This window comes from Aythya marila (genome assembly GCF_965140915.1).
Source record: "Aythya marila genome assembly, chromosome: 3".
Lineage (NCBI taxonomy): Eukaryota > Metazoa > Chordata > Aves > Anseriformes > Anatidae > Aythya > Aythya marila.
Window position 1 is genome coordinate 103,787,761 of NC_139044.1, and position 139,577 is coordinate 103,927,337.

The 139,577-nt window shown below is 47.3% G+C and overlaps 5 protein-coding genes and 1 long non-coding RNA gene across 7 annotated transcripts; 5 read left to right on the forward strand and 1 right to left on the reverse strand.

The window, feature by feature from the left end:
* The first annotated feature begins 793 nt into the window (after positions 1 to 793).
* Positions 794 to 49,834, forward strand: TAF1B (TATA-box binding protein associated factor, RNA polymerase I subunit B). The gene is made up of 15 exons (XM_082755971.1): positions 794 to 847; positions 1,630 to 1,728; positions 2,234 to 2,321; positions 4,193 to 4,290; positions 4,586 to 4,681; positions 5,255 to 5,387; positions 8,894 to 9,050; positions 15,601 to 15,700; positions 37,322 to 37,469; positions 39,607 to 39,784; positions 40,095 to 40,141; positions 42,616 to 42,706; positions 43,210 to 43,280; positions 45,468 to 45,693; positions 49,161 to 49,834. The coding sequence occupies exons 1-15, from the start codon at positions 830 to 832 to the stop codon at positions 49,330 to 49,332; spliced, it is 1,722 nt and encodes a 573-aa protein (XP_082612097.1). The 5' UTR covers positions 794 to 829; the 3' UTR covers positions 49,333 to 49,834.
* A 7,854-nt stretch (positions 49,835 to 57,688) lies between these two features.
* Positions 57,689 to 83,855, forward strand: GRHL1 (grainyhead like transcription factor 1). Its single transcript, XM_082756513.1, has 16 exons — positions 57,689 to 57,793; positions 60,058 to 60,244; positions 62,338 to 62,408; positions 63,818 to 64,208; positions 64,593 to 64,669; positions 65,154 to 65,310; positions 65,659 to 65,770; positions 66,763 to 66,857; positions 75,114 to 75,272; positions 77,942 to 78,029; positions 79,403 to 79,542; positions 80,663 to 80,700; positions 80,781 to 80,869; positions 81,572 to 81,657; positions 82,973 to 83,037; positions 83,399 to 83,855. The coding sequence occupies exons 1-16, from the start codon at positions 57,774 to 57,776 to the stop codon at positions 83,511 to 83,513; spliced, it is 1,890 nt and encodes a 629-aa protein (XP_082612639.1). The 5' UTR covers positions 57,689 to 57,773; the 3' UTR covers positions 83,514 to 83,855.
* A 2,163-nt stretch (positions 83,856 to 86,018) lies between these two features.
* Positions 86,019 to 94,738, forward strand: KLF11 (KLF transcription factor 11). Its single transcript, XM_082757887.1, has 4 exons — positions 86,019 to 86,097; positions 88,321 to 88,575; positions 89,928 to 90,879; positions 92,701 to 94,738. Exons 1-4 carry the CDS (start codon positions 86,056 to 86,058, stop codon positions 93,012 to 93,014), a joined length of 1,563 nt encoding a protein of 520 aa, XP_082614013.1. The 5' UTR covers positions 86,019 to 86,055; the 3' UTR covers positions 93,015 to 94,738.
* A 630-nt stretch (positions 94,739 to 95,368) lies between these two features.
* On the reverse strand, positions 95,369 to 102,049 carry CYS1 (cystin 1). 2 transcript variants are annotated; one of them, XM_082755720.1, is made up of 3 exons: positions 101,869 to 102,049; positions 99,369 to 99,421; positions 95,369 to 96,251 (listed from the first exon to the last, which is right to left on the reverse strand). In XM_082755720.1, exons 1-3 carry the CDS (start codon positions 102,025 to 102,027, stop codon positions 96,146 to 96,148), a joined length of 318 nt encoding a protein of 105 aa, XP_082611846.1. In that variant the 5' UTR covers positions 102,028 to 102,049; the 3' UTR covers positions 95,369 to 96,145. The 2 variants fall into 2 exon arrangements, with proteins under 2 accessions (XP_082611846.1, XP_082611845.1); XM_082755719.1 differs by having other exon boundaries at positions 95,369 to 96,254.
* On the forward strand, positions 101,187 to 104,498 carry LOC309875933. Its single transcript, XR_014317098.1, has 3 exons — positions 101,187 to 101,708; positions 103,294 to 103,811; positions 104,295 to 104,498. It is a non-coding gene; the product is annotated as an uncharacterized lncRNA (long non-coding RNA).
* A 9,700-nt stretch (positions 104,499 to 114,198) lies between these two features.
* RRM2 (ribonucleotide reductase regulatory subunit M2) lies at positions 114,199 to 119,513 on the forward strand (the record flags this gene model as incomplete). Its single annotated transcript, XM_082757778.1, has 10 exons — positions 114,199 to 114,291; positions 114,371 to 114,436; positions 114,546 to 114,680; positions 114,848 to 114,964; positions 115,453 to 115,586; positions 116,697 to 116,791; positions 117,533 to 117,666; positions 118,086 to 118,190; positions 118,326 to 118,439; positions 118,818 to 119,513. The coding sequence occupies 10 exons, from the start codon at positions 114,199 to 114,201 to the stop codon at positions 118,968 to 118,970; spliced, it is 1,146 nt and encodes a 381-aa protein (XP_082613904.1). The 3' UTR covers positions 118,971 to 119,513.
* Positions 119,514 to 139,577: the final 20,064 nt, after the last annotated feature.

A 139,577-nucleotide genomic window follows, 5' to 3' on the forward strand; every position in this document is an offset into this window, starting at 1 on the left:
CATGTCCCCTAAGTGAAACACCCCATGTCCCCTCTCAGGTGAAGACCCCATGTGCCCTCTGAGGTGAAGCATCCATGCGTATCACCTCAGTAAGAGTGCTATGTCCTCTTGGAGGTGAAGTCCCCACGTCACCTCAGTGAAGCGCATTATGTCCCCTTGGAGGTGAAGCCTCCATCCTCCTCTGAGGTGAAGCAACTGTACATATCACCTCAGTGAAGCACCCTGTGTCCCCTCAGAGGTGAAGCCTCCATGTCCCCTCAGGAGGTGATGCACCCATACATGGCACCTCAGTGAAGCATGCCATGTCTCCTCGGAGGTGAAGTCTCCATGTCCCTTAAGTGAAGCACCCTGTGTCCCCACAGAGGTGAAGCCTCCTTGTCCCTTCAGGGGTGAAGCATCCATGCACACCACCTCAGCGAGGCACCCCGTGTCCCCACAGCGATGGCACATCCACATCCCCTCAGCGGGGACCCCCCCATGTCCCCTCAGTGTCCTTCTCTCCCCCTGGGGACCCTGTGTGCCCCTCGGCGAGCCCTTCATCACCCCCTCGTAGCCCTCACCCCATCCCGCTGCGGGATGGCGGCGGGACGGGACACCGGGCACTGGGGCACGCGGGAGGGCTGCAGACAGCCGCCACCAGCCGTGCCCAACACCACGGTGCCACGGCAGGGGCCACAACCCCGAAACAGCCCCACAGGAGGCTCCCGGCCGAGCAGCGGGGCCGGAACGCAAGCAGCGGGGCTGGCGTTTCCGAGCCGGGCCGCGGCGGGGCGGCTCAGTGCGGTTGCCATGGTGGGAGCCCCGGGGCGGCTCCGCGGCGGCTGCCGGCATGGACGAGGAGGAGGCGGTGCGGCTCCGGGAGCCGCGGGGGCGGCTGCTGCGCCCGGGGATGGCGGCGCTTCCCCGCCGGCCCCTCGGGGGCTGCGGGCGGCGGGGGAGGGCGGAGGCGCCGCGGGGATGGGGGCGGCGGGCGAGGGCCGGGCAGGGTACCCTCAGCCCCATTGGGGTCCTTTCAGCCCCATGAGGGTCCCCTCAGCCCCTTTAGGCTCCCCTCAGCCCCAGCAGACCCCCCTCAGGGAGCTGCCCGGCCCCAGCCCGCGCATGTGGGGCTGCCGCAGCCCCGCAGCTTTCCCCCTTTTTCTGGGGGTTTCCCTCTGTCCTCCTTCTCCACCCATTTTCCCTCCTCCCCCCATTTTCCCTTCTCCCCCAGTTTCTCTGAGGTGTAACCCTTCCCCTGAGCCCAGCTCTCCGCCCAGTCGTGCACGCTTTCCTCCACATGGTTCTTCACGTTGCTGCAAGCTTAGTTTTACTTTCGCCTCTCAGTGTCTGCTTTCTGTCTTATTTTACTCCCTTTTCATTTCGGATAGGTGTTTTTTGCTTGTTTTTCATGCCATGCCCAGTGTGGTGTGAACTATTATCCCCCTTATACTAAAATTCACAAAGTATCTTGCCACCTTCTTGTTCAGTTATCTGCAGCTAACAGCAAATATTACTTGTTATCTCCACAAGCTAAGATAAAGGGCACGTGTTTACTTGTCCATAAATAATTTCCAAAGCTCTGCAGTAGCCTAGTAATAGCGTTACTTGTTGTATTTGGATGCATGTGAAACTATTTTTTTTTTCTTTTAGAGAGATTTCAACGAACGCTGCGTGCAGTGTTCAGAAGTAAACTGGGGCCTTACTGACGGAGGCAGGTTTTATTGCAGAACTTGCCACAATGTTACTGAGGTAAAAACCAAAGCTATTGACCTTCAAATAGGTTTATTTTGGTTGTTTTGTTTGTTTATTTGATTGTTTTATGTAAGAAAATGTTTGTTTGTCTGTTTTTCTCCTTGACATTAGAAGTTGAAGGCATTATCATGATTCTTCCTTTTTAACGCTTGAGTTAACACTGTTGCAAACAATTCTGTTCCTTCAAGTCATAAAGTCTAAAACAAGCCAGTGTTGGACATGGTGCTGCTGTAGCCGTAGTGCTGGTACAATGTCTGGATGCCTTTAAAGTATTGCTTGGTTATTGCTGCACTTCAGTTCAGTGCTGGTGTAGGCAAACTGATGCACATCACCTCTATGTCCAGAATAGTCATTCTCTATTTTTGGTATTTCTGAATGAAAAGTGTCTGTCTCTTTTTAGTTTAGGAAAATTGAACCAATTCCTTCATTTTATTTTATAGTGGAGCAATTGACGCAAGTTAGGCCTGGCTTTTTCTTGCTAACATCCATTACTGTTTTGCAGAGATCTAGAGACGTTGTAAACACTGAAGTTACTTGTAATGCAAGAATACAGACAATCTCCAAAGGCTCAAGAAATCGAGGAAAAAGTGGTATGTATGTGCTTCTCTCTGTGTTCTGCTTAAGAATGACTGTACTGGGTCAGTTCAGTCAAGGTTCACCTAACACATTGTCTTTGACAGTGGCCAAAAGTAGATAGCTAGAAAAGACCAAGAGCAGAAACATAATACATGCCCCAAATGCTGTCGAAACCTTCAGCAGCCCCAGCTTCAGTGGCACAGGTGCCTCTGTGAAGCTGGTGGTGGATTTTTTGCGTTGAGCAGAGCTGTGTATTACTTACCAACGCTTTGATTTGTGCAAGGCAATACTCACTGAAGATACCTATGGCATTCATTCAGATGTGGTGATCCCTTTGGTTCTTCCTTGTATGACTATCACAAAAGAGAAAAGTCGTCTCTCTTTGTAAGAGAGGTGTGACAGTGCTCTGACTTAAAGAATGTTAGTTCAGCTTGCGTTGAAGGTACTTGGCCCTGTGATCTACACAGAAACCGATGTGGATGAGACTTCATACAGTTAAATACCTAGAGTAAGGTAGTGCAGCGTTACATCTTCCATCCTAAATCACTTCTACACTTCTAATTTCATGGCTGAGAAGTACACTAGTCATTACATATGGTGATATGCTCTGTGTGTTACGGTGAGGCTGCTGCTGGAGCTATGAACTCATGCTGTGATGGCTGGGTAGTTGTGTTACTGTTGTGGTCACTTTCAAAGAGCAAAAATGCATTTCAATGCTGACTGAAGTGTGGGGTTATTTTTATCTCTGATGGGCTAACCTATCTTCACTGTACTGTGGTGGCAGTAGATTACTGTGTTACGTTGAAAAGAACAATTGTGGGAAAGTGAAGGGAGGAGTGAAAAAGGGAGCAACCTTAACATCTCCACCTGTCTCTATCCTTTATTGCTCCTAAAGTCTGATTTGTGTACTATTCTGAGCTTTTTACTTTTCCTTTTGGGGTTGTCATTAGCAATCCCCCGTAATTAAGAAATAAATCCTTACCTATGTAGAGTCCCTTCTGCAAGTGCAGTTATGTTACACTACGGCAGCTTATTTTCCTACGTTTGTAGGAGCAACTGGATCTCTGGTTACCAGATAAAGCTAATATCATAAAAGCAGGGTAGAAATTTTTGGCAGATAACTTCTAAGATGGTGAGAGGCAAGGTGCGATTGGAAGAAACAAAACTGAAGAACAGGTGTGGAGGGAATGCAGAGGAAATTAGGAAATGCAGACAAATTTTCTAAGGCCAAAAGCCTGTAAGAGGGACTAGCAAATATGGAGAGGTGAGGGTGAAAAGTAAATATCGTGCTGTCTGAGGAAATGGTGAATAGTTTGGAACAGGCCCTCTCCTTTCAAAATTAACCTTTTGCTGCGATGTGCTAGAAGCGTTGAATGTCTGAGAACCTTTCATTTAAGGTTGTAGGATTCAGTGAGAGACAACGGTAAAGAACAGGGTGATACTGTTTTTTTTTTTTTCCGTGACTTACCACTGCAACATAATGTATTCCAGTTTTCTCTGCTGGGAATGGGAAAGAAAAGATTGTATTTAATTTTTTTTAATGATAGGTTCTCAGCTATTTTAAAACTGGTCACTTGACAACTCTCCACTTGATTTCAAATGCCGTATTAGAAATTATTGTGAAACACATTATTGCTGGGAAATGTGCAGAGAAAGCACTTGTTCACTAATGTTGCTTCTTTTTTAAGACTGAATAAATGGAAGTTAATGGAATATTCAGTGTAGCTGGTCTTTGCTCTTGGATCTGAAGTTACTTAGTGGAGACATGTCTCTGTCCGGTCCTGGAATGAAATATTAAGTGGCAATAAGTGTGCATACATTGTTTTTTTTTGTTTGTTTGTTTGTTTATAAAGGAAATAAAAAGCTTTTTCGTTTTTTAAATTAGAGGAAGGCTGGGAATGGTACGTTTGTGAAGGCTTTCAGCTGATACTCAAGAAACAAGCTGAAGCTCTGGAAGCACTAGGAGTGTGTCCACAAATGAAGGTATGTAAAGATCAGCCTAAGTTCTCCACAGTATGAGTGTGCAACCAGAGGTGTTATTTAAAAATACTGTAATTTTGCAAGTGACTCAAATAACCCCCCTTTTAAAGAACTACTGAGTACATGTAAACAAACTTAATTTTCCTGGTAATTTTAAAACATGATTTATAAATTGGAGGTAATGAAGTCAGAGCTGGAATATAATTCAGATTCCTGAATTAGCAATTATGCTCTGTTCTCTCAGAAATTAATGGTTTTCTAAACTTTGCACTAATCGCTGTCCATTTTCACTTACCAGGATGAAATTCTGTGCAATTTTTGGAGGCGTTACCTCCAGAAGAGCCAACAGGCGTATTGCGACAGACCAGCTAGTGAAGCTGTCAAGGCATTATCAGTAAGTGAAAAGCTCAGATCCCATGAGATGTGGAATATTTTTTTAAAGAGCAGCAATATAAACCTTTGTTTAAGCTACATATCTAGCTCACATTAATCTCATGAAGAATATCTTCTAAATGGGGTACCACATGTCTGTTTTTTCCTTCCATTTCAAGAAACAAATACTTCTGAATATGTGAAGTTGCTTATTTAAACATGTTTTTTTTGTCTTGGCATACATTGCATGTAGATAGAGCAGAGATTATAATAAAAAATACATTATTCCAAAGTTACTTATCTCATCAAACTTTATAAATCACCTACTTTCTGGTTATTGTAGCAGACTGGAATGTAATGGGATCACTAGAAATCTTTTTTCTTTTTTTTTTTTTTTTGTCTTGAGAAATATTTTAAAAATATTTTTGTAGGCTTTCCTTACACACTGGTGATTCACAAAGCAAATTAAATCCAAACTGTTGACATTTTAACTTCATTTACTGTAGATCTTGCATCTGTTATTGCTTTATTTTGTTTACTCAGATTGAAACAGTAACTAATAGTAGATAATACTGAGACTTATTTACAAAAACAGGTGTGTGATAGCAGTACAGACATGGATAGTGAACCCGACAGACCTAGCCTCCTTCACTTGTTGTCTCTCTCTGAAAGCGATGGAGATCTACAGACAGATTGCAGCTTTGCCTCCTCAAGTGGCAAGGTCTCAGGTAGGAGCAATGACCCGAAGTATCTGGAAACTGTTTTAACTGTTTTTGTAGAGTTGTACATACATCTTACGTGTAGTTGTGTAGAACAAATTGGAAGAACTTCTTGACATGTGGTTAGAAAGTGCAGTTTTCAGTCCTATTTGCCTCTACGGTACTTCATATTCTACCAGAAACAGAAGACTTTTTATTATTTAATTTTATTTCCCCTTCCTACAAGGAGATGGAAGTTGAACAGGGCCTGGAAATGCAGGAGGAAGGTATTTTATAACCAGATTGCTCCACGTGTCCTGTTTGCAAGGGGGAAAAAAAGTGCTATTAATCTACAAAGCTAGATGTTCACAAACAAAAAAAGATGTGGTGCTAAAGAATAAGCACTCAAGCTAACAGCACAGCTGTCAGTCACAACTTCCAAGTTAAAAAATAGGAGCTGGTTCTCATTTCTTTTTCTTCTGGATATTATGGTGGTTGTTTTTTCTGCGTGTGTGTGTCTTTTTATTTATTGTTTTGTTTTGTTTTTCCCTATGTCCTTATTTACCTTTCTCATATTTTTCCTTCGTGCTTTTGGTATTTCTGTATTTTTTGTCTCTGCATTCTGTTTACTGCTTTCCCTATAGCCTCATTTATCCAAATTCTTCTTGTAACATTGCTTCAGTTTCTTCTTTCTGCTCACAAATCAACTTAAAAGCATTTACATTTGAATGAACAGGAACATTTGAATTAAAACGTTATAGAAAATTTGAGCCTTCGGTGCTGTGCAAGTGTAATGCCAGACAGTGCTGCAATGTCTGCTACTGGAAATACATTACAAGGCATATTTGAAAAGTTTTGCTTGCACTCTAAACTTCTGATTCTTTGCCTTTTTTTTGCTTTATTCTTTGCTTACATTTTCCTTCTTTGTCTGTTTCAATGTTTATTCTTCCCATGTTACATGGTCGTGGTCCTCTCTCCGTCCTATTGCTGTTCTTCTGTGGTATTGCCTGCCTACCCTCAGAAGAATGCAATCTTGTTCTTTCACATTTTTCTCTTTTTCATAAAGCCCAGAAATGATAGAATGAGAAACTTGATCTGCAGCAATTAGAAATGTTGAGAAACTTTAAAACTTCTGAGTAGAGGTAGAGGTGGGGAAAAATGGTGCAAAAAATGGTGACAATTTTTTTCCAATGTAGTGCAAACACTTTTCATCATATTGCACTAAAATGAGAAGATTTTTAGGTAAAGAATTTGTGTGTTCATACACATTGCAGATCCTGAGTGTTAAACACATGCATGTTGTGTGAATAGGAAAGAATTCAGTGAAGTACTCCATTGAATTTTCTTCCCTTTTTTGTCTCTAGAGAAACTTGTTTCTTCCTTGTTACTTGTGTCTCTTATTATTTAGAATAATTTATAGAATAATTTAGAATAATATTTTAGTTTTAGAATTGTTACATAGCCTAAAGATAGGCCACACTTTAACATGTTGTTCTTGGTTGGTTGTTTCAGGGATTGAATTCACCTGTAAGTAGCCATACCTGTTCCACTAAAAGCACTTGAAGCGGATAAGAGCTTAGTGGCACTAAAAGCACATTTTGGAGAAATAAAACCTTCATAGAAATTGTTTGTATATTGAAATTTAACACAAGAAATACCAGATGTAATGTAGTCGACCAGAAATTATTAGGAAAATTCATAGGTTTCCCCTCCTGTGCTGTTTTTATTGCTACAGATTCAACACTCTCTTTATTTCCTAAGAAGCTTCTCCAACATTCAAGTGTTTTTTTGTATTTTTTTTTTAATTTTATTTTTTTGTTATTTTTGTGTAGGGATAATAGCAAATTCCACCGAGTAGAGCGCTGAGATATTGCTAGGGAAGCCTATTAAACCCTTAAATTATTAGCTGCATGTAATTGTGTGCTGTCATGCCTTGCATAAGCTGCAAGAAATAAAAGGAAATTGTGTGCCATCATTAAGGCCACAAATATAATGAGGATTATTCTAAATTGAGTTGAATGTGAAATTAATAATGAAGCTTCAGTCACGAAGCTGCCTTTAAGCACATGCGTCCACGTAAAAGGTGAACCTGTTGACTAAAAGGATTAGCTGCTGCTCCTGCCTTTATTCTCCAGCGCACGTATGCACAGCAGACATCTCAGGATCCTCTCACTACACCATTTCTTTGCACGAGGAGCGTGTGTGAGCTGGCTCTTTTAACTTCTTGCTGCCTCCCTGCTACTCCCGACAGTGTTTTAGGAGCCGGTAGGTGGCATCAAAGCCTAATTCTGGCTCAGAAATGCAAGATTTGCAGTTTTCCTCTGTGGCAGTGGGCTCCACACCTGTACTCGCTGACCACTGACACCTCACAGACCTGGCTGTCGCCCACCGGCGTAACCACGGAGCTACCAAATCCTCTGAAGTTTTAAATTTATTTTTTTTTCAGGCTGCTTGCTGTGGCCCTGCAGCTCCCAGCTGGCGAGCTGGGGATCCAGCCTTCGCTGTTCCTGCCCGAACAGGCGAACAGCGTGTGGGAAAGCAGTGGGGAAAGCCTCCACAGAGGCTGGTGTTTTACGTTGGTGTGCTTTAAATACAAAACATTTTCATTTGTGCCGGCTGCTTCATGATGAAGCTTTTCTTTTTCTCTTCCTCCTTCCCTGAACTCCAAGGTTTCACTGCCGAAAAGGTTTCCAACACATAAGTCACTCCCCTAAATTAAATTTCTCGTTGCTGCTTCTCATTTTTTAATGATTCATCTCAGTAAGGATGTAGGGAGGTGTTGCTTGCTTTGTAGCTGGTTTTTTGTTTGTTTGTTTTAACCCTCTTTACCGTTTGATGCATTTGTGTTCTAAAGCTGGTTTTCTTCATTTAATTTAGTTGTTGTTTTTTTTTAAATAATACCTACATTTCCACAGCTAGAGAACATGTGGCAGATGGATACGCACCATAACTTAAGTAAAGTCTCTGCAGTGTAGACTCACTGTACCACAAGTCACAACTAACTTTACCTTTCAAACTTTCAGGTGCTGAAGTTTAAAACTCTTTAAATCCCCACCTCCAAGGTATTGATTTAAGCACAGAGAATTTGCCCTCGTTTCCCCACTGCTCCCTTATCTATCAAAGGGAAAATAGTATTCCCAGCTCATGGTAGTTTTATGTCGTGTAGGAGTTAACAGCTTCCTTGAGCTCTCCAAGTTTAAGTGCAGCTCCCACTGAATGGTCTGGTTTTGAGTGAGGTTTGTCTGAATATGATCCAATGTCTTCATAAATTGCTATTTCACTTGATTAAACAGGTTGTCCTCTCACATTATGGTAGATGAATAAATTACTTAAGCTGTTTATTAGCGAAAATACCTAAACTACCAAGCTGCTGCAAAGTAAAGATTTGAAAATGTGACTAGTTGCTGAACCACGGTCTTTGTACGCTCCTTAATCCTGTGTTCTGTACACCAAGGTTGTGTGTGTGTCATATTAATTACTCATTTTTTTCCTTTTTTTTTTTTTTTTTTTTTTTTTTTATTAAACATAAACCAAAGAATGTACCTCCGTGTGCTCTGGATCGGTAGATGGTAGACTGTATTTAATGAAGAATCAAAAGGAGACGCTGAGGATGTCAATGCCAATGACCCTTTCGTTCTGTTACATGGCATTGCTCTGGCTGAGAGAACCGATGACATTATCTGATCTCTTAAGGTATGAACAGTCTCCAGTGAAATATTTGTTATAAATGTCTTATAAATAATATATTTTTTTTTTTAATTAGAGCTTTACTGTTGCCCTGTTGGTTGCTTGCTCAGTAACAGTGAGAAGTCTCCTACGTGTAGTTTCCTTATCTTTTATCCGATGTAATTTGTGAAGCTGCTTAATGAGAACACTCCTCCATTGCTTGCAGTGAATCTCAAAAACCTGTAAGGGTTTGGTGCTCAAGAAGCTCTTTATCCTTCTCCTCTGAAATTTCTTAAGATTCCTTGGAGGTGTGTATGGTCACGTTTTTGCTATTTTTGCTGTTGTCAGCATGCCAGAAAATGAGTAGCTGTTCCCCAGGACTTACGTCAGTGTCATCCTACAAACAATGCCAGCAGTATACAGCGATCTGGAAGGCAGCTAGGCAGCTTCACGCACGGGAGTGGGGACGCAGAAATTAATATAAGAAGCCCTTCTTTGCCGTCGTATCTTTTTATCTGTAATCATCAGAGTTCGTAATAATAGAGCTGTTAATGTAGTAGATGTAAAATGTTCTAACAGCAGGGTTTGGTGCTAAATATGGGGATCATCAGGCTACTGCTGACAATGCAACTCCCTTCTACCCCCTACAACATGGATATGAACACGCTCCTTATTTTCGGAAGGAACAAAAATTAATTTGTCAAGTTTGTTTTGGTTGTTGTTAGTGATGAGTACTTTAAATCAGGCCTAACTAGCTTGCATTCAGGACTTCTTGGGGTTGCCTTGGAAGACCTTTTTGTGTGCAGACACTCCTTTTTAACAAGTTTTGAAATGGTGGATATTTCTAAAAAATACGGGGAGATTTATTTTATTTTTTTTAACCAAAACGTAAGGAGCAGAAAGATCAAGTAACTGTAAGTGGGCAATCCGAGGTGCACTGGAAGAAAGAAAAGGAGAAACCCATTCAAGATTCATTCAAAATGGCAGGTTTCAGTTCTTTAATTTTGCTTTTTCAAATCTATAACCTGTAGGTTAAAAGACAAGGTCACATATATGGTACACATAACTAGTATTGGTGCTGAAAGTCTGATTGACTTATCCCAGAGCCTTATCTTCCATAATGGCTTTTCCCCTCTGTACTGCTGACCCTCCTACCACTTTTCTAGCTTTGTACAAGCTTTCTAAGAACAATGGGCATTGAAGAACACTCTTCTCTGAGTATTTTTTAGAAAGGAGATGTTTCAGTGTCTTGAGTGTAAAATGAGTTAAGCTAAATTATTTCGATGTTAAACAATATTTAATCCTCTGATTTAACTTTAGGGGGTGGCCGTTGCCTTCATCAGTGATAATCACACAAACTTGTGTGTTTGCATAGCTAGGTATGCTGTTGCATAAAAGATGCTTGTAAAATGTTCAGCAAAATGCCACGGTGTTCAGAATTCGCACTGCAATACAGAAGTAAATACTGAGTAGATTAAGAAATAGTAGAAATCAAAAGTAGCTTTCAATACACAATTTATTACTGACTAGTATTTCCCTAAGGACATTTTGCAGGAGTCAGAACTACCCTGGCCTACTCTGTGTTTTTTATCAGTGATTAGAAAATGAATATAAAAATCCGGTCTGATAATGCACGTATATGGCAAAACTCCAAGTAGTAAATAACAGTTACTAGGATGGAGCAAACGTTGCACAGTAATAAAGAATTATTGCTTAGCACATCCTGTTGGGAGAGAGAAATCAAATATCTGTTCTTGGGTCTGTTCTTTTTACCTTGGAAACTGTTTCTGGAAAGCATCTGGGGTCATACTGGGCAAATACGTCCTCACACGTTCCTGTCTTAGTATGATACTGTCTTTTTTTTCTTTTTTCTTTCATTTCTTTGTTTTAAAAAGTGAAAAAAGGAAGGAAAAAAAGGGCAGAACTTGGCTGGAGTGTTGATTACATATTAGTGGTGCATTGTTGTGTTTGGCACTTCAAAAGCTGGGGACTGCAGGAGGGAGCCAAGCAACTGGTGCAGAACCTGGAGAAACATCCTATGCACTGAGATCCTTCAGAGCTCAGCACAAATGCCCGAAAGGTTTTAGAGAAAACATGTAAGCAGCAAAAATGCTGGAAAAGGAGAGAAAAAATCAGATATTAAATACAGCAGAGAGACATCATCAGAAATTAATAATTGGAAATTGAAATAAGAAGATTTGAAAGAGAACGCATCATTTAATTTAGGTACAATGTATGGGTTTAATATTCTCATAAGTGCATGAATCTAGTGGGCAATGACTTTAAATGCACTGAACATACGACTGAGTTAAATGCAAAAAGTGATGCTTGAAAGAATGCCATTTGTATTGCAAAGTTTTACAATGATACGATACTCCTATAAGGCTGTAATTACATTATCATGCTTCCCTCCCTACCCTTAAGGCCTTTGCCTTTCACGAGTTTGATGAAGAAGGGGAAAGAAGGCTAAACTGCAAGAACTACCATAAGGCTCCTCTTTTCTCCCTTCTGAATATTTAAGTTGAAAAAATGAGACAAAAATGAGACATCTTTGCATGCAGCAGGATACGCAGATCAAAATAGCAGCAGAGCAGAGATGAAAACCACGCAGAGAAAAACATGAAAGATTCAGCACTGCCTTTTAAATCTTTATAGGCAAATTGTGTTGTTTAAACCACCTGAATTACAGCAGTGCTTAAAAGTTCTGCCTCCTTTCGTCCTCAGTTTGGTTTTCTCCCCACCTTGAAGTCAGCTGACTCCTGCTCCTCCCTTGTGACACATGCTTAGGCACCATGCTAGGGCAATCTGCCAGTTTTTAAAGGATTTACAGCCCCAAAAATACACTCCTCCTTGCTGCTTGACACACTTAACAGAAAAACACTACAATTACCTCCTCCGAAAGGCACACTTTGATTTAAAAATAACATTTCAACAACCTTCTGGTCTGGTCTGTAACAAATTAAATCCTTTTCCATTGCGAATAATCTCACAGTGCTCGATGCGTGGTATTTTATTTATCTAAATAATTAATAAAATTGTGGTTCTGCAGGAAAAAAAAAGAAATCAGGATGCTGGACTCGGTGAGGCTGAGAACTAATGCCTTTCAAATGAGGTTATACCCAGCTACGCTGGCAAGACCGAACTTGTAATCAGTTTGTGGCATTGCTGTGTGGCTTTAGCAGATGCATCATTTCCTCGTAGTATGCAGAGGACGGAGGATTTTTTTCACACTTAGGCCTGACTAATGCATGCTGCTGCTGCTGCTGTAATTATGAGAGCAGGGACTGCCTCCTGTGTGTGTGCCATTCAAGTTTTCAAGCACTGTGCTGATACAACGTAGTCCTGCGAGTGTTGGGATCGCCGGGCTGTGAAATGACAGGTTTGGAGGAAGAGCAGGCAGAAGAAACTGTTCTCAAGTGCTGTTCCAGATCTGGGCTTCTGGAGTAAGTTTTAACAGCCTGAATCATCAGTACATTGTATTCATTACAGGGTATTGATGCCATTTCAGGTATTTTTAGAACATAAAAGCAACTCTTCACCTGAGAAAAGAGCACGTTTTTTGTGTAGGGACAGTCATTCCAGGCAGGTTCAGGAAAGATGTCATTGTTGTTGTTTTTTTTACACAGTTGCAGTGCTTTGACATGAGAAGTTAAATTTGGACCGGGTGATCTTAGAGGTCTTTTCTGACCTAAATGATTCTATGATTAAATTTTTTAACAAAGAAACAAAAAACACCCCGCCGTGTTTGCAGACATCTCTCGTCCATTGTGGAGTAAGGACGTGCTTCTGCATAAATATTGCTGCCTTTTCTCTTGTGGGTGCCAGCACTCACCCCCCTTATGGTGTATTAGTTGACAGGAGATCAGGAAAATAATTTCTGGTTTTGCATGAGAAGGTTTCACTGGACATTTCAGTGCAGTGTGATTTGCTGCCTGGCTGTCCCTTTCCACCTCGTGGCAGCTGAGTCTGGAGATCTATCTGGTTGCAGTCAAACCCTGGAAGACAAAAGCCCAGTTTTCAACCTAATCCCCTGTCTGAAAAGTCCCACAAGTGCTTTTGTCAGCAGGGAGGAGACAGGAGTGTGATGCGGAGGACAGAAGGGAGGGTGGGATTTCCCATTTTGGAGGCAGCAAGCTGTTAGGGTGGCTCACCTGCAATCATAACTGCACCACACCCCACGGCCTTGATTGTTTGTCCTCTTCCAGCTGCTGCTGTGCTGGCTCAGGAGGCCGCCGCTCTCAATTTCTTGGTGCTACCTCCTCAGATCTGGCAGCTGATTGTGTGATTGCTCCTTACCAAGGGTGCATCAAAGCTTATGTTCAGCTGAGGCAGTAATGGGACGCTGTTGCTGGAAGGGGAAGGTCTCGCTTCCCCTCTCTGCTCCTGCTTTGTGATGTCTCCCCTTCCTCCTGCCAGTTCTGACACTTTTTGAAGCCACCCATGAGCCTTAGTTTGTTAGAAGACAGGAAGCACACACCCAGCTTTTCTTCTTCTTGCAGTAGGGCAATGGGTTTTGCCTGCTGTTGTGAGTTAAATTTGTGGAAGAGGAAGATAAGCAACAGGAGGAGGGAATCACAGCTGGCTACACTGAGCCTTTGGGTTGTCTCAGTCCACTCTGTGAAGCCATCCCTCAGATTTCAGTGCTTCAACTCATTGCTGCTGACCTAAAGCAAGCAAGGAGCTGTCCTGCAGGCTGCTCATCAGATCAGGCAGGGTGGTGAAGATGAGCAGCAGATGCTGGGTTTGATGCTAACCCAGCAAACATGCGGAGCAGCGCACGTTTCCATTTGGGATGCAGAAATGCTACTTGCACAGGTTGTTTCTGCCAAAAAAAAAAAAAAATAGCAAAATGTACATCGCACAATTTGATATAGGAAGGACCCTTACCTCATTTAAGTGGCCAATATGCAGAGCTTTGAAATAAAAAAGTATTAGGCAGCGTGGTTGTTCAGATTGCTGTAACTTTGCAGAACTCCTTATAAATGCTGGGTTTATTCTAACTGAGAAACAGGTTTGATTGAGAGGCACTTTTCATTTTAATATCACTTTAAATTCATTTTTCTAATTAAATAGAGCATTCAGTTACAAATATTTTTAAAAAGGGTTTAACCATAACCTTCTCCCACAGTAACTGGCCTTTATATAAAATTGTAGTCAGCTTCCAAGCACGTACCCCGTGATATGCAGCGAGTGGTGGTGGAGGTGCAGTGCTGGAAGAGGAACGGTGAGTCCGTGCGCTGCAACAGGCTGAGGATGGGGCTGAATCATCAGCGAAGACATTGCTCTGCCTCGTCCTTGTTTGTTGTTGTTGTGCTTTTCCTCTTCAGACGCATTTTGTTTGGCAGCCAGAGATTGCTGTGCTCTGCAGAAGCTGGTCTTTCTGCCCGGGGGCTGGGTCTGACTAGGGCTGGAAGCCTTTAGGGACTGCCCCGCGCCGGGAGCAGGAGCAAAGCCCAGCTTGGCAAGCACAGAGGATCCTACAAGGGGCTTGTGGAGTCTGTAGGCTAAGACATAGCTGGTCTGCCTTGCAAGATCAGAGAGAGGGATGTTGTGCAGAAGGCACAGCAGGCAGGAGAGAAAATTGTTTCCAAATCTCTAATATTATTTAAGGAACAGGGTCTGGTCTGCTTGGTGTTAACTCATTCCAGTTTAAATTATGACTTGAACAAAATCGTTCTGGAGAGGAAGAGCCACGAAGGCAGCTCTAACTCAGTCCTGTGGGAGACCACTAACAGGCATCAGTCTGGTGTGAGAATAGTGCCTGTTCCCCTGCAAAGATCGATGCTTCTTCGGTGCTTGCCTTGCCTGCTGTAAAAGCCCACTAAGATGCTGGATAAGAGCAGAGGTTTCGTGTGGTGGTGGCTTTTTACTGGTAGCTGTTGTTAAATCCCATCAGATCTATTAAATAAATAAGTAAAAAATAAGAAAAAAAAATCCAAAATATTGTTGTAAACCATTTACCAAAGCCAGCTTTTAAAGAGGAATTACTTCAGTTCAAACTCAAAATAAAGGATTTTGTATTTTATGAGTGTACAATATCATTTTTATTCCTTCTAAAATAATACTTTTTCTTAATCAGACTACAGAAAGTAATTAACTGAGTTGCACTTCTGTGTACACCTGCATAATTTTGTGACATCCCTCTTACCATATTTTGTACTCTAACCTCCTGCAGCAGAAAGTGTTTCATCTCCAATTTGGGAAATTTACTTAAAGCCTTCAAATTTTGAAAGAAAGCTTCCATGCCACTCAAGGAGGCTTACGGCAGTTTCAAAAATGCAGTAGCTGAAGAATGTGCAGAACAAACTGTATGCAGGCGTGTTGATTGTAAGCTCATTGCCATAACAGTGTCATTTGTCAGTCATACCTGAGCTTGAACCTAAAGGCCTGTTAAATGTTTGAACGGGTTTTCGTGCAGCGGAGCATGTCGGGGTGTAGGACTTCAGACAGAATTTCTTAGGCAGCATAAAGCTGATGTTATTGCAAATCAGATACTGATTTGTGGATTAATTTTAGAATAAACGTACTTTTGTCATAGTAAATATTATTTTAATTTGGTCTTCTTTTTTTTATGCAGGTTTGTTGTTGAAGGTCACATTCCGTATTTGAACGTTTATCAGGATTTTCCAGAGAAGATGAAATTATATGGCCTTGATCTTAGGATCTTCTGTGTCGAGGTAATTTTTTCCTTAAAATTATAGATATATATTTTTTTAAAGTTATTTTTTGTGTCTTTTTGGGTAAATGTACTAATAAATTGATGAAATCTATTCTTACATTGTAGAGGTCATGTTTCACATTTTTATTGGAGACTGCAGAAACCATTGCAATCAGTGACTCTGAACTCTTTAAGCTTTAATTAGCCTTATTAGGCTGATTACCTAAGTTAAAACAAAATCAGTAAGTACTTGTGGAGAAAAAGGTATTCAGCACTGCACTTGGAACATTCAGAAGTAGGACTTGGCTCCATGTCTAAGGGCAATATAATATCACGTCTCTTAAACTTATTTGTGTAAAATCAAAAGAAATATTTTTGCTCAGTATTGTTTAGATACCATCTTCTGTTCTGTGTCTTGGTGTACTGGTTGAAATACGTGAAACCTAAAATCTGCATGAGGGGATTACTGACCTTCTGGAGGCTGCAAGGCGAGAGACAGTCTTGAGTAAAATGTAAATTGTCCCTTATTTAGGATTACTGCGTATTCTGCTGATGGTTGCCCACTGGTGTTTGTGTTCCAGGAAAAAAAAAAAAGTTAATTACGGATTGTTGAGGTGTGCAAATTATACATTAGCTTTCAAACACAGAAAGCAGCAATTCTGCTGACAGGAAAAGGTGGGTTTTCATCTGCTGGAAGGTGTGTGTAGCCAAGGTCCTCAGTGATGCTGCTGCAAGTAATGTTACTGTTCTCCAGCATGTAGCTTTATTCAACAGGTCAGGAGTTGTTCAGAAGCTAATCTGTAAAATCTTTCTCTTAGACCTTTCCATAATAGAAAAGATTCATCAGGTTGTAAATTTAGAAATTGTGGTTGTAAATTTTTTTTAACCCTTAATTCTCAGTCTCTCTGTCCTTCTTTGTCTCCATCCTGTAGAGATGTTGTATAACCTCTCAAAGCGGTTACATAAAGCTCTGTTTTTTTATTTAGTCAGGCCAAAGTACAAACAAAAATCACAATCCTACAAAATACAGGTAAAATGTTCATACAAATTGCGACCCTAGAACTTGTACTGTGTCTCAGAGTGGGAGATCTGATGTGCAGAGAGAAGATGACCTTTGAAGATGTACTGTGTATTTTTGGGATGGAGCTGTTTCTGGCCTGGAGTATCTGATGCCAGTCCTGAAGCTGATTTCATTAGTCCCTGTTAGCTTGTTTTCTCCCAGAGCTGTAGGTTTGCATTATTCTGCTGTCCCTCCATAGTGCGCCTCCACCTCTGGGTTGTATAATGGCTTGGCATGGAGCTGGACGTCACAACTGAAGACCCACAAGCTGGTCAATTTAATCTCATTTCACCTTTTATATGAAAGAGGAACTATAGCCACTTCACTTTCTGTCTGAAACATACGCATAGCATATACATACTTCAATTTTTTCACAAAGTGGAAAAAAAAAAAAAGTTATCTTCATTTGATTTTTGACTTAAAGATTCATCGTGAGTGATGTTATCTAGTGTGATGTGCTAGTTTAGCTTGCAGAAGATTGCATCTGATGTAAAAGCTGAATTGGTGACCTGTGTGTGACAGAAAATCTTGCTTTTCTCTGATCCTGATACTTGCTTTCTCCCCTGCCCCTGACCAAAGTCTGAGTGGAAACACATACTAATCATTTCTTACTTTTGTTTTCATTACGAGGCATAAATTCTCTAAGCTTGATGTCGTGCAGTTTGTTTTCCAGCTGCTGTAATGTTGCAGTGGATTTCTCTTTCTAGGAATATCTGCTCCCTACTCTGCCTGAACTGCTCCTTTAGTAACGCATCCACGGCTTTGTTTGGTTTTAACATTTTTGCCTATATCACTGAGCGAAGGATTGCAAAAACAAACAAAGCCCACAGTAACAAACCAAACAAAACCAACAACCTTCAATCTGCTCCCTACATCTCACGTTCCAGAGCTGATCCTGCTGCTCGTTGCAGCACTGAGATCACCGGTAGCTTACTGCATCCAGTTTTGACATCAGGGCTTTGAGACATTCAAGAGACAAGGTGATTGTCCCGGAGCTGTAAGTTGGATTGTGTAATGCTCCCTTCTGCAAACACAGCCTGCATTCTTTTCTCCTTGGTGTTCTGTATATAATATTCTACAGGCAATTATCTTCAAAAAAACTTTTTATCAGATTGTGATCATCACTAACCAGGCAAGTCAAGGTGCTTTAATGTCATTATTTGTTTTGCTTCAAGTCTGGCGAATGTAAACTGCAGACATTTAAAAAAAAAAATCTAGACATCTGACAAGACTCTTCATGATGTCCTTTTATTCTCTTTTAACCAATTTTTACTGTGTTTGTGTCCTGTGCTAACCTGCTGCAATGCAAATTTTAATCAAGAAGTCATACTAAGTGTTATTTTATCAGTTCAGTGCAGATGAATCTGAACTCGATAAGGCTCACCTCACATATAGACACTCTCAGTGGCTTAAAAGTCTTTTTTGAGAAACAATTCCCCAGATACCCAAAATACACTGGACTTGTACAAGGTTGAAGTTATCATAGCTTTAGAAAAAAAAATAAATGCAACAAATACTACGAGGTGAGTCACATCTACTTTCTATCTGTGTAGTGGTGTGTGTATGTACACAAAACATTTTTTTAACCTTAGCTCATTCAGTATTATTATTATTTTGTATGCATGGAACGTGACTAGTCTCAGGCTTTCCAGCAGATGGATTTCAGTGCTGTGTGTAATACAGGCACGGAGTCTCTATCGCTGCTAATTTTCTTCTGTCCTGCTTTCAATCTAGCAGTTGGGGAAGATCAAAAGCTGCAGCATCTGTCATACAAGGAGAAGTTGAGGGAGTTGGGATTTTTATCCCTGAGAAGAAGAGGCTCAGGGGTGTGGAGCTGAGTGTGTAAAACCTGATCGGAAGGAGTGGATGGACTCAGACTCTTCTCTCTGGTGCCCAGTGAAAGGATGAGACTCCATGGGCATTATTTGAAACACAGGAGCTTCCATTTAAACATAAGATTTATTTTTTTATGTGGAAGGGTGACTGAACATGACCAGGCTGCCCAAAACCATTGTGGAACCTGCATCTTTGGAGATGCTCAAAGCCTGACTGGACACGGTCCTGAGCAAGCTGCTGTATTTGGCCTTGCCTTGAGCAGTGGCGTGGGACTCGACCATCTCCAGAGGTCCCCTCTAACCTCCAGCACGCCGTGGATCTGGTGGTGCAGTGTGCCTTGGGCTGGCAGGAAAGTCCTTCGTGAGCTAGTAATGGACCAGCTAATAAGGAGGGCATAATTTGTCATTCTGTCCAGACTGAGCTTTATTTAAAATACCTGCTACAAAGGTTACTGGTTTTGGTAACCCTGTGTGCAGAGCTCCGGGTGTAATTGCCTCATTTAAAACAAAAAGAAAAAGAAAAAGGAGAGAAAAGGAGCCTCTGCCTCTCCGTATCTCCGTATCATTCATTGTGCTGCATAACTGTTAGATAAATGTGCCAGGTCTAGGTCTAGCTGGAGGTGAGTACTACCTCACAAGTATTTTATAAAAGATAACAGTACTTTATTGAAGAGCTTTGTGTTAAGTGGGAAATGAGTTGTTTATCCATATTCCAAATACGTGCATCTTTCCAATGCTCGCCTTTGTACACCTCCACTTGATTAGACATCCTATTCCTCTATTAAAATCATCTGTATGGTAGGAGGTAGCATCTGATAAAGGGGTTTTGCCTAAATGTACAATCAGAGGGTTCATGGGGCTAACAGCAGCAGCAGCAGGAAGCTCCTGCTTAGCTCCTAATTGACAAATTCTGAGTTCCCAAAACAATAAAAGAAAAGCTAATATCTGTCTTATGCTGCAAAACTGCATTTTGGTAAAGCAGAGTCCATGTGCGCTTATCCCTGTGATAAAAACTGTCTTATGCATCAAGAAAGAATACAATACTTGTGGGTTTTGTTGGTTTTTCTATGCAGATCAAGGCTTTTTCTTCCTATTTGCAATTTGTTTCACTGCACTAAATCACTGCTGATCTTAAGGCATATGCCAATAATTAACACACAGTGATGAGCAGTCATCTTTTCTCTTTTAGGTAGATACCATCTTTGTTTCCTTCGTATTGCAGAGAATATCTGCTTGTTTAAAAGCCTGCTAGTGTAAGACTTCCAGCTGGTTTGTAAATTAGCAGCAGTAGGTATGAAGGTGTACGGCTAATTGGATTTCAGGTTGTTATCGATAGGATCTCTCCTCCAGTGCATCTCCACACGCATTCCTTCTTCCATTTCTACTTGGAGTAGGGATACATCTCGAAGATACAGCCCCTCTGTTTTGCTTTTAGGAGTTTAATCTGTACCCTCGTATAAAACTGATCACAAGCATCTGTTTTCTCTTGAGCTAGCAACAGCTTGCCCTTGCCGGAGGTCTGTTTTCCCTTACATTTCTGACTCAGGGTCTGCGTACTGTATCAGCTGCTGTGTAATCCCTTTGTTTGTGCCTTAAAGCTGCTTCTGCTTTGCTGTCTCAAGTCTACCTGTAGCTTTCATTTGTAAAAAATCATGAGTCTTTGGCGTCTTTTACCCTTAACGCCTCGCAGATCTCGTGCGTGCGCCCAGAAATGCTTTTTGGTTTTGATTCTCGTGTTCTTGACGCACTCGCAAACCTACGGGTAAGCAGGTCACTCCCATGGCTGTTGGGCAACTCGATTTACCAAAGTATTGGAGATAACAAACACGTCATTTTGCAGTATGTGCTGTGTGGAACAGGATAGGTGTAGCCTCATAAATATCTTTCAGATCCTGTTGTCCCGAAGAGCTCCTGGAATGGGCTTCGCTGTGGATGCGCAAGTGGCTGGACTTGGCGAGGGGCCAGACGCGTGACCTCAGTGAGGTTCCCTGCCTTCAGCCTCTCCGCCACCACTAAAATAACTCCTTTCTTCCTAACCCTAGTGAGAAATACTCTTTTTTTTTCTTTCTGAGGGGTGGGGTGCGAGGAGAAAATTGAGCTCAGTGGGTGCTTGTTGAGTTGTGCTCAGAGCTGCCCACCAACCTGCCCTTGAAGGTGGAAGGAATAGGTGGCCACCTCGTTCCTCTTTCTACCAGTTCTGCCCCGAAGTCTGGTGATGGAGCGGCTTCCCTCTAAGAGCCCTTCTCTTCCCGGCCCCTGAGACTGGTGTTGGTACACCTTGTAGTCTAGGAACCTCTTAAGTTAGTTCCTTTTTTGATTTAGGATTTAATTTTGTTCTTATGTCTTCCTTTTTCTTTTTTTAATGATCCTCTGAGTATTGTTGCCTGTTATAATAAATTTATTTAGGCAGTTTTGACCTTGTAACACATAAACATAAATACCCAGCTTAATTTTTGGTTGTCTTAGTATGCATTATTATACTTTACCCATCCTACTGCTGACTTAGCTTTATTAACAGAGGCACTATTTAGGTGAAATACAGAGAGCAAATATCTTTCTATTTCCATCCCTTATTTCAATCCATAAATAATTCTTACTGTTATTATTCAGGCCTCCATTATACAGAAATTCTTTCTAAACTCCTAGGTGAGAGGGATGTTAGCATCTTCCTTCCCTTTGCCTATGCAAAATTTGTGAATTCGTCCAGGAAAAGCGGCAGCAATACATTGTGTTTGTCAGAAAATAGCAGTGGACAGGGAGAATCATCACAAAACTCATGGGATTTTCTCCCACCTTTACCATTTCTTCCTATATTACACTGCATTGCTATGACTTGCTCTGCCCATACCAGATTTTTTCCTTTTTTTAAATATATTTCATTCCAGTAAGTGTTTTTCTTCATTTGTACAGTGTTTTTCTATATTTGTATAGTTTCATCTTTCATTTTTCCTTTCTTATTTGCCAGCCTCACTGAAAGGCCTTTTGTTGTCTCTTTCTTCTCCCTGCTATCTTCTTTCTTTCGTGGTTAACAGCTCATCATTCAGCATTAAATGCTGTCTGTTTGTGTCATTAGACCGGTAATTCTGGGCAGTTCTCCATTGTGTTCAGTTCAATAAAAATTTTAATTCATACTCCATTGTGATCTGATGCTGGCTTTGATAGCAAAAGGAAGAGCTTGAAAAGCAATACATATATTTGGTGCCCTAAGAAGAGGGGTAATTCATCCAGGGCCTGCCTTTTCCTTAAGGTAACCAGTTAAGTACCAGGTAACCAGGTAACCAAGTACCAGGTAACCAGGTAAGAGTGGGTGCCATAGTGTATTCTCAAGTGGGTTGGAAAACTCTTAAGCTCTTCTCAGAATGTGCTGCTTTAGTGCAGAGCATTTTATTCTGTGTGATGCTTTGGATTTTTTATTTTATTGTTTTGAGTTGAAGGAGTATATACCTTGCACTCATACATGCACACACCCCCTCTCTGGTGCTGATTATGACATTCTTCCTCTTTTATTTAGGAGTGAAAGGCTTGCTTTAAGCATTGGCAGATGATCTCTCTATACTGTCTGAAAACTCTCAATTCTTTTTCTTCTTTTACAGTATTCTACAGGTTATATTTTATTTTTGTTCTTCTGCTTCTCTTTATCTTTTTCCACCATAATTTTACTCTTAGCAGCACTTTAGTATCCATACTAATCCTTCTGCCCCCCATCTTTCTATGTCAGCTTCAGTCAAATCTCATTTCTCCTGAGGATTTCAAAGATTTCGGAGATTAATTTGCCAAGATTTTCTGTTATTAAGGATAGCTCTGTGTTGCTCACTAGTTCTGCACGCTTTGTTTTCCAGTGGATCTGCTGTTTTTGAGTTTGGAGTGCCATAATGAGTCCTCCATTGAGGTCTTGTGTGTGAATGTGTTTTTTTCGTTTGTTTGTGGTGGTGGTGGTGTTTGATTTTGGCCTCCTTATATCTGTGAATTCTTCCAGAAAGAATAAAAATGTCTTTTCAGATCAGCAGCTCCTGTGGATTGAAGCTGAAGTGTCAATCGTCTCTCTCCTCTTATGACCTTACAAAGGTTGCTTGACTGACAAGATATTTTTAGCTTCCATCTTTCCCATTGTCATTGCACTATTTTCTTCAGGATCCATGCCAAGCTAATAATTCTAGAGTTCCTGAATCTCCCCTTTTACATTTTTTTTAAATACTAATGCTGAGAGCCCTTTGATCTTCAGAATTTCTTAGGATTATTTAAAAAACAGCATTTGTGTTTCAGAGAGCGCCTTAGTTATTTCCTTGAAGCTTCTGGTGTGTAAATTTTCTGATCCTATCCTTTGAAAAGCCATTAATATTATCAGATACTGCTGTACTTTTTTGCAGACATAAATTTTCTCTTCCTTACATATCGTTTGAACGAGATGGATTCGTGTTCTTCTTCCAGTTACAGAACAAGCTTGCTTTTTTCTTCCTATTTGTTTCACGACTTACCTGTGGCGTTGCAATTAAAGGTCCTTTTGTTGTTGTTGTGCACTTTCCTTGCTGCTTAGCTGCCTTTCCCTTTTTGTTTCATTGCAGAGCAGCTACGGAGCCATTCCTTGCCTCTTTTATCCAGGAGACTGTCCCCGAGTACTGTGCAGTCAGTTCTGCCCAGCTCTGGTCCCCTGGTTGTGTTCTCCCTTTATTCTGTTATCCTAAAGTAAAAACAGGAACTGTCTAGGAGTATTAGTGACTGGCCAAGATGCTATTTTGAGAGGTCTAAAGTACCTGCTTTTATGTCTGGCTGCCAGGGATTTTTTTGTATCTACCATACTTGAGAACAAGGTTTAAATTTAGGATTTATATCCTGCTGCTACCCAAGGCAGCAGGATGTATACCCCCTTCTCTTCCAGCTTCACAGTGGTCCTATAGCAGTAATCCTTTGTGTTACAGCGTGGTTAAATGTTGCTGAGCTTTACCACGGCAGCAGATGTTAAACCAAAGGTGGTTGAACCTCAGATTTTGCCCCCGTTCCTAATTCTTGTGGTTATAGGCAGTTACACTTGGAGTACAGTTATTAATGCTTGTGAACCATAAACGTTTTTTGCCTTGTCACCATCTAACAGCTTAGTTGCTTAGTAAGGACTGGTTTAAATTAAATGGGGACGTGCCACAAAAATGTATTTGAATCAACCCGGCGTTGTTCAAGCATAGTAAAAGCAATTTTGTTTTGTAAATTTAACTGGCAAGTTTCAGAAGTCTAAGACGCCTCCTGATTTTGATTTCCTTGTGAATGTTGGGGGCAGAAGAATTGTCAGGTAGCCTGGAGGAAAATGTAGCATCGGAGGATTTCTCATGGATAAAGGAAAGAAGATTGCTCAATATTTCGAAGATTACCTGTTGTATACAACCAAAACCAAGACTTGGCTGTAGTCTTCAGGTTTCAAGCCTAATGGCTCAATTTTGGAGGTAATTTGGCGTTCAGTCCTCAGTCATTTCTAATAATCTCTGCCAGCTTGTTCTAAAGCATGTGATTTTGCAGTTCTGAATAACACATAGATAATACTTATTACTTAAGTATCAAGTATATTGCTTGGCTTATTAATGATGGAAAAGGTTGTTTGCATTTTCTTGTTAGGTACTTTCGTGTTTCTTCTGTTTTCCTTTATGCAACTGGGGCCATGTCCCATTGATAAAATATGTTACTGGGTTTGAAATGCATGAACCTAGACAGATAGGACCCAGATACTTGAGCAGATGCCAGAGTTGAGAAGAGGGACTGTTCCTAGAGTATTGATGCCTCTCTCCTTGCCTTCACTCAGCTCTTCTCCTTCAGGGCTGGGCAAGCTCGTGGAGGTCGCATGCTGCTCTCGTTCACATCTTCCCCCTTGCACCAAGAACAAAACTTACGTTATTTTTCATTGTCCTTTTGAATACAGGAAGCAAACGCGCACCTTCCCACCTCACAGAAGGGATGAGCAGTATTGCTGGGCAGGAAGGAGAGCAGGCTGTGCTCAATCCCCAAGGTGCACGGGGCACAGCCCGATGTCTGCGAGGCCGCTGTTGGGGACTGGCTGCTCGGCTCTGCCCGTCTCGGTGCTTAGAGCCAGGGGCTAAATATTCTGGGTGAACTCTGTAGCAGTGGCGTGAGCTTATATGAATATATGGAGTCATAATATTGGCCACTGGAGATCCTTAGAAATCTCATGGCAATTGTTTTTCGTGATACTAAAACTCTGGGTATTCATCCTGCTCTTCAGGCTAATTCCTCCTTTAGGTCTGCTTGTATTGTTCATTGGTTTCTGCCCTAAGCGGGATGGATGCAATATGGCCGAGTGCTTTCCTACAGCAAATGGCATTTCATGCTTTGGGATTGTTTTATATCAAAGATGCTATTTCTGGATCTGCAATTTCATCATCTTAAAAGCAGAAGGATTAGCATTCGCTTCATTACAGAGTTTGGGTATGTTAATAGAAGTTTATAAACTTGACAGTGTTTCTTAAGTGCTCGTGTTTCTTTAGTTGTGGGTGTGGATTTAGTCTCCTAATTATAGTACTCTTCTAGGAGGGGCAGAAGAAGTGAATCACTGTTTTAGGGCTTTATGTTTTTTGTCCCACCGTCTAAGGAGGAGTGAAATTCCTCTGTATTCTGAGCGCTGCATGAGGTCACCCTACTGAAGTTCTTGCAAAGAAAGGATTTCTACCATGGGTTTGGTATTGCTAATTTGATTTGGTGACAGCCAGGCATTCATTCCCTAAATTGACATTGCCATTCTGAAATTAATTTATTAAATAAGCATGTTGGTAAGTTTAAATTAATTTTTATTCTGAAGGTGGTTTTTAAAATAAAATGATCTGCTGACCATTGTTTGTGAGTAGACCATGTAGAAGAAGTAAATTGCCTGTCATTGGTGCACAGAGACACTACCTAAACCTGCAGAAGTAATTTTTAAAGAATGATAACTCTAAATAAAAAATCCAGATATAAGCGAAAGCATACATACAGGATCCTTCGTCTTCATCCTTCTATTCCTTCTCGTTTTTCACTTTTGTTCTCTTTACCTTCTTGATAAAATTCTTAACACTCTGTTATGAACAGCTTTGAATGTCTTGAAAAAATGTTACCTTCTTGACCAGATTTCTTGCAAGAAACTTGCTCTCTTCTTCATCTACTGAAACACAGAACCTCTCAGTTCCAGTTTTGAGAATACAGTTGGAGAAAATACAGCTTTCAATTTCTCCGATTTTCATCCCGTCCAGCAGATGACTAAAAATATTTTCTATTTGGAAAAGAGTAGTAAGTAAAGACATTGAGTGGGAAGGAGAAGATCTTGAAAGGCTGATACAATGCAGGCTTTGTATCGTGTATGGCATCGTTACAGTGGGTAAGCATTACACAAGGTGAGCGCTATACTTCAGGTTTTAGTATGATGTTTAAAAGACTATAATTCATTGACCCATGAGCTGCTATTAAAATACACAGGTATACTTTTTTCCACCAGTGTCGTCTTTGTGTCTGAGTACACCCACAAAGTGTAACTCAATCACCAGATAAGCCCGTGCTACCCATGTTTGTTAAATAGGAGGTGATTTTTTTTAAAGTAGAAAATTTGTCCTGTTCTTTGAAAGCTGGTTATCAATGCTGCTACATTCATGTACCGACCTTAATTTAAATATCTGCATGATGTTATTCGTACAGGTTACTACAATCCCTTCCTGATCCTGTTTCAAACATGCAGCTGTTGTAGCTACAGTAGAATTATTTTCAAACTGCTCCCAGTTTCCAAAAAGGAACGGAGAACAGCACTTTGTTGATGTATAAATCCATCAGGCACCCATACTTAACAAATCTATGGAATTCTGGTCGTGTTGTTTGTTTGTTTTTTGTTTGTTTGCTTGCCCTCTCTAAAAGGTATGCAGAGTGACAAGGACAATCAAATATCTGGACAGGTTTCCTACAAGAAACAATTAAACATATCTATTTATCTTTCGAGCTAAAGAAGAGTTGACTAAGAGGAAGCTGTGATGATAGTTTACTCTGTTTAGGAGGCAAACGCTCGATGTCTCTTCCAATACAAGAATTGGGAGGTGTCAGATGGAGCTTGCTGGCCTGTTGGTTCGGAATCTGACAGCAGGAAATGCTTCGTGTGTCCTCTGGGCAATTGGAGGGACTGCTTGCCATCGGTTGGTGTTAAAGGGGGCAGGTAATGACTGCACAGAGGCCACACACACAGAAAAGGCATGTGGGGCTAATAAGTGCAGAGATCTCACTGCTGGCTCAGCCACAAGCTCTGTGAAGCTGGACAAATATTTGGGAAAGTGTCATCGTGGCTTGCTTCGTTCCTGAATTCCTCCCTACTCCTCTCTCTTGCTTGCTGCTGGATACAAGGCTGAATAGATCTTTTTTGCTTGATGAGACGTTGTTGTTGTTCTGGGATTTCAGTTAGGGTTTCAGTTTGTGGGATTTGTGTTCTGGAGAGACCTTCTTAAGATGGTAAAACTTCATTTTTCATTAACTAGGTATCTCAGCAACCTTTCTTCTAAGTCATAGTTCAAGCCTTTAAGTTGGGTGAATTTAATGTCGGTCCTTAAAGTTTCAGATTGAGGAGTCTGGGGTTGGTTTAACTAAAAGTACATTGAGGAATGATTAAATGGTAAAAGTACACAAAATCCTTTTTTAAAAGGGATATGGCTAACCTATGGCAAAGAACCCTAAGCAGTGCAAACTTTACAGTTTTCTTGAGCAAAAGCTTTGCTTTTTGAAGCAAGCTTTTGCATGCAGTTACTTTGTGATGACATTTTGGTGGAGTAACTAAAGGAATTGCTTGTTTAAATACAGTGCCTGGAATATAAGATTTCCTATTGATGAGTAGGATTGACGGTCCCCCATGCTTTTTTCACTTTGGTAAAGTGATGCTTCTAAACAGCCTTTGGTTCTTTTCTTTTTGGCCCTAAATACAAGTAGAGGTGATTTGTGAATATAAAAAGACGACAGTATTAATATGTCTTAGAGGTCATAGAAGATCCTGAGGTGGAAGGGTCCCACAAGGATCATCAAGTCCAACCCCTGGCTCCACACAGGACCACCCCAAAATCAGGCCATGTGTCTGAGAGCGCTGTCCAAACGCTCCTTGGAGCCATGCCCACTGCCCTGGGGAGCCTGTTCCAGCACCCAAGCGTGACCAAGGTTTTAAGGCTAAACGTACAGAATTTAGGAATTACTGGAATGAATTTACTTGTAGCTGAGGCCGATGTCTAAGCGTGCGAGGGTGTAGTCCCGAATCATTTAATCTCTTATTGTTTCTACCAGATAGCGTCTCAGTTTAATACACGGAAGGCGATGAGCTGCTCAGTGTATCTTTCCTTTTCTTCATCCGACGTGGGAGTTAGGGCTTGCTGTAGTGCACGCCACATCGAGCCAGCGCTGTTGCAGAACGTGGGCTTCTTTTTTTTTTCCTCCTGATGCCCATCTCCAGGCGGTGGCGGCTCCGTTCAGGCTGGGCTGGGAGAAATGGAGCTGGGCTGCTCCCTGACAGCCGGGAAACTGGGACAAAGAGACTTGCCCGAAGCAACAGGGTGGGTTTGTGGTACTGTCATGTGTAAACCTGAAGATTTCCTAAGTTTAATTCTCTCTCTTTTTTTTTTTTTTTTTTTTTCCCTGCTGCCTTTTCAAAAGGGTCCCGAATTACTTCATAATCTGATCCTGGCTGATACCCACATCTCCGAGTCATTGTGCTGTGTCTTAGGGGAAACCTCTGCCCCTGGGACTGTCTCACAGCCCAGGTTTTGGTGGGTTGTGCGTTTGTTGTTTAGTTTGGGTCTGATTCAGACTGCTAATTGCTGACTAAATCGATGAATTGACTCAGGAACACAGGTCAAAGCGTTGGTGTGGGTTTCTGCCAGCATTCAGACTGCAGTGCCAACAGCTTTCTGCTTCCCTGGGGAGTGATCTACCAAGCTTGCCTTGTAGCTGGGCTCCTCTATTCATTGAGGCCCTTTCCTAAAATCACATTTGGTCTGGTGTGTAAGGATTGGGAAGATCTCTCTTCTCCTGACTACAATTTGAATGAGCCTAATTGCCCTGCGACTTTTTTCTTTTAGTGGTAACTCTGTGAAGAATTCAAATGAGCGCAGCAGCCAGTCCTGCTTGTTTATTTTAAAAATCTTCTGAGAGGTATAAAATTCCAGCCATACAAATTCTGCTAATCAGTAATGCTTTTCCCTTCCAAAACAAGCAGCAATTCCTGCTTTGGTCTGCCAGGGTTTTGTGATACCTTGTAATCTGAAGTTGGTTGGGGGGGATGTCTTTCTGTCAGTTTTTGTTTTCTTTCTTTCTTTCTTTCTTTCTTTCTTTCTTTCTTTCTTTCTTTCTTTCTTTCTTTCTTTCTTTCTTTCTTTCTTTCTTTCTTTCTTTCTTTCTTTCTTTCTTTCTTTCTTCATTTTAGCAGGTGCATGTAGTACTTGTTCAGGATAAAAAAAAAAAAGTGCAGAATGAAAAGAAGCAAGGGTGAGGCTTTTATTTAAAAAAAAAAAAAAAAAAAGCTGAGGAGGAAGTTCACTGCTGAAAGGGTTATTGTAATCAAGTTTATCATGGGAGCTTGCTGTTGTGTAACAGAAACTCTAGCTTGTCCATACCTGTCTCAAAGCATTACTTAATGAAGAAAGAAAACAAACCTACCAAAATATTTATGAAATTCAATAAAATTTGTTCCCAAACTCCTTCATTTCAATACATCATGACAGACCAGCTCCTTGTTGCTTTCTCCATTTCTAGAAAGCCTACATTTTTTAGAGCCATGGTATCTGTCGTTCAGATGCAGCTTGAGCACAAAGTGGGTAACACTCAAGCACGTGTCTCTGTTGGTTTAATAATATTGAAACTCATTTATTCAAAAACCACTTTAGCCAGGAAACATCTAATGAATATGACGTATTCCTCTGAAAGTAGCATATTAAAAAGTCTGCAATACGCACAAATATATATTTTTTTTCCAGTGAAGGAGCACATTTGTACTGAATGCTCAGTTAGCTTTTTCTTTTGCATGTGGCTTGCTGGCTCATCCCTGTGCCATCTTGAATTCCATGATAAAAACTTTTAATTCAATGCAGCAAAGTATCCTCCTAGCACACCGAGATACTTTTTTCTCTCAAAAATGCATAAACATTGTTTATTGAGTCTCTTCTCAGTGCAAAGATCCTTCTCACTTCCTCTCTGCATCGATGTTCAGGAGTAATTTGGGACTTTAAGATGCAGTAGCTGTTTCAGATGAGATTTTGAGGGAGATTTTTATCAAGGAGAACAACAGAGAGAGTGCCACTGTTACTTGTTGTGTGATGTTCAAGCGTTATCTTGGTTTCCTTTTTTTTTTTCTCTGCCCATGTGTTGCCAAGTAGATAACTTGGGCAACATGTTTGTCTGTCTCAAGATGAAGCAGTTGATTCCCTTATCCTGTCGTAGCCTTACAGTTGTCCTCTCTGCTCCATGAGAGCCTCGTGAAGCAGCAATTCCTGTTGACCAAGCAAGAAGCATGCGCTTGGCCTTTTCTGCTGGAAGAGCTCTCAGCAGCCACCTGTTTCTCAGCAGGTATTTGAGTGGGGCTGTCGCAGTTTCACCTGCCTTTGTTCGTCCTTGTCACTTGGTTCCCTTTAATAATTCCAGGCACACCCTTTGCTCTTACATCAGCATCTGTACATGATTCATGGATATCAGTGTTTGAAGAAATGCATCTGCTCCTTTAGTCCACGTAAAAACGGGGGTACCGAGGCAGATTTGGTGCTCATCGAACCTGCTCTGCTCTTTCTGGTGGTGGCAGGGAAGGGATGGAAGAGCAGCGTGCAGTGGTTCCCCCCACCATGCTTTCACCTCACGAGGCTGGGACGTTTGTTTCTGCCCAGCAGTGATAACAGTGCTCGCAGTGCCCATCCTTCACATCATGTATGTCTCTTGTCCATACCCTGTTCTCTGGAAAACAAACCGTTCATGCAAACTTCATGTTAAGACTGCCCAGAATCTTACTGCAGCAGAGCTGGCTGTCTTAGTTTTGACAGCTGACTTAGCTGGGAAAAAATGTGTATTAGTGAGAGGGTTGCTTATTTGGGAAGGTTTTTATTGATGATAATGCACACTGCTTAATTGCCCTTTATCTGTGTGTAAGAGTTATTGCGGGAGTTTCCTGCTGTTGCAGGTAGGACGGTGGTCGCTGAGAGGCAGATAGAGGTTAGGCAAGGGGAGGGAGGAAGACAATTAAAAATAGACATCGTTAGCATTTATTAGTGCATGTTTGTATGGGAGGGAGTACCACAGTGGTGAGGGCAATACCCAAGTCATGGGAGAAAAAAAATCTTCAGTAATGGAGGAGTTTGGGCTTTGCACTCACATTATGGATATAGTACATAATGATTGGGTCACGAGGTCATTTTATTCACTATTAGATACGAATTTGGGTGTCTTTACAGTCGATCCTGTTGTGTAAGCTGCGAGCACTGCAGCTGGCTTCAGCCCACATCAGGCTGGCAGGATGTGTTGGTGCTGCCGACCAGCAGGTAGAGCTGAGCCTGCTGAGTAGCGGGAGCAACTGCAGCGAGCCAGGCTCCGTAGGGCTGATGTGGTACCAAATCTTACCCTAGTTTGAAAGTTAGAGTTCCTAATAACTTATAATTTGTCACTCATAATTTGATCTAAATCTTCAGGTTAAATTGCTTGCTTACCCCATTTCCTGGGAAGTTTGGCACGCTTCTTCAAACTCAGGCCAGGCACCTCCAGAATGACAAGGTCTGGCAGGTTTTCAGGTAATTCCCACCATACCCAAACTCCAAATTTTACAAGTTCCCGGAGACCTACAAAAAGCCAATAATGAAAAAGTGAAGTATTAAAAGTATTAAAAGGTCAATTAGAGGAAGCTCGTAGAAAACGTGTCCACTGCTGAAGAGCTGAAGATAGAGCCTTAGAGACGAGGCAGGTATGGGACAAAAGATGGTGTCTGGATGGAAATGAACAGGTAGAGGGGTGAAAAGAAAGGGAACTGTGCTGGGGAAAAAGTACTGGAGAAGAGTACGTAGGGAAAAAAATAAATAAATAAAAGGTAAGAATTAAAAGAACTCTACGATTAATTCTTTTCAGAAAGGACAGAACCTAATCATGAAGCTCAATAAGAGCAAGTGCCGGGTCCTGCACCTGGGACGGGGAAACCCTGGCTGCACGTACAGACTGGGCGATGAGACGCTGGAGAGCAGCCTAGAAGAGAGGGATCTGGGGGTCGTGGTAGACAGCAAGTTGAATATGAGCCAGCAGTGTGCCCTGGCAGCCAGGAGGGCCAACCGTGTCCTGGGGTGCATCAAGAACGGCATCGCTAGTAGGTCAAGGGAGGTGATTGTCCCGCTCTACTCTGCGCTGGTGCGGCCTCACCTCGAGTACTGTGTGCAGTTCTGGGCACCACAGTATAAAAAGGACATGAAACTGTTGGAGAGTGTCCAGAGGAGGGCTACGAAGATGGTGAAAGGCCTTGAGGGGAAGACGTACGAGGAACGGCTGAGGTCACGGGGCCTGTTCAGCCTGGAGAAGAGGAGGCTGAGGGGAGACCTCATCACAGTCTACAACTTCCTCGTAAGGGGTTGTCAAGAGGCAGGAGACCTTTTCTCCATTAACACCAGTGACAGGACCCGCGGGAACGGGGTTAAGCTGAGGCAGGGGAAATTTAGGCTGGACGTCAGGAGGGGGTTCTTCACAGAGAGGGTGGTTGCACACTGGAACAGGCTCCCCAGGGAAGTGGTCACTGCACCGAGCCTGTCTGAATTTAAGAAGAGATTGGACTGTGCACTTAGTCACATGGTCTGAACTTTTGGGTAGACCTGTGCGGTGTCAAGAGTTGGACTTGATGATCCTTAAGGGTCCCTTCCAACTCAGGATATTCTATGATTCTATGATTCTATGATTCTAATCACAATAAACTAAACAGAACTGTGAGTATGTGAGTACTGCTGGTTTCTCCTCCTGTAGGAGAAAACGGTCTGTACGGTGAGCTAAGAAGAGAGTCAGCCAGACCACGCTTAAAACTAAAAGCTCTGGAGCCTGCAAATGAAGCTAGAAAGCCAGCCAGTTGTATACTGTGTTCTGCTGGTTGATCAGCAACATTCTGATACTGTCCAAACAAGTAGGGGAGGCTGCAATCTTGGCTCACCCCAAACAATTACTCGTTGCTCTGATCTGATTATCATGGTAATAATTTGGCTCGTTCGCTTCTGGAAACCAGGTGGCTCTTTTCTAGCACAGGTGAAAAATTCCATGTAACTTGGAAAGATAAAGGCAGCTGATTTAAATAGCCTAATGAGCGTGTATCATAACGAAAATCTTACTCTAGACACTTCTTTACCGACTGAGCAGCGTGTATTTTCTCTCCTATAAGAAATTGAGGGGAGAGGGAAAAAAATAAAATTATTCTCAAGTAGTACTAATTTTTTGTACCACTTTCTGTAGAAAACCTGATGTTAACTTACTTTCCATGTGTGAGAACAAGAGACAAAGATTTTAAAGACAAAGCTGTTAAGGAGAGTTCTCGGTAACCTCTGCACCCAATCTAGACAGGGTACGGGCTCTGTCAGCATTGTTGATCAGTCCTGAAGAAATTCCAGCTTGCGAAACACCTGAAAGGGCTATCAGGTGGCATAACTTTAAAAGGGTTTTCTGTCAGTCTTCCTGAAATTATTAAGTGCCCTCGAGGGTTTGTAACTGGGTTTTATACGCCGAGTGTTTCCCAGGTTCTCCAAACAAAGCGAGGGCTCGGTAACTCCGCGTGCTGATGGACAGGGGAGGTGTCCTGATATTTAGCACAGAGGTACAACTGAAAATGTGTAATAAAAATCGTTTAACTTGCAATTGGATAAGCGAAAGTTGTGCTTGGAGGACGTGTGGCCTGTGATCTAAGGCTGTCCCTTCTTGTCCAAGGACTCCTCCCTTGGGGTTTAATCACGAGGCAGTGTTTTCACTTGAAGGAGGCCCCGGCTCTGGAACTCGCTTTCCTACTGGATTTGTTGGTTGATTTTTGGTGCAACTTGTTTTATCACGTTGGTTTTTCCTGGGAGAGATGCATAGCTAGGTAGAAAGTGAGTATCTCATAGATAAATTTTATCAGCACTTAGCAATTTGGAGATCTTCAAAAGCCAGCTGGCCGTGGTCCTGGGCAACCTGCTCTAGGCTGGACCAGGTGACCTCCAGAGCTGCCTTCCAACCTCAGCCATGCTGTGGTTCTGTGACTTTGGAGGCTGCTCGACTGCAGTATTTTGCTTTTTCTTAGTACTGTACTAACACTTACTGTGCCTGTTGCATGGAATTTGGGCGTTCTGTTTGCTTTAACCCTCCCAGCAAGCAAGATTTTGCAGCATAAGAGATTTGCTGCATGAACTCCGAGCTCTTTCAGAGCCAAACAGGGTATGTGCATGGTGCCAGGTGAGAATTTCAGGGCTAGAAACTCTCCCCAGTCTCCCCAGTCCTCAACCTTCAAGCCTTCCAGCCCTTTGTTTGCTGTGATGTGTCTCTGAGATGTGATCTTCTCTTTGATTCAGCTTACACGGGCAGTTTGCAGGTGAGGAGAGGACTGCGTGCTCCTGCGGCGCAGCGTTCAGTCCATCCTGCGTTGTCCTGACTCAGCGCCGCGCTGTAGAAACACGATGACTGCAGTCAGTGCTTTTGAGCTCAGGGGGTTAAGCCCAGGAAAGGAGCAATTGATTTGGCTGGTCTTTATGAGATGAGCGTGTCCTTCCCAGATCTGCATGTCCCACTTGTGTTTACATCTCCTTATGAACACACATCAGCTAAGAACAGACTAACTCTGTTAACACCCTTTCAAAACCAGCCAAATGATAGCACTCAGCGTTCATTTTTATTTTTTTTTACGCCACTTGTGTTTGCTCTTAAAAAAAAAAAAAAAAAGTTATTATGAAGCAAAGAGCATGTGAAAAATAACTTGGTTGACTTCTCTAAACTGCAAACAAAAGCCTGGACTGGATTCGAAAAGCTTTGAAACAAAAGTCAGCGTTGGGTGTGAGGATGAAGGGATGATTCACGAGAGCCCAGGACAGGAAAGCTGTCTCCTTAGCCTGATACGGTGAGAAAAGCTCCTGTGTACAGTGATAGAGGTGCCTGCCTTGGACCCTCAAATTAAGAGTTACATTCCTTAAAGTACTTCTTTGTAAAATTAGACTGCTCAGATAACTTCACTGGTGATAGTTTCATGTTTGGGAAAGGGAATGCTTCAAATGACTGAATTCCCGGTGTCTTCATTTTCATCTGTGCTATGTTATTAAGAAGCTACTAATTCAGCTGCTTTTCATCAAAGGGAAAATGCATTTCCTTTATACCTAATTAGGAATATTACTCTCACGCTGCTTTTATTTGAATTATCTGGGACTTTTCCTTTTTCTCCCGATACACTCAAGAGGAGTTACGTCTGATTCAGGTTTTGTTCCAGGATTGTTTTGGTATTCAATGCAGAACTGCTTTTTAAGAGGAATGGAAAGTAATGTGAGCCTGGTAGCGCATGTTTTTCTTGTTTCTCAAGACTGTCACGTCGCAGTCTAAGCCACTTTTTAACACTGTTTAGAAAATATAATGAACATGATACAACTTCCTAACTGTTACCCAAGTTGCATGTGTAATAGCGACAGTGGAGTTATTCGTTTGCTTAAGTGTGTATTAATGCAATTAAGGAAGTCTTAACTGCGGTCTGGGGGGAGATCATTTAAGAAAATGAATGGAAACGTTTGGCAATCGTTCAAAAACTATGAAATTTGAGCAATTGCCACATAGCTTATGTTAAAATAGGTGAAACCAAGTGATTGGATGAAAAGGCAGTATCTCGGCCTTGCTGTTGTCGTAAACACAATGGCTTTGTTTTCAGTCTGGTCTATAAAACCAGGAGCCTGAGTTTGGCATTGTTCAGGAAAGTTTTGAATCCGTGTACAAAGTGTAAACTCCTGCAGCATTCCTGCTGAAGGAAAGTACCTTAAGCACAAGCTGACTTGATAGATATGATAGATGATAAGCAGCTCTGCTGAGTTAGAACCGCCAAGGCCAAGCAGAAAGTGCAAGGCTTATACGTGTAAAAGGGTAAAGTAGCCTGAACAACTGGGAGTTACCACTTCAACAGGTACATTCAAGTAACCATTTAAAATATAAAGAATTAAGTCACGCAGTACAGTGTTGAGTAGAAGAGTTAAAGTATTAAGAAACCAAGGTCAAATCTTACAGTCCATACTTCTGCAAACTCCACCAGGTCCTGCTGAGTTGGCTATGAAGAAGCTTACCAAAATCTGGCCGTGAGTTATGTTCTCCTCTAACAGGAAAATCTCAGGAGAAGTTGGGGGAATTTTCTTCATGCAGTCAATAGTTTGGAAAATGATAAATAACTGAGTGCGTAAGTATGGAAGGTGGTGGAGCAAATAAACCTGGAAACCATTTCCAAACATAGAAGTCCGAGACAGTGACTGGGAGCCATCAGCATGGATTTACAAAGGGGAAATGGTCGGACCAACCTGATGACCTCTGATGACAGGCAGGAGGCTTGGTGGAAGCTCTTCAACTTAAGCAAGGTTTTTGACTCAGTCTTCCACAACATCCTCATTGACCAACTGATGAAGTTAAGGACTAGTTAAGGGGACTGCAAGGTGGATTGAAAACTGAAAGGCTGGGCACGAAGGGTTCTGGTCCGTGGCATGAAGTCCAGCTGGAGGCCAGGCACTGATGGTGTACTCCAGGGCTTGATACCGAGGCCAGTACCGTTTAATAGCTTCATTAATGACCTAGATGAAGGGTCAGATGGGTCACAGTGCACCCTATGCAAGTCTGCAGACGATGTAAAGCTGGGAGGAGTGGTTCATACAGCAGGTGGGTGTGCTGCCAGTCAGAGGGACCTCAACAGGCTGGAGAAATGGGCCAACAGGAACCTCCTGAAGTCCAACGAAGAGAAATGTCAAGTCTTGCACCTAGGGAGGATTAACCCCAGGCACAAATACATCCAGCTGACTGGAAAACAGCTTTTCACAGAAAGCCCTGGGAGTCCTGGTGGACAAGATGCTGTGAAAATGGATGTACTGGAGTAAGTCCCAGCAAGGACCTTGAAGATGATAGCACGAAGCATCTGCCAAACGATGGGAGGCTGAGGGAACTGGCACTGTTCAGCCTGGAAAAGAAGATACTTAGTGTGGTCGCTAGGGACAGGATAAGAGGCAACGGGCACAAATGAAATACAGGAAAATCAATTTAAGCATGAGAAAAAAAACACATATTGTATAACAAATGCAGCGAACCACTGGAACAGCAGGTTTCCCACAGAGCCTTGTGGAGCTTCATCTTTGGAAATGCTCAAAATCCAACTGGAAGCAGGGCACTTGGACTGGATGCTCCCAAAGAGTCCCTCCCAACGTCAACCATTCTGATTGTCATCTCCTTCCTCTTTAGCAATTTTCCTCTTTAGCAATTTTTTAATGCAATTTTAATCTTGGAGCATCCGGAAACGTATCAATCACTTCATGGAAAAGGTAGTGTGTTGGTCGCAGGTCCGATGAGCAATGTTTTCTTGGCTTTTTGCATGTTTTATGGGCTTTAAAACCAGCCCGTGTTTCTCTCTGCAATGCTGCGGTCTGGCTCTGTTCTCGCATGTGTGTTTAGTCATAGGGTGTTAAAAGAAGGCAGTGTTTCTGTATCAAATAAAGAATTTAAAATCAGTAATTTAAAATCAACGATAGGGTAAAAGAGAAAATGCATAACCCGCTCTGTCCCTGTCTTTCAGTCATGGCCTGTGTATGAAGAGGTGTACAGCAAAATGATTGAACTTGCAGCCTTTTTGGACCTGCCTCGTTTTCCAGATATAACAGAGAGCTGCTTTCTCCATCCGGACATGTTGTGCATGAAGTACCTGATGGAAGTTAATTTACCTGGTAAATATTTTCCCAAACCCAAACCGATAAACTTTTTCTTTGGTTTATTAAACCCCAGCAAAAACAAAAAACAAAACCCTCAAATCACTACTTTAAAAGCGCCTCCTCTTTTTCTTCTAATTTTTCTTCTAATATTTCTTCTAATACATCTTTAAGCTTGAGCTGAAAGATCATTTCTGTAGAAAGCACCTTCATCAAACATTGAAAGTGGGTGCTGAAGGCCCAGATACACAGGGGCACTCCGGTGCTGCCTCTCAGCCTGTTGAGCGGACGCTTCATCTGAGACCTTTCAGTGTCCGTGTGAGCTCAGAGGCACTGGTGGAAGTCATGTGGCTTATTGAGATAAAAGATACATGAAGTCAGGACCTGATTGCTTGGCACTGAAAGGAGTTGTCATGTGTGAAGTTGAATATATGTTCTACAATGTTGCATAACAGCATTAATGAGGGATGCGGGGTGACAGATCAACCCATCTTGATTATTTCTGATTTAGTTTTGAAATAATTTATTGCATAAATATGAAATTTTTGCTTATTCATAAGTTCAGTCTTGATTATTGAACTACCAAACAAAAACCGATGAGTCCTAGCATGTAACCTGTGTCTGCTGGGTTACTGTACTTCTGTCAAATACTGCTGGCTCTGGAGATGACTTCTGTGGGCAAATAGTCTGTGAATTATTTTTGTCCCCAAAACATTCCAGAAATTGTTTTTGTTGGTGTTTTTTTTTAATCTTATTTTGCCATTAGTTACATTGAATAAAACTACTTTGTTTTTCCACATACCGACAGCTAATGGAAAAAAAAAAAAAAAGACAACCAAAAGATTTGGGGATAAAATGCCAGAGAAAAAATTCTGCCTTTGTTTTTTTACACCGGTGTTGCACTAGAGCCTGTAGAGGCTCACTTATATTTCACGTTATAAGGTGTCAATTGAGTCAAAGAAAGGCTAGAAATTTGGCATTTTTAGGTTTATTACAGAGAAATATAAAGCTGTGTACCCATTGAAACTTGCTATAAGAGCAGAATATATTGTCCTTCACTCTTGCCTTGCAACTGAACTTTTTATCATGTAAAGTATCTTTTTATTTATTTATATTATTTATATTTTATTTGTATTTATATTTTATTTCTATTTTAGTTTATTGAAAAAAGACTGCTGTTGCTGCCTGAACACCTAAAATAAATTGGCAGTGTCTCTTAGGACGTTGAATAATAATGAACATGTGGTTTAAAATACCTAAAGGGTCAGAAAGTATATTGGCAGTATATTTGTAAATAAATTTGTTTGGAAAATGCTTTTGTGCTTTTCAGCTTTTATTCAGCTTTTACTGTTACGTACGAGAGGATTAAAAATTAGTTTGTGCTGAACTCTGTAAGGAGCAAGAGAATAGAGAGTAGAGCTGGATTAAGGTTGTACTTAGTCATACATTGCTAACCTTTGTGGAATCTGATGGTGATGTAACCGCCACCCGTATTTCTTGCTGAGCAGGAAGGGTGAGAAATTTGGGGGATTTGTATCTGTGAAAAATAAGCATGAAGTAATAAGAGGCTGGCTGGATATCCTGCTGCTGCTTTCGGAGCTGCAGTTGTGTCGGTTTGACATAAGCCACACTAGCGGGTGCAATTAGCCTTTACGGCGTAGTGCCAGTTTTAACCTAAACTGCCTGCTTTAGCCTCAGCAGGGAGCGTTCCCCAGCCTGCTGCTGTGCCCAGCTAGCCCCTGCTTCTTTTAGCACTGCCCCAGCCCTACATTTTTTTTTTGGTTGATAGACAGGAAAAATGTTCCTGACAAGTTTTTGGCTTTCGGGGTTTTTTGAAACTAGAGTTCAACTGTATTTATGTTCTGTGTGTGGATCCAAGAATGCTTTCCTGGAACAACGTTCAGGATCATGTAACAACATCTTTTGGATAACATTTAAAAAAGGGGGGATTTTTTTTTCCATGCGTCATTTTTTCATTGTATTTCCAATGAAGATTACCCACGGTATATAAAAATATCCAAAAATGCTTCTCAGCCTGAAAAACGGCCAGTTGTAAAAATGTAAGCATCATTTTCTTCTAATGACCAATATATTTGTACCGTACCGGTCTTTTAGCTTGTCTCAATGCACTTATATTTTTATTTATATTAATTAGATGAACTACATAATTGGACTTGTCGAGTGGTGAAAAAGATTGGTTTTGGAGAAGTGGATTTCCTGACTTTCACGCCTGGAAATAAATCAACAAGAACAGTGAAATACGATGTCCTTGCTGCAGCAATAATTGTAGTAGTTCTGAAATTGTTGTTTTTATTAGATGATCACTATGAATGGTACGTATACAAGCAAATCTCCAACAAAGCCCAAACTTTCAAATGGTGCAAGTGACTGTCTTGGGTTGCACTTTCTTTAGTAATATTTGATTTGTAATATTTTAATTTTGATTAAGTTCAGTAGCGTAAAACGTGATCTCGAAGGCATTTTAGCAATTGAGCGTCTCTTATTTTCACAAATCACCAGTTTGAATCTGAAACCTGGAATGAAAATGAGGGTGTAATATTTGTCAGTTGTATTTTAAATTCACGTGAAAAGTGCAGTATTTGGGGCTATAAAATGGCCTTTTTTTTTTTTTTTTTTTTCCAGGTTACTTTCAGGCTTTGCTGCAGAAAGAAATAAAAATAACAAAGAAGGTACGGAAATATTCCAGTAGAAGCAGTCTTATGATTTTGTAAATGAAATAACTGTGTAATCAGGATTAGAAAGACTTAATCCTTTTGATGGTTAAAGTGTCTTTTTGTGATTTATTCCTTTTAGAAAGGTCTTTATTGAAAGAAAACACCATCTTGTTCATATAAAATTGTCTTGGCTTCCTCACGTAATTCTTATTGTACCAGATAAGGAATTTTGTATGTGTTTTAGTGGAAACCTTTCTTCTTTTCACGTTTGCCTCTTGTTTTAGATCGTTCTGCATGTTAGGCGAAGGTGAATGGTTATACCATAAAGAGGGAACGCGCTTTGATTGTAAATAGCAGATACTTACTAGGGGCATCAAACCACATTTATGATACAATCCAAACTTGTTTAGTCTTGTTAAATAAAATGTCTTAGTGTGTAACATATTTGAGATGTAATCTGTTTTCTTCCAAATAATCCTGAGAGAGTGTGGAAAAGCTAGGAGCAATTAAGATAGAAAAGATAATGGTGTGAACATGGTTCTTTGAGGGCAGAAAGACCAAATCAAAGATTAGAAATCCTCAGGAAGATTCTCCATGGCCTTATCCAGATCACAGTTGAAGATAAGATCAAAGATGTGTTATGGTGATTTATGTTTTCAGCCTTCCATCCGGTTTTGGGTTCGTTTTTACCCTTCTGTTACTTTCTAAAAAAATTAAGTCAGTAACAGAAATCAGTGTTAGCCAGGCATGAGCACAATTACTGCTGGATGTAGAGAAGTCATTACTCTCAACTAAAACCCATAATCCTCATTTTTAAGTGGATATGCAAACTTATTTGGGATCTCACTTTTTCAATTTCATTTCCATTGAAAACTTGGAGTACGTAATAGTGACAGGAGTAGAAGTTGCACAACTGCTTACGAGCCCAGGCTCAAAGCCATTAATGTCTTAATAGGGTTTCTACCTTATTAACCAGTCTCGTTGCCTTTGGGAATTAACAGCTCATTCTTTGCCCACTTTTTTTTTTTTTTTTTTTTTCTCTTTGAAATCTGCTGGTACAAAACGATCCATATACTGTGCTGTGTTGTCCCTGTTCTTCAGACGTTGGAGTGACAGCGAGCAGCCGACGTGAGAGTTTTTTGTTCAGGCACCGATCAGTGCCAGAGCTCAAAACTGCCTCTGGCACTTTCCCAAAGTTAGCGTACCGAAATGAATAATGGCTAATACCGACTTGTAAGGATTCGGTGTATGTGAACTTCATTTTCAATTTATCTTTCCTCTCTCTAGTCTTTTTTTTTTTTTCCCAGCTCCTGTAGTTTTTAAAGACAGACTGGGAGCTGTACGGCAGATAGCTGTAGCTACCTAGTGCGTGTTTGTGTGGCTATGTGCTGTGAACTGCACACATACACACTGTTGTTTATGTTCAAATAAAATGATTGAGACACGTGTGTGTCTGTCTGTGCGTATCGCAGAGCTGTATGTTTTCCACTTGACTCAGCTGTGTGAAGGTAGGACCAGCACCACCAGCCAGCTACACGGTTACTGTAGTCTCTGGCAGTGGGCTTGCTTGTGACAGATGCTTAATAATTTGTATTAAGATAAATGTAAATAGTTTTTTCTTCCCCTGGACGTCCCTCTCAGCACTGTCTGGGCTGAGGATTTCACGAAAGAAATGGTATCCACACCTTTGAATTTTAAGAAGTACTGAAGGATCTTTCTTCCTTCATTTGTTTGTTGTTTTTTGAGTCCATCTGTACAGTCATAGCTTTAAAGACATCTTGTGGTAGGATAACTCAAATACGAACAAGCACAGATAATATAAAAAATACAGAAGTTCAATCATAAGAGCAGTATAGTCACCCTCAAAACAGTTCAAACAGCTAGCTGGCAGAGCTGAGCATGATGCAAGCATCAGTGCAGTGCAGCTGGGGTAATGGGGAAATGCAAAGCTTGGTTAATTCACAATGCAGATAATACACCCACGAGTAATAAGAGATGGTTATATTTTAATTGTACTCTACGCCGGAGTTCTGTTTGCAGTTCTTATTCTTACTGTACCCTGTTGATCTGCTTCAGTCCCATGCCTCTTTGGAGCATCAGTGATAAACGTGCAGCTGGAGTGCCTTGTGCCTTCATATTTTTGCATGTGCTGGTAAATATTTGTTCATATATCAGTGAGTGAGAAGCCCGTGCTTAAAAATATGGGACAGTGATATAAAGTGAATAAAATGGGCTAGCTTATCCTTCCTGCCCTGCAGTATCTCATGCGCAACAGGGTTGACAGTGGGGTCTTGATGACACTGTTTCAAATCTGAGCTTTGGAAATCATTTATTCAGACCTAGGCTTGACCTACAGTTTCATTAATTCCTTGAAGCCAACGTTCAAACAGACAAAGGCCAGTCCATGTTGTGGAGCTCTAGTTTGGTAGTCTGCGTGTCACGTGTTTCTTTCACTTCTTCACAACCTAAAGTGTGAATGTTTTATTCAGGTGGTCCGTATTTTGAGTTCAAAGAGTGGTACAAGGTTATAAAATGTTCCTTGGATGCGGAGCAAAAGAAACTGGATGAAGAAAGAGCCAAGTAAGAAGTTTTTAAGTACTTACTACTACTCCTAATAGTATTTTTAAGGTAGACGGTTTAAAGTGAAATTCCGACCTCTCCAGAAGTGGAAAAGGTTTGGAATTTGCTCCATATTTCCATCCAGCAAGCTTGGGTGAATAAAGTGATTAAATCCCCATCTTAATTTTCTATTTACAGTCATCAAGTTTATCCAGCATATTAATTAAATGCCCGCTTTCTGCGACAAGTAGCTTATACAACCGAACAGTTAACTGATTACAATAAATCTGACGTGCATCTGGTTGTCTACTCAAAGAAAGATTTTCTGTATGTGTTGGATGGCCTAGATTTAATGGTGCTAACCATTAGATTATTTTGGTTTTATTTTAACAGCTCTAGCAATATCCATTAGATTATTTTGGTTTTATTTTAACAGCTCTAGCAATATCTTAAGAAATTGCCATTCTTTTACGCGCTTGCACCATCCTTCTTCTGCCTAACAACTTCTATTTCTCTTGCTGTAGGTATCTGTGGAGATGTGAAAAGCCGTTGTTTTATTCAGTCAAGAAGAAATCCAAAGTCCTTAGGAGAAGACGTGAGTAAACTCTGCCTCTTTCCACCAGCACAGAAATGTGCTCCAAGTTTTCCCATCATAGAAAATCTGCAGCCCTGACTGTGATAACATTTACATCTTAAAAATACTTTCCCTTCTTTCTTTCATCTCCAGGTAAAATTAACGTAGTGCTATTTTACAACTCATGGCTGGAATTCTTCAATCAGACGTTTTCCTCCTGCTTAATTGCAACTGCCTTTGCCAGTCTTCCCTTTGCCAGTCTTCCTAATGCCCTGTTTAACGCAATCTCAGAATGAGTACTGTGTCCTCATCGCACCGATTTGTCATCTGCCTTTATATAACTGTGCTCTTCATCGATTTTTGTTGCTCTCCCATGGCTTTTCTAGCCCTTCTCTTCTTTAGTCCTTCATATGAATGTCCCCCAGTATGTCCGCTGGTCAACCCTGCCTGTCCATATTCTCTCCCAGTTATTTTTGCAGTTTTCTACAAAAATACGAGGAGGCTTTTTTGTCTGAACATGACTTTACTCAAATAGTGAGCTGTATATGGTGAGAATGAAGGTCCATCCATTTTATTTTAGTAGTTGTAGAAGTACCTCTAAGAATTTATAGTGATTTACTTTTCCATTACAAACAAACAAAAGACAACCAACAAAAACCACGCTCGTCTGTGGAAATAGGAGAACCAGAATTTTATTCAACTAAATAAAACATGAAGTTCTTTATTCTACACTTAACAGTAGCAAGCAGCAGGTATTTGGAGAGAGACGTTAAGTGTGCCAAGTGATGTTTTTCCCTTTATATGCTCTTCCAGTCTCGTGAAGTGACTGGTTCAGGGACTTGGAAGCACGTTGTATAGTCCGATTTGGTTTGAATAGCTTGTGTTGGACTTCCTGTGCAAGAATGCATTTGGTTTTTATTCATGTTTTTACGCTTCAAAATTCTGTAGGGGTGATCCTGCAGTTGAGTCACCTTCTGCGGCAAAACACGTTTCACTTTATTCCAAGCTGATGGCTTCCTCAGATGCCCTGTACTTCCTGTGTTTGTAAGAAAAAGGGAAAAAATATTCATTGTTTATTATTTCTGTGCCACTCTGGATTCCCCTTGTGGCTCTGTTTCTCTTTGAGCTTTACCACCAACTACTGCAGGCAGACTCTCCCATAGTGCCATTTTGGCTGGGCAAGATTCATCGTAAAACAATGTTAAGTAGCAGAGATGATGAATGCCTACGCAGAGAGTGCTCTAGAGCTGTCCTGCTGGTGTTAAACATTTCGTACTTTTGGCTGGTTATTTCTGGATAGATCACATGTTTCTTGGTCTGAAAGTTTCCTTTACTTGTAGCAGCTTTTTACCCTTCTGGCTTTTAGCAGTGGTAGTGGGTGGTGGTGGTTGATTTTAGTAAAGCTTATCTTTTGTCTTGCAAAATAAGCCTCCCTTTCCTTGGATCACTTTAGGATATCTTTCCTGCCTTTTTCCAGTTTATGAATGAGCTTACTCTGATACAGGTCATAAAAAGAACCTGGAGTTCCAACAACAGCGTTTTTTAGCTGGCTTGTTATCCTAGGGAAACACAGGGTTATGTGGTCATGTTGTGTGTGCCAATCCGTCATCTTTCCCTCTGTCCATCAGCCTCAGTAAAGTATGAAAGTTTGTCATCCTCACTTGCATTTGATGGGGTTTAGAAATCTCAAAGTTGTTCCTGTGGGCTTCCGAAAGGGTAGGTAGGGAGAAGAGGGAGACCCCATAAAGTGCTCTCACTGAGAGGAAGAAACACTTCGATGTGATTTTTTTTTTTTCTTACACCATGTATTAGATTTTTTCCAAGTATTTCACTAGTAGTGGAGAAAGGTGGTGTGTCTATTTTATTATTATTTATTTTATTTCCAGTTGAAATCTACACTATGAAAAGCGTAACCTTAAATCCATACGTGTATGAAGCCAGGCTTCCATAATTCTGGCACACAAGAAACTACTCAATAAATCTTAGCCAGTCCAAGTGATAGCATATGGCCAGGTAAATGCAGTGGAAGGCATCCTGGCCACAGAACCCTAAACTTTCTCAGTATTCCTTGTAGGTGTTTGTTTTGTTGGGTTTTTTTAAAGGTACAAATACCCCTATTTTATTCCTTTGTAAATCACCTCTAAAGAGTACTCCAACACTTAATACTTCTGCCTTTTTTTTTTTCCTTGTTTGTTTCTATTTGTGCAGAGATGGTTGTGAACTTGCAAAATCAGTTTTGCAAGCTGTCTGGTTCAGTGCAACCTGCCGAAAGGCCAAATCCTTCAAGTTTTCAGTTAAGTTGGTCTGAAGAAAACACAGATGGGACTTGTTTTCATGGGCATAGCCTGAAGGGAATTTTGCAACAAAAGAACGGTGTACTTACAACCATCAACCCTGACTATTGGCTCTGCACAATTAGACTATGCCGTGAAAAGTAAGTATTCACATTTTGCTTAAATACCTTTTGGAAAAATCTCCTGACAGTGAAGTATGGTGTGTGTGTATACATCTCTCTCTCTATATTTTTCTTTCCAAATGACAAATACGGGGTGTGTATACAACTATGTCTTCACATATATTTAAAATCTTTTGTAGAAAGGGGTGTGTGCGGAAGGGTTAGTCTTGGATTGGGAGTAGACATTGTAATATGAAGAGCGATCAAAGCGAGCTTCTGCGAAGAGAGGAGATGAGACAAAATCAACAGCCAGAGTCACATGGCAAGAGTAGCAGCTGGATAGAAATACTCACTATGCTTCCGTCTCCGTAGGATTTTAGAAACTTTTGCACCACTGCTCTTAAGAGAATGGGAAAGCTTCCATTCCTCTCTCCTTTGAGCCCCAAAAAGCATGGAAAATGTTGTTTCTAAATCACTCTTGCCTTTTTTTTTTTTTTTTTTTTTTCTGGTGGTCTTAATCAAAATTTAATCGTAAAATTAGCACTCAGAGTTCAGATAAGTAGCTAGTTAATGCCTTCAAAATATATCCAAAAATAAAATGACTGGGAATGAAAAGGGCTCGATTGCTACTTCCTCTAAGCTGCTTTTGCAAGCAGATTGGAAAAGTAAAGTAAGAAATCTGGGAAAAGGAAACGTCTCGTGCTTATTATTAAGAATGTTTAGAGTCCGTCTTTACTAGAGAACTGTCCCCAAATCCCAACTTTCCAAATTAAAGGGAATTTGTTTATTTATTTAATTGTTCAACTAAGGGTATATCAGAACAACGATGCTATCTGTTAGTATAGTCATTTACTCTGAAGGACCTAACGAGCCAGGAGAATTATAGCCCAGCTTAGCCAGCCTTGTGCAAGGTTATATGAATATTTCAGTGTCAGCCTGTTTTGAGTCACACTTTTCACTCGTCCCTTAATACCTTCCACTTGTGTCAAATTCTGCAAAAACTCATGAGTGCAATGTGTTTTTTTTTGTTTGTTTGTTTTTGGAAAGGAGGTTGGGTACATTAACGTGAAATGAGTTCTCATATGTGTGTTCTTCAACATGTGTTGAACGACATCTTAAATCTGCATCTGCTATACACTTCTGAATGTCATGCTAGAGAGAGCAATAGGCCATACAAAATCCTAGCAATGCATTCCTGATTTTTAAAACATTAAATATTCCCCTTGAAAATAACTGGCTTTCACCTGTATGCAGTCCTTTCTTTTAGCGGATTTATTTGCTTATCTTTATTTTCCTTTTCACATTGCCTTTCACATATCCACCGTGACAGAAATGGGTTGGAATAATGTAAACACAGTGTTATATTACAAGAGCTTCGGTTGTATGGATTCATTCTTTTGTATGAATAAGAAGCTTTTTTTTTTTGCCTCCCCCCCCCGTTTTTTTAAGGGAGGAGAGGTAATAATCCTTTTTACCACAAATTTGCGTAAATCTTATATAGACACGGAATGAGTGGATATTTCGGTGTATGTTTGTGTGAATAATCTTCTCATGCAAAGTCTGTTTTTAAGCCTGCATTTTCATATGTAATGTATTAAAATGTTAATGGCAAACTGTCATAGCCTTCATAAAGCAAGATTTGAATTTAAATTCTTACCGGTTAAATTTCCCATTATCTCATTTGCAATGCAAGTAGTTAATTATACACCTGACACTTAGTTAACTTTGGAAAATAACATCTACTCCCTCAGATATGGGGCTTTATCCTCTGCAAGTGTGTGTATGTGTAACAGAACGAAAAACGAAGATATCAATCCTCTAAAAATCAGCGTGGTCCAACTAGGACTGCTGGAATGCTTTAGTCGTAGGACTGAAGTGCAATTCCAGTGTGGGCAAAGCTGAGAGTGGTAAACTGAGGGGTAAAATGTTTTTACATGTTCATTTCTTGTAGAGCTTTAATTTTTAAGCTCAGTTCTAAATTACTTGGGTATATGACTGTTTTGAGCTGATGTATGGTAAAGTGTTATGTGTGCAAAGTGTTGAGAAAAATAGATGGGCTTTGCCCTTATTACATCTAAATTTAAAATCTCTTGGAATTTTTTTTAGCTCTTTAGAGATGCTCTTAGTGTAAATAGCACAGAAATAGCTATTTCTTGGAGTTGTAAGTGCTGAAACGTGGGGTTCACATGAGGCTGTCACAAAATGCTTAAGTTTGTATTGGCCAAAAAATGGAGATTTGGTTCAACTGACACTGCTTATGAGTGAAGCTTGAACTTAGCAAAGCTTTGGGTGGGGTTGTGGAGCCAGCTGGATCCTTCTGACACTGCTGAAAGGAGAAGCTGAAAACAGTTTTTGTAAGAGGTTGCTGGCAGCTTTTGTGCAGCACGAGGACAGAATCTGTCGGGCAGCCCATGGGACCCACAGTGTGAGAGACCTAGTTTCAGATTCCCAATCTGCCAGGCTTCAGGAGGGTTCAAACAAAGCCTTTGCTCCCCGAAGTGCGACTTTCATGGTACTCCAGGATGGGTCTATCTGTTCCTCCAGTTTGAGGTAAAATGTAAATGTTTTTTGGGCCAGAGGGAGCGAGCAAATGACTCTATAGTCTAGTAATTAGCACACTTGCCCATAAAAATTGGGACAGACAGGTTCCAGTCCTTGTTCTGGTGAATATTTAAGACCGCTGCTCTGAATCAGACAGAGGGGAAATTTAAACTCTGCTTCTCCACATCCCAGGGCAACACGTAGTAAACCGGAGGCTGCATAGGATTTATACGGTGAATAGCACCTGGATCCTCATGTGAATGTAAAGTGGTGGGTTGTTTTAATTGAAGCAGCTGGATTTTATGCTTCTTTAAACTCTCCGTTCTTAATAAAAGCAAATCTGGGCTTACCAGGTTATTTTTCCAGCCCAAATTGCTGAACCAAGCAATAGTGCTGCTCCTGAGCTATCTGTGCTGTGCATTCGCCGTCATCTTTGGTTGGGTGTGTTTGGTGCTTCTTACTAGCAAGCCCAGTCTGCTGTTCTCATTACACACCTGAGCAGTGAAACTCCTCATTTCCCTTAAAATTGTTGCCACAACGGCTGCAAAATAATTAAGCAGAAGGCTGCTATAGCACTAATTATTTTTTGTCAACACGGCCAACGTATGCTCCAGTGCTTCCTATATTACTCCAGTGGCGTGAGCTTAGCTTTCCTCTCGTGTTTTTAGGCAGGTGTTCTGTGTTTAGCGCGCACAGGCAGCAGACAAGAACTGGATGGGTTGCCATTGGCAAAAAACACATCTCTCGTCTGGTGCGGGATGATCCTAATTCATAGGGCAAGAAGCTATGCGAGGTTTTAATTTTTTAATGCTCCTGTACCATCTCTGACATGTCTTGGGCCAGTCCTCTAAGTTTCTTCTGGACAGAACTGACACTGTAGACAAGAATTGTGACTGAGGTGGTTGATAAGATGTTGGAGTTTTCCTCTAAGTAGAATTTGATAGATTTCCTTTCTTTCTTTTCAGGTTGTGCGGTCATCTGGCGCACTACAAAGAAGTGGACTTTCCCCAGAGTTACCATTTTGTGCTAAGGCTGTTCTCCTTTCTTCTGAGGATACAGCCCTCTTACATCCATGAAGAGGTGTGTGTGATAGAACACAAACTTTTTAATAAAAAACTCTCCAAAAAGCCAAAATAAAACACAGGCCTAAGGAAGTAAAGAGACTTAAACATAATAGTATTAAAGCTGTGTGAATTGGTTTGATCCCGAACCAGGGTATCACATCTACACTGCCAGTGTTCCTGTTTCCTGCACAGAAACCTTCAGTTAAGGTCGTAGCGCTGAGCTCTGCCACTGCACTGCAGCTGTAGTGTCACTTCGTCCGTAATTTAAGTCAGTCACTGGCTTCCAACTGGGAGAGTTACCAAGGAAACTGTTTACCAAGATTTATTTCCTCGCTTTGCAACAGAGCCAACAGGAAGCTATGAAATTGCCATTTTTTTCCACATAATTTTACATACTTCAAGCGTACTGGACAGCACGTTGGCACCTAATTGCATTGTGAGATTTTGCAATTAAAATGCTACCTTTTTTTTTTTTTTTTTTTACCGACTTGTATGACGGCAAATATATTTCTAGAAAGTAATGTTTACTTTGTTTTGAAATAGCGTGTTAACAAATAAAAGGAGCAGGTGGTTGATGTTTTCACTGCAGTGAGTTGTTTAGTCTTTGTTCCTACACGGTCTGTTCTGGAGCGGTTCTGGCACTGCTTTCAACATTTCTTTGCATCCTGAGTATCTCCCAGTCTCTCCTTGTGCCTGAGCCTCTCATTCAAGCCAACACCTTCTGGGTCCGTGTCCCACTCCAGGCTTCACAGCTTTTGCAGCTGCCTTTATGCCTGGAACTCCCCATCCTTTTTGTCGTACAGCAATAGCTGCCAGGTCCTCCTGTCATCCTTCTTTTGCAATGCTACTCTCTTTTGAGCTGCACTTCATTTCTTCTGATCGCTTCATAATGCAGCAGCTTGTGCCGCAGCCATTCTACCCGTTTCTCATGCTCAATCTTATTTATGCACTGTGTTTTCCAGCTATCCCAGACAATGTGTAAATGAAGATGGGTGCTACGACTACATTAAAGACACCATAACACATACATATGTTGAGCAGAGATATGTTGAGCAGATACACACACAGCTGAATAATTCTGCCTCCGGTTGAATGAAATAAAATTCCCTAACTCCATCTGTCAGCACAAAGTACAGGAGTTGCCAAATACACTTGATCAATCACAAAACCACCAGCTGTTCCCAGGCGGTACTGTGGACAAGACAAATCCTGTCTGCAGACTTTTTTTATTTTATTCTATTTTATTTTAGTAATAGAGCTTTCTTCCTGATCAAGGCTTGGGCTTCAGTGAGATGTAATCCGAGAAGGTAATCAGCTCAGTGAGTAGCCTAAGTATGATGGAAGGGTTTCAGATTTGTTGCAGTTCAATCTGTGAAACTGTTGTCTAAGAACTGGGAGCAGGTGAATGAATGATAGGAGAGGAGACGTGCAGCCCTACCCACCTGAAGCAAAGCGATGAAGCAGTATTTCAAGCACAGGTAGAGCAGACAGGAATGTGTGGAAGGGAGGGCGGGCAGGCTATTAAAAGTAAGTTGTAAGAGTTATTTGGAAATGCTGGCAAGCCACGAAGGCTTCACAGGCTCAGTGGAGTAGAACATAGTGTCCTGATTGGAGGTGGCAGAAAAGATACTGTTTGGGTGGAAGTTTTTACTTTTTTAGACATTTTAAGCAGTTCTTGTAGAACAGGGATTTAGAGCAGTGGTCCCATAAAGTGACTGTGATGTGCGCATGAGAAACTATGCTTTTAGCAACACAAAGCTAAACAGTGTTTGGTGGGGGGAAGAGTACAGGCTGAGTTGTTACTTGTTGTCTGTGTTAAATGTTTGCTAAGTGATACAATTCATCGTATATTGCCACATTGTGCTAGCTACCTCAAGACTTGGGACATCCCTCGAACTGATAATTACATTATGGAGTCAGAATGTACCAATTTGAAGCAGATCTCGTGTTTGTATTTTAAAATCAGCTGTTATTTATTATGCTTAACCTCACCTGAGCGAATTACTGAAGTTTGTAAATATTTAGGAAAATTATCCTTTGTTCTTGTTCTGGGTAAGTATTTGTGTCAGTTAAAAATCGACGGAAATGTGAAAGCATTAACACCATGTATTAACAGCGCTTCCTCAAACTCCTGAAAATATCCCATTCACTTTACTGTAGTATTTGCTAAAGTTCTGAATTACCTATCTAAAAGACACTTTATATACATAAAAGCTTACTTTAATTCAGAAGTCTTCATTTGAAAGACTTGTGCACTTAATTATAGGTACACCTTTCTTTTAAAACTACTGTAGTAGTAAAATCTCAGCTTCGTAAATTAAAAACACCGTCCTCATTGTTCCATCGTTACAAATGTAACAAAGCTCCCTTAGATGTTAGAATAAATTAAAGTTGTACTTTAATAAACTGGAATAGAGCTCGCAATTAATCATCAGCAGCTCTGTGCCTTCTGGACACATGGGCGAAGAGGCAGATTGAAAAGAAAAGGGCGTGCCTCTGAAATACTTCGTGGTAGTTCAATCCAGCTTAATCAATCGGCACTTAGGCTCGAGCAGTGATGTTTACGAAGCTGACGAGCCACCGGAGTGCCTTGTCTTCAGTGGATGTAGCTGAGCTCTCTGGGGACAATCGCTTGAGGTCCGGTTAACACGAGCCCGAGGTGGAGCTGGCAGGTGGCTGAGGGGCAGGGTGTCTGCCGCAGCACAGCAGTTCCCAACACCTCCTCTATCTGCTTCTACCTCGCAGCTCCTTTCAGTAACCGTTTGCTGAAAATGGCCAAGGAAAGCTCAGCTTTCTGATACGGACCTTGTTGTACTTCTTCCGAGGGAAATTCAAGCCTCCAAGCGAGGTTAAAACCAAGTGTTGTTTTTTTTAGATTGAAATTTTAAAACATCTATTGAGAAGATTTTGAATAGTTGACTAATTACTAGCTTAGACAAAAGCGTATCAGTTATTCTGAGACCTTGATGTGCCTTCCAAAGTGAATTTAGTCTTTTCCCAGTTTGCATGTTATACTTTAACATGCTGGTTTGTTGTTTGTTTTGTTTTTCCATCAAGAATACAAATGTAGCCTTACTTTGAATTTCCTTAAATAATGCAACCTTTCTAGTGATTCCTTGGAGAAATATGACAGACGTCTAGTTTTCTTTGAAAGTTAGTCTCCAACAGAATTGGAATTTCGCTGTCTTTTCGCTGCCTCAGTGTGTTTGCATCCTCAATATCTGCCACATACCTGTTTTCTTTTCAATTTTTTTTTTTTTATCATTTTCCAGACAGGAAGGAGAGATGTTTGACTTTCTCCTGAACCTCTTATGCTGAGCAAGGGCCCTGAGCCTGATTTAGCAAGAGAAGTGAGAATCAGCAAGGTTACGTGCCTGTGAGCAATCCTAGTTCAATATATTGTCAATAGTGTGCTGTATGGGTAATTAAATCTTTCCTAGCCTATTATTTGCACGTCCCCTGGAACAATGGTGTGAAGGAGATTTGGGCAAGCTTCGTGCAGCGTTGCAGGCAATGCAATGAAAACTCACTGCTCACAACTTCCCGGGAAGCTCCAAAGTCTCTGCCTGACTGCTTAATGCTGGCTTTTCTCCCTTTGAGGATGACCAAGATTTGCTGATGGGCCTGGAAAGTCATCGTAGGGTGTTTATGGAAAGCTGTCAGCAGGATGTTTTTGCAGGGCCAGCTGGGAGCAAAAGGGCTGGGACCCACAGGCCTGCCGGGAAAGTCTTAAAGATGTGAAGTCCCTGGGTAGCTGTCTGCACCGTGGCTAATCCATCCCTTGGCTGTGGCAGGCTGAGTAATTCTTACGCTGCTTTAGAGGTGTAGAAGAGTCAGGGTAGCTTTGTTCATGGAGCCTCATATTTTGATCCAAGAGCACGAAGGGAATGCCAAGCTGTGGGGACGGGCAGAGATGAAAGCTTCCCTCAGTGCTGCGTGCGCTGAGGGCTGGCAGAGCGCGGGATGACAAATGCTGGTGTCCTCACGTGAGGTCGTGGCTGCCCTGGTCCGACTGCTCGTGGCGGCGTTTGGAGAGCCAGAACGCTCCTCCCCGCTCGCCAGCATCCACAGCCTGCCTCTGGCAGCAAAGCAGGCGGTTCTAAAAGAAATTACAAGCCAACAACTCTGACAGCCTCACGTGGCTGTTCCTTCTTCGAGAAGCGATCTGGATCCCATCCCAGACCTCCGTGTTGTCCTAGCAGTGGCTTTGCTCATCCAAAACTATATCGCAGTGCCCCAGCAGCCGAGTGCAACCTGGACGCTCATCGGCGCAGTGAGGTGTGCTGCTTCGGCACAAGCCCGTGACAAAACATGTTGTTGGCTGAAGGGAGGCTCGTCCCCGAGCTCTGCGCTGTTTGCAGCTCCTGGCTGGGCAGCTGAGCGCTGGCTGCGCTGTGGAGCAAAGCGGATTAGGCAGAGGACAGCGTGCAGGCAAAGAGCTGCACGCGCTGTGCCCTTGCTACATCGCCCTCACCCCGTATGGCAGGGTGTTTGTGCGAAGGAGTTACATCCAAAGGAAGTGCTTTATAGGGGTGGGGAACGTTCGGTGAGACTGGCCAGCCAAAGGTTTTATTGCCGGTATAAAATCCGAGCCTTCAGGTTGACTTCTTTTTATGTGTAGGCTACTGCAAATTTGGTTCATTTATGCGGTAGGCATGTCAGAGCGGAGCTGCATCTCCTGGCCCTGAACAGTCTGCTTTCTGCGAAAGGTTTCTGTGTTATCTTTAAGGCTAAATGCCTTTAAAGGGGAAATCTGATTTTTAAGGAACACTGGCAAGATTGCACATAGGGGTATGGCTGAAAAGCCAACTGTTTTGCTTTCACTTTCCTCTTCTGTATTTCACGCTTTGAGCTTTCATTTATTTCTTGACTCCTTTTTCCCCATCCTTTTCCACCTTCCTTTTCCACGGCCACTTGTCTGCCTCTTCCTTTCCTTTGCGCCTGCTTTACCTCTCTTCCTTGTGAGCTCATGAACTTTCTGCCTGGGCTTTTCTCTTTCTCTTCATCCCTTTGACTCCTTTGGGTTACTTTTCCAGCTGTATCATCGGCGACCGCATGGCCTAATGCAGAAAAGAAGAGCTCACCTGGTGGGCTGTGCAGTGAAGCACAGAAGATTCGGTGCTCCTTACAGGCAGCTCCAGCATCTCAGGGGTTCAGATGAAGTAGAAAGCATCTTGCCTTGACTGCCTGCCGTGTTTTGCGAAATCAGAAATACTGTTACAAATTTGATGCAACTTGTTTGTTACACAGGTGTGAATGGCCGGTGCACCAAGATGATAATTATCACGCACGAGCTTATAGAGCCTTATTTGTTGGGTAAGTCCTAGCAGAGGGTGATCCTTGTCCAGAACAATTCCCAATTTCTCTCGAGAGCGGTGTCAAAAGATGATAGGGAAACGGGAGAGCACACTGAGACGGCACTCAGCCAGATGGTTGCAAATGGTGTGTGGGGTTCTTTAGGTGTTTCGGGTGGGAATTCACTTAACAGGAAATGAATGCATGAGGAAGGGAAGGAGAGCACTGAAGGCAGGACGGAGGAAGAGGAAAAGGAAAAGGGGAGGGCACAAGAGGTGGAGGAGAGCAGTGACACGGAGGTGAAAGGGCTGAGGGAGGGAAGCAGTTGGAGCGGACGCCAGTCAGCACAGGGCAAGGGAAGTCCTGCCAGAGCGCTGCCACACCAGGCTGGGATGGCTTCGTGCCCAAACCAAAGCCCTCCTCAATCCCTTTGTGCTTCTTGCCTGATTTTATCCAGCGCTGATGCAACCGGGTCAGTGACATCACAGAAATCCACCTCCCGCTGGTGTTACAGAGTCTAGATTGTGACCGGCAGATTAGTCAGTGGTGTCACAATCCCGTGTTTGTATCATTGTCTCCTCAACGTGGAAGTGATTGCCATGTCGATAACTACGTTTTCATCCGTGAATCAGGCTGTTAAGAAAAGCAGGCTCTTTTGCAGAGGCACCAGCCATGATTTATTCGGAATCAGGCCTCGGCCAACTTTAGTGCAGTAGAAACGCCAAGCAGGGCACATTACTGAGATTTAAGCAATTGGGGTGCACTGTGAGTAGGTGGCTGAACTTCAAGGCACACTGCCCCTGGGTCACTGAGAGCCATGGGGCAGGGCCGAATTTTAGCGTTAATGAAAAGTGTGCACATGTGCCAAAAAAGCAGCGATCGTGCGTGCACATCCCCGAGCTCTAAGAACAGGGAGCATCACGGAAAAATAACAGTTGAGAAAGTCAGCAGCCCTTTCCAATGCTTCTAATTCTGAGCTGGTTGTGTAATTTGTGTTGGAAACAAAGCCAGTTTTACTCGTTTGGAAAAATGTGATTTCCTGACATCTTAATTGATGATAGCACTTTTTCAGAAGTGCAAGCCGGTAAGAAATCACATCTTCTGTGCAATCCAGAACGAGATTTTAAAATGGGTTAAAGATACGGGATAGCTTTTACTGCATGCCACGAAGAACAATTCAAGTCAGTTCGTTTCACGTAGTAGAGCGAGATCCTCCCCAGATAGCAATATTTATCTTCTGCCATCCTAGTGGCAGTGTTTGCAGACCCAAACAAAGCATTTTGTTTCTAGAATGCCAGTTGTAATCCAGTCGGAGGATATTAGGCAACTTCCAGAATTAGACCCTTAGTGAAAGTTTGTTCCCTTTGGTTTCATATTTCCCTCGGTTGGCTGCTTGAATTGTCCTTCTGTAATCTTGCATTGGAGTACGTCCTGCACAAATAGGGAAGAGATTTTGACCTAGAAGAGAGACCTCTCATCAGTCCACACGCTTTTAAATTACAGCAGTTATCTGCAGCATCTGGGCATGTGATAGAGAGCGTGGCTGCTGCATGGGCTTTGATTCAGCTTGTTACTTCAGCAGGCGGCCTCCCACCCTTGTATTTCTCAAGGAGGAACTCAAGATTTGCTGATTTTTGTTGGCATGCCCCCACTGGACATACCCATGTCCTTGTACCCACTGGCACCCTGAGGCTTCAGCAGCATCACCTCCGTCCTCCGCCGCCCCTTCCCTCCTTGGGGTCCACTGTACCGGGGCAGTGGCGAAATGTTCTGTCTTTAAGGACTTTTCCTGTAAAAAAAATAAAAAGGATTTAGTGTGGAAAGTCGCGGGGGAAGCAGGGCGGGAGGGAGGAGGGGAACCTGGCCCCAAGGTTTGAGGGCTGAGCCTCCGGGGAGCAGCACGGGGGAAAGGTGTTTTTTACCTCAGGAACAGCCTTCTTTAAATTTATTTACCTCAGGAACGGTCTTTTCATTTATTTATTTACCTCAGGATCGACCCTTTAAATCTCAGGAGCGGCTTATTTATCTATTTATTTATCTACTTATTTATTTATTTAATGTTCCTCAGGAACAGATTTTTATTTATTTATTTTCCTCAGGAACAGACTTTCTACCTCACGAATGGCCTTTTTTTTTTTTTTTTAACCTGAAGAACGGCTTTTTATTTATTCATTTTCTTCAGGAACAGCCTTTTTTTTTACCCCAGGAACGGCTTTTTATTTATTTATTTTCCTCAGAAACATTTTTTTTTTTTTTAACCTCAGGAACGGCCTTTTTTACCTCAAGAACGGCATGTTATTTATTTATTGTCCTCAGAAACTGACTTTTTAGGTCAAGAACGGCTTTTTATTTATTTATTTATTTATTTTCCTCGGGAATGGACTTCTTACCTCGGGAACGGCCTTTTTTTTTTTTTTTTTTTCCCTCAGGAACGGCTCTTTATTTATTTATTTTCCTCAGGGACGAACCTTTTTACCTCGGGAATGGCTCTTTATTTATTCTCCTCAGGAACGGCCTTTTTTTAACCTCAAGAACGGCTTTTTATTTATTTGTTTTCCTCAGGAACGGACTTTTTACTTCAGGAACGGCCTTTTTTTTTTTTTTTTTTTTACCTTAGGAACGGCTTTTAATTTACTTATTTTCCTCGGAAACTGACTTTTTACCTCAGGAACGGCCTTTTTTTACCTGAGGAACAGCTTTTTATTTACTTATTTTCCTCGGGACCTCACTTTTTACCTCAGGAACGGCTTTTTTACGTCAGGAACAGATTTTTTTTTTCTTTTTACCTCAGGAACTTTTTTTTCTTTTTTTCTTTTTTCTTTTTTTTTTTTTATTAAATCTCAGGAGCACCCGTCAGCGTGAAGACGCCCCCTCTCCTCCCCTCACCTCTCCCCTCAGCACCGAGCCCCTCTCAGCCCCCTCACCGCCGCCGCCGCCCGTCCCCTCCGCTCCCCTCACCGCGGTCCCGCCCCCTCCCTCCCCTCCACCCAATGAGGAGCCGCCGTCTCCTCCCCGCCGCCCTCGCTGGCCAATGGGAGGCGCCGCGCGGCGCCCGTCCACCTGCGGCCGGCGGCGCCACCTGAGCGGGCGAGAAAAGCCGCCAGAACCCGTCGGTGCGGCGGGCTGCGCGCTGCTCCCTCCGCTCGCCCCCGCTCCCTCCCGTCCCTCCTTCCCGACCCGCTGGGCCAGTTCTGCCGCCCGCCGCCTCCTCCTCCAGACATGACCCAGGACTACGACAAGTGAGTGCTGCGAGGCCCCGTGGGGCGGGGAAAAAAAAGGAAAAAAAAAAAAAAAAAAAGAAAAGGGGGTGGGGGGGGGTGAGAGAAGCCCCTCAGGGGGCGCCCCCCCCCCCCCCCTCCATCTTAGGGCCGCGACCTGAGGCGGGGCGGCGCGAAATGGCGGCGGGGAGCCCCCGGCCGCCTCAGGGGGCTGAGGGGTGTGTGTGGGGGGGGCCGGGGCAGCCCCGCGGCCGTCCCGCCCCCTTCCTCCTCCTTAAAGGCCGCCTGTGGGGTGTGCGCCCCCTCCACACGCGTCCCCAATGCCCGGCTGGGGGCTGTGAGCCGGCCCCATGGACTTCTACGAGGCGCACCCCGCCGGGAAGGTGGATTTCGGCAGGTAACGGGGCGGCCCCCGTGGGCTCCTGTAGGGTCGGGGGGGATTTGGGGCTGTTAGGGGTCCCCTGCGCTGCCAGGCGTTGGGCTTCGCCTCAGCGGGTGCTGCTCCTCGCTGTGGCCGGGATGGGGAAACGGCGGAGGAGCCGGCGGCTGGAGGCTTCGTGGTGGCCAGGTGCTGCTGCTGCTGCCCCCCGTCCTTCCTTCTCCCCCCCTCTGGCTCCTGGCATCGCACGGATGGGTCAAAGGCACCGCACTCCGCTGGTTTCACCTCCCTTTTTCTCCCAAATGACCTGACTCGAGGAGTTACCCGCTTGTTTCGGATGTTCCCGGTTCCTTTCAGCGCGTTGTGTAAGAACAGGAGGATCCTTGGTCACCCCTTGAGAGAATCCAGCTTTATCTTTCACTGTGTGCTCCTTGCTGGGAGGTGGATGTCCCCCATGCAATCTGTAATTTAGCACACGTGTGGCACCCCACACACAAATCCCCATAAAAGGGTTTGGTGGAGAGCCCGTCTCTTTTGTTATTTGCTTTTTTTTTTTTTTTTTTTTTTTTTCCCAACTACACAACGCTGTTTTATAGGTACAAAGTGCTCTTATACATCCTGGGAACTCCCACTGCCTTAAACCCCGCCGAGCTGTCCCCCTGGAGCTGCGGGGCTGCTTGTGTAAGCGATAAAGGACCGAGCGCATCGTTTGCAGGGTGCTCGGCAACCTTTGGGGGAGAAGGTGGTGATAAATGCAGGAGCGCTAAGCTGATTACAGTGATTAGAGCGTTTCACAACTTGGCGTTTCACAACTTTTTGTGTTCGTAGTGTATTTCAATCTCTGAATGCATCTGGGTGAATAACAGATGAAAAGAATCCTTATCTTCCGGGGAAGGGGTCTAATAGTGCTGAGGATGTGTTTTGGTGGGTTTTTGTTTGCTTTTTTTTCTTTCTTTTAAACGAACTATTATCGATCTATTATGGATTGGAAGGAAAATCCACTTTTTTTTTGGATTTGTTGAGGAAAATCCAAATATCCCCTGTTCCACCCAGTCTAGCAAACTAATGTTGCGCTTGCACTGGAAGGAAAACTATTTCAGTTTGCCTAAAAAGTCAGATTTAAAAAAGGTTTTCTTGAACTGACTTTAAAGATGAAGCACGTGTTTTACCAACAGGACCCGAATTTGTCAAGGTGTCTAAGCTGGTAGGGCTCTGTGGTTGTCCTGCTTTCAGTTATGGGCTGAAAGTCCACGTTTTGTCCCTTTCTCCTTCGCAGCAATAGCAGAATGCTCAGAGCAGACGCAGTTTCTCAACGCACTACATCATCAAGGAAATAACCGAGGTTTTGTCTCCTTCCCAGTTCTAACTTGTCATTGACTCAAGCTGGGCTCACATCTCAGCAGTCACCAGACAGCAAATCTTTTGGTGTTTTAATGTGAGCTCAGAGAGCGCGGGCACCTTCTGAGGGCTCTGGGAGAAAGGTGTTCTGTCGGTTCACACTTTCTAGTTCCACATGGAAACTCGAGCAGGTTGCGGCTCGCTACCATTACGCAGGATGTGCTGGAGGTTTAGTAGGTGGTAGGCCAGCAAGCACGTATAACTTCTGGGCTGGATTCAGAGCCTTAGCAGGTCTGGGGTGCTCTTCAACGGCCCTGTGATTGTGTATGGGCTGGTGTAATCCCGCTGAGTTTGCTCACGTTAATCCCGATTTGCACTGAGCACGGGTGAGATCAGAATTAGGTTTCTGGGCTTTTTGTGTTGACTAATCCTTGCAGTGCACTGAATCAGAACTTGAACCCTGTGAAACTGGGGCAGCTAACTTGAAAGAACTTCAGGAATGTTTTTCACGACTTCTAACAGGTGCTTTTTTCCTCTTTCTTTTTTTTTTTTTTTTTTATGCTTCAAGTAAAAGACCCGTGCTGGTTCTTCAGAATGACTCTCTCTACTCCCAGAGACGTCCGTACACCAGCGAAGATGAAGCCTGGAAATCCTTTCTTGAAAATCCCCTTACGGCAGCTACCAAAGCTATGATGAGCATCAACGGCGACGAGGACAGCGCGGCCGCCCTCGGACTGCTGTACGATTACTACAAGGTAGATTGGCGTGGGCGTGCTTCTGGCAGCCCCTGGAGCTTTTATTCCACCGGTGGAAAAAGCATCGGTTGCTTGATGACAAAGAGTCGTGGCATGGATTTTGCTGAAGCCATGAATTTATCGCGAGGACTTTAAAATATAGGGCTTAAAAAAAAAAATATCCACAAGTTTCTCCTGAAAGATGGTTAATTTTTAGCTCAGTAAAATAAGATCTGGATCTTGCTGTGATGGTTAAAAAATCCAGTAGTGCTTTACTCTGCCGCTGCAGAACCCAGAGTCGTTAAATAGTCTCGATGAATGAAACTTTGGAGCGTGTCCGTGTCTGAATGCAGATCTGCATTTCCTTTTGCTCGTGTGAGCCCCGTTCTGGTGGGGCCGCTGGCTTTTGTGCTGCCCTGAAGCTACAAGGGCAGAATTTTTGCTTGTGGGTGGGGGATCGTCAGCCAGAGGGAGTTGGTGCCTGCTCCCTCTAACCTTCAGCGAGCTGTTAACGTGTTCATCCCTTGGCAGCTCTGCTTGTCTCCCCTTAGCATTCCAGGTCTTCTCAGAGACATCTACCTTCCTAAATGCTCCTGGGTGAGCTGAATCCAAGCAGATAACCTTCTGAGCTGCATGGAGTGCATTTCATTGAGCTTTCTTCTCTAAATACGGGAAGCCCAAGCCAGGGTGGCCTCCTTCACCCCAACGTTTGAGTCGGTGGAGGCCCGCAGACACTTGTAGGCAGGGAGGTGTCGTGCTTCTGTTGGAGTGGCTGGAGCTGCCTGGTTTTCCTTTGCTGAGCAGGCAGGGAGCTTGGCTCTGGGGCCTGGCGTTTTGGCTGCTGCCTTCCAACAGCACTGAGTGCACTTGCTAGCCTCAGTACGCTCCTCAAACCTTAGCAGAGGTGGCATTGGGCATACAAAATCTTTGCCTTTTTTTGATTTGAACACGTCTTATGTATCAAAATATTCTTGTAATGCTTTCTGTGGAGCTTAGCACTCCACGCGTGCAACAAAATACCCCAAATTCACTGGTGGGAGTGTTATTCGGCTGGTTTTGTGAGAGTATTGCCTTTTGTGCCTGCACTTGCTATGCTTTTGGGTAGGGGAGAGACTAAAACACTTTCACCAGAACAATTTTAACCCACAGAATCAGTTTTGATTTCTAAACGTGTGGATTACAAAGAGAACAGCGATGTCGATCCTTCATGCTCGGAGAAGCAGAAGGGATTTGCTGTACGTTAACGTCTAATTCGGGGTTTCCTCGTGTTTGGGTATCAGTAGGTGTGTAGGAAATTTGGTGGAAAAACAGGTATTCAGCACACTTGTGAGGCAGGACGGTTAGGACTGAAAGATTTATTGGAGGCTGCGATGAAGTAATGTCAGAGGGACAGCGTCTCGGCATTCGCAATACGCCCCCTCTCCCTTTGCAATATTAAAAGCAGCGATGAGATCACCTTTGAATATTTTATATTTAAAAAAAAAACACACTTGAAGACTCTTTTGCTTGATTAATGGGCTACCCTGATCCTTCGGCTGTTGCTAGCAGGGTCTGAGGGAAGTTAAATTTTCAGTCAAAACGTGGATTCTGCAGCTGTGTTGGGCTTTGGGGGTCCTCAGATAGAGGTTTTCAGAGTTCTGGTGGCCGTGGAAAATCCATTTCTGGGGTTTTTGGAGTCCTCGTGTTAGGTGGAACAGACAGGATTCAGGCTTTAGTCAGGGGCTATTAAGAGAAATATGCTTCTCATGCAGCTACGTCGTCAGCATCAGAGCTAATTAGCAGCTCAGCGGTGATTACTTGCCTTGCACCTGAGCTGGCAAACGCGAGCAGTGTCCAAGTGTGCCCGTGGAGCAAAGGGGAGTGCTGGGAGTCAGTTCCTCCTTGCACAGGAATATTTTGGCTTTAATCCTTCAGGTGGCACGTGGGGTCCAAGTGTTTGAGCCTGGTGCCCCCGCTCCTCTGGTCTCTGAGGAGAAATTAAAGCCCTGAGCGGCCTCAGAGAGCTTAATGTGAGCAGAGAGGGGGAAGAGCTGTGATGGCTGTGTTTGAAGGGCCAATTTTTCGTGTGTGGATGGGAGGAGGAATGCAATGACAGCGTGTGTTGTGTTTCCCAGGTGCCAAGGGAGAGGAGATCTTCAACAGCTAAACCAGAGGTAGAGCATCCTGACCAAGATCATAGCAAAAGGTATTAGCTCTTGTTGTCGTGTCTGCTTCTCTCCCTTTGCTCTTAGACCACCAAAGCTGCTGAAAGGGAACTTGCTGCTCCGGGAACAGGGCAGGGACTGGACTGTGCTGTGGAGAGCTGAGGCCCAAACTGCTGCTTATTGCTGTCCATTCTGCTTTCTGTCTGCTTGTGTGATACAGTCAGCTTGGCAGAAGCTGCTTCCTTTAACGTTCAGTGAAGGCTTCCCTTCCCAAGGCTCACAGAGGTCTTTTTTCCTTTTTTTTTGCATGCAGTTATCTTGGTTCTTCACTGCTGAGTTTGGTCTCAGGCACCAGCAGCATTGCTCCCTCACACATGGGCTGCGGGGGAGGGACTGTTCATGGCCTTCTTTTGTATCCTCTGGAACTTCTTTATTTCTTCTTCCTCTTCCTGCCCTCCCTCTCTTGTGCCCCCTGCCCAAAGCAGACGAAGATACCGATTAAATATTACGAGCATGAGGTTCATTCAAGACAGGCTTCCACTCCCCCCATCCTCTTCCTTTGCCCCAATTAGCAGATTAAAATGTTTTGAGGACCTGAGGTGAGGTTTTGTGGGCTGCTCGGACGACTTCTGGTTGAGGAGAGCAGCCTGGCTCCCCGCCACGCGTTCCCACTGCTCCCCTGGCACCAGCTGTGGTCTTCCTCTGACCCACAACCCAGCAGGACAAAAAGCAATTGGTTTTCTGCCAGTGGAACAAGCTGAACTGGCTCCCCAGGGGGGTGGCAGCGTCCGAATTGGTGCAGAGCAGAGGGCAGCACCACGCTGTCGGGAGGGAGAAGGGAAGGGAGGGCTGGCTCCGAGCGGCTGCTGGCTCTGAGGTCAGCTCGGCCGCAGGTGTCGGTGTCATCCTGGCAGAAATGAGCGTGGTGCGGTGGGGTGGGGAGCGTGAAGCTATGCAAACCACCACGGGGAGTCTCGCTGGGGGTTTTCTCGGGGGATGTGCACGAAGGAGGGCTGTGACTTCCCCGGGAGCTCTTCCTGGGTGGCAGACTTGTAGGGCAGAGGAACGGCGACCTCGTTCCTGACTCCCCTCTGGCCACCAGGCAGCAGTTTGGCGCAGCCTAGCGTGAGCCTGCGTGTGGCGAGGGGAGCATCACAGCGCTTGGTTTTGGATCGCTGTTTTCCAGGCAGTGAGAATCGGGGCTGTGAACCCTCACCCTTTGCTCCAGGGTAATTCATCTCCAAGGTGGAGTTATTAGCAGTGGGTGAGTGGTTTTTCTTTTTTTTTTTTTTTAATGAGTTTTCTCAGCTTTTCAGGTTAGAGTAGAGCCGTTCTTCACAGACACTAGAGTTGGTATCAGCTGTCATTGTCCTAAAGGCTGACAAGCAGTTCTTGTTTAACGAGAAAGTGAAAAGTTCTGTTTATTTACTTTTTCCCTTGCCTTTTGAAGGAACAACATCCCGAACGTGACGGAGCAATCGCTTATTTCCGCCGGGGAAAACAGAGTCCAGGTCCTGAAGAATGTGCCTTTCAACATCGTCCTCCCGCACACGCCGCAGATGGGCATGGACAAGAGGGGCCACCTCACCACCCCCGACACCACCGTCACCGTCTCCATCGCCACCATGCCCACCCACTCCATCAAAACGGAGACCCAGCCCCACGGCTTTGCCGTGGGCATCCCTCCGAGCGTCTACCACCCCGAGCCCCCCGAGCGGGTGGTGGTGTTTGACAGGAACCTCAACCCCGACCAGTTCAGCTCCAACACCCAGCCGCAGAACTCCCAGAGGCGGACGCCGGACTCGACCTTCTCTGAGACCTTCAAGGAAGGCGTGCAAGAGGTATAAAAAAAAAAAGAGACACACTCCATGTGTGTTTGTCTTAATGTTACGCACTGAAAACGGCAGTAACCGTGGTTTTATTTATTTTAAAGCCACACATCAAGGAACTGTGTAGCTGCTCCCTGTCTCTGAGATATGGGGAAGCTTTAAAATGTTGCCATACGTTGACTCAGAAGGCTTCTGAGATGTTGTGCTTAGTTGACACCCAAAAGTTTAGGATTAAAAACCTGCTCCGGTGTCCTGTGGGTGCAGACCAAAAATCAGCTCTTATCTGATGATCAATTTGCCCGCCAGAAGTTCTGTGGCAACAGGTATCTGTTTAATCTTGACTTTTCTTGTTGCTGCTGTGTTAATTGTTGTGTTTTGTTTTTTTGTCTACACCAGGTTTTCTTCCCTGCTGAACTGAACCTCCGGATGACCAACATGAATTCAGAAGATTATGTTTTCGACAGTATTTCTGGGTAATGCTTTTTAATGCTTTAATGCTTTTAATGCTTGGCCTTTACTCTCTTCTTCTCTTAGAGTTGGTTTTTCTGTGAGGAAGCGGTGCAGCTCGCTCCCTTCTGCCCTGGGTCTCTGTCGGGCTCTGGGTGTGAAAAGCATCACCAGCAGCTTATTAGCTTGTGAATTTAATTGAATTGCTAATAGCTAATGGATAGCTTTCTGTTCCGTGAGAGCAGCTTGCTGCTCTGAGATGGAACAGAGAGCTTCCAGGCCGGCCTGCTGCTGTGACTGGGAATTTAGCTTGCCAAGAACCTCTCTGAAATCTTCATTCATGAAGGGAATAGTTTTAAAAAGGGGCTCATCCTGTTTTCCAACTTCCTCGCCTGTTGATGGCTCAGTGAGTCAACTAACGACTTTGGAATTTCTCCAAATTAAATGTAAAACATTTAATCAGCTTTCCAGGAAAATGCCTTAGCAATCGCTGTCCTCTTGGCTTCGCAGGAACAACTTTGAGTACACCCTGGAGGCCTCCAAGTCTCTGCGGCAGAAGCCGGGGGACAGCACGATGACTTACCTGAACAAAGGCCAGTTCTACCCCATCACGCTGAAAGAAGTGAGCAGCAGCGAAGGAATCCATCACCCCATCAGCAAAGTCCGAGTAAGTGGCAGCTTTTGGGGTTTTTTGGGAGGGAGGGCGTGCGTCTTGGTAGCTTAAACTATCTGAAAACAAATCCCACCTGGAGAATCAGCGCGCTGGGCAGCTTTTACCCGCTCTGTCACCTCAGCGCTCACTCCTCCACCGTCCACCTCCTTCCAGACCAACCCCTCCTGGCTCTTCCTGCTAGGAAGCGGTGTCAGCACTTGCGTGCAGGTGATGCAACCCCTGCAACGAGCGGAAAACCCGACACCGAGGAGGACTTCCAAGACAAACGTACTCCGCGGCCTTTTCTTTCGCCTCTTTGCGTTGGGTTTTCTTTAATCTTCTGCCCTCCCCCTCTCCTTTCAGAGCGTCATCATGGTGGTGTTTGCTGAAGACAAAACAAGGGAAGATCAGCTCAGGCACTGGAAATACTGGCACTCGAGACAGCACACAGCCAAACAAAGATGCATTGACATAGGTAAAGGAACACTCTTCTTGCTGATGTCAAACTCCAGCCTAATTCCTTGGCACCGTTTGGCTTTCTGCTAAAGCTTTGTTATTTTAAGCAACCTTTGGATGAGGCTTTCAACTCTCCGTAGCTCTGCTGAAAGACTGGAGAGAGCTGCTGATTGTTTCGAGCTGGTGTAATTCTTAGGACCCCGTGGAGGGGCTGGATTTTGGAGGGGTTTATTTCGTTCAGGAGCAGGCTGAGTTCAGAGCCCTGCGTTGGGAGATATAATTTGGAGACAGTCATTACAGCTGCTTTGGCCTGTCTTGGTGGCTGTAGCTAAATTGCAGCCCACGGTCTCTGCAGCCGTCTTAAATACCGTGTATTTAATGATTTCTTCAAATCCTTGTGGAAATACCTCGATGCTAGCGATCCTCCTTCCCCTAGCTCTGCTCACAGCTGCCTTTTGGTGCCCGGCAAAAAAAGAAAACACTGCAAATTTCCACTCTGCCTCTAGACAAGGCAGTGGCTGGCTGGCGTCCAGCCTCCTCTGGCTGAAGGCTGGCTTGTGCTCCTCGCCTTCCTTCTGCGAATAAAAGCAGGGATTAATCACTTGGCACTTGCAGCAGACGCGCATGCAAATCTCTGTTAGTGAAGGAGTTTTACTGCGAGCTTGTTCCTCTGCCATCCGGAGCAGAGTTTCCCGTACACAGCAGGTTGTGGCACGGGGCATGCAGTGTCTGCCTGCTTTTCCTCTAGGAGAAGCTGCTAGGGATCTCCTGGGAGCCCCCTATTTTGCCCCTCCCTCCTGTTTTTTTTTTTTTTTTTTTGCTTTGTTTGTGTGCTTGGTATGAGAGCTATTTGCAGCCTTTTTAATGATCCCTTTTTAAATACAGTTCAGCTTCCTTTGCCCCCAAGGGGTTGCTGAGGAGTTGCAGTTTCTAGCTGCTGTGTGTGTGAATTAAGAGCTCCTCCGGACGGTATCGCCTCTCCCTCTCCCTCACGCCTCTCCTTTCTAACAGCTGACTACAAGGAGAGCTTCAACACCATCAGCAACATCGAGGAGATCGCCTACAACGCCATTTCCTTCACCTGGGACATCAACGAGGAGGCCAAGGTGTGTGAGCACGCTCAGGCTGCCCGTCCTTTGGGGGGGGGAAGGGCAGGGCGTGTGGCCTTACCCGGTGATTAGCGTGTAACGAGTTTGTTTACGCTCTGCTGTGAGGCAAAACCTCCCGGCTGTTTCTTCAGAGGCTTTGGATGCGCAACTGCTTTCGGGTTCTTGGCTGAATCGTCTTCCCTGAGAGACGGGCGCTGGCAGAAGGAAGCGCCGAGGCTTTCCAGGGGAGATGAGGCGGTGCTGAGCGCAGCGGGGCTTGGCAGGGGCCAGGAGGGGCAATTCCTGAGGAGTTAAGGCTGGGACGAGGGGCTCGTCCTCAGCTGCTGCTGTTGAGCTACCCAAACAGTGCTGCTGAAACCTGCAGGTGCCAATGCACGGTGACCTATTTCCAGCTCCAGCAGCCTCCCGGTGAACTCCCTTCTGATCTCGCTGCAGAGAGCTGCCTTGCAGCGTGCCTGCTGTGAACTGGGTAGGGATTTGGGCACCAGGCTTCCCGCTGGCTGTCCTGAGGAAAGCAATCCCTTCCCACCCGCTGAGCCCAGCCATTTTTCTCCTGATTTCCCCTCTCAGGGCAGTGTCAGCAAGCCAAGAGGCACCGAGCAGATCCAGATAGAGGACGTGGTGAATTTTTAGCACCTATGGACCAAAAACACACTGTGCAACACCTCCCCTGCGCCATCCTTGGCGCATCCAGGCAGAGATGCTGGTTGTAGCGGGGCCAGCAGCGCTCATCTAGGTGAACTGAAGCGTTCAAACAGGTTCCTCAGCGGGGAACTGAGGCGCTTGATCTGTGTGAACCTGGTGCCAAGTGGTCATCGCCCAGGTGCCCCACAGACCCCTGAACGTTCAGGTCTTGCAGGCCCGCAGGGAAATTGCCCGTGGCAGTTTGGAGATGTCTCAGCACACCCCCGGGGCTGTATTTCAGCTCGCGGGGTGAGGTGCTGCGGGGGGAAGTGACCCAGACTGGTTTTGTAGCTACAGAAGGCGAGTTTGTCTCCAGGCTTTCACTCCTAGTGTGTGAGATCAGTGTGCTTTGAAGGCGCTGTGACTCCAGGAGCCAAACGCTTGTGCTCTTGGCGTCAGGATCACATTAGGACTAAAATACCGTGGATTTGGAGTGTTCAAAGAACTCCCATTTGTAACAAACACTCTGTGTTTTAAAAGCCTGTTCAACTTCTTTATTTTTTTGCCCCCGAGTGGATGCGTTCTGTCAGTGGTTGGGTTTCTCAGCCGAGCTGCTGCTCTTTCCCAACTCCTGTGATCTTATCAGGAGATGCCTGAGCCAATTTCAACAATTTTTATTGCATGGTTCGCTTACCTTGCGTGCACGCACTCTCTCCTTCCCCCCCCCCATCTCTTTTTTTTCCCCCAGAGAATATTCTTGAAGAATACACAAAGAGCAGGGAGTGAGGAGAGCTGAGCTCCTGTGGAAGACCTTCTGTAGCATCAGAAATAAATAATGTCTGGTCTTTAATAAGAGCAGCGAGGCATGGATGGTGCATTTAACCAGCCAGCAAGCCTTGCTGCTTAGAAACTTGTCCCCTGGGAAGCAGGATGTGACAGCGTGCTGTGGAGGGCACCAGGAGCACTTCACGTGTGCCAGGCTTTTCCCACCCTGGGATCAGTGCCTGTGGGTTTTGGAGCTGTTTTGTGCTTCTTTCTGGCAGCTCCTCTCCGCCCTCTTCTGTTCCTGGGAGACAGCACAGGAGTTGCTGGGAACAGCCAGGCTGGGGAAGTGGTGTGTTGAGAACTTGCTGGGCTTCCCGAGCGTGTTCAAGCTGGAAAAGGGCTCAGGACCTAGAGTGAGAGTGGCGAGGGGAGACAGGTTTTGAGTGGGAAAGAGCAAGCGATGCTTCTGAGACTGGCACGAGTGAAGGAAGGGTAGAAAGGTGGAGAGGAGGCCCTGTGGAGAAGGGAGGATGGTGAACTGGGAATAGAGCTGACGAATTGTTGAGCTGGGGATTTGGGAAAGTCAGCACGGCCGCTTGGGAGCAGCCCCAGCAGGGTGGGAGCGTGGCCTGCTGAGTCGGGCAGAGATGGGAGCTGATAGAGCCGCCTGCACGCGGCGGGGGAAGCTGGAGTCACCCTCAGGCTGGCCGAGACTTCAAACAGTTTCCCACCCTGTCCCGGGCTTCTGCTGCGCTGGGCAGACGGTCAAGGCAGAATTGTTTCTTTTGGTAACAGCTTTTGGGTGTCTGAAGACAAACTCGTCATCTTCTGGTGCTTCATTAGGGCTGGGATGGGGCTCGCTGTGGAGGTGCCAGCCCCTCCTTGTTGACCAAGCAGGCTTGGCTGTCTTTAAAGTCTGTTGCTGAAGCTGGGAAGAGGAATTCTTGTCCTTGCAGTGCTTTCTGTGTGGGTTGCCTCCACCTGGCAATGGGGAGAAGCATCTGTAGGCTCAGGGTGTGAGGTTTTTGGGACTGGGAGCCGTCTCCTCGGGGTCCATACAGAATCACAGAATTTCTAGGTTGGAAGAGACCTCAAGATCATCGAGTCCAACCTCTGACCTAACGCTAGCAGTCCCCACTAAACCATATCCCTAAGCTCTACATCTAAACGTCTTTTAAAGACTTCCAGGGATGGTGACTCCACCACTTCCCTGGGCAGCCTGTTCCAATGTCTAACAAAACAGCGTGCCTGGTTCTCCTTCCCCTGGCTGCTATCCGTGAGAGGTCTCCTGATGGGGATTGTCGCCAGGCGCGTGGTTGAGCGCGCGTTTCTCACCCGCCTTTCCTGCCAGTCCGTGCTGGCTGTGGTCCTGTTACCTCTGCTGCTACCCGTTAGGCTGCGTGGAGCAAATTTCTCTCTCCTTACCTCTGGCCTGGGGACACGGCCTTGCTCTCGGGTCAGTGCCGGCTGAACAATCTGGCCGGGTGGCTTTCCCCAGGGGTAACTGGCTGTGCTGGATCCGGCTCTGCTCAGATCCCGTGGAGCAGGAGGGTTGGGGCTGGGGCTCTGCCCGGGGGGCTCCAAAACGCCTTACGTGCCCGACCTGCTCAGCTGCAGCTCCAAGGAGAGGCAGGATTTGGCAAAACACACCCGTGTCTTCTCGGTGGTGGTGTCTTTGCTGGATTTTGTGGCTGCAGGAGCTTGAAGGTGGTGTTTGAGGCACCTTTCTGTGCTGTAAGCAGGCACTGTGTGAAAAGACTCCCCCAAAAAGGCGTACACAGGGAGGGTGTGGCCATGGTGTTGGCTGGTAGAGCTTTTGACATCTTCCCACCAAGGAGGAGATGCTCTGAGGTCTCAAGTGACACCCTGCATGACAGAGAGTTCAAACAATGCCCTTTTTTTGTCCAAGATGAATGGGACAGTGGTGCGTTAAGGTGATTTGTGGCTATTTGGAATTAGCCTTCAGAAATATCAGATTGCCCCTTGAGGGTGGTCTTCTGGCAGTCCTTGTGCTTCCTGCCTGCAATTCCTGGGCAGAACTTCTCTTCTTCTGGACAGGGCGGATTTCGTGCTCTTAACTTGAATTAAGGCTGGGGTGTACGCTGCTGGTTGGTTTTCAGAGTTTCTTCTGGTGTAGCCCTGGCTTTGTGTTGGCTGTAGGAAGAGCTCAGCTTCTGTGATTGATGAATATTGCCCGGATTTGTAGGGATGCCATTGTAATGAAGCAGCAGTCATATGCCTCATTAAAGAAGGTGTTGCCACCTCGAGCAGCGCTGAGGCCGTACAGGTTTGGTGAGTTGGAAATGAAACGATGAAATGTGATGAGTCAAACATACTTCAAGGAGAGGGGCTGGGTTGGAGCCAGCGCTGCAGACCACGAGGACTTTGAGGCACAGCTACGTGGAGCAGGGACGTAGGGAAAGCACTGCAAGGATTGCCTGCCTCGCAACGCAGACAGATATTTTTCTTTTAACTTCCATTCCTTTCATACCTTATGGCAGAACTTCCTCTTCAGCCATGCCTGTGCCTTGGCAGACTTCATTCTTTGTCTTTTTTACCTCATGGCCAATTGTTCTCCCCCCCCCAAGCTGCTGCTTTTGTTTCCTTTCGAACCACCCCGCCGGGAGCTGCCACCTGGGCTGCATCTTTTATCTTATCAGAGCGTGGGGCGGGGAGGAAGCGCTGGCAGGAGTGGGAACCTCTCTCCCCGCTTTTCCCACGTGCTGGGAGCAGAGCTTCGTGCGTTTCCTCACCCCAGAACACGCTGCAGTACCAATCGGCCTTCCCATTTGAGCAGGAATCTGCATTTTCCTTTCATTCCCCTGCCTTCTCCTTCTGTTGGTGGCACCAGCTCGCTCCGAGGATGCTCTGGACTCTGCCAGGCACCCACAGGGGCTGGGGGGCTGCTGCAGATCGATTCCTCGGGCTCCCAGCGGATGCGGCCCTGCCAGACGAGCCTTATTTGGAGCGTCCGATCCCGAAGGCGGGGAGCCCACAGGTGCACGAGTTGCCCAATTTATTTTTTTATCTCCCTTTTCCTGGCTCGCCTCCTGCTGATGCAAAACCTGCGGTGCGCACGTGGGAGGCGAAGAAACGAATGTGAGAGCAGGAAGACGAGCGACCTCTCAGGTGATCCCTACTGAGCTGGTTTGGTGTTTTTTTTTGTGGTTTTTTTTTTTTTTTTTTTTTTCTCTTTTAAAGCCAGAGCAGTTTTCTCTGCACTGCTTTTTTAGGATGTGCCCCGGTGGATGTGTGCGGGCAGAGCTCTGCTCGCACTGTGAGCCTGGAAGCCACCTCGCTTCGTTAGCACCCCTCAGAGCCACGCTGGTGCATAAATCATAAAGCTTTGGGGCCAGGGGATTTGCATCCTGGCAGCTCGCAGCACGGATTGAGCATGTTAAGGCCCATCTTGTGTGCATCCCGTCTTGTATAGGTCCGTGTGGATGTATCTTTAGCAAAGACCCTTTATTTTTCTCTTCCGTGTCCATATTTGTCCAAGCCTGGAGGGAAACCACACGCCTTCTGCTGTCAGCACTTCAACAGCAACCGTGGAGTTTCTGGGTAGTTTCTCTTTAGTGCGTGGCTGATAAATGAGTTGTTGGGGCTGCTCCTTGGGGCTGCTCTCACCGGGTCAGCCCCAAAGGTTCCTCTTTGGGTTAGCTCGGTCGAGGGCTTCTGTGTCTCTTTGTCCTGCAAAAAGTGAAAACAACACGGAGGTAAAATCGGCTGCGCAGCAACTGCTGCCTTCCCCGGCCAGAGCCCACAGGGAGGAGCGTGGAGCAGCACGGATCCCACGGGTCCTGTTGGGCCAGCTCTGGGTGCGTGGGGAGCCCGTCCGCAGGTGAGGCTGCCCCTTTGTGGGGTTGAAACAATCCCAGAACGTGCTGGGACCCCTTTGCCTACCATGTGTGGGACCAGGACAATCCCAGAAGGACCTCCAGGAGCTGCACGATGGCCAAGATAAACTGGGGGGAAGAGCTTGGGGGGGCTCCAGCCCTTCCTCTCGGAGAGGCATCTCTCATCTCGCTGACAGCGAGGTTCCTGCAGCGCTGTGATTGCCCTTTAATTACGCCTGGCTTGTTTGAAAGGCAGATCTGGTTGGAAAAAGGTGCTGTGTGGAAAGAGCTCGGCTGTCTCCGCTGCCCTTCCTCGAGGGCACGCAGCGGAGCAGCCGGATTAATTTTTTCCTGCGTTATTAAAGCTCGCGGGTGGTTCCTCGTGGCTCCCGAGGTGGGCACGGCGCCGTTCCTACCAGCTGCGAGCAGCGCGGGAAGTCACGAGGTCGGGCTTCTTCCCACGCTGCCTCCCGTCCTGATCTCAGATCTCCCGGCTTTAAAACCTCCGTTTGTGCTTTCCGTGAGGCCGGGCTGCTCCTCTGCCCCCAAAGGCTGCAGGACACGGGATGTGGTGGCGAGGGATAGGTGGGTGCGGAGTTTCTGGGTCACGCTGGGGTGAAAAAGCAACAAAAAAGAAAGAAAAAGTAAAACCTGGCTTCGGCTGGAGAGGAAAAGCCTGGAAATCTGATTCAACGTACACTCAAGGCTTAACTGCCGAGCAAGCAAAATAGCTCGGGAATGGGTTCCTAATCCTTTTCCAGATCTGTTTTAAAGAAAATCTGCCTAACTTTTGAGGCTTTGAGTCATGGCTGTAAGCGCTGGGGCTTGACAGCGCTCTGTTTTTAAGCGCCGTCGTTGTGTTGGATCCTGGGAGGTGAGATGAAAATGTTTTTTTTTTTTTTTTTTTTTTTTTAAAAAAAAGTAACAACAAATCTTAATATAGCTGAGAATGCGGAACTGCCCTTAGAAAAATAGGTTGGACAGATGAAAAGGAATCTTGCTCAGCAGGCTGGAGACGCAGAGCAGCTTCTGCGGTTACGTTTTTCTTTCTTCTGGCAATGTTGGGGTGGGGATGGAGCTGGCGCAGTCCCTGGGCCTGACGTTTCTTCTCCGGGGCGAGTCAAATCTTCCCCAACAAAAGCTCCTGGCTGAAACTGCTCGAGCCCAAAGTGGAGAAGCTGCTCTCTGCAAGGCTGTTTTTGGGGGAAGTGGAGAGGATTTTAAGCTCAAAAATAGGATTTGGAGCTGTAGGGCGGGGAGGGAGGAGGAGGAGGAGGGGAGCCTTTCCCAAGGGCTTTGTAGGAACGGGAGCAGCCAGGCTCTGAGGGAGGTGCTTGTCATCTGCCTGGCGTCCCCAAGACTTAAAGGGCATGAAAATGAAGTCAGCCGTTCAAAGCCCCAGCTAAGCAAATGAGGAGAGCTTCGAGTGGGAGGATAATCTTTGCCATCTGACGGGGCCCCGAATTCCCGTGGGACACCCGTGGCGCCCTCCTGCAGCAGCACCCACCCCTCGTGCCGAGACCCAGGCTCCGAGAGCCGCCTGTGCTTTGCCTCCCTGCTAAACCCAGCTTCCAGGAAGCCTCTCGGGCAGCAGCCTGCAGGCAGAGCCCAAAACTGGGCCCCGAATTCTCCAGGAGAGACGTGCTGCCTCTGTGAAACCCGTGTGGGACTTCCCAGGAGCTGTGAGGCTGTGGCAGACCTTCTGGGGCGGCTGCTGCTGTGTGTTTCCCCGCAGAACATCCCCCCCTTTTTTCGTGCAGACAGGAGAGCTGCATGTGAATATTCATCAGGGGTAAATAAACTTAAGATTAAAAATGTCAAAGCATGCAAACACCCGAGCCACGGCTCGCTCACAACACCCCCCTGCTCAGGGAAGCCGATTACTCAGGCTGTGCCCGCGGCTGATTACAAGAAAGGGGTGAGAGCAGCTCCGAAAACACCCCCGAGCTTTCCCCAGGGCCCTGCCAGAATGCGCTTTGGGAGCTGAAGGCAGCAAAAAGGGGAGGCGGGCGGATGAAAGGCAGGGATGGGATGGGAAGCGTTCAAACAGCGATCCCAAACAGACCTCCTCGCCTTTCCGAGCTGCGATTGAGCCTTCGCAGTACCGAGGCGGCTCCGGAAGGTGGCAGGAGCTCACTGCACAGCCTCTCAGCCTGGCGCTCGGTGTTAGAGGCGAGAGAAATCAGCAACGAGGCGGTGGGAGCGTGCTCCTGCAGCAGGACAGCGTGCTTCTGGCTCCCACAGCTTGGATGCCTCATTTTTTTTTGTTTGTTTAATTTATTATTTCAGAGGTGGGTGGCCAGCCTTAGCTCACGGGGCAGAGAGGAGAGCCTTCTTTTGAGGCAATTAAGAAAATGAAATTAGATGTGTTGAAAAATCACTCCTAATTCATGTTTTTTTATTAGAATAATGAAAATACTGCCCTTTCCTGGTGGTTCTGAGCTCTGACAGGGTGCTGCAGGTCTTCCTGGGGAACATTCAAATGGTGTTTGTAGTTTTAAGAAGCAAACCCAGGAACTGTCTCACTGAAATGATAGCATTATTTATTTGGTTAAAGGTAATAGCTTGCCTAATATTTTAATAGCTTTTAATACAACTTAAGAAGTTCTGTGTGCTCGTATCAGATTAGGTGCAACTCGCCAAGCTTTGGTTTACCACGTCTGAATTAATGCAAGTCTTTCAGGATGGTAAAAGACTCCCCAGTGAAGGTTGAGTGTAGGAGAATTCCTGCTGCTAAAGGTTTGCTGAGGAGAGATGAGATAAAAAATACCAAGGAAAGATGGGTGGAGCTCTCCTGAAGTTTGAGAGTTGGCAATTCACTCTTGTTCAAGGGTTTTGTTCCTTTTAATGCTATCTCTAAACACTAAGGAACGTGGTGCTGCTTCGTGTGGCTCTCAGCTGATACCTCAAAAGACAGGAAGCTCTCCCTGGAGGGTGAGGCCCTGCACTTAGCTCTCAGCTCTGGCCGTGTAGTGCCTTGCCAGGAATTTCCGTGGCACTTCTGACGGACTGGTTTCCTCTCCTGCAGGTTTTCATTTCTGTGAACTGCCTCAGCACGGATTTCTCCTCGCAGAAGGGGGTGAAAGGCCTGCCCCTGAACCTGCAGATCGACACCTACAGCTACAACAACAGGAGTAACAAGCCCGTGCACCGAGCCTACTGCCAGATTAAAGTCTTCTGTGACAAGGTGAGGCCGGCTCAGCGTGCAGGTGATGTTTTGGGGCGGGCTGTTCCACAGCTGAGGGGGCTGCTTGGGATTTGGGCTCACCGAGGGCTCCTGTGCAAGGGAAAATATTCCAACCCCTTCCACTTGGCTCGTGGAGGTTGTGATGACGTCAGATCAATTTGCTGCTCTCCTGAGCGCCATGTAGGTGGTGACTTTGGAGAAAGGTCAGCCCGTGGCAGAGGATCAAATGTGGTGGTCCAGACACTCGGAAAAGCACCCGATGGGTTGAGCGGGTGGAGGCTTTTATTTTTGCCCAGCTTGTGTCCTGACAGCCTTTGAAAGCGCTGGGTTAGTGGAGGAGAGGGATATCTGCCTGTCTCTGTAACCTGCTCCCATCCAAACCATCCTCAGAGGGACCACGTCCCCTCCGGATGGGCTTCCTGTCACCCTAGGGCACTGCTGCAAAGATCCCAAAATATATAGGGTCTGCCTCTGCTATGGCATCCCATGGTTCCACCCTGCCACGTTTTATTGTCCAGTTTTGTATTAAACCCAAATTTACTAAATTTACCAGGGAGCTATATTCTTGCTGCTACCCCTCTGCAGATGCTCTTCTGTGAAGTTGGTTCATAAAAGGGCAGGCTCGGTGAGCACGTCATTTCATCAAACCCCGTTACCCTGCCGTGCCGCTGGATCCTTTATTTTCGTTTGGGGTTTCGACCTTTCCTCCCGCTGGCTTCCTCCAGATGCTTTGCAAACTGGAGCCGAATTAACGGAGGGAAAGAGGGGGAGAGAAGGCACCGAGGCCCAAACCCCAGCCCTGTCCGTCCCCTCCGGCCACCTGCAGGAGCCCTGGCATTTCGGCAAGAGCTCCCAGTTTCCTAGCAGCAGTCATGCTTTAAATCTCGAGCGATCCATCAGCTTATCACAGCTGCTTATAGGAGCACGGTTACTATAGCATCCACACAGCTCAGTCCTTAATGTGTTTGTCCTCGTGGCGCTGCCTGCAGGCGAGTGCTCTTATCAGGGGGAGCCTTTCAGGAGGAGCTGAAGCTCCAGGGGCACAGCCCTGAGGACCTGCAGCCAGTGCCCCTTTTCCAGCGCCTCCTGCACGCTGCGGGGCACGGCTCCAGCCTCCAGCTGGCTCCCTGCAGCACCGTGCTGTTACATGAGACCCGTCTGGCTCCGTGTCCCCGATGCCCTCACGTCTCCCAGCCCCTTTGCCCTAGTTTCCACGACCGGGAAGTGGCTCCTGGTGACATTTCCCCCCCAGCCAAGCGCCCCGGCTGCCTTGGCAGGTGCAGAGGCACGGTGGGCACGCTGATGGGGAGCCCGGCTTGAGTTCCCCAGCGCACAGAGCCCTGCTCAGCCCCCTCCTGGTGCTGCTTCATGGCCTGCAGGGGAAAGGCTGCACCACAGAGCACCCGGGGAGCTCCTCTCCTGCGTGTCTGGGGCTTACCAGCAAGCCCCCTTCCCCTGCAGGAGGGAGGAATGAACGGCCCCCCTCTCCGAAACACATCTTCCCTTGTACAGCCCAAGAATCCCCTACACAGCCAGAGACTTAGCAGGAGAAAAGCAACAACCACAAAATCCTGAGGCCTTTAACGCGGTGGCGAGAGCACAAAATCTTAGATTTCAGGCTGTAGGCAGTTTTCCCAGCTTCATCACCTTGAAAACTTCTTTCTTACGAGCTTGTTTATCCCAGAACTGCCGAATACTGGGCTTCTGTCTCTTCTTTCCCATATCTCTTTTTCTTCCTTCCTCAAAAATTATCTTACCCTGAAGCAGAAAGGGCTGTTACCAAAGCAGCTGAGATGCTGCGGGTTGCAGGGGATTGAAAACAGAGCTCTGAGACTGTACAGAAAGGGAGGAGGGAGGAGACTTCCTCAAAACACCTCCAAATCCTGGTCTGTGTGTTCCTCGCATTGAAGACAGCGCAGTTCTGTAGCGTGAAGTCTGAGTGGCAGAACTTCAGTAATCCCAAACACAAGGTAGAAAACACCAGGCTGGAGCCAGACGTGCTCTTCCTGCTGCCATCCTCTGCAGTCCCCACAAACCAGGCTTCCTTTTTCCTCGCCGTTAGAGCTGCCTGCGAGTACCTAGCAGGAAATACAGCTCCCCCCCCGCTGCTGCTTGGGCTGGAGCTCCAGGGCTGTGTGGGCAGGAACTGGGGGGCTGCGGCTTCTGCCATAGCCTGGCACTGGCACGAGGAGAAGAAATAACGCCTGCTTTAAAGCAATGAGTGTCTGAGCTTTAGCTGGGCTGTACGTGTGACATGCAGAAAAGTAGCTGGCCCTTGGTGGCCCAGTGTGGCTTCGTTTTCACAGATCAGTGTTTAAAGTTTACTTACTGAACTCTTACGTTGAGAAAATGTGAAAGTTTTTCTTGTTTCAAACACTTTGGATTTATTTCATATCGTATTTCTTAACGGTTGGTTTTGCTTTTGTCATCACATCCCCATCTGACTTGAAAAACAAGCCAGTGGCTTCATCTCGGATATGGTCACTGGACTTTAGGTGGCAGGACTTGGAGGTAAATTCTGGGCAGATCTCAACGTTGCCATCATCTTGTACACTGAAGCTGACCTCCACAAACACAGCTCTTACAGAATCGCTGTTCCTGCCTCTGGATGGAAACCCAAACTAAAAAGACCTTCCCTTACCCCCTTCCCTTAATCTCTTGTCTGGCAGGGAGCAGAAAGGAAGATCAGGGATGAAGAGCGAAAGCAAAGCAAAAGAAAAGGCAAGTGCACTGACCCCAGCTCTCAGTTGAATGCCTGTAAGTAGAAATTACTCCGCGAGTATTTTAAATAGTAGATCTCATTTTGCCTGCAAGTAACTTGTGCGCTGGTGTTCTCCTCAGTCCATTTTTTTATCCCCTGTGGAATCGGTTTTGTTTTAAGCTGCTGTTTATGGCGTCACTCGCTGTTTCACAACTTACCTAGGCCTGCACTTTTCCACACGTGTGAATGAAGTGAGGGCCTCAGCAGTCTGTGTGTGATGTGGGGATGAGATTTTTGTGGTTTTTTTTTTTTTTTTATTTTGACTGCAGCAGCCCCTGTGTTTTGACTAGTTATTCGCTAACAGAGCCGCTTAGAGGAACATCTCCCTGCTCACCTCTTCGTGGGGCAGGCGTGTGCTCTCCTCTGCTACGATCAGGGGCTGGTTCAGCAAGCACGCGCCTCCTGCCTTGCTGGGCAGGATTTTCCTGACGCAGCAGGTCCGGGCAGCTGGAGCAGCTTCAGAAGCAGATAATGCTCCCAGGGAACCCGTTTGCTCAAGGGCAGGTGGAAAAAAGGGATGGGTTTTTGCTTTTTGCCCCGAGTAGAAGGTGGGTTTAGCACAGTTTCACACAGGCAGTCCCCCGGCGGCTCCCAGGAGATTTTTTTTCTTTGCCTAAAGGCTGCGCGCTGCCAGCAGCTCCAGCACTGACTCCCAGGGTCTTGTGATTTTACAGAAGGTGCTTTCTAGGATGAATTTCCTCGGCTTGGGCTTAGCCCGAAGTGATCTTTATTTTCCTGGAAAGCCCAAACCATTGCTCTTCAGTTCTCGTGTGGGGAGTTTTTAATTGCCTTGAGCCACTAAGCTGTGGTACCCACCTCCAGGATCTCTAATACCACGTGCCCGTGGATTCAATGGCAGGAATTATTTTCACCAAAAGTCACCAATTATTTTTTTTACAGGAATTGAGCAATCTTGGGGAAAAAAAAAATCAGTGGCACATTAATTCTCTGTCTTCCTTCTGACTTTCTGGTGTGGGAAATTCAGCAACATTTTGGGGGGATGCTTAGGGAGAAGAGGGGAGCTTGAACCATCTTTTGCCCTCTGTTTGGTTCTCTTAATACGTGGAAGACCTGGGTTTCTCTGTGTGAGTGGTCAGAGCGCTCCCCAACCTGTTTTAATGCTTGAATGAAGTCGAGCAGCTCACTCGGATGGAGCAAACTCCTGTTCCTCTGCAAAACAAGCTGGTTTTTGGGGTCCAGGCCCTCCCCCAGGACAAGCCAGGTTCAAACTTCCCTGCTACAGGGGGTTCTCCCTCTGACCCTGACCGTGCCCAGCAGCCTCTGTGCATTTGAAATGATTTAGGAAAGCTTTGGCCTCGTTGCCATTTACTTACCCTCTCCTCCACCCCCCTCTTTGTTCTCTCCCCAGTTTCCGACGTCAAAGTGCCCATGCTTCCCTCGCACAAGCGCACGGACATCACCATCTTCAAGCCCTTCATGGACCTCGACACGCAGCCCGTCCTCTTCATTCCCGACGTTCACTTTGCGAACCTGCAGCGCGGGGCTCACGTAAGCACCGCCCGTGGGCCTGGGGAGGGCTGGGGGGCGTAGCTGCAAGAAGTCTGGGGTGCTGTGCGTGCAAATAAATCCCAAATACCAGGCTGTCTGCACTGGGGCTGTACACAAACACAGGCGAGCCTTAAATGAGCAAGGGACGTTGCTCCGAGACGTGTTGGCTGGAGTTACCCAGGGATGTTGTCTGAATTAATTATTTTCAAATGAATTCCTGTTGGTAAGAACCTGAAGTGATTTTTTTTTTCCCCAAGCATCTCCAACTGAGAGTCCACTGAAGGAACCACAGGCTGTTTTTCTCTTGTAAAGTCTGTCGGGTTTCTGGTGGGCTGCTGTAGACCTCGGGCTTCTCTCTCTTCAGCCTGCTGCAGAGTGAAAAGCCGTTTGGCGGAGCTGGCGAATGTCTCAGCTTTGTGATCTGCTGCCAGAGCACCCTGCCGCAGCATTCCTGGGAAGTCCCAGCTGACAGGAAGCTGGAAGGAAAAAAAAAAACACGAGTGAAACTTCAAAACCTTCAGCTTCACTGTGTCAAGAGTTCTGGCATGTGACAATGTTAACCTGACTTCTTAAGAGCACTGCCTGAGCTCCTACCAGGGATTGGGAGAATAAATGTGTTTCTGTAAGATTGTAGGAAAAAGCATGTGTTAAAAATCAAAGGTTCCTACTGCTGAGTGCTGATGGAAGACACTGCACCAGACAGAAAACCAATTGGCTCTTGTATGTTCCCATCTTTAGCATTTGAGATCCTTCAATTTCTTTTATGAAGAGGTAAAGATGCGTAGTGGCTTCTGGAAGATTGAGTCTTATTTTTGATACAGGGTTGAAAGATAAGAAAAGAAACAAAATCCAGTTCTGGATAAAATATTTTATAACCCTAAGCAAAAATATTATCTGTTTAATAAAATGAAGGCAACATTTATTGCTTGGACCCAAGCATCTCACTTCTAGTAGTGTAGTTTCGGCAGGCTCCCTACCTGACAGCCTCTTTGTCCCCTGTATCCTGTACCGATCCTTGAACAAAAACTCATCACTGGGGCACCTCTGGCTGGATAGCAGCAGGATCATCCCAAGTTTTTCTGCATAAGTCAAAAATAAATGTTCTGTTTGTTTTCAAAAGGTCCTTCCTGTTGCTTCGGAAGAGCTGGAGGGTGAAAGGTAAGAGCGGTGCTACTTCAGCCTCATCAAGTTTTGTCTCTAACCGTGCTGTGCCTAACTCTTTGTCCTGTCAATGACAGCTCCAACCTGAAGAGAGGAGCTTATATTGGCGAAGAGGACTTCATCGCCAGTCCTAATAAGATGGCCAGAATAGAAGAACCAAAAAGAGGTATTGAACCAAACTGGGAGAGTGTTCTGCTTCTTTAAAGCTGTTATCAACTTCTGCACTTTGTTGTGGGATTGGATATTGCTGTGGGGTCGTGGAAGATCAGATCCCTTTGGGATGAGATCCCCTTTGGAGATGGTGCAGAGGGTGCTGCCTGGTGAGAGCTGTGTGTGGAAAGACGATGATGAAGTTTAAAGGGTTAAAAGGCGAGGATTAAACTTCTGATGTGGCAAAGGTTCAAACTCCCAAGTTGGATGTGAATGGGGCTACTGCTGTAGTCTGCGTAAACTAAAAAGGAACGATGGATTTTACAAAAGGGAATGAGGCCTCTTTGTTCCTCTTGCTGCTGTATGCCATAAAACAAGACCCTTGTATCCCATCCAGGCTGCAATACCTACTCATCAGAAGACGGATTAAAGCTGGCAAAGATGTCCAAGTCCTGGCTTTTTAGCCGATAAGGCCTGCTCCTCAGCCTTAACGCAGGTTTTAATGGGGCTGATTTTCTGTACGCTGACTCTCTGCTAGCTTGAGAACACTCAGGGTGCTTGTTGAGGGGAAGGAAGACCGATGAGACAGCACAGGAGGAGTGGGGGAGCACACAAATAAATTAATTAAAAAGGAAGAGGTGGCTGGGTTGGCTTCACCTACTGCCCAGGTCTTTGAGGAGCAGTTGCACAGTTACCTCCTCTCTGATTTGTTTTCCAGTGTTGCTGTATGTCCGGAAAGAGTCAGAAGAAGTCTTTGATGCACTTATGCTGAAGACCCCGTCTCTGAAAGGCCTGATGGAAGCTGTAAGTAACGAGGCTGTTTCCTAGTCCTTGCCTCCAGTCGGAGGAAAAAAGGAGCGTAGTCCCTGGCTGTCCAGTCGTGCACAAATAATCGTAGGAATGCTGATCCCAGTTTGTGTCCTTGTGTTCCTGCTGCTTTGGGATCAAAAGCAGAAGGCTGGTGCGCTTTCACTAGTGGGAAAATGAACATAAATAACACTTCGATTCACTGCTGAAGGAGCTTTTGGAAGCTTCCCTTTTAAGTGACTTACTCCACGCACTGAAGGTCTGAGTGTAAGAAGGTGTTTCTGAGCCTTCCTGAAAATCCAGGCTTGTCTTTTTCAAGTCCCAGCTTCTGAGTGTGCTTGAACACTTCTTTTATGTATCCGTGCACACAAGCATGAATTTAATTCCCTGGTGGGTGACTGCCAAAATAGCCTTCCACCACCCCTGCTGCTGCAGTGCTGCAAGGAAATTCAGAGCTTAACCCTGGGGAACGGCGCGATGCTTGGCACAGGCTCAACACTGACATTTCTGCCTGTTTTTCTGTGAGTGGTGCCTTGCCGAGGCGCAGAGGACAGATGTTTTGTGGCTGCACAGCCAGGTTAGCTTTGGGACCCAGGGATGGGTCCTGCACTGAAGCTGCACCTTTATTATTTCACCTGGACTTCGTAAAACAAGGAATCAAAGCTCAAAAATGCAGGCTGGAGAGCCCCTCCCGTGCTTTGGTGCCCTGTCCATACTGGTTTGGTGCTCGCTGTCAGTGCAATAGAGCAATTTGCCCGGGTAAATCAGATTTAGGATACCACCCTGTGACTTTATGATGTCTGTGTGATGAAATGTCATGCTCAGAGGCTGTGGTTCCACCTGGAGAACCCTGTGATGGGTAAAGGAAGACATTTATGATCACCGTATGTCTTTAGCAGCAGGGTTCCCTGCTCTTTTGCCATCTTTCCCCTCTACCGGCCACTGCGATGACTGGTTTTCACCTCACCCCTCTGACACTGAATTTAAAAGTGGCTTTCAATGTGCTGAAGGCAGCCCGGAGAGGATGCTGAGTGTTTGTTTCCTGTTTCTTGCTCTGTGTGGGCTTTTTGTTGGGTGGGCGGGGGGTTGCCTGGTGAGAAATCAGTGGCCGGACTTAGAACATTCACGTTTTTTGCACTGAAGCTGGCAAACTGCAGAGGAGGGGCTCTCATCTCTAGGCTTCTCCTTGTATTCCAGACTTAATATTGCCCTGAAAGGGCAGAGCAGACCTTTTATTGTTTCTTTCCGTACAATAGGAAGGCAGCACTGGCAGTCTCCTTGCTTTACCCATGCTTGCTTCCTTTTGTTCCAGATATCTGACAAGTACGACGTTCCTTTCGACAAAATAGGAAAGATCTTCAAAAAGTGTAAAAAAGGGTGAGTACATACCCGTGCTGCAACTCTGAAAACACGACCACCTTTTTCCAAACCTGTAGGCAAATCTGCTTTAAATGCCTCTGTGCACTGCTCATACGCAAATCCCACATCACAGAACCATTAAGGTTGGAGAAGCCCTCCAAGTTCAGCTCATGAACACGCCTTTATTTTTCCTTTTAATCTTTCAGGAATTTTCTTGGTTCTTCTCTAAATCTTCTCTGAAGTCCCTTCAGTTTCTTAGCCCCTTCCCCCAAATCCCTCTGGTCAGAAAAATGAGTGCTTTTATCACCTTTGGAACGTGGTTTCGAGCGTTGTGCTTTCATAGCAGAGTTACCGCAAGCCTGATTTTTTATTTTTCCAGGATTCTGGTCAACATGGACGACAACATCGTGAAACACTACTCTAACGAAGACACCTTCCAGTTGCAGATCGAAGAGGTCGGGGGATCTTACAAGCTCACTCTCACCGAGATCTAAGATCGCTGAGCCTCTGGATTTTAACCAAAGGTCTCAAGTGAACATTTTCCCAGAATTTGGCGTGTTGGGTAAAACACTAATCACCTTCTCCAGGAGCCAGCCAGCTGCCGGCTCGTTCTGGGGATCACAGTGCTTTTGCCTAACACCTTTTGTGTCTCTGCTCTTCCCAGAGAAGGTGGGAACGCTCATGGCCTTATTTGCACTTGAAATGAGCGAGCAGAGAGCAGCAGTTAAATAGAGAGCATGTATAAAACACTAGTAACTACGGGAGGGGAAAAAAAAAACCCTTGGAAGGTGGCCTTGTAGAGCGGTGATCCCTTATTTATCTCTTCAGTAGCCACGTGGGAGCCTGTTCTCAGCTACTAGCCTTGTGCCGGCCTGTTTTCTGCGAGGTAGGGCTGAAACCACTCCGTGACACCCGGAGGACTTGGGGCAGGTCGGAGAGAAGCCTTCGTGATGTTTACTCCTTAACAGGGCAGGTCGTTGAGGTCATTTTTTATTTTTTTTTTTTTGGGGGGGGGGAGGGAACGTAAAAACTGCCTTGCTTATGAAGAACTCGCCTTAGTAACTGTGTGAACTCTCGTCAGATGAAGCTATATTGTATATAAGTGCAATATATTTTTGAAGGTTTGTAAATTTGTGTACATAGGAGTGATATATATAATATATATAAACCCTGCTCCTCGCCTGCGTGCCGCCAGTCTCTGCGACGAAGCCCAGCGAGAAGGAAGCCGCGTGCAGGGGACGCAGATACTGAATGGGGCTGTTTAAACCCGGACAAACCCTCACCCTCCGCCCCAGGGGAACGGGTTTGGACGCTGGCAGAGCGCCCCGAGGGAGCTGGGGGCTGAGCATTAATGGGGTGCATCCTATGGGGCAGCTGGTAGCAGGGAGTGCCAGAAACCTCCCCAAAGTGCCATGGTGCCACGTGTGTGCTTCTGAAGGAAGGGAGAGGCGCCCTCTGATCAGCAGCGAGCGAGGGATGCACAGGGGAGCGGCAGCACCGGGCTCTAGGGCAAAAACCCACATTATGGGGTGCCACGCGAGCAGGGAAGGGCAAGTGCCAGGGGTCCTTACCCCTCTGGTTTTCCTAGCAATGGGGATTCACCATGGGTTTGTCGTGTTTTTGGGCTGGGAAGAGCTGCATGTGCTTTGCCTAGGGCACAGAGGTTGCTCTGGCTAGGAAATCTGGCCGGGATATAGGGCTGCGAGACTGACACGGGTAGGGTTTGCTGCTTGGGGCAGGAGCAGAGCCCACAGGAAACAGGAGAGCCGCCTTTTGCTCCACTTGGCACAGGGAGAGCCCCAGCTGGAGCCTCGGGCCAACAGAGCGCCAGGGAGTGGGCTTAAATCGCAGAAATTCAGGTTTACACACTCAGAAGGTTGTTTTTTTATATATATATTTTATTGTTATTATTTTATGACTTAGACATGAGTGTTTTGGGGGTTGTGTTTGGGATCCCAAGCTGGGTCCTACGCTGGGTGCTGCCTGCTCTCCTCCGTGCGGGTTGACGGCCACCACATCCAGCATGAGGATGGATCCCAGGGCTCTGTGAGCCGCAGGAGAGCAGCACGGCACCGTGGCCCTACAGACGACGGCCGTGACCCTACAGAGAGCCCCTGCAGCGATCCCACAGAGCGCTCAGCCTGGCACTGGACCTGCCCCTTGGGCTTCCCTTCACCTTCCGGGGAATGGAGTTACTATGGCAAGGGAACTTTTTAAAGCTGATCTTTAGATACGGAATATATATATTTACAGGTTTTTATTAAAAATGGAAGTTTTAGGGCCGAACCTCAGTAGCTGTGGCTGTGTAGAGGTAGGGTGTGGGGTTCACGGCTGGGAGCCCCAGCCTGATGCTTGTTTTCCGCTGGGCCGCGGGTCTTGGAGCAGTAGCAGCGCTGCGGGGTGTGCGTTTCGCGGTCCCTCTGCTGTTTTGTAACTCGCCGTGTACTTCCCACCGCCCTATTAAATTTTATATGGTCCTTTCTAACCAGCAGCCCTTCATTCAATGGGGCGGGGACGTGGGCTGCACGGGGGGCTGTGTGGAGCTCCGTAGGCCCGTGGGGGCAGCACCTCGGGCTCTTCCCCTTCCCACCAGCGGCTTTTTGGGGTGCCCCCACCCCCAATGTCCCCAAAACTCCCCCAATTTAGGGCGGCCCCCCCCACACCCCGCTGCCCACGTGCGGCGCTGCACGGAGCTGGCGGGGGCGGCCGCCAGGCCACGCCCCCTCTCAGTGGCCACGCCCCCTCCGCGTCTAGGCCCCGCCCCCGACCTTTCCCCCAGTTTCCCGCTCCTCGCCCCGCCTCCCCCCCTTTCCCCCCCCTCCCCTCCCACGCGGCGCCCCCCCCGCCGCCAGCCCCGCGGCACGCCGCGATCACGCCGCCCGCCGCCTCCCATTGGCCGAGCGCGGGGCGCGCCGCGCGCTGATTGGCTGAGGGCCGCTCCCCGGGGGCGGGGCAGGGGAGGGGCGGGGGCGGGGTGGCCGCGCCGCGCCGTGCCGCCAGCCCGCTCACACCGCCGCCGCCCGCGGGGCCCGCGCCATGCACGGCTCGCCCGGCGCGGGGATGGGCGATGCGGCCCCGGTGAGCGCCCGGCGGGGCACAGGGAGGGGAGGGAGGGGAGCGGAGAGGATGGGAGCGGGGAGCTGGGGCACGGGGTACAGGGGGGGTAGCGAGGGGCAGTGCGGGCACGTGCTCGGCGGGGAGGGGACCGTTAGGCGGGGAGGGGGCGGGGGGGGTCGGGACATGAGGGGATATCGCGACCCTGAGGGGCCGGGGTCGTTATCCTGAGGGGATATCGGGACCTGAGGGGCTGGGGTCGGGCCCCTGAGGGGGCTACCGGGCCCCTGAGGGGCTGGGGGCGGTAACCTGAAGGGATATCGCGACCCTGAGGGGATATCGGGGACCTTGAGGGGGTTACCGGGACCCTGAGGAGCTGGGGTCGTTATGCTGAGGGGATATCACGACCCGGAGGGGCTGGGGTCGGGATCCTGAGGAGATGTCGTGATCCTGAGGGGCTGGGGTCGTTATCCTGAGGGGATATCGGGACCCGGAGGGGATATCGTTACCATGACGGGCTGGGGTCGGGATCCTGAGGCGATATCGGGACCCTGAGGGGATATCGGGGGTCCTGAGGGGATATCGAGACACTGAGGGGCCGGGGTCGTAATCCTGAGGGGATATTGGGGACCTTGAGGGGGTTACGGGGACCCTGAGGGGCTGGGGTCGGTAACCTGAAGGGATATCGCGACCCTGAGGGGATATCGGGACCCTGAGGGGCCGGGGTCGTAATCCTGAGGGGATATCGCGACCCTGAGGAGATATCGGGGGTCCTGAGGAGATATCGGGACCCTGAGGGGGCTGAGGGGCGGTTGTGACCGTTACCCTGAGGGGCTGGGGGCGGCTGCGGCCGGTACCCTGAGGGGAGAGGGGCGCTGAGGGGACCCCGAGGGGCCGGGGGCGGCCGGGGCCGGGTCCCTGCAGGGCTTGGAGCCCCTGGGCCCCCCTGGGCGCCCCCCCCGGCCCCTCCCGGAGCCGCCGCCTCGCCCCCGGGCGGAGGAAGCGACGGCGCCGCGGGGAGCGGGAGCAGGAGCAGGAGCAGCCCCCGCTTCCTGCCGCGGGGTGAGGCGAGGACAGGCGGGCCTGGCAGCGGGCACGGCGCGGCCGCGGGAAGCCCTTGTTTTATGTAATTATTATTTTATTTGGGAGCAGGGGAAGCCGTTCGCCTGAAACGTCGGCTAAAAAAAGTAATGAAATCCTGAAATAAGCGCTGCGCTGGCTCGGCGGTGCCGGCAGCTGGCCTGGCACCTCTTTGACAGGTGACGGGGGCTCACGCCCTGCATCGTGCTCGCCCGCCTTCCACTTGACATTATTTTCCGTGGAGATGTTTGATTTCTTTTCCTGAGCACTCAACCCCTTGGCTTCCTAATTTAGAGAGCCTTAACCCCTCCCTGTCCCTAGCCTTCACGCCCCTGCGCTGGGTGCCTGGTGTTTTAGGTGAGAGCCCTGTGTGGGTGGCTCGCTCGCTGTTTCAGATCCATTTTGTTGGAAACATTTGTGTCTGTAGTGGCAACAGCGTCACACACACACATCTGTGTCCCGGTGACACCACTCAGCTTGTTACTTGAGTCAGTAACAAAGCTCCTGGCCTCCGGTCCCAAAGTGCTGTCCCCCAAGGAGCAGGGCTCCCTGAAGGGTGTGATAACAACGCAGAGGTTCTTATTTTTTTAATTAAAAGCCCTTTTCAGCAGTGTATGAACACCGCATAGCAGCATGGGGCTTGAATTTCGCTCTGCGCTGCTGAAGTGTCTTTGCAAAGCGTGGTACCCTGAGCCAGAGATCAGCCCTCAGAGCATCTCACCGCCAGCCTGGAAGCTGCGCTCTCAGTGAGGCAGGACCGAGATTAGTGCTAAATACCAGCAGTCCGTGGGGTCTGGGAGACAGCCCTGCCTCAACGAGGTTGGAAGGAGAATTCTTCTCTTTTTGCTGGTGTGCAGGCGAGGGGTGTGTTTATTCAGAGCGGTGTCATCCAGGAAAGTAGCCCTGGAAACCCAAGCTGCGTGTTACACATATCAATTCCTTTCCTGCAAGTCATTTATTTTATTCTTTTTTGTTTTTTAAAAGAAGAGTAAGGGGGTGGGGAGGCGAGCTGGCAGGGGGAGGGGAAGAGTTGAGCCGCCTGGTAAAAGTCTTGCTGCGGGCCTGGGATCTGTTTCAGATGACCTTCATCGCCAGCAGACAGCGCGGGGGTGGCGGCAGCTTTGTCTGCGGACGCGTCCTAACAGCCGGTAATCCGATTGCCTTTAGGTTGACATTGTGGACATCTACGAGTCCATCCGAGAACGGCAGCGCCACGACAGCGAGAGGTCTTCCTGCGGCACCTTGGAGCAGAATGACATCGAAGCCGTCGAAGCCCTTGTTTGCATGAGCTCCTGGGGGCAAAGATCGCAGAAGGGTGACCTATTAAAGATAAGACCCCTCACGCCCTTCTCGGACTCTGGCGATTTCACAATGCACGCCGAGGCTACTTCTGAGTTACCAAAGGATTATTTGTCCACGCTGGTAAGAGAAACGTGACTGCAGAATAAGTCTGGAGGTTACAGCCCTCTGATGGGAAAGATGCTCACCTTGCTTACGTGTCCCTGCAGGGAATAGCCACAGCTTTCTGCTCTCTCTGGGTAGCAAACGTAGGGATTCGGGCAGGCAGTTTGGGTGCTGGCTGGAAGGTTCGCAGGATCCCACAGCCCTGAGGTGTGCAGGGCCACCCAGAGCAGGGTGCCCAGCACCACGGCCAGGCGGCCTCGGAGGAGACCCCACTGCCTCTCTGGGCAGCCTGGGCGGTGGAAAAACGCGCTTCCTGCCTCTGGGAGGCTTTGCAGTAAGAAAGGCAGAACCAGCCGCAGTGATTCAGCGCTGACTTAGCTGGAAGTGCTTTAGGAAAAAGGCTCCTGACGACATTTGGCTTCGCTCTCGTTGCTCTAAGAGAAAGCACAGGTTCCCATTATGAAACGGCGATTTTAATTAGCTTTATGCTGTGTTTCTACATGCAGCCTGCTGTTTCTCCAGAGCATTGGCCTACTCTGGCTGACTAATGTCAGCTGAATCACTTTTTTTGTTGTTGTTGCAATTTGTGTTGCAATAAACGTAGATAAAAAAAAAAAAAACAAAACAACAACAGCAAAAAAGGCAACCCTCTGTGCCATCGGGGTTTTAGAAGGCCCTATTTCAGCCGGTAGACTTTTTAGGTCAGAAGAAAGGAGCAGCAGAGGAAAAAAGGCTGAGGTGGCACCGCAGCTGGCTGCTGGGCTGCTCCTCTCTGGCTCCTGGCACTCAGCATTGGAACTGTCTCCTGAGCAGCACAGGAGCCAGGCGTGGGCTGAGTTTTTGGTATTAAAGGAGGAAGGAGAGGTGGTGGCAGCAAGAGCCCAGAGGGAAAGGAGTAGGTGAGGGGAGAGAGCAGTCTGTGTGTGTTTATCCTACTGCCCTGCCAGCTGGTGGGGGATTATTATTAAAAGACTGGGGCCTTGCTGGGAGGTAGCAGTTTAAACGGTACGGGATTGCTGTCACTGCTCTGCTTGCTGCGAACAGCAGAGCCCTCGTAGCCTCTTACAGCTGCTCCTGCTGCTGAGGAGGAGAAACCAGAGGGTTTTTGTAAGGCAGCGAGGAGACGTGGAACAGTCATACACAGCTTTACAGCCTGCCTCATTGCATTCCTGTTATTAGACTGCTTTTACGCCTGTTCCCAGTGGCCATCAGGTGAAGCAACGCATGTTTTAACTGCTTTCCCCAGCAAGCAGGCTCTGACATTCTGGGGAGGGGGCCAAATTTTCTTTTCCTTTAAAAAAAACTTTAAAGACCGTAGCAAACCGCGCTGTGAAGCTGCAGCGTTGTGTAACGGCGCTCTCTTTGTGCAGTGCATGACCCCGCCGCACAGCCCGGACTTCGTGGAGATGTCGGCCGCGATGCTCCTCTCCTCGCAGCTCACTTACTCCAAGCCGAGGACTGTCATGGCAAACACGGCCTCCTGCTCGCTCACCTCCACCACCGCCGCGTCCCCCGTGAGCAAACCGTCACTGATAAGCGTGGAGAGCCGCGGGGCCGAGCCCGCCGCGCCGCAGCCGTGCCGGGCCATGGCCACGAGCGTGATCCGCCACACGGGCGACAGCTCGGCTTGCCTCCGCCTCCCCGCCCCGCACGAGAAGGCGGCCGAGTGGTGCGGGGCGGCCGAGCGAAGACATTGCAGGGCGCCCCAGGACGCGTGCGCTGCCGCCGACGTCCTCGGCAAAACCTCCCCGGAGCATCCGCCCCACGCGCGTGACCGCGACGACCCCGCCACCGATAAAGGGCAGCTTCCAGCCCGCCCCGCTTCGCCGCAGCCCCACGTGGCAAAGAACTGTGACAGGGACTTGCAGAAAAGAGCCACCCCGGTGCCGCCCGTCCCCGTGTCGAGCCCCCAGGTTGTGTGTCAGATCTCCGTCCCCTTGAGCAGGCAGAGCAGCATGATCAACGCCTACGTCAAGCCTCCCGCTCCGGCGGTCTCGACTCCGATGAAACCCATCCTCCCGCAGACGGCCCCGCTTTCCCAGCCCGTGCTCATGGGACCTTCCGTGCCTCAGGGGACCGTCATGTTGGTTCTCCCCCAGCCTGCCGTCCCGCAGGCACCGCCGTGCCCGCAAACGGTCGTGACGGTGGGGAGCACCAAGTTACTGCCCCTTGCTCCAGCCCCCGTGTTCATCGCTTCCGGGCAAAGCTGCACCCCCCAGATGGACTTTTCTAGGCGGAGGAACTACGTTTGCAACTTCCCAGGCTGCAAGAAAACCTATTTCAAGAGTTCCCACCTCAAAGCCCACCTCCGCACCCACACGGGTGCGTACCGGGGGGATGAGCCCTGCCTTCGGGGTGCTGAAATGCGCGGCTCCTCCGGGAGGGGTGGGAAGGGGAAGGGGCAGGTGATCGGGGATCTTGTGCTCCTCTCGGAGAAGAGAAGAATGCTCGTTCTTCACGGGCGGGCAAAACAAGCCAGACTTTGTTCGGAGACCTCAGCTGACCCCGTAGCGTTAGCTGGCTTTCGCGGGCTGTAGTTGGAGCGAAGCGCAGCCCGCTGCGTGCGTGCGTGGATCGGGGTGGATCTCTGCCACCTGGACTAGGCTGAAGGGGATTGTGCAAGCTTATGTTTTGAGCGTGGAGGGATCTCCCAGCTGCAGCACAGGTGGTTGCCGTTCGGTTTTGTAAAGTAAAAGGAAAGAGAGAAAGTCAAATGCTGCACGTTTTCCTAGAGCTTTGCCTAGGCTAAAGGGGTGTGCGTTAAGGTTTTGGGCTACAGTGCTGGGAAGCAGCGCTGCTGCAGGAATCTAACTGTTCTCATTTACTTCCAGAACTCCCTTTGTGTAAGTAAATGGAAGTTAATTACAATTAGTAAGCGCTAATTTGCTCCGTAACACCTAGTTAGCGTGGAGGCAGTATAAATGTGTTTTACTTACCCTTTTTCTACCTCAGAGCTTCTATTACAACTAACTTCTGAGCTCTTGGAAGGGACTATTTTTGGTGTTGAAGGCCTAGGATAGCAGATTATTGGTATAGACCAGCTCATTTAAACATTTGCCTAGTTTTTTTCCTTGCCTTACTTCCCCCACCCTCTGGTTTATTAGAAGGCAGCTTCCATGGCAAGGCTTCCCAGCAGCTCGCCAGCTTGTCCGGGCAGTTCCTCTGGGAAAAGAGCTTAAACTCTGTGTGAAGCCGATAATCCGTGTAAAGCAGAGCTCGGCTGCTTCAGTGCGGGTTTGAGGGAAGCGCTGCAGGCTGGCGAGTGAACCTGGCGCTGCGGGACAGCCACGGGCTGGCAGCGGGTGTCTGCTGAGCATTGCTGATCCACAGGGAAGCCAGCCTGCTGCACGGCACCAGTGGGCAGAGCAGCTTCAGCTTGCTCCTGCTTCATCCCGCTCGTTCAGCTGCCACCACGCTCACCCAGTGCAGAGCTTCACCCCTGCAATGAGGACAGAGCTGCTGCGGTGCATCCTTTCCTCCGGCCTTGTTCTGCTCCAAAGGGATGCCGTAAATCTGGTCACGCGGTAGATGTTTATCCGGAGCTCTGCGGGTCGCGTTGGTTGGGACGGTTCCGATGTAAAGCAGGCACCGAGGTGACGCTGAAAGCCTGCCTGGCTGCTTTCAGTGCTGGCAGCCAGAAATGCCAGTGGTGTTTGGGCACGCAGGCGTGTAGGGTGTTCCTTGGTACCTCACGGGGGTATGCGGAGCTGGAGCGCTTCGGTGGGTCTGGGGGGTTGGATTCCAGGTTCCTTCTTGCCCACAATATTTGCTGATGCCGTGTAGCGGCCACGGAGCTGTGGCCGCGTAGGAGGGACGGGCTTAGAGGGATTTGCTTCTGGTTCAGTCGATAGATAACGTTGCTTTGTGAAGAATCATTTTTCTTTAAACTGGGCTTTGGAGGATTAAAAAAAATAGGCTTGATTAAAGATCATTAGAATAGATGTGAGGAAATAAGCAGAAACAAGACCGATGATTTTTATCTCTGAAACTGGAATTGAACTTCTACTTCAGCAAATGGTGACTTCATGCATGAGCAGTTCAGGGAAAAAGATCAGATTTTTTTTTAGGCTAGAACTTATAAGTTAGTTCTTCGATGAAATGGAGCATAATGACAACAAGTTGTGTTTCTTTCGTGTCCTGCAGGAGAAAAGCCTTTCAGCTGCAACTGGGAAGGCTGCGACAAGAAGTTTGCCCGCTCGGACGAACTGTCCCGCCACCGCCGAACTCACACGGGGGAGAAGAAGTTCGCCTGCCCCGTGTGCGAGCGCCGCTTCATGCGCAGCGACCACCTGACGAAGCACACCCGCCGCCACATGACCACGAAGAAGGTGCCCAGCTGGCAGACAGAGGTTGGCAAACTGAACAGAATCGCCACGGTGGAGAAACCCAAAAGCAGCGGCAGCAGCAGCGCTCTCGGTATGCTCATCCCCGTGCCGCCAGCTGTCTGCCAGGGCTAGGCTGGGAGCGCGCCTCCTCCTCCAGCTTCCTGAAAATCGGGAAGGGCTCTGCTGGCTGCGAGAGAACTGCCAGCGCAACCCTCCTCCCCCAGCGTGTCTGTGCACACTTCAGCTTCCTTCTTTTTAGGTCCTCGGTTATTAATGCGATGTGAGAAATCTGGCCTGTCTTTCCTCATCCCTTCCCTACGTGTTGTTTCTTTTTCCATTTTGGGGCAAATGCAATCACCAGCACTTCAGGAAAGCAGAACTCTTTTTGAAATGATTTCGGCAATAGGTTCAAAAAGTCACTTGTAATGCTTGCTGTTAATATTCCGATGGACAGTGAAACAGGGTGATTTTTAATTTTTATACTAGTGTTTTCTATACCAAATATATTTTGTATTTATTCATTTTGGTCTTGGTATGCAGGCAATTACTTGGCCTGCGTTAGTAGGGGTGTGCAGGACGAGACCCAGGGCTTTGGGAACTTTTTCAGGTAGCCTATAGAAACGCATTCAGAGCATTCTGTGAACGCATAACGTTTCAAAACTCAGTGTTTGGGGTTTTAACGCTTCGGGATCCCGATCCTGCAGCGGGCTGGTGCTGTTACACCCTCCTTGTGCAGGTGGCACCGGAGGTTTGAGATTTTGAGATCTGTGTGTGGCATTGTTTCAAAACACAACAGAAGCAGAATAAAAGCCTTGAGGATTCCAACCTCAGCCAAGCTCGTACCCTTTGTGAGTGGGGGGTGCTGTGATTTCTGGTAAAGCCCAAGGTGCCGGGCATTCCCAGGTCCATGCTTCACCTCAGCAAAGTTTGGAGGAGCCAGGCTGTTCTGCTGGAGCTGCTCCAGGGGAGGTACGAATACTGCTGAGCAGCCTTGACACTAAAAATGATCCTTTTGGTCCCATTAAACCAGCATATCAAAATCTACTGAAAACATGCAAAAAGGGCAAGATAACCTGTGAATAATTCGCTGGGTCTCGGGTTTTTTTTTTTTTTTTTGAACACAGGAGAAATGAGAAATTAAGTTTTTTATGTCTTGTGGATGCTTATGCACCTTATAGGAAACTCTTCCAGGCTTTCATTTACCCGTATCGAAGCACCAGAGGAAATACTAATCATGTCTTAACTTAAAAAACCAGCCACCGTGTCAACCCAATGATGCTCTCTATGTGGCCTTATACTCCCCCCTGTACTTTGTATGAAATCACCCTTTTCTATTAAATGAAATACTCTCCCCGCTGCATGGATTTTCTTTTACACCAGCTGCAAATGTGACCGGGGAGGGAAATCTCTGTTCTTACCCGTAAGCGTAGGGCTGGAGCCTGTGCCGGGTGCTCTGGAGCTCTGTGCCTCACCTAAAAACATCCACGCCCTGCTCCTGCCGTGCCGCAATCCCCCTGGCTGGCCTACGTGCCGCGCAGCGTGTGCACGTGCAGGCCTGATTTGTGCTCCCCGGGGCTCGGCCCAAAATGTGCTCGGGCACACTGAATGCCTGCAGTGTTACCCTTTCGGGGGCAGCGTCCCCTTTGCCACATTAACGTGGTGAAAAATGAAAGATTTCGGCTCTTTTTTTTTGCTCTGAAGTTCCCTAGAACAAGAGGTTTGATTTTTTGATGCTGCTTTAGCATGCTTATAACGGGGGAGGACTGTCCTGTCTCGATCTGATAGCCAATTCAGTACTTTGTGTGCGGCTTTTTTCTTTGTTTGCTTTTTTTCCCCAAAAACCAACCCTTTTTGGTGTCCGCCTGAGCAAACTGGCTTGGGAACTCCCTCCGTGATTTAACACAAGGTTGTGTTAGGTTGTTGCATCATGGGGAGGACCCGATGGGCTGACCCTACAAAATTTCCTGGCGGGTGTGGGAACACAAAGGCGGCTCTTCCTCCTGCAGATGTGCGCGGAGGGGTGGCTGGGCATTATTGTATGTATCTTTTTTAAATTCCTATTTAAAAAACTATGTAATATGACCACTTTTAAATCATAAAAAAGTGAAATTTCAGGTTTCCTATAAACATATGTTCCAGAACTGTGTAAAGACATCCAATTTAGGATATATATCCAGGCCAGGGGAAGACTTCAGGGCTTCACTGCTTCGCTTTCCCTCAAGCGCAGCCTTTTTTTATTTTTGTAATTGTTTACATTTGTAAGTGCCTCCGGCTGCCTCCCAGGTTAGGGCAGCGTTTATTTCTGGCCGCTACGTTTTGAGATGGCAGCGGCGTGGGAACAGGAGGGGGCACGGAAGGGAACGGGAGGTGAGAGGAGGTGAGGCGCTGCTGCCGGCGCTGTCGCAGCTGCTGGCTGCGGCCGTGAAGAGGCAAACACAGGTGGAAAACAGCAAATGGTGACTCAAAAAGTGGCACCACCGACTGGAGACGTTTTCTGAACAGCTTATTTGCCTTTATTGAGAGTTATGCAGAGTACAGATCCGCTTCTTTCCCTTACACAGATTTCAGGAACGACAAAGAAGCCAAAATACAGCTGCGCCCTGCTGTTTCCCCTTGCGCTTGCACATGCTTTGTGCAGATTTCATCTGGCACCTTTTATGGTTCAGCTGAAGGCAGAAATAAGGCACTTTTCTACTCCTGATAATAAGCAGCTACTCATAGCACATTAAGATGCAGGCAAAACAGAGGCAGAAACCCTAAAATACCAGGCTTCTCTGTCAGGGAGTGCTGAAAACATATGATTTTCCGTGGCGATCCAGCCTTTCTGATTCAGCTAATGATAAATTGTAGTGATTTTTCTTCTAGACCAGCTACGGAGGAGAAGAAACGCACGGGCAGGCCAGGAGCGATGGCTGAGAACGGGTGGCAACGAGCTGCTCTGCAAGGCCCTCTCTGAGCAGGTGGCCACGGTGAGGTGGCCCTGGGGACGTGTCTCCTGCTGGGACTGGGGGGAAAGCCCTTGTGCTGCGGGTACAGCACCCGCACCGCCAGGACAGCAAAAAAAATAAGGTTTTCCTTCAAAGCACCATCTCAGCAGAGCTCTAGTACGCCTTCGTTGGGAAATATGGTTTTCTTCAGGTCATCCTCCGTGCCTCCGGAGCAGTCGCACTGCCTCTCGCCCATCCTCTCCTTCCTCCTCCTCCTCCTCCTCCTCCTCCTGGCCGTGGCCCGTTGGCAGCAGCTTTCTGCCCCCCACTTTATGCTCAGCGGCCGTACTCCCGCTCGATGCTGGCCATCAGCTCCTCCTCCGCGCAGTCGTAGGACACGGCCGGGCGCCCCGCCGGCTGCTTGCTGCTCCCTCCCGGGCACCTGCTGGCGAAGGGCAGGAGTTACTGCGGGCATGAGGGGGAGCCCAGCTCCGAAGACACAAAAAGGCACTGATTTCATCTTGTGAATAGAACAGTCGCGACGCAAGTGGCTCGCTGAGACAGAGATACTCTAACGCATCAGATTTCCAGCTCTGGCTGACGTTTGCTATTACTTGGCACCTATTTCAGCCGGTGAGTTCATGAAAGCGAAGCCCTCGCAATGCTGCGCCTCACACTCCCGTAACCCCATAACCCTCTGGTGAATTATGGCCAGCTAAAGCTCGCCATAACCTTTACACCAGTTCCTCGCCTCGAGGCTTTCTGCAGAAAGGTGTTTGGACTATTTTCTGTTTGTTTATTTCAGGATTTGCCTGCCCTCTGGCTTCCACCCCTTTCGATAGGGCTGGACGTTACCTGTAGGAACGGCTTGCGTTTCCCCAGGTCTGGTATTTTGCACTTCTGCTTTGGAGATGTGTAAGATAAAAGGTTAAAAGGTGGTTTTGTTTGTCCGGGCTCTCATGGGCCTGAACAAACCCCTCCCCAGGTTTGGTCTCTGTGTGTGGGCTCTGCTGGGCCCACGATTCACTCGGAGGAGCTCGGGTATTAACACGTCTTCACAGACCTGCAGCTCAGCGCGTTCAGTTTGTGCCCTCCAGGAACAGGTAAGTGAGAAATAAATGGTTTTGTAGGGCAGTCAGTTGGTTACCAAAATGAGGTTTTCATATCCGATGGCATGGCTCTAGCTCTATCACCGTTAGCATCTACGGCTTACCATGTGTCTAAGGATGAGCTCCATCTCATCCTTGGCCTTGGACGAATTTGTCTCAGCATCCCTTGGGGAAAAAAACTGAGAAACCTGGTTATGGGATGAGAGCTGCCCCAAAGCAGGTAAGCGTGGAATGAGAATTGAAGGAAAATGCTCTGAATTGAAGGAAAATGCCCTGAACTGAAGGAAAATGCCCTGAACTGCTTTTCCAAGGAACCTTTCTCATATCTGGGAGCTGCTTTCACAAACCCACAGCCATCTTTGGTAGCCAGGAGTGGTTCTCCTTGGGCACAGGGGTGTCTGTAATGTTTCCGAAGCAGGCACTTGCCCGTTGGAGCAAGCCGCACGGAGGCAGCTGCACCTTTTAAGACAAAAAGCCCAGCTGGCCCAGCCTGGCAGTGCTCGTGCCGTGCCCCGTGCATGTCAGGAATAGTTTGATGTTCTCCCGGGAGCCACCTGGCCCCCAGCTGGCGTGGCAGCCGCATCATGTGGGCCTTGGGCTATGGACATTGCACCCTGCCCTCGGCTGCAGCTTCTCCTGGCAGCTCCCGAGGAGGATTTAGCCAGCGGGCTCTGCTGTGCCTTCCTTTTCCTCCTTTCTCTTCTCCTGAAGGGCTGTGAGCGCTCTGGTTTCTGCTGCAGCAGCAAATAAGGGAGGAAAGCTGGCAGCCAGTGCCCACAAGCCAGCAGCTGCAAAGCGAATTCCTTTGAATTTGAAAGAATCGGGAAAAGGAAATGGAGCAATCTGACTTAAACACCCAGCTGGCACCTGATTTATTGATATAAACCCTGCGCCAGGACAGTCCAACTAATTTCACGTTACATGGTGGGTCGGGTCGGAGGCAGAGCTCTTGGCAGCTCGCTCGTGGACCCACAGAAGAGCCATTGTTTCTCCTAACGACTGCTAATTCCTTGCTGTTAATTATTCTTCATCCCCTGGCCTGGCTGGTGACCCCCGGGCACGAGAGGAAGTCTCCAGGTAAAATTCAAGCTGGGTGAAACATAAATGTGTGTTTTTAAGAAGGCAAAAGCAAAGCCCACTGCCATGCAGGCCCCGGAACCAAGTGGGATGAAGGGGGCAGCGTTCACTTCACGAGCAGGGCCCTGCCCAAGTTCCTTCTCTCTGCTATTGTGGCAAATCTATCTGTCGTTTAATTTGGAAAAACAGCAGTAAGTCTGAAAAAGAGTGGCTCCATCTGCTTCAAAAGAGAAACTTCTCCGCCCTGAGGACAGCAGTGTAGGCCTCAGCCTGGTTGTCAGGGCCTGGCCGCACGGAGGCCTGAGCGTGGCTCCAAGCCAGAGCATGGGCAAGGGACTTCATGAGGCCCTCCCAGCCCCATCCTTCATCTCATGGGCTTGTTAAACAAAGTCTGGATTTGATTTGAGAAGCCCCAGCACACCCTGCATCTCCTGGAGTGTCTTCAGAGAGGGCTAAGGCAGGAGGGACGCCACCACGTCGAGGCGCTGCCTGCTGAACCCAGCCGAGGGCTCTGAGACTTCCCGGCTCAGAAAACAGCAGGCCAGGACGCCGAGGGAAAAATTATTCAATATCTGACTGTTTTGGGGCAGGGAGAGAGCTGAGAATTAGCAGTGCCAGGAGAAGAGCCTGGTGGGACAGCAAAGGAAAACAGGCCAAGGCAACCCATCAGGATGTCTCTGGGTATCTGAGGGCTAAAAAGTTATTAACAGCTTGGAGGGAGTTAAAAAAGCAGCAATAAGGATGATTTTAGAGGCCAAAGCAAAGCATTTAAGGCAAGAAGAAAGCAAGACGTGTGCTCCTGTCCAGAGTCGGAAGGCCCAGAGCCACAGGATGGCCATGGCTGAAGGGACCTACAGAGGTCAGCCAAGTTAATCAAGTCAGCCCCAGTGCTATGCCTGGAAATGAGGTGGGATGAATCCAGGCCACGGGTTTTTATCATTCTGCTGAGGACAGGCAAGTCCAGGATTAATCATTACAACGCCTTCTGCAAGACCTCGCGGCTGGGAAATGGGTCAAAGCCACGGCTGGGCAACTCTGCTCGTGACACGGGGCTTGGGAGCAATTAGAAAATCATTGTAACAATCCTGGGCCGTGTCATCCGACCTGTGCACTGCTACGCTTAATGGGGTCCCACGTGAATTTTTGCAGTCCGTGCCCACCCCCAGCACCCACCACGGGTGCCTGCTCTCCTGGCCGTGGTTCTGCAGAGTCTCCTTGTCTCCTTTTTGCTCCCCACTCAACATTTATTTCTTTAATTGGTTGTGCAGGAATTCCTCCAGCCAGGGAAGGGAAGGGAAGGGAAGGGAAGGGAAGGGAAGGGAAGGGAAGGGAAGGGAAGGGAAGGGAAGGGAAGGGAAGGGAAGGGAACTCACTCATTGCTGACGTTGTTGTTCTCTGTGTCGGGTGGGCTTCCAGGTAACACAGCCTTGAAGAGAACAAACATCAGGTATCTCAGTGGCAACATCTGGGAGCTGTGTTCAGCTCTAGGGGGCTGTGTTTGCACCCCAAACAACCTCTGTGAAGATGACGGAGGTGCAAGAGCATCCCTATAGTAGCAACAGTCCTGCCAGCTCTCCTTCAGCTTTCTGGGCACCCGGCTGGCTACCGAAGCCACCATGTGTTACGTGCCAGGCACAGCCCCAAAGCCAGGATTTGGAGCCTGGAAACAGCTCCTGGGGCTGGCTGCACGAGCTGATGGCCAGCAAAGAGTTCCCTTCTGGTCACAGAGCATCACTTCCCAGCAGCCTCCCACTGCCAACAAAATATTCCACATCCTGAAGCATGCCTCATCCTCCTCATCCTCATCCTCCTCCTCGTCCCCACCAGGATGCTGCTGCCCCAAATCATGGGTTTCAGCTCTTCCCACCATGGGACCCCTCCTTCCCACACTGCGGGTGGGTTTGGCTCACGTTCGGCTGCCTTTTCCCCCCCCCCTTTTTTGGCTGACTGCTGCACGTTACGAGCCGTACGTGTCGTGTGGGTGGAAGGCAGAATTAATTACTCATCGGGACAGAGCGGCAAGATCTGCTTCCCTCTGCAAAACCCGCTCCCACCTTCTCCCCGGGATCCGTCAGCACCGAGGCTTCTTTCCCAGGAAAGTGGGAGCATCAAAAGCAGCCCGCTGGCCCTGCTGGCACGGCAGGCAGCACCCTCCAGCGACGCGAGAAATGCTGTGGGTGGCCAAGCAGCACCTCGGGAACAAAATCCAGGGGAAATGGGTACGGGAGGGAAAGGACGGGCCCCTCTCCGGTGCATCCTCCAGCTGGGAACGCGTGCATGGCGCTCGGTTTGGGTCAGGGGTGGTGCCGGGATCAAAGTGACCCGTGCAATGTCTGGGCTCAGGGGGGGACACACTTTTTGGCCATGAATAAAATCAGGAAGGAAAGGCAGAGATAAATTGCGAGATCTGGGCGATCAGATTTCTGTGGCCAGAGGCCTGGTTTGGCGAGGGCAGGAAACCGCATCTGCCGTCGGCTGGGGGCGTCCGGCAGCAGGGTGATGCACTAAGGGGTGGAAAACGCCTGGTTTGGGCTGAAAAACCCAGCTTTTGGGACTTAACCAGGGCTTTGGAGACGTGCTGCACCCCAGCAGAAGATGGTTAACGCAGGCTCTGCCTGTGTCACTGCAGCACCGCGGCTGGGCGGTGGATTGCTGCCCTCCTCTCCTCACCCCACATCTCCTCCTGCCCCCCAGCTCACAAACCTCCCCGTGGGAAGGGTGGGACAGCGGCTTGCACAACACCCTAAATCCTAAAAAATCCTAAACTAAATCCTAAATAATCCTAACCCGCATCCTGCGAGCTGGCACGGAGCCCGTGGGGCTGCTGCCCGGGAGGGACCACAGCCACCTCGGCGCAGGTAGGAGCCCAGCTCTGCCCTGCAAACCTCCCCCTGATGGTACGAGCTCTCTCCTTTTGCCGTTCCCAAAACTTCCTTTCTTTCGGTTTTGTTTTGTTTTGTTTTGTTTTTTCCTTTAAGACTCGCATAAAACTGCTTTTTGTGCTCGCCGAGCCTCCCGCTTGCCGACTGGGTTTGCGTGCAAATCGTCACCGTGCCATGGGCACGCGGTTTGGTCGTAGAAAAAAAGCAAAACAACCAAAAGTATTGCATCCTAAATACTTATTTCTGTCAGTAAATCATGGAATCATAGGATCTTTTTCGTTGGAACAGACCCTAAAGACCAGGAAGCCCAGCGCTGCCAGTCCCACCACTGTACCACGTCCCTAAGCCCCGTTCGCCCCTCTCAGGACCCCCAGAGACGCTGCTGCAGTGGGAACGTTTCACCCACACTTTGGGGCTGGCGGTGCCCCTGCTCGGGGTTTTTTTTTCCTTACAACCAGGACACAGCTCCCACAACAACAACTTCCAGCGAAGACGAACGATGCCAGCAATTTTTGGCCCCAGCACCAGCTGTAGTAACGCAGGGCACCCCGAATTGCAGGGGACCCACACGGATGGTGGAGCCCAGCTGCACACGGGGCCACCCCAAAACCAGACCCTGTGTCTGACAGCATTGCCCAAACCCTTCTTAATCCCTGTGGGTCCCTTCCAGCTCGGACACTTCACAATTTCTGAACCCCGCGGCGATTTCCGAGCAAGGGGAAAGAAAACAAATCTCTGCTTTTCCCCTCCCCGGAGGAAAATCCAGGAAACGGAGCAGTTCCTGAACCAGCTGCAGCGGCCGGGAACCATTTGGGGCCGGTTCCCTTTGGGGTAATGGAAACCCTATTGATTTTGGGGGGCTTCCCGAGGAAACAACGGGGACGAGGAGCAACTCGGGGTAACACCGAGCCCCCAAGGGGGGCTGCGACCACCCTTGGGGTTTGAGGGGGAGAGGATTTGGGGTCGCTGAGGGTCCCGGGGGGGCACTTACCTCCCTCGGGGGGCTGCCGGGGGTGGGCAGCGCCGCCGCCCCCTCGCTCCCCGCCGCCGCCTCCGCCGGGCTCGGGGTCGCCCCCGGCCCTCGGGGGTCGCCTCCGCCGCCTCCCCCCGTGGCCACCGGGCCCCGGCGGCGGCTGCTGCCGCTTCCCATGGGCTCGGGGAGCGGAGCCGGGGCCGGCTGAAGGCTGGGGCCGGCCCCCGGGGCAGGCGGAGGGGGGCGAGGGGGCGGTCAAGAGGCGAGGGGGGAGCGGCGCCGGGCGGGGAAGGAGCCCCCGGGGAGGCCGGGAGGAGGGGGAGAGAATGGGGAAAACGGGGGAAGGGGGGTTATGGGGGAGCCTTGCTGTCTTATCTGCCCTTTCTCCCTTTTCCCTAGGGGTCCAGGGGGTTGTCTCTATTCGGGGAGGGTCCCCGGAGGCTGCCACAGCCCCGAGAGCAGCCACGGGTTGGGATCAGCCCTTCCGTGGGGTGTCCCCCAAAGCCTCCCCAAACTGGGGGAGCCAGGAGGGCGACGCATTTACGGATCACTCGCAGCCCCTGCGAGATCCCCAGCCACAACAGGGGACCCTCGGGGGGTTTTTGGAAACTCAGGGTGCCCAGCACCACGTCCAGGGCTGGTGACATGCCCCAGGTGACAGAGGGGATGCTCTGGGCTCCGAGGGGTGGCACGGTCCCAAGCGGTGGCACTGCCTTCAGGCCCTGGCCACCAGCAGAGCTCCCGGCTCCCTGCAGGCCTGGAGCCTCCTGGAAAGTTTCCTGGCGGCCCCGATGGAAAAAAAAATTCCCTGCCTGTGGGCAGCCCCTCGAATCCGCCTGGGCTGACGCCGCCTGCGCACAGCCTGCGTCCCACGGCGAGCTGAGCCTGTTGGGTTTGGGAGCAGCTGGGGACAGGGAGTGTTGGGGCAGCGGTGACCCAAAATGCTGCCGGGGTTTATCCAGGAGACAGGGAGATGTTTCCCTGCTGCAAAGTCTGCTGGGGACTAAAACGAAGATTTTCAGAAAGTTAAAAGCCTGGTAAGGCCATGAATTCTCAGGAAAAGCAGCAAAAATCAGCTATCAAATCCCTTTTTATTTTATTTTGATTTATTTATTTTTTTTCTGTCGGCTTTAAGCACGGTTTCCCAGCAGGGCCGGTGTTTAGCATCCTGGCTGATCTTCAGGAGCGAGGGCTGGCAGCTGCGGGTGGCACCCAGCCAGCGGCCATGACATGGCCTCGGGGGAGGCAGCGGCTCCGGGGCCCTGCTGGGGGCTGCTGCTGCCACAGATTTTAACATTGCTGTTATCCAGCAAAGCCACAAGGGCTGGTTTGCCCCGTTGGGGTATTTGCTGGGCTTTGCCGGACTTCTGAAATCAATGGTTGAAGCAGAGTTGAGAGGTGCAATTGTCTGGGCCAAATCTCCCTTTCTGATCGTATTTTCAGGTTGCTCATTCCCTGAGTATGAGAATAAAAAGGAGAATAAAAGAGAATGACTGTCCTGACCCGTGTCCAAAAATGATGACAGCAGCTGGAGAGCAAGGAGGGATGACAGGGCACGGCGGGGTGCCAGCGGTCACGATCCCTATTGCAAACAAGGAGTGTGCTTGCTGGGTGAACTAGCAGCTCCTCTCACCATGATAACCAAAACAGGGCTGGGGAACTCTGCTTTCTCATGTTGTCTTCCCACCCGAGCTTTTCTAGGGCACTACAGGTAGCACGTTGAGCAAGCTGACCTTGTGACAACAAGCATTACACTACGTGTTTTGATTCTGCCTTTTTTTCTGACACTGGATTTTCTATAAATCTTCAACAGATATATTCCCTCAGCATAAGAGCAGCGGAACAAAAAGGATTTAAACCCAAAGTTAATGTATATATCATGTCAGATCTGCTCTCTGCAGAGCCATCGGGAAAACCTCAATCTGTCCCACTGCGAACTGCGGGGCTGGTGTCACCCTTCGGTGAGCAGGTTTATTTATTAATCTGCCTTTCTAGCATTAACTCGTGTGCAGCAAGGAAATGTGTGCATTGCTCAAATTGGAGCCTGCCTCTACCATGCAATGGGACCGCTAGCCTGGCCTTCAATTCCTTTTCCCTGATGTAGTCTTCACCTGGGTTTGCTACAGTTCTGGCACCAAACCTGCAAAAATAAAAATTAAAAAAAAATACAGTTTTGATGGTTCTTCAGGCTCTGATGTAGGGATCTCACATCCTGCGCCTCTAAGCCCCAAGAAAAAAAATATCCGTGAGGTGGAGGCCGGTGGGACCCAGAGAGGAGAGGTCCTGGGATGGATGGTGGGAGCTGTGGGTTGGTGCCCCCAGCCCTGCCCCATCCCTGGGGACAGCAGGCCTCAAGTAGCTGCTGGGCGTCCCCTGCAGCAGCTGAGACGGTCTGGAAAGGTGGGAGGAAAATATGAGCCTACAAGGTGGGTGTTTTCCAGCAGGGGAGGCCGGTTCCCTTGTTGAGGAGCTGTCCTACAGCAGGATGGAGCCCAGGACACGCTGGAGGCTGCCCCTGTGTAATTAGCGGAGCTGGGCTTTGGCTCAGGACTGGGGTTTGACTCATCAGAAAACCTGCTGAGAACACGTATTTAAATAAATAAACATAAAAGCCTATTTTTAAGAGTTATCCTTTCAACACCTCTGGGATTTCGCTGCACCCTGAGCACTGTCAGGAGAAGATTTCCCTTCCTGCAGCCCACGGGTTAAGGGCAGGGCCCTGCTTTGCCCAGAAGTCCCGGCCCAGGGAAGGGTTATGTTTTATGGGTTTCACCACCATGTCCTTGTGCATTTTTCCTGTTGGTACCGCAGAAGGCTGTGCCACGGGAGAGCTTCTGCCACCAGCTGCTGTGGGGTGCGTGTGCTGGCCCTGCTGCCCTGTCCCCATGTGGGGCTCACAGAACCATTAGGGTTGGCAAAGCCCTCCAAGACCATCTGGTCCAACCATCCCCCTGCCACCAGTGTCACCACTACACCATGTCCCTAAGCACCACATCCAGCCTCTCCTTGAACACCCCAGGGATGGTGACACCACCACCTCCCTGAGCCGAGGAGCTCCAGAGGCCTGTGGGTGTATGGAAACACCAAGAGCTGGGCCTCGGGGCTGAACCTCCCCTCCCAGTGCAAACTTTGCTCTGGTTCCAGTTCTGGGAGCTGTTTCTGCCCCTCAGTGTGGCCAAGGCTGAGGTCTGAAGACCGGCTGGTCCCTGGTGTGGGGCAGGCTATGGGATTTCAGCTGGGCAAGGCCTTGCTGGGCTTGGACCTCAGCTCCCTCAGCTGAGGCTTGCTGGGTGGCCGTGTCCTCAACGCGGGGCTGGGACCCCAAGGAGAGCAATCCCTCAGCTGTGTCTCATCCCAGTGCCACCAACATTTGGGACAATCTCCCTAATGGGACAAGCTGCAGCTCGCAGAGGTCGGGGGTGACACCAGGCCTGCTCTCACAAGATCTCCCAGGCTTTGCTGCCTGGGCAGCATCTGGCTCGGTTCCCCAGGGGTTTTAACCCGCAGGGAGGAAAAAACCAGCCGAGGTTAATATCCCACCAGCAAGCAATGAAGCTGACCTAGTATTCAGCCACCCGCGTGAGTTACGGGAGCTGGCAGGGCTGTCCCCTGGCAGCGGGGCCCTGCTGGCTGTCCCCGTGTGCCCTTAGCCCACTTCAGGCTGGAGCCAAGGCAGCGCCCCACGGTCAGAGGCACGCACTTGGATAATGTCAGCGGCTCCGGGCCTGGAACAACTCGCTGAGAGGCTGTAACGTGATCGTGCCTGGCCTCCACCAGCTGTCCTGGTGCCAGCCAGCCCGTGTCCCCGAGGGGACGCAGCCACCGGGGGGATCTGTAGTGGGGCTGCCCATGGTGGTGTGCATCCTGCCCTGGGGCTCGATCTGGAAGCATCGCTTCTGCTGGCAACAGCAGCTGGGAAGAGACGGTCCTGTCATCCACCTGGGCTTTGAAGTGCCAAATGATGTGCTTTTACCTCGAGGGGGAGCCTCGGCCTTTTGCTGGTTGCAAGAGCTCGTGCGATTTTTGGTATTTGATGTCTGAAGAGACGCACAGCAGGGAAGGTTTTACGGACAACAGACCCGTCTTCAGAAAGTGCTGGGTCTCAAAGCCCTAAAGTAACAGAACAATTCAGGCTGTTAGGGACATCTGGAGGTCTGAGTCCAACCCTCTGCTCAGATCAGGGCCAGCTAGGTCACACAGCTCAGGGCCTGGCCCAGTTTTGAGTCCATATCCTCTCTGGGAAACTTTTTCCAGCATCTGACCACCTTCACGGTGAAAGCTTTTATTCCACAAACATAATCAGATTTTCCCTTGTTCCAGCTTGTGGCCATTCCCTGGGTCCTGGATCTCCTTGGAGGAGAGCCACGGATGTCCTCAATACAGCAGAGCACTGACAATAGGTTAAATTTGGACAATCAAACTCTGCTTGGGGTTTATTTTCCCAATCAGCATGCAACTGGGAAAAAAAATAGTTTGTGCCCCAACTTCTGACCTGTGAAAAGTGAATGAAATGATAAGGCTTGCTCGTTTACCTTTCCCACAGGTGAATGAGCCCACAGGTGTCAGTGGGCTACTGAAATCCTATTGCTCAGGATTATTCTGAACATTATTTGTATGGCCACCAGTTATCAGCGGTCTCACAACATCTGTGGGACATCCCCAGGGGTGTGCTGATGCCATGGCCTCGTGGATGAGCAGTGAGGGGCAGCCCTGGTGCTGTTTGTGCAAGTTGGTACCTGGGGATCACTGAACCTGTGTGGGCAGCTCATAAATACGTCAGGATAGGAAATAAATGGCTGGAGCAGGAGTAGGAGGGCAAAAGATAAAAACCAAAGCCTGATTTCCTGCATGGTGGTAACCACGGGCCTGAGCTTATGAGAACATGGAGCTGGACTGTTCTCTAGGGCCAAACAGGGAGAGGTGATGTTCCCACTGAAAATGGGGAAAAGTTCCCCACCCTGTGCGTGGTTAAGCACTGAGGAGGCTGCTCAAAGAGGCTGTGGCGTCTCCATCCTTGGAGGCTGTCAGAACTTGCCTGGCCTTGGGCAACCTGCGCCGATTTGGCAGCTGGGGGCTGGAGCAGGTAACTGCTGGGAGGCTCTTCCCACCCGAATTTTCCTTGCTTCGTTTGAGGAGGAGGAGGAGGAGCAGGAAGCCTCCACAGCGTCCACCTAAGAGGGCTTTTGTGTTGCTTCTTTTTTTTTCAGAGGGCTTTTGTGTTGTGGACAGGCCCTGGCTGCCTTTATTTACCAACACAGATGGGTCCTCTGAGGCCACGCTTGTTTGCAGGGAAGTCCAAAGTGCGCTTATCTGGGTGGCATTGCTGGCTGGGTCCCAAGCAGGTGGCCAGCATCACACCAGTCCTGTGGGAACACGAGCTGGAAATGCTCCCTGCCCGTGCTGGCGTTTATTTACAGGGATGGGAACAGGGCAGATTTACAAATTCACCACTCCAGGGGCCTACCCTGCACTAGAGATGTGGCCAAACCAGGGCTGGCTGCGCTGAAAATGGTGAACTTGAGTTTATTGCCCTGGCTGTATGAAGGTTTAAGCATCAAGGGGGTGGTGCCCAGGAGGGAAAAGCTGTTCTGGAGCCGGTGGAAAGCTAGAGGTAGATAAGGGTGTGTGTAATCCGAGGGGATGTGGCAGATGTGCGTGGCTGAGGGTGGAAAACCTAAGCAGAATTGGGAAAACAGAGTGCCTTGTGAGGACAGACCCCAGGGAGCAAAGATGCTCTGCTTAGAAAAGTAATTCCTAACAAAACTGTGGGATCTGTGATATTATTTATTCATAGTCTGTACACTCACGTGATTTTCTTCTACTGTTCCTCTGCTTTACCATAGGCCCAAACTGCTTATTACCATCACATCAAGATAACCTCAATTGACCTCCTATGCCCCTGGTTGTAAAATCTGTGTGCAACATTACCTGGACATCATCTCTGCATAAATCCCCTTCTTTTTTCTTTTCTTTTCTTTTCTTTTCTTTTCTTTTCTTTTCTTTTCTTTTCTTTTCTTTTCTTTTCTTTTCTTTTCTTTTCTTTTCTTTTCTTTTCTTTTCTTTTCTTTTCTTTTCTTTTCTTTTCTTTTCTTTTCTTTTCTTTTCTTTTCTTTTCTTTTTTCTCTGAGGCTCTCATCACTGCTCAGCCAGCCCCGGGATGCTGTGAAATACCTGGGTCAGTTCTCAGCAGCACCTGAGCAGTGCTCGCAGACAAATTTGTGCTTCCTAAACCTGGGGAGAAATTCCCAGAAGGAGGAGGACTGGTGCCTCAGGTACTTCTAGAGATGAGCACTCACAGGCTTTTAGTGGCCTTAATAAAGCATATGGAAGTTTGCTGTCAGATCTGCTTTTTTAGACCAACTGTCTTGACCCCAAGTGAGACCTGAGTCTAGATCTGGGGACGGTGGCGTTTTGCAAATTTTGTTTTATTTAATTGAGTTGTGGGGTGAGCAGGGCTCGCAGCATCGCAGACGGTTAGTTAAAGCAAGCTGACTTAATGTCACTGAGTCATGAGCAAGTCAGGCTGCTGCCTGCTGCCTGCTCCTTCTGGGACGTGTCAGGGCATCGCTACGAGCAGGGCGCACTTACCGAGGAATAATGGCTTGCTTAATAACGAGGGGTTTTCTGCTGAGCTTCGCGAAATGGCCCTTACACAGGTTGGGCATTAAAGTCCTGGAGACAACGTATATGGTACTAATTATTACAAAATGCTGCAGCAAGCACGTGCTCTCCCTGTGACAGCACGGTGTAAGCCTTGGCTGATGGGGCTCCCTGCTCCTGTCGGGGTGGACGCGGTGACCTCTGTGGACGGGGTTTGCTGGCTGGTGGAAACGGTTCCCACAGCCCCAGAAGAACTTAGTGCTGAATCTCCTGATAGTGCATGTAGGTTTGGGTTCTGAGGTAAGCCCAGACTTAATTAGAAGGCCTTTTCTTTCTTCAAAACCACAGCAAAAAAAAAAAAAAAAGGCTGCAGAAGCCTGCCTACGCTTCCCTTGGCTGGCAAGGTGCTCGGCACCGTAATGACCGGGGTTATTAACCACCCGTCCTCACAAACCAAGCGGTCTTGGCCTGTCAGGAGAATAAAAAGATGAGGAAAGTAGGCAGCTCAGAGCCCTGAGTAAGGGATTGCAAGGTGGGGATTTAACTGGAAATTTGTGACACGGGGGCGGGCTGCGATCTCTTCCAAGTCCGGGTGGTTTCTGTGCCATGGAGCAGGGTGCGGGGCTGGAAACCACCACGTGCATTGGTATGCTGGCTCCTGCCGTTTCATCTCCAGGCTCTTGCTTGACACCTCGGTGCAATAAGGACGGGAATAATGAACGGCGAGCTATAAAACCTTGCGCGTGGCCTCCCTTTGTGCTGACGGCAGCGCGTTTCCCCCGGCGCGGCCCGATGCCATCCCGCTCCTGGCTGAGTCAGTTCCCTGAGCGGGCAAAAGCCTCGGCTCCACAGCTGGCAGCGCCTCCACGCCGCTTGCCTGAAGGCAGCAGCAGGTCTTGGTGCTGCCTTTTGATCCCAGGGGTCCCTGGAGGACATTGGTCTGGGAGGCGTGGGTCTCGGGCTTAGCTGGCTTCTGCAGAGCTGCTGAAATACCACCGGGGCTGCAGGAGCAGCTGGGATGCTCCTCGCAGGGTTTTGAGCTCTTGGTGCAAGAGCAAACTAAACTAGGACGTCATCTGAATCATCCCCTCGTGCTGAGATGGAGATACTGGGAGGAAATACTGTCTGATATTGGGAGGCAACCCACCGAAAGCTTCTGTTGCTCTTCATCCAGCCTTAATTAAAAAATGGGGGAACAGAAGGAGAAGTCTGGTCTCCTAAAATGGGTTTATTTCTTCTAGTTTTGGAGGCTGAGTGCTGGTGTCTATAGGAAAGTTGTTGTTCTCTTGCAGTCTCAAGGTACTTAATTGCAATTTGTTATAAACGAGCCTTTTAATCCTCGCTAGTGGTCCTGAGCCTGCAAGCAGATGCAGCTCGGGCTTTGCACAAGCTCCGAGCAAGAGGAACACCAGGAAGGGCTCTTCCCAGCACAGCGAGTAACCATAGCAGCCGAGGCCTGCTTTGGAAAGAAGGGTATGATTTCTGCTCTCTCTTTTTTTAAAAAAAATAGTTTGTTTTTACACCAGTTCCAGAAGAACTTCCCATAAAGAGGTTATTTTGGTTTAAAAGGAGACAAAGCTCTCCCCTGCCTCTTGTTTAGCACTGATTGGACTCAAAAGCAGGGTCTCCTGAAAGCGTTTTAAGTGGAAATAACGTCCTGAGAGAGCTGCGAGTGGAAGACCCTCCGCCCTCCCCCTGGTGAATAAAACACAGCTGGAGAAGTGCTTAGCAATGCCCAGCCAGCTTTGCTGGGTTAGAAACTTGTTTTTCCTCACTCACGGCTTACAGGCTTGACTTAATTTTAGGTTAAAACAAAACAAACAAAAAAAAACCCACAACCCAACCTCACCTTATTTTTTCTCTCTCTAAACCCAAATTATCAGGAGTTTTTTTTCTTTCTTTCTTTCTTTTATTTCTTTTCCTTTTTTTTTTTTTTTTTTTTTATTCTTTTTTTTCTTTTCTTTTCACAATGTTAAATGTAAACCAAGCCTAACAGGTCGCACGATGCTCCAGCAGCTTTGAACTGGCTTGAGAGCAACCAGCAAGAAGAATACGGCTAAAAATCCGCTCGTGAAATGTCCCTGCTGGAGGCCTGTGTCAAGGAGCTAAGTGGAAGAAGAGGGAAACCCCGGTCCAGCTGGGTGAGAAAAGCCACCACTGCCTGTCCCATCAGCACGTGGTGGTGTTTGTGAGCACAGCCTCTTGGCCTTTGAGGTCCTCTGCATTTTTGGGAGTGGTAGGATGGGGCACAGGGGGAAATGCACAGATGAAGCAGGGGCAGGCACAGGGTGGGTGCAGCTGGGGGTGGTGAGGGGATGCCTGGGCTGAAGGGGCAGCAGGACAGGTGTCCTCCTCCAAAAACACAAGGTTAAACAGCTTCTGTTGGGAATTACACGGCATCGGATTCAAGTCACGTCCAGGATCAGGTCTACTGGCTGGTTGACATGCAGGAAATTTAATATTATTTCTAAAAAGGCACCGGGGGTCCACAAATTACAGGGAGACGAGGAGGAGAGGAACTTCAATGACTCTGGGAAAAATGCTTTTTTTAAAAATTTTTAATATTTTTTTCCCCCTTTTTGTCTCTAGGGTGTGAGATGACATCTTCAACGCTTCGCTCTTCCTCCCTGCCGTGCTGCCCAAGCGCCCCTTGCCCTGCCCAAGCCCTGCGCAAAGCTGCGGCGCGCAGCGGGGGCGCACGGGGAGGCCTGCGGGCTCCCTCTGCTGTCCCCGCCGGGTCAGAGCCGCCAGGAAAAGGATCTTGGGGTCGGGCAGGGACGGATCTTGGTCCCTACAGACCCCTCTGCAGCCCTGCGAGGGCCTGCCTGTGCCCCCTGCCTTGCTGCGCCCCGGGGACACCAGCCCCTGCTGGCCCTCTGCTCCCCAGGGGATGGGGATGGGCAGCTGCGGGAAAATTGTCTTTGTCTCATGGCTGCTCCTCCATTGGGGGATTTTTATGCCTTGTGCAGGTAGCTGGGTTTAAAAAGCAGTGCTCAGAGCCAGAGAAATGTCTCCGGGTTGTCCCGCTTGGTAAGGGAGCGTGGTGCCAGGGAATGGATGGTGCCAGGGAAGGGATGGTGTCCCTGGGGAACACGGGGGCCACTTTGCAGAGCTGCTTTTGAGCTTCAAAGGATGGGAGCTGAGGCTCTGGGCTCCAGATTTTGGGCGGCCTGGGGAAAATGAGGCTGGAAGCAGCTGATGGAGGCTGGTGCTCAGCAGGACCAGCTCATATGTGAGCCCGAGGGCCAGGGCGGGGATGGGGAAGGAGCCCAGGCGAAAGAGGCTGCAGATTGCTTTGTCTTGAAGAATTCATGTGGCAGCACTGCAGAAAAGGGCATAGACTGGAACTTAAATACTGGAAAATAACAGAAAAAAATAGAGAAGAAATGGGGGCAGTCACAGGGGAAGGCAACTGCTATGGAAAACTGGAGGAGATGCAACTCTAATGCAGAGTAGATAATGAATGGTCATGTAACGCCTTGCTGCATCCATGTGTGATGGATCTGGGATGCCTAAAGCATGGAAATTTTTCTCAAACAGTAGTAATTTGGCTGCAGAGCTGTATCTGTTAACAAAACGAAATAATGCCTTTTCTGCCCCAAGCACTGCTATAGGAAAGGAGGAGAGAGTAGATTTGTTACAGGTTTTAGAAGGAAGGGGGGGGGATGGGACGTGATGCATCTTCTGGCTTTTTTTTTTTTTTTGTGTGTGTGTTGAAGTTACAGTCACAGGAAACCATCTCGTGCAGGTTTCTTTTTCCCCCTGCCTTCAGCTGGGTGTGTCGGCAGGCACAGCTGGGGCAGCTGAGCCCCTGGGCTGGCTGCAGAGCACCGTGATGGATGCCAGGCAGCAGGGCTAATCAAATCATCCGTCCTAATCCCTTTACCCTCAGCAAAACTTGCATTTCGGCTCATTAACGCTGAGGCCAGAGTGGGACAGGCCAGGTTTATGCTCATTACTCACTGCCCATTACCACTGCCTTCACAAGCAGGCTTGTGCCTGTCTCATCTTTCACTTCTTTGCGTGTATTTGGGATCTTTCCTACTGCTGCCTGGTTGTTCACAGGGACTGACCAGCAGTAGGGTCCCCTGCATCTTGTTCTGCCCCCATGGGGTCACTGCTGGGCCCCAAGATGAAGTTTGTCCTGGCAGAGCAACAGGCTCTGAAAATGAAAGGAGGCTGCTGGTCCTGTCTTGATGTGATTGTGACCAAACCCAGCCAAATACCAAACTTCCCAGGCTCTGCAGGGCTGTTTCTGGCAGATGCCACCAGAAAAGCAGGCAGCGAGAAGGATCACCCTTTGCTGTCCTGCCTCGGTCTCCTCGGTTGTTGACTTCCATGGTTTTGGGGCTGCTTTTCTTTGAAGGGTGTGGGGGCTCCTGGCTGCTTTGTGAGCAGGGCAAGCTAAGTTTTTGGAGCAAGAGAAAAGCAGCTGGGGACACTTGGTGCTGTGGTCACTGAGATGCACCAGAAAAGCTGCAGTGCAGGAGCTCTGCTTGCTGCAAGCTGCCCACAGCAAGGGACCAGCTTGGGCTGCCTTCCTGTGTATGCATTTCGTGTGAGTAAAGGCAGAGGAATGTAACCCAAAGGAAGCTGCAGTGGAAATATCCGCTTGTGGTGACGGACAGGCTCCTGTAATTTTCCATGTGTGGCAAGAGATGGGGCGCGCTGTCTGTGATCAGGGAGCCGCAATTAAAACCCCCTTTGGGCCTAAAATCCCCTGGAAATGGCTGCCCCCTGATGCAGTTCTGTGATGGAGGAGGATGGGCTGTGGGGTTGGCTGTGGCTATCTGCTCCCCGGCAGCAGGGCAGGGTGGAGGTGCCTGCTGAGGAGGTGGCAGGAGATAGCAGGGCCCTACAGGGCGCTGGCAGGGATCCCTGCCCCTCCTGCCGCAGGGATCACTGTCCTGGGGGGTGGCCGGAGCTGCCCCCTGCCTCCTGACCCCATATGGGGGCACCACCTTGGCTGTGGAGCACGATGGCCAGGAAAGGTTTCTCTCTGATAGCCAACCCCATGGTTGATGTAGGAGGCTGGGGTAGCCTCGATGGCCTCACAGCCTCTTTTATTTATTTTTTTAACAGGAACAGCTCTTATGGCTTGGGGTGTCCTACATCAGGTTCAGAGGCCGTCAGGGTGGCCTGGGGTGGGTTTTTCAGGGTGCTGGGATGTGGGCTTTGGGGGTGCAAAAAACCGGGATGGGGTTTTTGGGTTCCAGGGCTGGGGTGCGTATTGAGCCCTCAGTCTTTGGGGTGGGTGCCTGCCGTCAGCATGCAGACCCTAAATGGGACAAATGCCCTGAACCCAGTGCCCGGGCTGGCCTTTTTGGGGGCTGCCAGGCAAGGGGAGCCCAGCCCCAGGTCTGCGATGTGGACTGTGTGACTGGTTGGAACTTATGGGGTCTGGGGGGCAGCACCTCAGGTTCCTACAGGGAGAAAAGGGCCCCGGGCCCATGGAGCGCCTCAGCACCCGGGGGGGGGCCGGGGGGCACAGAGACCCAGGGGGCGTGGCCTGCCCGCTCGGTGGGCGTGGCCTCCGCGAGCGCGCCAAAACCTCCGTGCCCCTCCTCCCTCTTCCCGGAGACACAATGGGAGGCGGGCCTCTGGCCGGCCTCCCGCCCAATGAGCGCCGCGCTCGGGGCGCGGCTCGGGCTCTGATTGGCCGGCGGACGTTGTGGCGCCAAGTTCGAAGGGGTATATAAAGGGGACGGCGGGACCCCTCGCCCCCCAGTCGCTCCCCGCGCTGCCGCCATGCTGCACGCCCGCGCCCCGCTCGCCGCCCGCCAGGAGCAGCCCCGGCTGCCGGCCCTGAAGGGCCTGGCGCTGGGCGACAAGGAGAACACGGTGAGCGGCCCCTTCCCTCCCCCCCGCCCTCCCTCCGTCCCTCCCGGGCCCCTCTCTCACCGCCCCGCTCTCCCCGCAGCCCCCGGCCGCCAGCAGCAGCCGCGTCCTGGCCAGCAAGGCGGCCCGCAACATCTTCCAGGAGCCGGTGAGTGCGCGCCCCGAAGGCGTTCTTCCCCTAAATCGGCTCCCTCAGGGCCGGCGGTGCCCCCTCGGGGCCCGTTCCCCCTCCCTCAGCCGCTCCCCGCCTGCCGCAGGGCCCCCGGAGCGCCGAGCAGGAGGAGCCGCTGCTGCGGGAGAACCCCCGCCGCTTCGTCGTGTTCCCCATCCAGTACCACGACATCTGGCAGATGTACAAGAAGGCCGAGGCTTCCTTCTGGACGGCGGAGGAGGTGAGGGGGTCGCCACGGGGTCATCTCCTCCGAGAACCCCCCCAAGCCTTGGGGCAGCCCTGAGGCTTCCCCACGGGTGTCTCGTCCACGCCATCAAGAGCTTTTCTTCCTTGTTTCATCGTTTCCTATTAACGTTCTTTCTTAATGTGTTTCTCTTCACGTTTCAGGTCGACCTCTCGAAGGACATCCAGCACTGGGAGTCGCTGAAGCCCGAGGAGAAATACTTCATCTCGCATGTCCTCGCCTTCTTTGCTGCCAGCGACGGCATTGTCAACGAGAACCTGGTGGGTGTGGGGACAGCCCCGACACCCGGCCGCTCTGGGGATTGAGCCTAGCCAGATAACTGCATGGTTTATGGCACAACTGCCAGCTTGTCTGCTTAGGGCACGTAGTGCTGCCTGATCCTGATTAGCAGACCAGATTTCCTCCTTGTAATACCCAAGTTTGCCCTTTCCCCAGTGAACATTGCCCTACAGTAGTAGCACTTGCCCAATTCAGGGCCCTTGATCTGTTTCTAACCTGCCACTGCTCTCCTCCCTAGTGGAGGCTGAGGAAAATTAAGAAAGTTTCCTGTTCCTGGGATTAAAAACCAACTCATGGCTTGGGGCTGTGAGGGGCAACTGCTCCTCTTCTTCCTGCTCAGACCCCACACTTCTGGGACTAATCTGCGGAGAGTTCTGTGGGCTGAGCAAGAGTAGTTACAGACAGCACCGCGGCTTCTAACCTGCAACTTATTTAACAATTTTCACAAATGCTCCTTTATTTCCTCTAGGTGGAGCGGTTCAGTCAAGAAGTACAAATCACAGAAGCTCGTTGTTTCTATGGCTTCCAGATCGCCATGGAAAACATACATTCAGAAATGTATAGCCTTCTGATTGACACGTACATCAAGGATTCTAAGGAGAGGTTAGTGTTGCCTGACAATGAAAGGTCTGAAACTCTGAGCTGTTGAGATATAATTGCTGTATATCTATTATTTTGACTCGAAAGCTGATTTTGGGGATTTGAACTAGATGTATATAAAATAATGGTAAAAGTGCTGCTTAAGAGCAACTTCAGAATATCTTTTTGTTCTTAAGTGTGAGAATTTGCCTAGATTGCAGGAAACTGAAACCACTTAACGCTGAAAGTAAGAAACGAAACTACGTAAAAGATACAACAAACAAGTGGCTATATTAAATTACAGTAAGCTCTCACATAGAGGACCCACTGCACCTAGCAGGTAGTTCTGTAGGATATTTTCTCTGAGAATCTTGCTGCTTGTATTAAAGAATCTTACCACTTGTATTAAAATATCTCTAAAACCCTGCAAATCTAGTTAATGGTTAGCACCTAGTGATTTGACTGTTTTTGCTGGGCTTAATAGCAAGCAAAACACTTTATTTCCCCAAAGTGGCTTTTGATGTTGATTAAAAAACAAAGCCAAAGTGCAATGAGATGGATCAGTTCAAGAATTGTGTTTTAAAGCTAAATTCAGGGCTTTTGTGCAGTCTAGACTAGATTTATTTTGGTATTTTCTTGTAAGACCAACATCTGTTGAGAGAAATAACTGGTGCTAGATGTGGTTGAGAGAGATTTAGTTGCTGATACCTTGTTGAAAGCTGACATTTCTACTCCATGGTGTTTAATTCCACCAGGTGTTTAAGGAAGAATTGTCTGCTCCGTGGTGCTTAATTCCACTAAGTGTTTAAGGAAGAGTTGCTTACCTGGAAACTTAGGTCTTGGCACTGGATGTTGGCCTGTAGTTTTGAAAGCCTCCTTCAAGTATAGTACTTGGTGAAACAGCACTCCCCTTGACACTGTCAGGAATTCGTGTGAGCTGGTATTGACATGACAGAAAGGTGGTGCAGAGGTAGTAGATGGACACAAGTAGAGAGAGGTGCAAAATAAAATGGGTCAGGTTACTTAAATATTGAGGGTACAGAGCAGTTGTAAGAATAACACCATCTATGGCTAAGAACGCTGTGTTAGTTGCTGTGCTGCTGTCTCATGCTACTGACGCTTCTTGCTTTGCAGGGAATTCCTTTTCAATGCTATTGAAACGTTACCGTGTGTTAAAAAGAAGGCTGACTGGGCCATGCGCTGGATCGGGGACAAGAAAGCGACATATGGTAAGTGTGTCTATTGGAAGCAAAGCGAGATTCCTTCCCTAGCAGGATGGAGGAACCACCGTTCCTCTAGGCAGTTTAGAGACTGTTGTCACAGGATGAATAAATGCCCTGGGATAATTCTGGAGATTTTCGTCTTGCAAATGAACATGAATATTTGTAAAGTTGTTGGTGTTTTGAATAATGAGTTCACATGGCAATCTTCATATACTTTGCTGTATGAACAAATTGATAAGACGTGTCTAGAACTGGCCCTTGATCTCCAGCAGGCTTGTAGCAGTTGGAGGCAGTGGCTCCTCTGCCCCAGTGATTCTTGATGTCTCACTTCACAGGTGAGAAGAGATGGTAGAGATCATTATTGTGCTACTGCTAAAGCATTAAATGAGGCCAAAGTTCCTCACTTAATTAAGGATGAGCAGACACCGACTTCAATCTGCTGCCAAAATGACTACTCTTTGTGTGCACTCTTTGGAAAAAGGCAGCATTGATGTTTAACCAAGGGGAAGGAGCCTTGGCTTCAGCTACCTGCTAGCTGCTCTAATTTGGTTTTACTTCTCTTATTCCAAAGTTCTACTTGATAACCAGAAGCCTTTGCTAGAATAGCTTTATGGATAGGTTATAGCAGCCTTGAGCAGAAGGCTTCATTGTCCTTCGAGGGCTCTGTTTATCAGTCTATTCACAACTTCTCAGCTTTAATCCTGTTAAGTCTTCCATGTGATACCAACATCCATTTCCTTGTAACAGGAGAACGTGTAGTAGCTTTTGCAGCCGTGGAAGGCATCTTCTTTTCTGGCTCTTTTGCTTCAATTTTTTGGCTGAAGAAAAGAGGATTAATGCCGGGACTCACTTTTTCTAACGAACTCATCAGTCGAGATGAGGTAAGGCTCAAATTTTAGCAGTTAATATGGTGATGTGCCATGTGGCTCGAAGTAATGACATTCTGCTGGAGCCTGTATTTTTCTGCAGGGTTGTATTTAGAAAGAGGCAGTCTGTAAAGCTCACTAAAGTGTGTAAACATGTGGTCTCGTGGATCTTAGTGAGTGAAAGTATTATTTTATTAACTCAGAAGGAGCTTAAAGTTTCTCACCAGCTCTTTCCCTTGCTGAGGGAACAAATGCAGTTGGTACTGGCCTGAATTCATTGCACCTCCTGGGTAGGCAGAAAGCTGACTGCAGATAACACTCATGTGGCAAGGGCAATAATGGTGCTTAGTCTTTAGGCTAGTTACTCTGTGCTACTGCTTCGAGTGGTTTTTTTAAATCAGCATTCGTGACAATTTTCTGAAACTTCTTCCCAGGGTCTGCACTGTGATTTTGCCTGCCTCATGTTCAAGCACTTGATACACAAACCGTCGGAGGAAAGGGTGAAAGAAATCATCATGAATGCAGTCCTCATAGAACAGGTAATTGTCTGCTGCTTGTTTAGGAACTTGGTCACCATTAAGTGCAAAGCTGTGGAGCTGTTGGGTATAAAATTACCCTAGACAGTGCAGAGTGAATGCTGGCTGCTGTACACGATGTGCTTCTGTTTTCTGCAGGAATTCTTGACGGAGGCACTGCCTGTTAAGCTGATTGGCATGAACTGCACTTTAATGAAACAATACATTGAGTTTGTAGCAGACCGGCTTATGTTGGAACTGGGATTTAAAAAGGTAAGGCTAACACACAGAATCTGTCATGGCCATAGTAAGTTTAATTTCTTCCAGAAACCCAAATCCTCAAATGGCTGTGGCGATATTGGTATAACTTACAGATTCAGTTATTAGTCCTGCTGTTAGGAACTGTTTGGGTACCCACAGCAAAAAAGGGAAAAGAACACTAATGAAAGACACGTAGGAGTTGCTGTGCTTCTGTCTAATGGGAACGAGAATGTAAAGACAGGAATGAACAGAGAAGACGTGGGGCAGAGGCTTTTGTTCACTGCATAGCAAGCCTACCAGTGGTGTCATTAGCCATCTTTGTAATGCTTTCATGAGTTGCAGATTTGAGCACCCCTAGTGACTGTAGCATTCATTACCTTTGCATTTCAGATATACAAAGCAGAGAACCCTTTTGATTTCATGGAAAACATCTCTCTGGAAGGCAAGACCAACTTCTTCGAGAAGCGAGTAGGTGAATACCAGAGGATGGGAGTCATGTCAAAGCCCACAGACAACTCCTTCACCCTGGATGCAGAATTTTAAATGGACTGAGATGGCATGAGTTAGTGTGTATGCTCTCCTCGTCACAAGGAAAGATCAAACAAATTGAGTCACGTTGTGACTTCATGTTTTGTACTAAAATCCCACTCCTGAGAGGTGTGGAGACATGGGTACTTCTAAGGAGGCTAGTGTAACCCCAGCAGTAAAATCCCTTTTTGTTAGACTTTGCCAAAGGTGTTAATTCTTAGAATGCTTAGATGTATCTCCTGCAACATGCGCTACTTATCTGGTGAAATGTGGGCTCCTTCCTTCTGCCAGATGGGGGCTTTGGGTAATCACCACTAGCTTCTCCACATCTAGAAAGGACTGTTTGGGAAATTCTGGCCTTAAACTTGTTGAATACTCTGTAGAAAACTCCGGAGGCAGCTACATGACCTCACTGCTTTCTTAGCAGGTTTTAAGTTTACTTTTTTTATGTTATTTTAATAGTTTGTACATAAACCTGGCACTTTAACTTTCAAAATAAAGAACTGTCTCATAATACTCTAATGGTAAAATGCAAGTCTAAAAGTTCATGATTTTGCAACCGAACCTTTTGTGTCTTGTGCTTCTTTCCTGGTACATAACATGAAAAAATGGTTCTGTGAAACAAACTGCAATGATTTTAAAATCTGTCAAAGAACAAAAGGGTATGGAAGGTGAACAACTTGGTAATAAGCTGGATATTCTGTGTATTGGAGAACAATATGTGGCTAGATTTTGCTGTTCTTCAGTATCTGGGAACATTATTTCATGTTAAACCCCACTGAGAGACTGAAATTGGCTACTGTCTTCTTCCTTGTGTTGGTCTATTTGATAATGGGAAAGAAACCTGATGGAACTTAAACCATTTCTGTGAGCTGGAAGAATGCTGAGTTGGCTTCTTTCTGCTGAAGGCTTCCCTCTTTGAAAATGTGTGCAGTACGTATGGTGCTTCTCGGAGAGATGCACTCTTGGGTTAGAAGTAACTGATTTGCTGATCCTTGCTCCTTCACTCTCGGGTGCACTGAAGCTGATGGCGTGTGACTGTTCTTCCCCTGGGTCCGTGAAGCTGGGAGGATGTGCACGTTTCTAAGGCTGTCCTAGGGAACAAAACCATAAATTATTAAAAAAGAAAAATCCCCGAAGGCTGGAATGCAAAGCAGAAAATGCGAGACGTGTAACAGATGGCTCCAAAATGCCCCTGCAGCACTGATGTTGGTAACAGGTCAGCAGTCGCAGTGGGCTGAGAATAACGTGCTGGGAGCTGGAATTGGGGATGTGTTAGACTGAATGACCAGATGCATCATTCTGAAACACTGAAACTTGGTTCTTTTTAATGTTATTGGGCATGTTTCCTGCTAAATATCAGCATTGCTCCCTCAGCAAGCTGGGTTTTGAGCTTGTTTTTCTGAGTCAGGTCTCGCTGTATCGTAACGATCCCTTTCTACTTGATTCTCAATATATGCCAAGGATGGAAATGATTGGGGTGGACAGGTTGTGATTTTCTTTTTACCCTGAACTCAGGAGATAAGAACCAGCACTATATTTTCAGCATACTCCAGAAGTGCTGCTCGAAATGGAGGTGTGATGGCCAAGTCATCTTGTAATGGCAGGCAGGAAGAAAGTCCCTTAGCCAAGCGCACTCAGGGGGTAACAGACACTGTAGATGCGGGCGCATTAGGGATGGATTAGATAGGAATTAGTCAGAAGTGATTCAAGGAGAGAATAAGGCCTGCTGTGGTCGGTATTAATCTCCTCCTGGCCTCGCAGATGTATAAATGCCTACTGACTTGTGGTGTACGAACGCCCCGTAATGCAAATCAGCTCTTATGGTGTGATCCGGAGGAAAGCTTTGCATCTGGCCCCGCCTTTTTTAATTTTGTTTTCACAAGGAATTAAACATCTTGCCGTTGGTTGGATTACACAGATCACGTCCAAGCCTTGATAAAATGCTTAGTTACCGGGAAGCGATTAGTTCCTAATTCGAGCGAGATGCCAGTTGTTTTGACACTTGATCCTCCTCAGCACCGAGGGGATAATGGAAGCTGTTGCTTCCCTTCAGAAATAAACCAACAGAAAAATGAAGTGAAGTGAAAATTTAACTGACTCTTCAGGATATGTTTGGGAACGGAGGCAGAGGAACCAGTGGAGACTGAAGCGAAGTGATGGAAGGGCTGATTTTTTTTTTTTTTTTTTTTGTACGTGTATGAATCAGAACAGCTGTCTGGTGGGGGTTCTGGCACAGTAATTGCCGCAAGTGCAAAGCAATTAGGCTAGTAGAGGAAAAATACTGAGGGATACGTAAAAACGGATGTGTTTGGTGCAATGCTCTGATGTCTGTCAGTTGATTTATGCAGCCCTGATCCCTAGCTATCCCCCCGTGTTATATTTATTAATACAATTAACAGCTTTTAACAGCACCAGATGCAATGGAAGAAGACTAACTTAAAGCTTTCTCATTATTTTTATTTCTTCTGTTGGTTTTAAAAAACACTTGCATGGGTACAGGTGAGAAAGCCTCTAACTAATTGACACCTTTTCTCTTTCCAAGTTGCACGTCAGATGTAAAATCTTAGGCAATGTGGGGGAGCAAGAGCGGCGGCCCAAGGTTAGGCTCGTCTTCAGGAAGCAACTGCACCGTTAGGATGTAATGACAAAGAAAATCCCCAGATTTCTCAAATTTCCTGGAGTGATGACAGCAATTTGTGCCCAGAAGAGGTCAGAGAACAGTTCCTGCTGCTCACGCCTGCAGCAGGGCACAGCCAGCCTGCGGATCTGAAGGCATATTAACAATCTGGAGCGCTCCCCGGAGGGTAGCTGCTTCCTCCATGCCGGTGAGAAGTCAGAAAAATTGCCAAAAAGTAGGAAGTGAATGGAGTTCTTCTTCCAAAGCCCACTTCTCACAGTCAGTGATGCCTCATTTCATTTTAAGCTGCTGATTACCTCTTTGGCCCCTCCATGCCTAATGAATTATAAGTAGTAAATACTTCCATCAGAAAGGATCTGAGAGCTGCTCGTGTCCTGTTTGCTGATGGGAAGCTGCTGTTTTCTTAGGAATCCATCCCTTGGGGGTGTTACTGATTCCTCTGATTCACACAACACAGTCACTCGGTTTCTGTGGTACAGGACTTCACATCGGGACTAGCTTATAGGTCAGAGTTACGCCTCAGCTGCCTTTAATGGTGGCATTGCTCCTTCCTCAGCCTGCGGAGAAACAGCTTTATTCCTTCGGAGTGTTGTGTGAAGGAAAGATGACATCTTTGATATCTTTAGTGATGAGTTCTTCGTCGATCAGCAGATAAAAGGTGGTGTTTGCTGGGCACCTGCTCTTAGCTAAATGCCAGGTAGCTGTGGGATGGACAAGGAACACCAATTTTCATTCCCCTGTCTGGGTGTTACTGGTGCTCTGCTGGCAAACAGCAAGTCCTGGGGCACTGGCTGGCCACCAGAGCTGTAGCTTTGGCTCCTGATTTTAGGTTACCCCCACATCACCCTGTGCTTTTGAACCTGCTGGAGAGGAGTTCACTGTGAAGGTGAGTGCAGAAGAAAGGGTGGTGTTAAAATCCCCCCTGCTGTGGATGCTGCTTCTTTTGCTGCAAGCAGAAATTCTGAGATGCACCGAGGGTGAATGAATTTAAAATGAACACCTTTTCTCCCCCCTGCTGTTACTCATTTTTTTGAGACTTGAAATATCAAGAGAAACATACCGTAGTGGAATGGCTTTGCAATTTTTTTCCAGTAACCAAATCCCTCTCCTGCTTTTTCCCGGCTTGTAATGCAGTGTGTAGTTCAAGCCGCAGGCAACGTTGCTTTGTTCGTCAGATGAAGATTACAGTGAATTACTAGGAGATGCTTGTGCTATGCAGCACTCGGGAGCACTTGGCTGGCACTGAATGCTCGTGTGGAGGCTTTTCCCCTGGCCTAAGGGTGAAGATTCCCATGTTGGATACACACTGGTGCCTCTTGGAAGCAGACTGGGGGGGAAAAAAGCATCCAAGGCCAGTTTCTGCTATCACTTACTGGTAATTTATACTTCCAAATATTGTAGGATTTAGCTTAAATTAAGGGAGAGTTTGCAGTTTTTGCACATCCAAAGGTTGGACTTGCAAACTATGGTCTTCTGGGTTGTGTTTCTGGTGTTTGGGCTAGGGGGTGCTGGTACTCCTGCTGCAGCCTCTGGTGCTGTAGAGGGCTCCTGGTGAAATCCAGTTTGTGTAGTCTCCACTTCCCCTAGTACTATGATGGTTTTACTTTGCTAGAACCTCATCCTAATGTGACTCTAGCAAATGAATCGTCAGGTAATTGAACCAATTAATGCTATGCAAATGAGTTGGCAGGTAACTAAAACTGTTAAATCAGTCACTTCCAGGCCAAGCTGCTGGGTCCCGAGGAGGGCGCCTGCAGCTATTTCTGTAGATGGTCAAATTTTGGGGCAAACCAGTTTTTGCTATGCATGCATGTCCTGGATATGTCCCCTGAGAAATAAATCTCCAAATCCATGGCTCTGCAGGTGCTGCTGGGGTGCAGCCCCAGGAGATTTTGCAAGAGCGGAGGAGTGACACTAATCCCTGGTTTGAATCTGATGCCCTGAAGGTTGGTGCGTGTTTTGTCAGTGCCCAAGCTTTTGGGAGAAGCCTGGGCCCATCTCATCACTTCAAAATCCCATTTGGTGCCTATTTGACCACTTACAGGTTTTATTTCATATTTTGCTGGCCTTCTCTGATAGCCGTAGCCACATTGTTTCCCCAGTTACTGATTAATGGCAAAGGGAATTCCTGCCTATCCTCCTGGGTAATTTCAATTATTTGTCAGAATTTATCCCTGAGCCACTCAACAGGCAAAATCCTCCTGATTCAACAGCAGGATGAAGCATTGGGCTTCAGCTGAGCTTCTTGCAGTGACTTTCTCACTTCCTTTGCACCCTTTTAAGTAATAATTTTGTTTTGATGTGATCCAGGAGCTTTCAATAAGCGTTTGTGTCAGTGCTTCAGAACGAATCTCCATCCTCCCACCTCAAATCACTGTTCGGCGAGACACTGAGATGTGTTTTTCCCAATTCAGGACACAAATGAATAGCAGCCTCAGGTTGCCACCTGCTCTGGTTTTATCTTGGTTCTGTAAGTAGCAAAGTGTGCTGACAGCCAGATTCCTATACCTCTCTCCCTTGGAGTTAATTAAATGGTTTATCTCTGGCATGAATTGATTTTCAGGGTGATGCTAAAATGTTTCAGCCCCCCAAAAAAAGTACACTTCTGTGCTTCAAAAGTTAAAGTTCAATGGAGCAGAAGGGAGCAGGGACTTGGCAGGGAAGCTGTGGAGCAACGAGGTTTCATTAGATGAAGTTCAGAAGCAGCAGTGTGTTCAGGCAGGGAGCGGATTGGAAACGAGCATTTCACAACAGAGATGTTAGCAGGGCCAAGCGTTCCCATTTGCAAGTGTCTGTTCTGGTTGAACGTTGCTGTGATGCCACTTAAATGCAGCCCCAGCTATAAGGAGGAGTGAAATGTAATTCCCTCCTAAAAGGAATCAAAATATTAATTTGTGTATCGGATTCTCTAACAGCTTCAAGCAAAACACATTCAAGGCTTAACAATGACTTTGCTGTTTCGATTACTGCTTCTGGAAATTGCATCTCCTATCGATGTAGCTATTACAGTTACTCCTGATGATGCTGTAAATACATGTGGACGTACAGAAAACTGAGCCTGATCTGGCTATTATTGCTGCCTGGGAGCTAAGACTGGCAAACGCTGGAGAATGTAACAGGATTATTTTTTAATACACATTTTCCATAAAATGGTTATCCCTTGTCAAATTGAAAAGCTATTTGCTATGTGAAGTAGGCTAATTTTATGGTAAGTTTTTAATCTTGCCGTCTTTTCATCATTCAGCTGTTACTGTTCTTGCTGTTACTAAATCCCAGGATTACATATGAAATGGCAGGACGGCTGGATTGCATTTAAATTAATTAAAGCAAAAATGTTTCAAGTGAAATGTTCAATATTGTGTAGATAATCAAGAAGCAGATGCAGTTTCACCTCTCGCATCCCCACATAACACGTGCAAAAGGACTGAGATTTAAATGTGCGCATAAACTCAAGCGTCGCTGCTCAGACTCCACAATGGGGGAGTGAATTTTGGGCAGATTAGGGAAAGTTGTTTATGATGACCAAATAACTTTGCCTGAAGAGAGATGTTCAGGACCAGGCTTCCTGATAAGCTTGGCCATGCAGCTGGTACTTATGGTGACATCTCTGTGTCTGAGCCTCCTGCGGCTGCTGTCCCCTCGCCTCTGCAGGTGAGCTCAGGCTTGCTTCTACCTCCTGCTCACCTATCCATGCTCCGGTTCTCCGTCAGGTCCAGCAGAATTTCTTTTGGAGTTAGGCTGCTGCCCCAGCACTTAATCTGAAGTCATGTTTTGCAATAACTTGTACCTGCTGCAAGCACTACAGCTGGCTGTCAGCAGGGGGGCTCCTGCACAAGGAAAAACCAGCAGCGAGCCCAGCAGTGCGGTGCCCAGGCTGCTGGCCCTGCTGTCTGCGAGGTGCCAGGTGACTGTCACATTTGGGGTGAAGGCTGGGCTGCTGGGGCTTCCCCTGAGGGAAAACACAGGATCTGTTCTTGTAGTTACTGCAGCAGTACAGGACATCCCCTGCTTGTTTGCTTGCAGAGCTCACAATCAGAGTAGGCATTCAAATCCTCTCTACAAGATTTTGTAGCAGGCTTTTTGCCATGCGGGCTGCTGAGGTTTTGGGGAGCTGCTGAATCTGCAGCACGAGTCCTTCCCTTGCAACTTCGTGGGCAGGGGACTATGAGAAAGTGCATCACACTCGCCCAATTTCACTGTGCAATACAACAGAGGATGGGGATAATTCTTTTAGGAGATGTGCCATGTGTTTAAATCAATGACTGAACTTAGTTCCTGCTTGTGCCTGCTCTGCTGAGCTTTCTTTTTGGATGCTGGGGCCGTAGCAATCAAGCTGTGCATCCCCTATAGAGATGGGCTTCCCAGGATGCTGTCACCAGTGCCCTCAGTAGGGGGAGACCATTATGTTTGTTAATTTAGGCTTTTTCCACCAAAATCAGGGTTGTGCCTCTCCCTGCAGCCTCCTGCAGAATAAAATCAATCCAAACAGGGAGGTGGACTTAATGGTGTTAGAAATATTGGGGTGGGTGGGAGGGTGTGATGAGAAGACAGCAGAGGTGGGTTCTTCATTTTTTCCTGTAAATCCTTCACTTAGGATAGTGTCAGTCCAGGAATAATGTATATCAGGCACAATCACACAGTAGATCTTGGGTGAGGTGTTAATGGTGGGTTTAATCGGTCTGAACGTGTGCGTGCTCCCCTCCCTGCTGCTCACCAAAGCACTAGCTGGTATTTAACCCAGGTGGAAGGCAGCTCTTGTTTTGAGTGGCTTCACCTGGAGAGCACATTTGACTTGCTGAGAAAACCACGTATTGCTGAGCTTGGTAGCTCATTTAAAACCCTGGGCTGTGAATGGAGCTGTCATGTCAGCTGCACAGCTCTGGGGGTTCACCAGGGAGCAGGATGTGGGGCAGCTTCGAGGACAGAGCCTGAATTGTAGCATGGGGCTGCTGGAGGAGGGATGGAGCTGGGCAGTGCTGATCTGTGCAGCTCCATCCTTTTGGTTTTCGTGCTGCTCCCCAGCCCACACCCTGGCAGAGCAGACCTTCATTAGCAGCATCCATCTCAACAGGGCTAATTAGCAGGTTGGTGCTGCTCTTTGGCTATGTGAGGCTGGGAAAAGCTTGCCAGTGTTCAGAAGGGCTGCAAATGCCCTGCTGTGAAAACTCAGAAATATTTTCCACTGGCTTATGTGGGCCCTTTGGCCCCAAATACAGTGGTTTAACTATCCCTTGCTTCCCATATGTTAAAAGCATAAAATGTTTGCCTCATGTCAGCCTGTCCTACATGTGCCAACTGGCAGAAGCCACATAAAAGTGCCATGGTGAGAGGCAAAACAGCAGCCAGCAGCCCTGGGTAGCCACCGTGGTTTGCTGACAGAGCCAGGGGTTGTAAGCTGCCTTCTAAATATTTGCCAGAAAGTTTTGCTTGGAAATGGTGAATATTATGACATAGCGCAGCTAAAAATAGAGCGCTCGCTGGTAATTTTTCAGTCTTTGGTCTCACAGCTTGAGGCGTGCTTTTCAGAAGAGCTGTACATCTGTGTTCCCCCGAATTCACTCACGGCATCTTTGCAAATCAGGCCTTTTGTGCCGCCAAAAATCAAGTTGGTAAATTAAATAGGAAAAGGAGCGATGGAAAAAATAAACCTCGAACTTGTACCAGCAAGGGAACTATTACGGGAGCTGTTATGCCCTGTGCTTCATCCTTAAGAGTTCGCCAAAGGGAGGCTGGAAAGGGTTTCTCACCTTCGTGTGTTATTCAGGAGCTAGGTTTGTTGGCTTTTCAAGTTGTTTGTGGCAAAGAGAAACAAGAGACTCATCAAGGGGGACAAGTGGGCTGCCATGAGCCACAGGCGACTCACTCCTGCCCTTGCTGGAGTGAGTGGCACAGCTCGGTGCCGTCTGTAATGAGGGTGAGGTCAAGCTGTGAGGCTCTTACGATCCCTTCCCTAATTAACTAACCGCAGCCTTAATGCTTCCCGGCAGCTGGGGTGCTGCGTGTGGCAGCAGTGCCACTTGGTCAGTCCTCAGGCTTTGCGAATTCTGCTCCAGACCTCCCGAGAGATGAGCTAAAAACGTTTTTTGTTTTTAAAAAGCCTTTTTTTTTTTGGGTCTCGGGAGCCTTGTGGTAAAGAGGCTGCTTCTGTCTTTACACTGGGGGCCCTACAGAGGCCTGGCATGGGCTCACGTCTTCCCCTGCCTTATTCATTGAGTTGATGCAGATTTTCCTCTGGGCCCTATGGGAATGGTCACTTTTTGGGCTAGGAAGGGGTGCAGTGCTTTTATGTTTTTCTATTGGGGGTAAAATTTTCAGCTCCTTGGAGCCAGGAGCCCAGTGTGCAGGCTCCAGGCAGCGAGGGCTCACACCACAGCCATGCACCAGGCCTCCAAGGGCGTTGTGGTGTACTGCTCTGCTCCTGGGGCCTGGGCCTGTAAATCTGTTTTCAGACAGTACTAACTCCAAGGAAAATTTGGGCCTGTATGTCAAAAAAAACAAGACTTTCCATACTGCTGACCCTGTAACAGTGGCTTGGAAGGTGTGGGTTTCTGGTTCTCACTTGACTACGATTCATTTGGCCATGTAGGATAACCTTGCTGGAAGCAGCTACGGATGGGCAGTAAATCTCTTCCACGGGATGGTTGGATAGATGCTTTATTGCTGTCTTTCAGGTAATACACATCGTAATAAAAGCTACCGTTCTCGAGTAGAATGTAGTATTTTCCTCTGCATGTAGCTATTTATTTTGATGGTGTTTCAGTAACTGAAATGCCAGGTACTCTTTCAAAATAATAGTTCCTTTAATTATTTATACCTTCAGGATCAAAGAAGGTTTCATTTTGCCTGGCTACGGCAACAGCTAGATGAGTCAGAAGAGCAATTGCTGGTGCCATCAGAGGAACCTTGATATTTCTAACAGGAAGTTTAATTACGAACTGAATCACCATCATGTCGTTTGTGTTACCCAGACCCATGTGTCCTGAAGATATTATTAGCCTCGTCTTGTGTTACAGGGCTGTGGCTCCCTCCACAGAGCAAAAGGTTGCTGAGGCTTCGTTCTTTGTTTACTTGCAGGGCTGGTGCCTCAGAAAAGGATGCCAGGCTTGGGAATAGCAGAGTGGCTCTGAAGCAACGTGGTAAGTGTCCTGAACTGTGCTTCCAGTGTGGGTATGGCCTCTGCAGGTTGCTTCTGGTTTTTGGGGTACGGATTCCTGAAACTGTATTTTTTTAAAAAAAATTGGAAACCCATAAGCGTCATAACCCTCACACCCCGATCCCTTGGTATCTTCTTGACCTTTTCTCGAGACTGGGCACTCGAAGATGAGTCCTGACTTCACAAAAAGCTTCCTGTACTGTCTGCAAGGTGAGTAATTTCCCAGAGGCAACCGCATTTTCTTGGTGTTAATCTTGATTAGGGCAGGTGTATGACAAATAATGTTGCCCTTAAAAACTTATTGAAAAATCTCCCCAAACAGTTGTTAATTACATAAAGCCACTTCCCTCAGTTTTCCATTGATATCGTGCATAAGATGTTTAATTTTAATCATCAGATTGTCAAAGGGATATTTATTCATCTTGGCCAAAGAGCTGCTGGCATGGAGCTGGCTGCATGACAAGCAAGCATCACGTGCACTGTCCTGGGATTAATTTCTCCTAAGTTTCTACGCCAGTGGCAGAGAAATTTATGTCTGGGCTGGTAACCCTAAGCTCTGGTTAATGAAGGGGGCAGCTCGTCTGACCGCCATCAGACCCCAGCTTCCAGAGGGATGGATGGAAGGTGCCTGACAAGTGCCCATTTCTCTCCACAGATGGTGCAGGTGACCCTGGTAATAACTCCTGTGCTGACATTTATATCTGGTCAGGTGAGCTCCAGATTTTGGGAGCTGCTGCGTGGGGTTGCTGATGCATTTGAAGCCTGTGGGCTTTGCAAACGGGATACCTCATGCTGGGATCTGGCCTGTCCTCCTCCAGTTTGCTCTGTCTTTTTTTTGCCCCTCCTCTGCTCGCACCCAACCTCTTCCAGGCCTTTGCTGAACAGGCACTCTGCTTGCTGCTTAATCCCTGGGGTTATGTGATTGCCAAAGAGAGGGTGAGCCCAAGGAGGGCGGCTTACACTAATGCGCGGGACCGCGAGCAGCAGGCGGGAGCGGTGCGAGCCAGCACATCTAAATCCAGCAGTGCCCATCTGTCAGAGCTGCTCTCAATAGACTAACAGACTATTGTTAAGTTTTGAATGGCTGCCTATTGTCCCGGGCTGGAAGCTGTGCAAGCCTTGTTTCAGCAAAGGGTAAATAGAGAGGCACAGGGAAGGCATTCATGCGACAGCCATTTTGATAGGAATGAGAGCATCATCATGCCTACTGCAATCCAGTCATGTATGCGCTCCTCGCATCGCTTCACCTGTCAGCTTCACGACTGCCTGTCTCCTGAATTTGCCTCTTTTGTTCTTGATTTCCTCTGCTATAGTTTTTGTTTTGCATTTTTATTTCTGCTTTGCATGCCCCGTGTTCCTTCTCTCCCTCGTGCTTCCCTCCCATCCTGCCCTGATGTTCTGCTTGACGTGGCAACAAGGCAGTTGAAACAGTGCAGGCAGTGTGGTGGTCATGTTGTTTTCTCCATTTGATGCCTATGTCTGCAAAGTAACTACAAAAGAAGGATAAAAGGGTGTTGGAGCATTTCTGCACAGGTGGGTGCCGACAGCCCTGGGCTTGCAAGGAGCAGATCCCTGAGTTTGTGTGCGTTTCTGTGGGATCATGCCTGAGCTGTGTGACTGTAAACAGCCCTTTTCCTGCAAGAGCACACGAGAGACAGACCAAAATTTAGGTCATGCTTAATCCGTGCCAAAGATTAACATGTTGAATGGATCATGTCATGGATGTGAGGTTCATGTTATAAAATCAGATGAAAATAGTTATGGACATAATTCATTTACATATTATCTATTTACAAAGATACGTATCCATTTATGTTTTTTTGTAACTGTTGCTAACCCACGAAGTCTCTGACTAGAACCTTCATCTAAGAATCAAATGCAGCAAATTTATCAGCCTGTTCCTTATGATGACTTCTTTGAAGGGTGAAGAGTTGAAGCTCTTGGTAAGCAGATGCTTAGATTTGTGAAGGAACAGAATGGTGATGCGCAGCCTTCCTTTGGGTGGGAGTCAAAAATCCAATCAAGCACATCTTTTCTTCTCTCTTACAGAATTAACATGCTTCCCTCATAGATTAAAAGACCAAACCTGCAAGTTTTCCTCCAGGCGTGCAGGGCTGGATGCAGCAGCAACAAGCAGGTCCTGGTGGGTCTCCACATGAGGTGTCTCACTCTTCTTCCCCCCTGCCTCAGGCTGCCTGCTCTCAGTATGGGGTGCAGGTGATGTGCTCCAAGGAATTGTTCTCTGTGGGACAAAATTTTTCCCTTGTAGGTTAAACAATCGAGTGCTGCCAGCTCCCATGAGCAACTGAAAGTTGGGGACTGTGCTCTTCATCACCTGTGTAAGGTTTGTGAGGTGTACTTTGTGGCTTGGCTACTTGGAAGGAAGCTCAGAGGGACACAGGAGTTAATTCAAGCAACCAAATCCAGATGCCAGCTTGAGTGCCTGAGACAGATGAAGAAACTGGACAAGGCTCTTATTCCTGATGAAGCTTCCAGTTCTTGCTGTATAGAAGACCTCTTCCTTCCCCCATGGCTGGGAAAGGTGGGAACACTTAAGGTATGTACCCTCACGTGGTGCTTGTCTTATTCAAAGCCTTCCCCATGTGGGCAGTCAGTGCTTTATCACATCACTAATGGTGTTGTCCTTGGAAAACTGTGCTCGGGAAGGACATAAAACATGTTTTAAGCAAAAGTCAAGTCACCCTGGAAGACCTATTGTGCAGTCTTCCCCCTATGTTTCACAGGATTTGCTGTTGAGAGTTGCACGGAAGCGAGCTACAGTGAATGAAATATGCAGAACAGAATCACCGGTCATGTTTTATTCAGTTTAAGGAGGGGGCAAGATTTGAATTACCTGGGCTCAGATTCTGAATGCGAACCTGGGAGCTGCAGGTTCTGAGGATGGTGCGATTTAATGGTGTGTTGTCATGTACTGATATTGCGGTGCTTTCAGTCCATCAGGCAGCATTTTTTAGTTGCACTGCAGGAATAATTTATTTCAGATTCTGCAAGTTGTCTTCATCAGGAAATAGTTAAATCCCATGGTGGGGAAACCTTTATATTCTGATCATTTTGCGTAGATGTAGATGGAAAAAATCTGGTTTTGAAAGTGTAGGATTTAGCAGTTATTTCAAGTGAGTAGTCTGATTAAAGCCTTAACAGCAAGATTTTAAAGTACATAAATATAATGATTATGTTGAAGTATGGCTTCTAGCAATGCAATTTCTGTTTTAGCTGCTACCCCTTAATGGTTGCTTTTCATTCCTTTAGGCAGGTTGTTGGGCATGTTCCCTTCAGATGCTTACTTAATTCCCTCTGTCACACTTCGGGGCTGTAAAATTCATCGAGGCTTTGATCCAGGAGGTTCCTCAGGCTGCACCCAACCAAGGATCACGGTTTGTCTACACATCACTTAGGTTTACACTCGCCTTGTTACGTGGAGGTGTTGTGCTGGGGGAAGTGATTGCCTTCCAGCTGAAACTGGTGGTCAGGCTGCTTGTAACAGATGTATTCAGGTGTGAGTTTTCATGAGCAATGCTGTGGTACGCCTAGAATTGCTGTTTTCATTCCTAGCCTGCTTGTATCCATTCAAAATCTGTGAAGAGGCATCTCTGCTATTCATTTAAAGCCGTACTTTGACTTCTACTTTTGAGTCTAAAACATACCCGTCCTTTTCTTTCTGTATTTCTCCCTGACAAGGATAGCATGAATCTTTCAGTACTCTTGGTTTTGGAACTGCGTTGTTCTTGCTAGCAAAGTTTCCAGCTGGAATCTTAATTACTTTTATTCTTCTTCTTCACAGTTTTCCTTAAAACCCTGGTATGTGTGGTATGTGTCATAACAGCAGGTTATCACTCCATACCTTTAGTTTTGCGTGTTAGGGTACCTGACAGAGTACCTACTGCCAGCACTGTGTGTACCCCAGTCTCCTCTGGGAATTCCCAAATATGTTGTGACCTTGCTGGCCTTCCCATGGCCGATGGTGGCTTAATTTGTCTTGCCTCATCTGGTGAGAGCAGGTGCCTCTCTGTGAAGCAGCTCTGGTTAGGATTAAAACCCAGGAAAAAACAAAACGAAACAAAACACAATACAACTTTTTCTCTTTTGTCTGAACTACTTGCTTGAATGACTCAGGGGGAAGGGGAAGAAAAAGTTAGTGTAATGTGATTCTGAAACGTCAATCCTGGCTTGTTAAAATATCGCACTGCACTAAGCCTTGTAAATCACACGTCATTTCCTAATTAAAAACTGACGAGCATAATTGGGTCTTTCACTGCTGCGACAGAGCCTCGCGCAGACAGGCGTGCTCCCAGGTTTGCAGGCGCTGGTGTATAACCGGCCGCGTCTGCCTCCTGCTTCACCTGGCTTCCTTTTGGGAGGTAGGCTCCTCAAGGAAACAGGCTCAGCATGTGGCCAGTTTTTCTTGCTGGCAAGGGGATGTCAAATGGCTGATAGTAAAAAGAAAAAACAACAGCAAAACAGCAACAGGGAAGTGTATTTTCTATGTGCTAAACCATAATTTTGAAGTCCAGATGTACTCTACTGCTACAAAAATGGAGAATGTTGAAGGAACTGATGGGCTTTCTGGTTCTTGGTCCCTTCTGAAGTATTGCACCTGTACCCCTTGCTTTAGTGAAGGCCTGAATTTACCAGCGCTTATAAAGTGTCTTTCCGGACATATCTGTTCTGGAAAACCTTAGAAGGGTATTTCTTGTTTTGGTGCAAATCTCCTCAGTGGAAAACTTCCGTGGGGTAGACAACAAGCACTGCTGGGAAAGAGTGCTTACAGACTTTCCAGGCAGAGGTTGGGTATTTCTGTTTTGGGCATGTGGTTGGCATTTTAAGTAAGCAGTGACTGTTTTGCAAGTTCTAGTTGTATTTTTTTGGTCTTGTTCATTATTAAAGGTAACAAGTGTTGCTTTAGTTATCTTCCTGTCCCCTCTGGGGCCTCTGCAACCCAGAGCTACATGTGCTGCCCTGACAGCACCCAACCAAGCTGAGCTTCCCTTCCAGTGCTGTTGGCTTCTTTCTGCTCATACTCCTTCTGTGGGTTGCTAATTTTGTTCCAATGAATAAATAAATGAGTGAACACGCTGGTGAGATCAGATGTGGCCGCTGTTGGTGCTGAGAAATGGGCCAGTGGCTCTCCTGCAGCCCAATCAGGCAAAAGGAGCATCTCTTCCAGGCCCCTTGGATGTCCCCTCAAGTGACTGCTGCCCTGTCCTGGTCAGCCAGGTGAAGCCCATCCTCACATGGTCCTGAGTACTTTTTGGAGGATGATGAGAACTGCTCAGGCTTTGGATATCCCAACAGAGAGGTGGTTCAGAGCAGGCACAGTTCTGCTTCCCTCCAGGGGCACAGGGTCACTGTACATGGGTGTGGACACAAACCAGGCTGCCCCAGGGATCTGCAGCAGTCAGAGGCCATCCCTGTCCCGGGGCAGGGTGAACCATGCCTGAATCTCCTTTACTTACATTACCCAAGGACTTTACACCTTACCTGTGCAACCTGTTCCAGATCTTCTAGGGAAGATTTCCTATTAAAGATCTTACTAGTAAATTCTTCACACCTACCCTAAGCTTCCTGGTTTAAACCTCTTGGATTTTCCCTGTGTTCAGCTGCCAGAGAGGCAGCTTTTGGCCACTTTTTACATCTTTAGAGTTAAAGCATCTCCTCAGTTCTTTCCCCTTGCCTAACTAACCCTCAATTAATCCAGTCTCCCCTCTGAAGCTGGATTTTCTGGGTCATGGATCATGCCCTTTTCTCTCCTCTGGGTTTTCATCCGTTTGCCCACACCTGAAATATGGTGCCCACGGCTACACGGGGATGTTCTGCTGGGGACTTAAAACTGAGAAGCCCTGCCAATGTCTTGGTACCTTGTACCTCCTTCACTCCCAGGTATTTACTCATGGTTGGATGTTTGCTCGTTTTGCACTGCGAGCTTGCACACCACTAGTTGTGCACAGCAATGTCCTGTTCCTTCTCTGCTTGCTTGCTGCTCACCCTCGCCTTCTCATCCTGTATTTTTCCACTGTCCTTTTGAATTGCGTCCAATTTGTTTCCAGCTTAACTTTATTTTTTTTTTCTTGCTTTGCTTCTTTCCCTTCTAAAAATATAAGGTATATAGCCTGAAAATATAGGGTTATATTTTATGTAAGGGAAGAACAACACTTTGCATGTCACAATTACCTTTCGACAGATACAGATAACTGCCTATCTTCTCCGAGGTGGCATGAAATTGCTGTGAACCACGTGGAATATTCCATCAGAACGGTGCCAATTTCCTCCTGCAGCCTCTCAGAATAGCTGCCTTATAATACCGGGTAATTAAGTTGCACTTCTCTTGCCCTTTTAACCAAGGGTATCATAACCTTGCTTTAAGCTGCGGATTCACCAGGAAAGCTTATACCTGTGTCCTGGCCCAGCAGGACCCCAGGCGAGGTAATGTTGTGAAGGAGTGATGCCAGTGCTGTCCCACAGGACTTGGACCATAAATATTGTGCTGGGGGGGCAATGACTGAGGGAAACTCATTGCAGATGAACAACCTTGGGTCATGTATCACGCCCAGAGGGACAAGCACAGGCTCCGAGGGCTCCCGGGTCTGTATTTACGATGATAAATGTTTCACTGCAGAGCCGAGCTTGGCATTGAGGTGTCTTCCCTGTGATGCACTGGTTTAGAGCACGTCTATCTTTCCTCCTTTTATTTTTGAATGATTTACCCGAGTTCCTGTGCTGATGCAGTGATTTGGGCTACCACGGCCCATAATGAGCTGTTTCCCAGGGGTGTGCAGGGACCTAACTGTTACGAAGGGTAACAATGCCATGGAAACAGCAAGGATTCAGCGGTGTCTGTTCAGCAGTGTGGGGTCTGGCAGGAGGCACAGAAATGGCAATTTTAATTATAAGTGAATTTATAATGCAATTTGCACTTAATGTGCCTGGCACAATATTTTTTTTCCATGGGAACTTCTAGGACGCTGCGCTGAACAAATTGAGTGCAGCTTTCTCTAACTTGTACGAAGTTGCTCTAAACAGTCGTGTTTGTAATTAAGCAAATTCCTGACCTTTGCTCAACGAATAAATTTGGGCTGCCAAAAGATCATATACACCAAGATGGTTTTGCTTGACATTTGGGTACCGTTAATGACCAGGAGTGGAAGAATAAAGTTCTAACAAATATTGGTAAATTCACTAACTGTAACAGCAGCAATTCAAATTTAATTGCATATTTACAGGCTAATCATTCATGTGAGGCTTTCTAATGAAAGCTGCAGAGGCAGGCACCAGATTAAAAGTAGTATACTCCCTTTTTTGTAAGGGACACTGTCAGAAGTAACAGAAGAGGAGGATTTCATAGTCAGGCCATAATTTCAGGTTTCTGGGCTCCCCACTGAGCCACTGAATTCCAGATCAGATCAATGAAGTCTGGTTCCCTGCCTCTGGGTTTAAATCCAATTCTGGCTGCGGTTGCTGGTTTTGGGGGTGGGCATGCTCTTGACTGCACCACGGGTCAAATGTCAGAACCTGGGAGCATCCATCATCTGGGAGGTCGCTCAGCTAAGGTCAGGGACTCTCAGATTGTTTTACTGGCTATCGACCTGCAGAGAAGTACTTGGTGTTTGCTGATTGTATTTTCTTTTTCTTTTTTTTTTTTCCTTTTTTTTTTTTTTTTGATGGATGGAATGTGTAAATAATCCTTTGCATTTTAAACTCATTCCTTCAACCCCTGCCCTCCAAAAAAAGCTAAACTGTAACAAAGGGCAGGATTTCAGAGGAAGGTGATTTATCCAGATCATCTCCCTGGAGCCTGTATAATTCCAGCAGGAGATGGTGATTTCTGTTGTCAAATCTCTGTAGTTTCAATGGGAAATAGTGTTTCTCGTGCTACTGGAAAAGGCTGAGATAGTTAATTACCAGAAGGAAATGAACAAAAAAAGGAGGAAGCAACCTCACCTGTTCATTGCATCAGATTAAAGAGTTAAGTAGATAGAGAGAGAGGTGCTTAAATATTATCCACAGAGTAGCTTACTCTGTAAATAACTTCACTGTCTGCAAACAGGTACGGGCAGCTGATGTTTAATTGGTTTTGCTAGGTAAGTTGGAAGCCCAGGGGAGGATGAGTTTTATCCTGTGGATGTGGAGTTGGGATTTGTGTGTGTCGTTACTTGTGCAGCCACCACCTGACAGGGCATCTTTCCTCAATTCCTCCTTGTAGAAGATGAAAGCACCTGGGTTAACATGAATTTTGTAGCCCAAATGTAATTCACTTCCTCCAAAGAGGCCAAGGTCAAGGCTGTCTTGTTGATGGTGTCTCTATCTTACACCGTTTGCAGACTGTGGTCCTGCTGGAAATCGCTGCTGTCGTTTAGTGCTGGCTGTCAGCTTGTGCTGAATACATCATCGTCAGGGCACCGACTGCTTCTGACGTGATGCAGATCTTCATAATGGCTGAGGTCTTAATCTGCTGGCTCCTGCCCATGGAGAAGCCCAGGGCTGGGAACAACAAAACCTAGCCTGGAAAAGACTCGGTAAGGTTTCTAGCTACTCTGCTTCTGCCTTCCTGTCTTGCCTGGTGCTCTCCCTGTAACCCACAAGCCCCTTCTCCATAGTCTCAAACTATCCTGTGTCTATTTCCTCAGTTACTTATATTCTGAAGTTTTCTGGCAGCATGGCACCAAGTTTTATTGTAAACTAGAGCATTTGCCATCAGAGCTGTCAGATCCTAATGACTTTTATCGATGCCCAAGCAATAGCAGGGAAGGTCAGTGTAAGTATACATCTACATTTTGCTGTAGATGGTTTCTATCGGAGCTCTTTTCTTAGCCACAGCCATAGCAGCTAAATCCTGGCAAGCAGCCTACAGCTGTGAGCTGCAAACATCGATGGTTAAGTTATTTATTGTTAGAAGCAAACAAAATGTCACGTATGAAAGATTTCTTATAAGGGCAACGATAAAAGTTTTGTCTGCAAACTTGGAGCCTCGTAATCAGGTAGACCAAGCCCCTTCAGGCTGATTACATCTGGAAGCCTCCCCCATTCCCGAACCATACAGCAATTTGGATGCTGCTCTGGCTGCATGCAGCAGTTGTCTTTCGATTGCTCAGTCAATAGGCAGAAAAACATAGCTGCCCTGTGCTGGCTGCTAACAAGCACAGAGGCTGATCTTGCAAGTTCTCCTAATTGAATTTTGCTTACAACACAACACTCCCTCACCTGGTAGGATTAGACCTGTAAATTGTCCCCGTGTCTTTTTGTGTAACGAGTGTCACACGGGTATGAAGGCATGTGCTGTGAAGTGGTGCCTTTGGCAAATAACTCTGCAGTGTGAAAGAAATGCTCTCAGGTGGGAGGATGCTAGCAGAGTAAATGGGCTCCGAGGTGGTTTGTCCTTCAGGAAATGGTCTGGCTGGGTTCAGTTGGGATGGACGTGACGGTGAAGCTAAATGACATTAGTTAAATCCTGCAACAGTCTTACCTTTGTATGTTTGCTAGATCATCCTAAAGAAGAACTAGTTTTCAGCTAAAATCTAAAGACCTGTATGGAGTAGATGTGACGTGTAACATTCATGGGGACGCCCTGTTGAAGGCAGCTGGTAGCTCTCCTGCAGGACCACGGGAGCTTGGAGCAGAAGCTGGATGCCTCCACAGCCTGCAGGGGTTTGCTGTTTCTCTGGGTGTGAAGAGCAAGTTTGATCTGGGATGGTGCAAAATGATCCAAAACACCAAAGCTTTGGCTTCCTATCCCCTTCAAACACATTCTTTATTGGTATTATATATATAGTTTATTGTGTACTGTAGTGATTCTACCAATACACAAAGCTGAACATCTGAACGGGCTCTTAGGTTTAGGTTTCTTCAGGGGGGAGGTTGTCTTCTGCTGTCTCAGATGGTGCCTCTTGTGTTTTTGCCACAGCCTGGATAGAGGCTAGCACAGGAGTGCGGGTGGCGAGTTTCTCTCCGTAGTGTGACCGGATTTCAGTCAAGTTTTCAACTCTCAGATACCCAGGTTTGACTTCTTAAATTGTTCTCATCACTTATTCAGCTACAGACTTTATCTGGAAAATCCAGCACGTGCCAGGTTCTGTCAGAACCACCTACGCAGAAATTGCTTGCTTTTCCTAATATAGTATGAACGAGCTTTAAACATCTGAACATTTACTTAAAAGCTAATACTTTGGCTGTTTTAAAACAAAGAGCCCTGCTCTAATTTTAGCAGTGGAGCTGCTGTCCAGGAGCCCTCAGTAGGCACTGTCACTTCCTTGCAATCTCTAGGTCACGCTGCCCAACGTGTACCGAGCCGGGCTTCTAGGAGCATCCAAATCCCCAGAAATGCTCCGTCTCATAAAGCAGTTGTTTTTCACTAACTACTCTTTTCCAAACTAGCACCGATGAGAAAACTGGGAGAAATGTTTCTTTAGCGTTGTTTGTAATTAAAAATAGCAACGCGGATGGCCCAGCTCTTGCAAAGTGCAAGCCCACTTCTTTCATTCAGTCTGCCCCTAAATCTGTTTAAGCGTAAACCAACGAAAGCCAAAACAAACTGGGATTAATTAACAGCGTCCAACACAACTATGTTGCATCTGAGACCCCTGTGGCCCCAGCCCTGACGGGGGCTGGTGTGCTTCCAGCTGTCCTCAGGCTCCTTGCATGACCCTGGTCTCCTCCCAGATGTGTCCATCTAATTTTGTGTGTAGTTGTCCAGCAGCCACGTGGTTTAAATGAGCTGGTTTGGGGGGAAAAAAGCAAAATTGAGCCAGAAAAAATTTGCTTTTTTAAAAAAATTATTATTTTTTGTCGTTGGTTTTTAGCTAATCCCACTTAATCA

Bases quoted from the DNA above. Each gene is read 5' to 3' on its own strand.
- GRHL1 (XM_082756513.1), top strand. From the start codon at position 57,774: ATGACCCAGGACTACGACAA. The intron at 64,209-64,592 runs GTATAAAAAAAA...TGTCTACACCAG, and splicing joins TCAAGGAAGGCGTGCAAGAG to GTTTTCTTCCCTGCTGAACT. The intron at 78,030-79,402 runs GTAAGTAGAAAT...TTCTCTCCCCAG, and splicing joins CAGCTCTCAGTTGAATGCCT to TTTCCGACGTCAAAGTGCCC.
- TAF1B (XM_082755971.1), top strand. The intron at 4,682-5,254 runs GTAAGTGAAAAG...TTACAAAAACAG, and splicing joins AAGCTGTCAAGGCATTATCA to GTGTGTGATAGCAGTACAGA. The intron at 42,707-43,209 runs GTAAGAAGTTTT...CTCTTGCTGTAG, and splicing joins CTGGATGAAGAAAGAGCCAA to GTATCTGTGGAGATGTGAAA.
- CYS1 (XM_082755719.1), bottom strand. From the start codon at position 102,027: ATGGGAAGCGGCAGCAGCCGCCGCCGGGGCCCGGTGGCCACGGGGGGA. The intron at 99,422-101,868 runs GTAAGTGCCCCC...GTTCTCTTCAAG, and splicing joins CCGGCAGCCCCCCGAGGGAG to GCTGTGTTACCTGGAAGCCC. The intron at 96,255-99,368 runs GTGAGTTCCCTT...GCCCTTCGCCAG, and splicing joins AACAACAACGTCAGCAATGA to CAGGTGCCCGGGAGGGAGCA.
- KLF11 (XM_082757887.1), top strand. From the start codon at position 86,056: ATGCACGGCTCGCCCGGCGCGGGGATGGGCGATGCGGCCCCG. The intron at 88,576-89,927 runs GTAAGAGAAACG...CTCTTTGTGCAG, and splicing joins AGGATTATTTGTCCACGCTG to TGCATGACCCCGCCGCACAG. The intron at 90,880-92,700 runs GTGCGTACCGGG...CGTGTCCTGCAG, and splicing joins CCACCTCCGCACCCACACGG to GAGAAAAGCCTTTCAGCTGC.